Source organism: Sapajus apella, unplaced genomic scaffold (genome assembly GCF_009761245.1).
Source record: "Sapajus apella isolate SASKATOON/1434 unplaced genomic scaffold, GSC_monkey_1.0 scaffold14, whole genome shotgun sequence".
In the NCBI taxonomy this organism is placed as follows: domain Eukaryota; kingdom Metazoa; phylum Chordata; class Mammalia; order Primates; family Cebidae; genus Sapajus; species Sapajus apella.
In genome coordinates this window covers 16,962,859-17,107,037 of record NW_022436954.1, presented here as the reverse complement: position 1 = coordinate 17,107,037, position 144,179 = coordinate 16,962,859, and the positions used below count along the sequence as shown (strand labels likewise).

Below are 144,179 nucleotides of genomic sequence, written 5' to 3'. Positions count from 1 at the left end.
ATATTAAGTAAGTAAAAGTTGCATTGTACATGTTGATGGCAAAAACCATCATGAGCTCAGTGCATTAATGTGTGATGTTTGGGAAATGCTACCATGGTGTATCCACAGTATGAGTTAAATTTGTGGCCCAGCCACAGGGTATTTGGGCCAACCATTCTGTTTATGTAAAAATATTCCAAACAATTAATCCACAGTGAAATTTGCAGAAATATATATTTGTATTTTGAAAGCTTCTCCCACTAACTTGTGTTGCTTTATTCTTTTAGAGTACGTTCTATATTATCTACTGAACTGGGAATGCCACAAAAACAGGCATCCTGTCTTATACCTCTTGTAACTCAGCAATTAACACACCTCTTATAATACAGCAACTAACACATCAATAAGTGTTTCATGATACTTCCATGTGTGGTAGGAATCCCTGAGAATATTCGAAATTGCTTATGATGGTAGATTGCTACATTGGCAGCCCCGAGTGAACCATGACTCCTGGTAGTCAAGCCCTCGTGGAATACCTTCCTATCCTGACTCTAAAGTTATCCAGAGTCCTGGACAGTAGCAAGTGTGATATAGATCAAGGCTTATTGTTTGTACATCCTCTTGCATGCTCCTTCCTGGAACCCAGTGCCATGTGTACAGAAAGTCAAGACTATCGGTCGGGCACGGTGGCTCACGCCTGTAATCCCAGCACTTTGGGAGGCCGAGGCAGGTAGATCACGTGAGGAGTTCGAGATCAGCCTTGACCAACATGGTGAAACCCTGTCTCTAATAAAAGTACAAAAATTAGCTGAGCACGGTGGCAGGCACCTGTAATCCCAGCATGCAGGAGGCTGAGGCAGGAGAATCGCTTGAACCTGGGAGTTGGAGGTTGCAGTGAGCCAAATAACACTACTGCACTCCAGCCTGGACAATAGAGTGAGACTCCATCTCAAAAAAAAAAAAAGTACAGATGGAGAGAGAGAGGCCACATGGAGATGCACTACAGGCAAGAGAGGCCACGCAGTGGAGAGCCAAGGTCCCCAGTCAAGTTCTCAACTGAATGTAGGCCCATGAGAGACCCCAGCCAACAGCATGTGGAGCAGAGCTCCCCAGTCAGTCATGAGAAATCAATCATTTTTGTTTTAAGCTATTAAGTTCTGGCATGATTGGTTACATAGCAATAGATAACAGATATACTTATGCTGCCTTGGCTAAGAGAAGGAGATCCTTTAGCAATTCGATTAATTAGTCCATGATGATGGATTTTGAATAAGAGTGAAAAACTAAGAGGACCTAACCAGAGGAAAAATAAAAAGAGGACAGAAAAAAATACAGTCAGGATGGGCTTATTTATTATTAAAAGGTCAGGGTGTTTAAATCAAAGAATCATGACATTTAACAGCTTGAAATACTTCATGATCGCAGGATGGCTAACATATGACCTAAATGCAGCCTATCCTCTCTTCTGGGCCCATGCAGACATCACTAAGTGATCACAGAGCTCTTTCCTACTGAACTCAGCATAGCTTTTGAATCCTTATCTGCACAGCCTTCCTGACAGACACTGATCAATTAGCTAGGTTGGCAAAGAATGTGGTACCAATCTTCACCTCCAATCTCTGCCATTATTTTTACCAGTAAACGAACCCAGACTTAAGAGGTTTATTTGCAGAGATAGTCACAGAGCTAGCAAGTAATAAAGTTAGGATTAAATCTCAGGACTCCTGAAGAGCTTTGGAATTTGTCAAGTCTGGTTCAAGACCTGGCTCTGCCACTTTTCAGCTATCTGATCTAGCTTAGATACGTTATTTAACCTCTCTGTGGCTCGATTTCCTCATCTGCAAACAGAGATACTATTACTACCTCACAAAGTTACTGTGCAAATTAAATGGGTTCATCCATTCGATGCGAAAGGGCTTGCCGCCATGCCTAGCACAGAACGGGCTCTCAGAGCACACTAATCATAGGGCCTGGAGGGGCGAGTTCAGTGCTGTAAACCTGGCCCATGAGAGCGAGCAAACGGAAACTCAACAAATTTTGTCTATGGCAGAGAAGGTGTGTGGTTGGCACTGAAACCAGCAGGAAGGCCACAGAATAAAAAAGCAAAAGGGAGCAAGAGGCACCCAAGAGAAAGTCTGTGTTCTCTGTGTGTTGGGGGTTGACTTGCCCTTTCATCTACCCATGCCATTCCCTATGTCCTCATCATTGTCAAATGGTCTTACCGTTTATCTAAAATATGAGAATTGGGAGGCCTGAAACAACATGGAAGTCTTGATCACCACCAAACTTTCTGAACAAAGCAGAAAGCTGTTTTCCAAATTTGGGTCTCGTTCTTCCCACCTGGGCACCCCCTACAGCTCCATTAAGACACCTGAGCCTCCTTGTTCTCCCCTCCTCAAGTCCTTGAGGAGCACCTTGAAAGCCCATTCTACTCGTATCTTCCTCAACCTGAACATTCCTCTGATTTGCGGAGGGGCCTTGCCAGGTCCCACATCCATGACAGGCCATGAGGTCCCAGGCAAGAAGCCAACAAGGTGACACACTGACCCACTGACCACAGAGAACACCACAGCACACTCATGAGCCCAGCCTACCTTCACAGAAGAGGGTCCAGTCTTGCTGAAGGAGGTCAGGCTTCCCATAATGCTTCCCTACTCCAGGCAGGGCTCTTCGGTTGCAAGCAACAGAAGCAAATCTTCACTAACTTAAGCAAGAGGGTGTACTGGGAGAAGGGCCAACTCACAGAATTCAGCGATGGCTGAGAATGAGGCTAGAAGAGCTGGGAACACTTGGCTCCTATTCCAGAGACATCCCGGAATAGGAGCTAATCAACCATCTTGGTAGCAAACTGTTTTGTTTTTTTTTTTCCCCCATTTATTTATTTTATTGCATTTTAGGTTTTGGGGTACATGTGAAGAACATGCAAAATTGTTGCATAGGTACACATGTGGCAGTGTGATTTGCTGCCTTCCTCCCCATCACCTACATCTGGCATTTCTCCCCTTGCTATCTCTCCCCAACTCCCCTCCCCGCCGTCCCTCCCCTATTTCCCCCCAACTGACCCCAGCGTGTAGTGCCCCCCTCCCTGTGTCCATGTGTTCTCATTGTTCAACACCCGCCTATGAGTGAGAGCATGTGGTGTTTGATCTTCTGCTCTTCTGTCAGTTTGCTGAGAATGATGGTTTCCAGGTTCATCCATGTCCCTACAAAGGACCCAAACTCATCGTTTTTGATGGCTGCATAATATTCCATGGGAGCAAACTGTTTTTTACACAACCTTCTTGTATCCCTCTACCATTTGAATTCAAATCCCAACTCATTGAATCTGATTGGTCTGGCTTGAGGAAAACACCCTCTCCTTCACCACGTTGACTGACAGCCCAACTAAGACTGCAACCAATAGGGCAGAAGTAATTGTCCAAAACTGATGCTGGGGTTGTGACCAAAAGAAGGTAGCAAGGATGTCGGGCAGCCAAAAACTACACAAGTCCAAACACATCTAGTCTGTCCCCGTTTACACAATGCATTTTAACCATCAGGATTCCAGATGCTATGTATGAATAAAAGTTATCAGAACTGGGAACTAAAGCTGGTGATAAATAGTACAGAAATCAACTGGAGACCACTCAGTTTGAAGAGGAATTGGGCTTCTTGGGTCAGAAGACCAGAGGTCTTCTAGTTCCAGCACTGCCACTAACTGTGACCTTCCTTTCTTTTCTTTTCTTTTTTTTTTTTTTGAGACAGAGTTTTGCTCCTGTTGCCCAGGCTGGAGTGCAATGGCGCAATCTCTGCCCACCGCAATCTCCGCCTCCCAAGTTCAAGCGATTCTCCTGCCTCAACCTCCCCAGTAGCTGGGATTACAGGCATGTGCCATCACGTCCAGCTAATTTTGTATTTTTGTAGACACAGGGTTTCTCCTTGTTGATTAGGCTAGTCTCGAACTCCTGACCTCAGGTGATCCATCCACCTCGGCCTCCCAAAGCACTGGGATTACAGGCGTGAGCCACAGTACCCAGCCAACCTCCCTTTCTTCATCCAAGCAACGAGGTAAGCAGTGACCTGCCCAGCCGGTCATTATAAGCATCAAAATAGATTATGCACTTAAAGGCACTTTGAAGGCTATAAAATATGCAAACTTGAGGAATCTTATCAGTCTGTTTGGGTTTTTATAATTTTTTTTAAGCTCACATGATATTGACCACTTAACCTGAGATTATGTTTGGCCAGAAGCAGTGCAGTTCTGACCTTAGCTAGCAGACAGGCTGCAGTGAAGCGAGATGGAGGAGAGAGCCTTGCAGGTAATGCAGTGAGCAGTCTTATTTCAGCCTATTTTGCAATGCAATTATCTTGAGGAAATATTAGGATGCAGCTCATAGAGAGTTCTTTCTAACTCAGAAAAATCAACTCCAATAAGAGCCAAGAAATAGAAGACTGTCAGGGTGTAGGTAATAGCCATTTGGAAGAACGCATCAGATATTCAATATTCAACACGGAATTGAGTGGCAATGTCGCATAGTCATTCAGAACATGGGCTCTGAGTCAGGAAGACCTGAGTTTGAACCGTGGCCACAACCATCCCTTGACTCATCTAGATAAGTACAATCATAATCCATAAAGGAAATAGTTATTGGGGACTTATATGCACTGAGGTTACAACAGGAAATAACAGAGATTAAAAACCCTGGTCCTCATGAGCCTTACATTCTGGTGGGGGAAAAAGGTAAGTTCTTTTTAAGGTAAACTATATGGTGAATCAGAGAGTGATAAATACTATGGAGAAAAAGCAGGGGAAGAAGCCCATGGGGTGACTGGGAAGGAGTTACTAGAATCTGTAGGGGACTTGGGGAAAATCTCACTGCGATGACAACATTTGAATCAAGAGCTGAGAGAAGGGAAGAACCGGACTATGCAGGAGCCTGGGGGAAGATCATTCCAGGCAGAAGGAAAAGCAAGTGCAAAGGCCCGGCGATGACAGCGTATCTGCTTCAAGGATCAGCAAGGCAGACACCGTGGCTGGAGGAGAGCCCATCACTGGGGAGAAGGAATTCCCGGCAGAGTGCTGGAGATGGGGCAGGTTGTAGCGGCTGGCAGGCCCAGTACTTCAACTTCTGCTCTGAGTGACCTGGGGAGCCACTGGATGCTTTTGAGCAGGAAAGTAACATCATCTAATTTATATTTTAAAGGCATGTTGGAGCTGCTCTGCTGTGGGCATAGACAGAAGACAGAAACCAGTTAGGAGGCTACGGTAAAAATACAGGTGAGACTTCAGGTTTCCGAAACGGCATGTAAGGAATTTGGAAGTCGCCACTGTGTCCTAACAAGCAAAAAGCGGAACAAACTGAAAAATCAACAACGCTTCTTAGATCTATTAGAAAAGCAAAGTCACGGGGAAAGCTGCTAGTCCTAAAATTCAGAGAGACAAACAGGCAAATAGAGAGAATCACAACTTACTAGGGCTGAAACCTCAGCAGGAGCCAGTGCCAGGAAAGGAACGCCTAAAGTGTAATTGATGAATTACTACGGGCTCAATGTGGACAAGTCTGAGAGTTAAACACTCCAGGGAACCCAGTCACAGGAAGGTACCCACACTTTTTTGAGCTTTACTTCCAAGAGCTCTACCAGCTTCCCATAGCGAATGCTGCAGAAAAGTCCCCTCATGCATCTGGAAAGGTGAGGGGAAAGTAACCATTTTGAAATCCTCCAAGGTGCCCCATTCTTCTAACAAAGCCTGCCCTCAGGAGGAACTATGTTACCAGAGCTTAAACTATTGGGGATTTTTCAGAGCCTAACTTACCTAGAGGAAGTAAAATAAATACCCAGCTCGAATCCACTGTAGCCATCCTCTTCCACCTAATGTTGGCAGGTAGGGCTACGGGTGGGGACTGAGAAGCATGAGGCACAGACCGGAAAAAAGTGAGACCTAAGCCTAGGACCATAGAATGCTTCTCCTCCCCCAACACTTTACCATTACATTAGTAAAGACCTATTTACAGCCAGGCATGGCGGCTCATACGTGTAATCTCAGCACTTTGGGAGGCTGAGGCGGGCAGATCACCTGAGGTCAGGAGTTCCAGAGCAGCCTGACAAACATGGAGAAACCCCATCTCTACTAAAAATACAAAATTAGCCAGGCATGGTGGCGCAGGCCTGTAATCCCAGCTACTCGGGAGGCCGAGGCAGGAGAATCAATTGAACCCAAGAGGTGGAGGTTGCAGTGAGCCAAAATTACACTACTACACTCCAGCCTAGGTAACAGGACTGAAACTGTCTCAAAAACAAAACAAAACAATGACCTATTTTCCACTTTTCCTTTTACCCGGTACGTCACGTCTCACTATGAAGAAAAAGTTACAGGGCATACTAAAAGGCAGAAAACACAGCTTGAAGAGAAAGAGCAAGCATCAAAACTAAACTCAAAGATGGCAGGGATATTGGCTTATCAGACCAAGAATGGAAAACAACTGTGACAAAGATGCAAAGGACTCTAGTGGACAAAGTAGGCAACATTCAGGAAGAGATGGCAACGTAAGCAGAGAGATGAACATTCTAAGAGTCAAGGAGATGCTAGAGGTCAAAAGCACTGTAGAGGACATGAAGAATGCCTTTGATGGGCTCATTAGCAGACTGGACGTGACTGAGGAAAGAATCACTGAATTTAAGGGTATCGCAATAGAACTTTCCAAAATTGAAAAGCAAAGAGAGAAAAGACTGAAAAAGGCAGAACGGAATATCCAAGAGCTGTGGGACAATTACACAAGCTGCAACATACGCATAATGGGAGTACCAGAAGGAGAAGAAGGACAGGATAGAACAGAAGAAATATTTAAACCAATAATGACCAAGGATTGCCCCCAAATTAATGTCATGCACCAAACCACAGACCTAGAAAGTGCATAGAACACTAGCAGGATAAATGCAAACAAACAAACAAATAAACAAAAAAAAAACCTAAAGCCACAAGCAAACAAAGGCACCTAGGCGCATTATATTCAAACTACAGAAAATCAAAGATAAAAAATATTGAAAGACATCACAGGAGAAAAAAACTCTTACCTATAGAGGATTAAAGATAAGAATTCATCCAACTTCTCTTCAGAAGCTACATAAGCAGGAAGGGAGTGGAATGAAATATTTAGTGTTAAGAGAAAAAAACTACCAAGAATTCTGTACCCTATGAAATTATCCTTTGAAAGTGAAGGAAAAATTCTTCCTCAGACAAGCTAAAATCAAACGAGTTTGTCACTGGTAGACCTTGCAAGAAATGTTAAAAGAAGTTCTTTAGAGAACAGAAAATTATGTAAGTCAGAAACTTGGGTCTTCATAAAGAAAGGAAGAATATCAGAGAAGGAATAAGTGAGGGCAAAATAAAAACTTATTCTTCTTATTCGTAATTCATCTAACAGATAATAGTTGGTTCAAAATAATTACAGCAACTATGTATTTGATATATACTTATGTATGTTTATGTATGAGTGACAGCTATGATAGTGTTGTGGTTAGCCTTTGTGTCCCCAGCCAAATCTCATCTTAACTCCTATAATCCCAATAATCTCCATATGTCAAGGGAGAGACCAGGTGGAGATAATTGAATCATGGGATGGTTTCCCTCATGCTGTTCTCATGATAGTGAGTGAGTTCTCACAAGATCTGATGGTTTTATAAGGGGCTCTTTCCCCTTTGCTTGGCACTTCTTTCTGCCAAAGAAGAATGGTGAAAAAGGTGCCTTGCTTCCCCTTCGCCTTCTGCCATGATCGTAAATTTTCTGAGGCCTCTGCAGCCATGCTCAACTGTGAGTCAATTAAATCTCTTTCCTTTATATTCCCCAGTCTCAGGCAGTTCTTTATAAAAGTGTGGAAATGGACAAATACAGATAGCAATGATGTAAGGGATAGGAGGGAGGAATTGGGACTATTTTGTTATTTTAACAAATTTGCACTAACTGTTAAATGGTATAGCATTATACAAAAGTGGACTTGGATTAGTGATAAATGTACACTGCAATCTCAAGTACAGCCACTAAAAGTGAAAAAAAAGAAGTATATAGAAAACAGGAGGCACTGAAAAAGAAGTACAACTGATGTGCTAATAAAGGAGAAAAAATGAAATTATATAAAATGCTCAATTAAAACCACAAAAGGCAGAAAAACAATGGAAGACAAAATAGTCACAACAAAGGCAATGAATAGAAAACAGTAACAAATATGGTAGCTATTAATCAATGATATCAATAATCACTTTAAGCATCAATAGTCTAAATATACCAATTGAAAGACAGAAATTTTTAAAACAGATCAAAAAAGAAGATCCAACTATATGTTGTCTATAAGAAACTGGTTTTAAGTGTAAAGACACATATACACTAAAAGTTAATTGATGAAAAAAACATATACCATGCTAACACTAATCAAAAGAAAGCAGGAGTCGCTATATAATTCCAAACAGAGAAGAACTTCAGAGCAAAAAACAAACAAAAAAAAAGTTATCAGGGTAAGGAGGATCATTAAATGATGATAAGGAGATGGATTTTCCAAGACAACACAAAAATCCTTAAGGTCTACACACATGACACTGAGTGTATGAATGCGTGAGGCAAAAACTGTTAAAGCTGTGAGGACAAATAGATGAATCTGCTATTATAATTGGAGACTTCAACACCATTCTATCAGAAATGGACAGATCCAGCAGGCAGAAAATCAGAAAGGACATAGTTGAACTCCACAGTGCCATCGACCTCCTGTGTATACAGTCATGTGCCACTTAACAACAGGGATATGTTCTGAGAAATGTGTTGTTAGGTAATTTTGTCATTGTGTAAACATCTCAGAATGCACTTACACAAACCTAGATGGTATAGCCTACTATACATCTAGGCTATATGGTATAGCCTATTGCTCCTAGGTTACAAACCTGTATAGCAAGTTATTATAGGCAATTATAACACCATGGTAAGTATTTGTGTATCTAAGCATATATAAATATGGAAAAGGCACAGTCAAAATATGGTATTATAGTTTTATGGGACCACCATTGTATATGTGATCTGTTGTTATACAATGTATGACTGTAATTGATATATGTTGACTCCATCAACAACAGCAGCATATGCATGCTTCTCAAGCTTACATGGAGCATTCACCAAGATACTCCATATTCTGGGCCATAAAACACATCCAACAAATTTAAATTTATGTATACTTACACACACACACACACACACACACACACACACACATTTATAGATATGAGAAATCATACAACATCTGCTCTCAGACCTCAGTGGAATTAAACTTTCAAAGCTAGAAGCAGGGGGAGCACTTCCTAACTCACTCTAATGAGGCCAGCATTATGCCAATCCCCCAATCAGACAAAAGCATTGTAAGAAAGCTACAAACCATGGCCAAGTGTGGTGGTTCACACCTGTAATCCAAGCACTTTGGGAGGCCAAGGTGGGTGGATCACTTGAGGTCAGGAGTTCAAGACCAGCATATCCAACAGGGTGAAACCTCATCTCTCCTAAAAATAAAAAATTAGCCAGGCATTGTGGTATGTGCTTGTAATTCCAGCTACTCAGGAGGCTGGGGCAGGAGAATCGCTTGAACCCAGGAGGCGGAGGTTGCAGTGAACTGAGATCATGCCACTTCACTCCAGCTTGGGCAACAAGAGCAAAACTTTGTCCCAAAACCAAACTAAACATCAATAAGTCTTATAAGCATAGATGCAAAAATCCTGAACAATATATCATCAAAGTGAATCCAGCAATGTATGAAAACAACAACACACCATAACCAAGTGGAATTTATCCCAGGGATGCAAGGCCTTGATTTGAAAAGCACATGATCATATAGATGCTGAAAAAGCATTTGACAAAACTTAACATTCACTCATAATTAAGAAAGGGAAATTCTCAGCAAACTAGAAACTTCCTCAACTTGATAAAAAACATCTATGAAAAATCTACAGCTAACATTTTACTTAATGGTGAGAAACTAGAAGCCCTCTTGCTAAGTCAGGAACAGGGCAAGAATGTTCCCTCTCACTACTCCTTTCCAATATCATACTTAAGTCCTAGCTAATGCAATAAGACAAGAAAAGGAAAATTAAAATATATATTAAGAAGGAAGGACTAAAACTATCTTTGTTCGTAGAAAACATGACTGTCTATGCAGAGAATCCAAAAGGATCAACAACAACAACAACTCCTGAAACTAATAAGCAATTATAACAAAGTTTCAGGACATAAGGTTAATATACAAAAGTCAATCACTTTCCTATATACCAGCAATGAACAAGTGGAATTTAAAATATGTTACCATTTACATTAGCACTCCCCAAAATGAAATGCTTAGATATAAATCTAACAGAATATGTGCAAAGTCAATATGAGGAAAACTAGAAAACTCTAAGGAAAGGAATCAAAGAGGAACTAAATAAATGTAGCGATATTCCATGTTCATGAACAAGAAGACTCAGTTGTTCCCAACTTTAAGACTCAATAGAATCCCTATCAGAATCCAAGTAAGTTATCTTGTAGATAACAACACATTCATTCTGAGGCAAAAGACTCATAATAGTCAACACAATATCAAAGAACAAAGTTGGGGGCTGACACTACCAGACTTCAACACTTGCTGTAATGCTGGAGTAAACAAGATCACGAAGTATTGGTGAAAGAATAGACAACTAGATAAATGAAACAGAATAGAGAGCCAGAAACAGACCCCCGTAAATACAGTCAACTGATCTTTGACAATGCAGCAAAGGCAATTCAATAAAGAAATGACAGTCTTTTCAACAAATAGTGACGGACATCCACAGGCAAAACAATTAACCTAAACATAGACCTTTACCTCTGACAAAAATTAACTCAAAATGTATTATAAACCTAAATGTAAAATGCAAAACTATAAAACTCCTAAAAGATAATGTAGGAGAAAACTTAGACAATCTTGGGTTTGGCAATGACTTTTGACACGTAACACCACAGACATGATCTGTGAAAGAAATAATTGGTAAGCTGAACTTTATGAAAATTGAAAACATCTGCTATTTAAAAGATGTGTCAAGAGAATGAGAAGACAATCACGCACTGGGAGAAATTATTTGCAAAAGATATCTGATAAAAGGGCTGTTATCTAAAATGCACAAAGATATACAAAATATACAAAAAATGTAGCAATAAGAAAACAAACAGCCCTATTAAAAAATGGCCCAAAGTCCTTAACAAGCATCATACCAAAGAAGACATACCACTGGCAAACTTCATATGAAAAATGGTCCCCATCATATGTCATTAGGGAAAAGAAAATTAAAACAGAGAGATATCACAGCTCACTAATTAGAATGCCCAAAATTCAAATAACTGACAACATCAAATGCTGACAAAGGTGTGGAGCAACAGAAACTCTCATTCACTCCAAATGGAAATGTAAAATGGTACAGCCACTTTGAAAGACCAGTTTGCAGTTTCTTACAAAACTAAACATATTCTTACCATACTGTATAGCAATTTCACTCCTTAGTATTCACCCAAAGGAGTTGAAAACTTATGTCCACACAAAAACTTGCACAGAGATGTTTATAGCAGCTTTATTTATAATTGCCAAATCTTGGAAGCCACCATGATGTACTTTGGTATACGAATGAATAAATAAATTGTGGTCTATCCAGGCAATGGAATGTTATTTAATGCTAACAAGAAATGACCTGGCAGGGCACGGTGGCTTACATCTATAATGCCAGCACTTTGTGAGGCTGAGGCGGGAGGATCTTACCCTAAAAAAGTAAAAATATTACCCCCAAGTGGTGGCACATGTCTGTAGTTCAGCTACTTGGGAGGCTGAGGTGGGAGGATCACTTGAGCCCAGGAGTTTGAGGCTGCAGTAAGCTATAATCACACCACTGCACTCCAGCCTAGGCAACAGACTGAGACTCTGTCTCTTAAAAAAAAAAAAGAAAGAAAGAAAGAAAGAAAGCAATGAACTATCAAACCATGAAGACATGGAGGAATCTTAAATGCTTTATTACTGAGAGAATGAAGCCAACCTGAAAAGGCTACGTATTGTGTGATTCCAACTATATGACATTCTGGAAAAGGCAAAACTATAGAGACAGTAAAAAGGTCAGTTATTGCCAGGAGCTGGGGGGAGGGAGCGATGAATTGGCAGAAGAAGAGGATTAAGCTATTTTATGAATAGTTTAGTGAAATAGGCAGTGAAACTATTTTATATGCAACTATAATGGTGGATTCATGTTATTACACATTTGTCACAACCCATGGAATGTACAATACCAAGAATGACCTTAGTGTAAACTACAGGCTTTGGGTGATAATGATGTGTCAATGTAGGCTCATTGATTGTGACAAATGTACCACTCTGGTGTGGGATGTTAACAATGAGAGAGGCTGTGAACGTGTTGGGAAAAGGGGTTTATGGGAAATCTCTGTACCTTTTACTAAGTTTTGCTGTGAACCTAGAATTGCTCTTAAAAATAATCTGTTTTTGGCCATGTTGTGGCTCATGCCTGTCATCCCAGCACTTTGGAAGGCCGAGGCAGGCTGATCACTTGACAAGTTCAGGAGTTTGAGACCAGCCTGGCCAACATGGTGAAACCCTGTCTCTATTAAAACTATAAACATTAGCTGGGCGTGGTCGCGCTCGCCTCTAATCCCAGCTAGTTGGTAGCACGCGCCTCTAATCCCAGCCTCTGAGGCACGAGAATCGCTTGAACCCGGAGGCGGAGGATGCAGTGAACGGAGATTGTGCCACTGCACTCCAGCCTGGCAGACAGAGTGAGACTCCATCTCAAAAAAAAAAAAAAAAATTGTTTTTAAAAAAAATCTAGGTGAGAGATGATAATAGTTTAGGCAAGCGTGGTAGCTGTGGAAGTGGGGAGAAGTGATTGGCTTCAGGATACGTTTTGAAATAAGAGCCACAGAAACTGCCAGTGGTTTGGACACGCAGTATGAGGGCAGTGGAAGATTCAGCCTACAGCCTAGATCAGACAACATGTGAAAAATACTTCACACAGGACCAAGCACATCACAGATACCCAGCAAACACCAAACCTTCCTAAAATTTCAGAGATGATTGTTCTCATCAAGCTAATATGCTAATCAGATAATTCACGAGGGTTGGAGATGAGTTGCACAGGGAGAGGATGGCCACTTCTGGTAAGTTTTATATATATATATAAATATATACACACACACTTTTTTTTTTTTTTTTTTTTTTTTCCGAGACAGAGTTTCACTCTGTTACCCAAGCTGGAGTGCAGTGGCATGATCTCGGCTCACTGCCACCTGCGCCTCCCAGGTTCAAGCAATTCTCCTGCCTCAGCCTCCAGAGTAGCTGGGACTACAGGCATATGCCACCATGCCCAGCTAATTTTTGTATTTTTAGTAGAGACGGGGTTTCACCATATTGGCCTGGCTGGTCTTGAATTCCTGACCTTGTGATCCTCCCACCTCAGCCTCCCAAAGTGCTGGGATTACAGGCATGAGCCAATGCGCCCAGCATGGTGAGTCATATTTTATGTGCTATATTTTTTTGTTGTCAGCTGCCCAGTTCTGGAAAGGGGAGAGAAATTGAAGTTGATACAGAAAAATATAAGAATGATTAGTCCCAGGACCGGTACATAATAATAAAGCCATAGGTAACACTTAGTAATTACAGTGACAAAATTGGCTAGACGTAGAATGTGGCATTTTTCAAAGTCTTTTCATAGACCACCCTCTTCACTGCACTGCTTTTAGCTGGAAGTAAATGAGATTTCTGTTACAGTGTGAAGAAAAAAAGCAAACGGTTTAGTTTTCTAAGCATTTATTGTCAATTTATAAAGGAAATAATTCTACTCTATGTGGGCCATTTCTATCATTTTTTAAGCCCCTACTATACACAAGACACATTATTTTCTCTAGTGCTAAAACCCAGCAAGTTAGAGATTATGGTGCCCATTTTACAGATGAGAAAAGTAAGGCTTATATAAAGGGATGGCGGGGTGCCATGGCTCACACCTCTAATCCCAGCACTTTGGGAGGCCAAGGCTGGCTGATCATTTGAGGTCAGGAGTTCAAGGCCAGCCTCACCAATATGGTGAAACTCCATCTCTACTAAAAATTAAAAATATTAGCTGGGCATGGTGGCACACACTTTTAATCCCAGCTACTTGGGAGGCTGAGGCACAAGGATCACTTGAACCCAGGTGGCGGAGCTTGCAGTGAGCCGAGATTGCCCCACTGTGCTCCCTGAGCAACAGAGCAAGACTATCTCAAAAAACAAAGCGAAACAAAATAAAACAAAGTAATCACTAGCTAAGGAGTCACATACCCGGGATAAAAACCAAACATAATAAATTTCCATAACCACACCTTACTGTTAACAATAGCCAGCCTTCACTGAGTACTTACCTCGTATTAGGCCCTGGTATCTTATAGCTGTTAATACAAACTATTATTATTCCCATTTTACAGATGGGGAAATTAAGGCCTGGAGAAGTTAAGAAACACACTGTAGATTCCTTTGCTGGTAAGTTGGGACCCATGTAATGTGGTTTCAGGTTCCAGGGTCCATGATCTTATGTTTTTTCAAAAAGTACTTCTTGGCCGGGCCCAGTGGCTCACACCTGTAATCCCAGCACTTTGGGAGGCTGAGGTGGATGGATCATGAGATCAGGAATTTGAGACCAGCCTGGCCAACATGGTGAAACCCCATCTCTACTAAAAATACAAAAATCAGCCAGGCGTGGGTGCTCATCTGTAATCCCAGCTACTCAGGAGGCTGAGGCAGGAGAATCACTTGAACCTGGGAAGCGAAGGTTGCAGTGAGCCCAGATGGCGCCATTGCACTCTAGCCTGGGAGCCTGGGAGATAGAGCAAGACTCCATCTCAAAAAAAAAAAAAGTAGGCGAGGCGGTGGTTCATACCTGTAATCCCAGCACTTTGGGAGGCCAAGGCGGTGAATCACCTGAGGTCAGGAATTTGAGACCAGCCTGACCAACATAGTAAAACCCCGTCTCTACAAAATGCAAAAAATTAGCCGGGCATGGTGGCACACACCTGTAATCCCAGCTACATGGGAGGCTGAGGCAGGAGAATTGCTTGAACCCAGGAGGCAGAGGCTGCAGTGAGTCAAGACCACGCTATTGCACTCTAGGCTGAGCAACAAGAGCAAATCTCTGTCTCAAAAAAAAAAAAAGTATCTTTTTAAACATAATAGCAATACATAGTCAGGGTAATAAGATCAAAAAATACAACAAAGAAAAAAGAAAATAATTATCTATAATCCTGTCGCTCTGAGATAGCAATGATTATCATTTTGATGGGTAACCTTTTAATCTTTTTCCTACACACATACGTACATGCACATTTTGTATAAAAATGAGATTGTATTATACTTGCCTTTAACCTACCCTTCCCTCTCTCTCATGTAATAATGTGTTGTCCACATCTTTCTGCTTTAAATATTTTCTACAGTGGTGATTTTTTACTCTCTTGGGTCATGTGCCTATTTGAGAACCCATAAGAATCCTTTCTCTTAGAAGTGTGTACACACACACACACACAATTCTGCATATAATTTCAGAGATTCCCTGAACCGTGAACTCTGAGAACCTCATTCCTGTGACATCCTTTGTAATGCCTGAATAATATTCCATCATGGACAGATGTCCTGTCAATTACTGAACCAATCTAAATCAGATTTGCCAAGTCTCCTGTGGCTGGATGTTAAGATTATGTCCAATTTTCCACTATTGTGAACAATGTTGCAATGACTATTCCTATGGATAAATCTATTCCTATGGATAAATCGTTGGGTATAGCCTATTTATTTCCTTGGGATTCATTCCAAGAGTATGAACATTTTAAAGACTCGATAGCATTTCCAAATTGCCCTCCAGAAAGGGTGTTTCCAATTACACTCCCTCTGGCAACACCTAAGAGAGCCTTTTTCTCCACTTCATTTCTCACATTGGATCTTATAAAATACTCAATTTGGGGCTGGGGGCGGTGGCTCATGCCTGTAATCCCAGCACTTTGGAAGGCTGAGGCGAGCAGATCACCTGAGGTCAGGGATTCGAGACCTGCCTGGCTAACATGGTGAAAACTCGTCTCTGCTAAAAATACAAAAAATTAGCTGGGCATGGTGGCACGTACCTGTAGTCCCAGCTACTCAGGAGGCTGAGGCAGGAGAATCGCTTGAATCCGGGAGTTGGAGGTTTCAGTGAGCCCAGATTGTGCCATTGCACTACAGCGTGGGCACAGAGCAAGACTCTGTCTCAAAAAATTAATTAATTAAATATTTGATTTTGTACCTTTTTAATCCTGGCTCAGAACTTTTCTTTCTCTTTTTGCTGTCTTAAAGGCAGTGATTTCTGGCTCAAGGAACTAGAAACAGCAGTCTTTGGGGAAGACTCCAGATTGGGAATGGCTGTCTTTCCCTACTTCAATGACGCCCGAAAGACTGGTTTCCTAGACTTAGCATAAGATTTTTCTTTACAGATCTCTTTGTCCTTGTAGGAGAAGCATCACTGGGTGCGAAGAAGCAAACAGGCTGATCTTTTCTTTTTAATCTTTGTTAATTTTAAAATTTATATTATGAAATGTTTGTCCCTATAAGAATTGGAAGGATTCTCTTTACTAGATCTTAAAATTCATAGACAAGTAATCCTGTAATGTGACTGTTTCTTCTCTCCTACTTTAGACAGCCAAATCTGGCTCTTGATATATAAAATTAACAGGAGAAAAGCTTAAGTGTGGCTTGTCTACCAGAATGGTTATAAGGAGAAATCTCCTGCATATAGTAGGCACTCAATAAATGCTAAATTGCACTGGAAGCTTTGGACATGCACCCTAGAGGAGCAGAGGGTGTCACGCACGTGTTTAACTACTGAGGCTTTCATTAACTATGGCAGTGTTAAATACAGATGGCACTAATGAGGCGGAGTGGTGACCTGGATACACCAAAACAGAGGGAAATCCCAGATCAACTCTATTTAGTCTTGAAATACAGTCCATGATTTTTTTTTTTCCAGTTACAAATGTACCTTTCCAGTTCTGCTGGGCTTGGGTGAATATCACAATAAACTTATCCTCCATGAGTCCACGGAGAAAACCCGCTGCATGAGGCAGTCGACCAGACCGATTTAAAAGTCACCAAGGGCCGGGCGCGGTGGCTCAAGCCTGTAATCCCAGCACTGTGGGAGGCCGAGGCGGGTGGATCACGAGGTCAAGAGATCGAGACCATCCCGGTCAGCATGGTGAAACCCCGTCTCTACTAAAAATACAAAACATTAGCTGGGCATGGTGGCGCGTGCCTGTAATCCCAGCGACTCAGGAGGCTGGGGCAGGAGAATTGCCTGAACCTGGGAGGCGGAGGTTGTGGTGAGCCGAGATCGTGCCATTGCACTCCAGCCTGGGTAACAAGAGCGAAACTCCGTCTCAAAAAAAAAAAAAAAAAAAAAAGTCACCAAGGAAATTTGGATTTGAACGTACTGGCTGGTATTAAGAAATTATTATTAGTCGCATTAAGTGTGATATGGGTGTTATTTTCACTATGTAGGGAATATGCTCCTTTTTTCTTTTAAAAATACATATTGGAATTAACAAAAGTTGCCATGGACCATCTTCAAAAGGGACACTAAGGATTTGACTAGATTGTAGCAATAAGTACCATTTACTGACTTTTTTTGGTGCAAACCAGTTTAGTTACTTAATTTGAATCCTAAACAAACCTCTCTGAGGCAGGTGTCACTATCCCCATTTTACAGGTGAGTGAGCTGAGCCTCAGAGGCAGTAGTGACTATCCAATGTTTCTCTCCCAATTCTGCTTCAGGGAACCCCTCTCCTTTCCACTGGACACTATCACGATGGGACAGTCATGCTACTGTCTCATCAATTACAGTTGCTGTACCCAGCCCTCCTGCCCAGACTGTGGTGTAGGACCCGGGCCTCCCGTGTAATCCACAATCTACATAGCTAATTTTCAGAGCAGAGATGGTGGAAACTGACAGCCTCATCTGTCGGCCCTTTGTGAGGTCCAGAGGTCCAGAGCTTGAGGTGTCTGCTCGAGGCAGCCACATTGGTTTCCGTTACATGTAACCGACGCACACTGACACAGAGAGAAATGTTACCTGACTGCTGCCAGACAGCCCAGCTAGTAAGTGGCAGAGTGAGAATTTGAATGCAGGGCTGTCTGATGTCAAAGTGCCATGCTGCTTCTCAAGCAATATGCCTAAGGGGTCAAGTTCATGTGACTTCCAAGTTTTGACTTTCACTTTTCATACCTTCTGCATCTTCCTTATAGAATTCTTACACACTTACTTCCATGTCTCTCTACACACAGGTATGTAATAATGCATCACTGTGCCAGGCATGGTGGCTCACGCCTGTAATCCCAGCACTTTGGGAGGCTGAGGTGGGTGGATCACGAGGTCAGGAGTTCAAGATCAGCCTGGCCAAGATGGCAAAAACCCTTCTCTACTAAAAATATGAAAAATGTATCCAGGCATGGTGGTGGGCGCCTGTAATCCCAGCTACTCGGAAGGCTGAGGCAGAGAATTGCTTGAATCCGGGAGGCAGAGGTTGCCGTGAGCCAAGATGGCACCACTGCACTCCAGCCTGGGCAACAGAGGGAGATTCCATTTAAAAAAAAAAAAAAGAAAAAGAAAAACTGCATCACTGCACTACCAGAGCTTTGGAAACCCAGTGTTCAATTCAGTGATTGCTTTAAGCCATATTCCCCCAGAATAACGAGCTATGGAGGATACAATTTACTGCTACTTTCACCATCTCTTTGTAAACAGAACAACATTGACAGAGAGGCATGAACAGGTCATCTGGTCCAACTTCCTGCCTCAAATAAATGCGGCCCTAAAATCAATAGGATTCAGTCACGTGACTGGAGTCACTTTTGCTATCATCATGATTACAAGTCTACTAACTAATGTCAGCCTTACAGAGCGCCATGTGCTATTCTAATATAGAATGTGCTAAGTCCTAAAAAAAGACTGTAAGAGAGATCCTCAGCAGCCTTTGAGGGTAGAGGGAAGACCACAGTCTCTGCAGCCAAAAAGACACATCTCATCCCAGCTGTGTGACTTTGGACAATTACTTACCTTCTCTGAGCCTCGGTCTCCTCATCTGTAAAATGGGGACAATAATAGTGCCCACCTCACAGTGTTCTTGAGATGATTGTATCAGATGACAGGTAAACTCCTTGAGACACTGTAGGAGCCAACAATCCCAGTACTTCCCTTCCTAAACAATTTAGGACAGTTGATCGCTTAGGCCTATTTTTAAAGATCTCCAAGGAAGGAGAAACCATAGCATCCCTTGGTAGCTACTGCGTGTGTTTAACAACCCACTTAGATGATGTGTGAATATAGCACAGAGGCCCACATCCAAGGAGCCTGACGCAGGCTGGGAGGGATGCCAAGCAGCTTGCTGGACTGCTCCCCATGCTATACCTTCCCCCGCCATTGCCTCCTAAATATATATATCAGCTTAGCCATCCTTCCTGGGCCAACCTCTTCTTGGAAACCCTCTCTGATCATTCCCCTGGTTTAGTATGTTTTTGATTCTCAACTGCTGTAACACCTGTTGGCTGTAACACGCTTCAGGCCTTTACCAAAAACAGGTCGGTACTGGAACTATTTATTGAATGAATTCATTAATTCAATAACTAGCTATTGAATGCCTCGTACACTGCCAGGCAGCATCCTAGGTACTGGCCATATATGGCAGTGAACAAAACAGACGCGATCCCGCCCTCATGAAGTTCTAGTGGGAGAGAGGAAACAGAAAATAAATATATACTAGGTCAGTTGATCAAAAGTGCGAGGGAGGAAACTGGAGCAGGTTTGGAGGGTAGGGAGTGGCTGTTCTGTATGGGGAAGCTCCCAGAGAGTAAGAAGAGGCAGTGGAGAGCAGTGGTTAATGATGAAAGCTCTGGAGCCCCGATGACCTGGTTTAAATCTCTGCCCCTCCACACCCTAGCTGTGTGACAAGTTCCTAACTTCCTGAGTCTCAATCTCTTCTTCTGGAAAGTGGAGAAAGAACAGCATTGATCTCATGATCATATTGTAAAGATTTAATAAAATCACGAATGCAGTTTTCAGCACCAAAGGTGGATTCACTTTGAAGCTAATGAAGCTTCAGAGACACACCACCCACCCGCAGGCACACTTGAGTGAGCCCCTTCCAAGGCCCTTGGAGGGACCCTAGCAATGAATTGACCTATCTTGCAAAATATGTCAACAACAATCAGTTAAGACTACTGTCTCATCCTGCTTCGACTTTCCTTTGCCTGCCAGGATGGCACAGAGAGGACACAAGTCTTTCTTTTCATAATGTTGTAATCTTAAAGAGCCTCCTCCGAAACGGCAGAAGTTTCAGGCCTCACAAAACTCAAATCCACTCCTTCCTGGAATGGGGTGGCAGCTACTGCGGTCCTAACTGGATGTCTTTGTCTCTCTCACAGTCTCCAGCCGAGTGACCAGCACAGAGCAGGTGTTCGGGAAGTACATGACGAAGGAAGGAATGATGGAGAGCTACAGCCTTAAACAGCAAGAGCCTTAAAATGCCGACTGCCTCCCTTTCCTCCCTCCCCCACCCCCAAAACTGTTGGAGGACTATAAGGACAACTGAGAGATTTCTAGAAGGTACCTCATTAGGAGGAAAAGAGCAGTACGAGCACTTGCCATAAAGGTGAGTTTTCCATCCTCTTGGGGGTGTAGGGGTTGCAGGTCACCATCTAAGGATCTCCCCAGAGTGCTGAGGAGCGGGGGCAGGTGCCAGGGTAGCACCACCGCTGCCCTAAGACCTGGAGGAGGGGCTTTGTGGAGCAGGACCACACACTGCCAGTGGGATTCCCACCTCCAAAGCCTTCTACTCAGGCCTCAAGACACTCTGTGGCCTTCCTGGGTCATCAACAAGAGCCAGCCCCAGGGTCACACCATTCTCATAATTAAGCTGAAAAGCTCTTGGAATCTCTACCCAGCATGGGAATGAGCTGTTCTCCCCTGCAAGGGTTGAAAACAGCTCATGATCATCTTCCAAAGGAAAACCCTCCCTACTTGAAAGCAGTTATAAAATCATGCCTCAGCCTTTTGTTTCCCAGCCAAATGATGCCAATTACTAATACCAAAGGGAGAGAACGTGACTCACTGATGTTCCCAGTCCTGACGGCTGACTGCCATCAATTCCCTGGTCCCTAGAGTTCACTCCGCTGTCTCCTTTCTGACCGTTCTCCACAGTTGTCACTAGAAAGTCACCCTCTCTTCTTGCTTTCATCCAGGAGAGTTCTAGAAGGATTTCCCAAGGCCTGGGAAATCCTTTGGGTCCGTTGCAAGGTCACACCAAGTCCCTTTGCCCACATCCCGATCGGACTCAGAGGAGGACTTGATGGTAACGCCCGTGTGTGTGTGTGTGTGTGTGTGCGCGCGCGCGTGCATGCACAAGCACATTTCCTCCTATCATCCATTAAACAGAGAATCCTCACCTGCCCTTGTCTGTCCCTGGTCTCTGGCCTTCCCCAGGTTGTATTTCCTGGTCATATGCTCGTCGGGTTTCCCTGCTCTTTCCTCAACATCCAGAGGACATAATAGCAAGAGGCAGCCCAGGGTGGGCTGCCTCTAAGGAACATTCTACTGAGAGAGAACTGGCCCTGAGCCCTTGGTTCCTGGGAGACCGCGGCCTCAGCCTTCATTCTGCCTTCCTGCCCACCCTCCAAACTGAGAACTAGGCCTGGCGTGGTGGCTCATGCCTGTAATCCCAGCACTTTGGGAGGCCAAGGCAGGTGGGTCATCTGAGATCAGGAGTGCAAGACCAGCCTGGCCAACATGGTGAAAACTCATCTCTACTAAAAATACAAAATTAGCCAAGCGCGGTAGTACATACCTGTAATCCCAGCTACTCCGGAGGCTGAGGCACGAGAATTGCTTGAACCTGGGAGGTGGTGGTTGCTGTGAGCCGAGATTGCACCACTGCACTCCAGCCTGGGTAACAGAATAAGGCTCTTGTTTAAAAAAAAAAAAACGAAAAAAAACCCCGGAACTCACAGGAGCATTGCTCTTTTATTGGAGGAGGAAGGGAGGTAACTTTGATTGACTTTATTTTATTATATAATTTTTTCTTTGATACAGGGTCTGGCTCTGTCACCCAGGCTGGGGTGCAGTGGTGCTATATTGATTCACTGCAGCCTTGATCTCCTGGGCTCAAGCAATCCTCCCACCTCAGCCTCCCAAGTAGCTGGGGCTACAAGCACATGCCATTTCCTCCGGCTAATTCTGGTATTTTTTTGTAGAAACAGGATTTTGCCATGTTGCCCAGGCTGAGGCTGGTCTCGAACTCCTGGGCTCAGCCTCCTACCTCAGCCTCCCAAAGCACTGGGATTAGTGGTATGAGTCAACATGTCTGGCAGGGATCTTTTTGAATGTAAATCTAATTACGAAGAGCCTTGTGTCCAAGGCCTCCTACTGCCCTTAGGACAGAGGCAAGAGCCTTGCCGTGGCCCTCAAGCCCTGCATGGCTTGGTTCCTCCCCGCCGAGCAGCAGCTCCCTCTCATTCCCTCTCCCCGACGCTGGCCTTCTCTCACTGGTCAAATCCAAAACGCTTCTTCCAGCCTCAGAACCTCTGCACGCCTCTTTGGTCTGGAGCACATGTCTCTCTCTGCCTCACCTGGCAGACTCCCTCTTTTTTGTGGGGGAGGGAGGAAGGGAGTCAGAGTGATCACACTTCCCCAGGGCAGCTTTCTCTGTGTTTCTCTCCCTTATACGTCCTCACAGAATCATGACCTGGGCCCCTAGTTTCTTCCACACCATGCCCCAGTGTCATCATCGCTCTGTAATTGCTCCGTAATACCCTTGCCCTACTGTATTCATCGAATCATGAAACACCATCCATCTGTTCATTCATTCATACTTACTCAGTGCCTAGAATATGTTAGACAGAATTCTGGGGCCAGAGAATACGACGGTGCACAAAAGAAAGCCCTGCTCCCAGGGAACTTCCATTTGAACAGAAGAAGAGGCGATGAGCAAATAGACACATACACATATGATAGGCTGTTAGGCAGGGTAAGTGCTGCAGAGACAAAGCTAGATAAGGACAAGTGTGGTGGCAGGGGGAGGGGCAGCAGAAAAGGTTTTTCTGAGCAGGTGACATTGAAACAGAAGCCCCAGTGAAATGAAGGAGCAAATCATGCAAAGATGCATGGAAAGACTATTTCAGACAGAGGAACAGCAAGGGCAGAGAAATGAACTTGGTAAGTACAAAGGCCCTGGGGCAGGAATGAACTTGGCAAGTCCAAAGAATGAACTGGTATGGCTGGCACTGAGGGAGCAAATTGGGAAATCACCAAATGGGGCTGGAGGACACGTAGACAACTCCTTTGAGAAATTTTGCTACTGTTAAGGAGCACAGAGTTAGTGCAAGAGCTGGGGGAGCACTGAGCTCTATGGAAGGTGTTTCTGTTTTGTTTTGTGTTTTGTTTGAAGGTGGGAAGTATTACAGCATATCTGTGTGCTGAAAGGTAAAGCTCCCATAGAGAGGGAGACGTCAGTGATTCGTGAGAGGGGTCACTGCATCCAAGTCCTTGAGTAGGTGACAGCGAATGGGATTCAGGACCCCAGGGGAGGAGGGGGCATTCTACAGGCATAGGGTTGGTTTGCAATTTGCAAACGAGGGAGGGCAGAGCCTGCACATATAGTGGCTGGAAGTGGTAAGTTTAGCAGTGGGTAATGGGCATTCTGAGGGTCTCTATTTTCTCAGTGAATAGGAAGGTGGGATCATCAGCAGAGAACTGGGCAGGAGAAGGGTGTCAGAGTTGGAGAAAGAAAGGGAAGGTACAAAACGGCTTGGAGAGAGACAGAGTGCCTGGGAAACTAAGCAAGATTGTTGGACGATGAGAAAGCAGCCGCCTATTTGCAGACTTCAGTGTAAAATGAGGCCTGTCTGGGCAGCTGTGGGTACTTTCTTCAAGCCATGTTCCAGTGCCCAGACGAAGGTACGAAAAGCTAAGTGCTCCCTTGGGTTGAAGCAGGCTTGGGGTGTGGCAGATGAATGCAGCAAGGCAAGGATATTAAAAGGGTATTGCAGAGCAATTACAGAGCGAGGACACGGGGCATAATGAGGAAACAAAGGGCCTGGGTCATGGGTGGTGAAGGACAGTGAAAAAGCGGTGGAGGGTCAGTGGACTGAAGACCCCAACAGGGGTAGGAAATTGCTGAAATTGAAGTTGTTTTTGTTTGTTTGTTTGTTTGTTTTGAGACAAAGTCTCACTCTGTCACCCAGGCTGGAGTACAGTGGGACGATCTTGGCTCACTACAACCTCCGCCTCCCAGGTTCAGGCAATTCTCCTGCCTCAGCCTCCTGAGTAGCTGGGACTACAGGCGGGTGCCACCACGCCCAGCTAATTTTTTGTATTTTTAGTAGAGACGAGGTTTCACCATGTAGGTCAGGCTGGTCTCAAGCTTCTGACCTTGTGGTCCACCCACCTCAGCCTCCCAAAATGCTGGGATTACTAATTTTTGTGTTTTTAGTAGAGATGGGGTTTCACCATGTTAGCCAGGCTGGTCTCAAACTCCTGACCTCGTGATCCACCCTCCTCGGCCTCCCAAAGTGCTGGGATTGTAGGGGTGAGCCACCGTACCCGGCCGGAAGTTCTAAGACAACTGCGTGAGGAAGATCCGTGGCGACAGTCTAACACGATAACTGAAATGGAAGCTTCAGAGGTGCTGTGATTATGATGAGGTCTGTATGGGACTCTATAGCTAACGTGAAGTGCAGCAGGGGTCATGGCATGATGGCATCAAGAATGAAGCCAAGGTGGCCGGGCCAGGTGGCTCACCCCTGCAATCCCAACACTTCGGGAGTTGGATCACGAGGTCAAGAGTTTAAGACAAGCCTGGCCAAGGTGGTGAAACCCCACCTCTATTAAAAATACAAAAAAAATTAGCCGGGCATGGTGGTGGGTGCCTGTAATCCCAGCTACTCGGGAGGCTGAGGCAGAGAATTGCTTGAACCCAGGAAGCAGAGGTCACAGTGAGCCGAGATTGTGCCACTGCACTCCAGCCTGGGTGACAGAGACTCCATCTCAAAAACAACAACAACAACAAAACCAGATAAAGCTTTTCTCGCTTGCCTGCCCACCGCCTGCCTCGTGCTGTGCAGCCCAGTTCCTAACAGGTCACAGACCAGTTGGGGATCCTTGATTTATGATATTGGATAGCCTCTTACAAGGCATTAAAAATGACATTTGCTCATAGAAAAAATACACTAAAATGTCAGTAGACGTTTTAACTAGTAGGATTATGAGTGATTTTAATTTTCTTCTTTGCCTTTTTCTGTATTTTCCAAATTTTCTACCATCAATTATTATTATAATTAGATACAAAGTTTATTTTTATTTTATTTTTAAAATTTCTACTTATTTCTTTATTTTCGAGACAGAGTCTCGCTCTGTCACCCAGGCTGGAGTGCAGTGGTGAAATCTCAGCTTGCTGCAATGTCTGCCCCTTTTCCTGTCTTAGCCTCCCGAGTAGCTGGGATTATAGGCACCTGCCACCACGCCCGGCTAATATTTGTATTTTTTTTTTTTTAAGATTCATCTTTTTAATGACATTCTAAAAGGCAGAGGAGGGGTCAGAGGGGCCTCTGGGCTCAGCAGCTGTGAAGGAGGAGGGACCTGCAACACCCGCTAAGGCAGGTCGTTGCAAGAAGCCACTCGCAAGGGGGACTTCAAGCCCCTCTTCTATTTCTTCATATAAAATCAGGGGGACAAGGAAACCTCCAAGGATAAGGGAAGCAGAGAGAGTTTCCCTCCCAGCCTACGGAATAAGGAAGAGGTGAGGAAGGGGTGGGTGCTGGGAGCAAGAAACTACCAAGTCCAGGGCCTGCCCTCACACAGACACACAAAGCCCGCACCTTCCCTCCCTCTAAAACCTGCACTGGGGCTGTAGGGCAGCCCCATGTTCAAGCCCCCATCTCTCCATCTCTTCTCCCTCCTAGCTTTCTTTCACAAAAACTTATTTATTTCTGAAGTTGATAATCACCACTCTAGGTGATGTAGCGAACCCCGGGCAGGGCCTAGTAACCACTTTTCTCAATGATCTTCATGTATTGGACCTGGTTCCCTGAGACAGTGAAGTAGGGGATCTCAAACTGAACCCGATGTGGAGCCAGCCCTCCACCTCCTCCTTCGCCATGCTGGGGAGGCCGAAGTGGGCTTGCATCAAGTACTCCTTGCCCCACGGGAAAGACTTGATACTTCAAATCACGATGTTTCTCATGATTTAATAAACAGTATAGCTGTTTCTTAAACTGCCCCTTGGCCTTCACCATGATCCCCATGTGGCTGTGGAGGAGCTTCTCAATGACAGACTCCATCCAGATCAGTGGCTTGACCTGAGTAGCATGAGAGCCGTATGCGCTGGTGGAATTTCACATCCTCCAGTTCTACCAATTTGTTCTTGCTGCCTGAAAGACCAGCAAACTTGAAGCGCGCACGATCACTGAGGCCCAGTCACAGCTCTGGGCTGGTTTCTTCCATTTTCCGTCATCCTGGGAGTTTCCTCTGCCACTCTCCTGTTTTGGGATCCCCTGGTTCCCCGGCCCCCTCTTTCTTGGTTTATTCCAACGAAGTGGGAAGCACACCTTTCGAGAATCTGCATGTCATCGCTTCCTGGCCTTTTGGCTAAGATCAAGTGGAGAAACTGCATGTCTAAACGTCTTTATTTCCCTTCAGTACTTAATTGGTAATTGACCAGCATATGAAATTATAGGTGGGAATCACTCTTCCTCAAGATTTTGACACCTCACTCTATTTTCTTCTAGCTTCTGATGTTTTTAGTGAGCAGTCTGAGGCAATTCTGATTGCTGATCCTTTGTAAAAAAAAAAAAAAAAAAAAAAAAAAATCTTCTTTTTTATCTCTCGGGAAGCTTTTAGGATCTTTTCTTTATCCCTGGAGTTCTGAAATTTCACAATGAGGCATAGGCCTGAGTGGGACCTCATTGTTCCTGATGCTCAATGGACCTTTTCATACTGGAAATTCAGATTCTGCACTTCTGGGGAAAGTTTTAATATTACTTATTTTAATAATTTTCTCTCCTCCGTTTCTGTTCTCTCTTTCTGAAATAAGGCAGAGGAAGGGGGAAGGGAGTAAGAGGCGTTACTATTTTAGACAGAGGAGCCAGGAGAAGTCTCTCTGATGCGGTGATATCTGAGCAAAAACCCGAATGAGTATTCTCTCATCTCTGAGAAAAATTGTTAGACTTTTTCGTTTGTTCCTTGCTCGGATTCTTTTTCTTTTCCATTTCTTTTATCCATCTTTTGTGGTCTCTCTCCTGTCGAGAGGCTTCCCTTGTGTGTCTAGTGATCCTTGGCTGAGTGTGCACATTCAGAGGGAGGCGAAACCTCACATTGTACGCCAAACATATACACAGTTATTATTTGCCAATTTAAACTTTTTTTTCTTTTTTATTTTTTTATAGAGATGGGGTTTCACCATGTTGGCCAGGCTGGTCTCGAACGCCTGACCTCGTGATCCACCCGCCTCAGCCTCCCAAAGTGCTGGGATTACAGGCGTGAGCCACCACCCCCGGCCTAAACTTTTTTTTTTAACTTGAGCAACAACAAAAAAGAGAGAGGCACTGAAAGTTGATGGGAAGCTCTGTGTGGGTGCAGTTTGTCACCTGGAGTTTTTTCTTTTTTTTAGAGGAAAAAAAAGGGTCTTATGGTGGGTGATGGGACTCGGCTCTGGAGGTGGGGCTCACATACCGGACCAAATTGACGGCTAACTAAAACAGGTCTAAGGCAGACGCAGCTTTCCATAAGACATGACCATCAGGGTGCTAGTCAGTTTATTGTTGCCATGGCAATATCCAGATGTTACCATCCTTTTCCAGGACAATAACCCTGACCCTGAAATCACCACCCTCATCCTAGAATTTCTGCATAAACGACCCCTTAATTTGCATGTAATTAAAAGTGGTTATAAACATGAGCGCAGCACTGCCTTCGGGCTGCCACTCTGGGCACAGGGCTCTGCCAGCAGTGGTACTTCTGCTGCTGCCGTGCATGGCCACGTCAATAAAAGTTGTTGTCTAGGCCAGGTGCGGTGGCTCACACCTGTAATCCCAGCACTTTGGGAGGCCAAGGCAGGCAAATCACCTGAAGTCAGGAGTTCGAGACCAGCCTGGCCAATATGGCAAAACCCCATCTCTACTAAAATTACAAAAATTAGCCAAGAGTGGCGGCGTGTGCCTGTAATCCCACCTACTTGGGAGGCTGAGGCAGGAGAACCACTTAAACATGGGAGGCGGAGGTTGCAGTGAGCCAAGAATGCATCATTGCACTCCAGCCTGGGCGACAAGAGTGAAACTCAAAAAAAAAAAAAAAAAAAGTTGTTGTCTAACACCACCAGCTTGCCCTTGAATTCTTTCCTGGATGAAACCAAGAACCCTCCCATGCTAAGGCCCAATTTGGGGGCTTGCCTGTCCTGCATTAGTCTCACTCCCACCCAGGCAGCAGTGCAGATGCACTAACATGGTTCACTGTAGCCTCAAATTCCCAGACTCAGGAGATCCTCCTGCCTCAGCCTCCCCAGTAGCTGGGACCACCAGCATGTGACCACCATGCATATTGGCATATTGTCTTTCTCACTGGGGAACTCATTCCTGTGGGATTGCTTCCTTTTCCCAGGGAGGAATCTCCCAATCTCCCACCTGGGCGAGGTGAGGGAGAGTGCCGCTCTGGAGAGAGTGGGAACATCATCACTCATTCATCCGGACTTACACTTAGCTCTCCTCACTCTGCCTTCAGCAACATCCCAAAGTTGCCGGGCCTTTCTGGGATTCCACAGGGCAAGCTTGTTGGCTTCCGATGAGCACTTCCCTCTGTGGACCTGCAGTTTCTGTTTCTACCATCCCATCTCTTGTCTGTCGATGGCCCCTTGCCCATTCTCTCCGTCCTCATGATTTCAATGGGATTTAAAGACAGCACGCATGTTAAAATGTATCGTTTCTGAGTTTGGAAAGTGGAAGGTCAGACACAGAGTGATAACTGAATTTCTTTTGGTCAGAGAGGCTCAATATCTGACAAGCTAGCAATTACTTCTTTCTTCAAAACAAAATAAGCATCAATATAACATAGCTTTCTGCTTTCACCACTAATCAACAGCCCGAGTCACAGGATTATTAGCTTGAATATTTAAATGTGCACCTGTACTACTAGGCATTTCAGGTAAAATTTAACACTAAATAAACTATTACATCTAAAACTTCTAAAAAAAAAAAAAATGTATCCAACCCGGTGTGTTTAACCAGCACAGGAAATACTCTGTAAAACAAATTCTAGCAAACAGATGAGGCCAAGACCTTTTTTTTTTTTTAAAGAAAAAGAAAACCCTTGTAACCTATCCCTCCTGTACTTGATAATCATGGAGTTTTATGGGTGAAGGGAACTCAGACACCCACTAGCTCATTTTACAGATAGAGAAACTGAAACCCAGACTGCAGAAGTAACTTGCCCAGAGTCACAGAGCCAGTGAGTGGCAGACTAACGGGTCCGTAGTTCCGCTTGGAATTCTGTACGTTTCCCATTTTCACCAGCCTTCCCAGAAGAACCCTCTGGCAGTAGAGATTTTCCTCTTGATGGGGCTTTCGAAGCAAATGCTTTTTTACCCTCTGGGCCAGTCTGACCCCAATCAGTCCTATCTGGAGAAGAGCCATGACAATGAACTAGACATTGTCTCTCGGCAAGATCAAGAGTGTTCATGGCATATTAAACAGAGATCATTTCTTAAAGGACAGAGTCAAGATAACAAATCCAACTTAAAATAAACCTGCAGTCAGATTACCAATTAACACCTAAGTGTATTTAAGCAGAAATAAGTTTAATTGTCTAATTAATTTTTCACCAATTAAGTCCATTTTTACATGTTGCGTTTTACACTGCCTTGGCAATGAAAGTAATTAGGTCCCTTTATAACCATTTTCCACTTCCTGGTTTGCTAAGTAGTTCAATGCTGTTGTCTATAGAAGATATAAATTGCCCCAAACTGGCCGCATTGTCACTTTATGAAGTTCATAAAATACTTCTATTTGGAGGATGGGAGATGGGGAGAAGCCACAAAGATAAAAATGACAATTTGCAGAATGGCAGCATAGAAAGGGTGTCTGTGGTAGGTAGGCAGCCTCCAAGATGGTTCCCACGGATCCCCGCCTCCTGACATTCACACCCTGGTGAAGTTCCTTCCCCTTAAGTGGGGCCTGGACCTAATGACCCCCGCTTTAAGGTGTAAAATACAAGCTAGGACTGGGCGTGGTGGCACATGCCTGGATCCAAGCACTTTGGGAGGCCAAGGCGGGAGGATTGCTTGGGCCTAGGAGTTCTAGACCAGCCTGACAACATGGCGAGACCCCATCTCTACAAAAAATAAAATACAGACTAGGGCACAGTGGCTCACACCTGTAATCCTGACACTTTGGGAGGCTGAGGCTTGCAGATCGCTTGAGCTCAGGAGGTTGAGACCAGCCTGAGCAACATAGGGAAACCCCCTCTCTACAAAAAATACAAAAAATTGGCCAGGCATGATGGTGCACACCTGTAGTCCCAGCTACTTGGGAGGCTGAGGCGGGAGGATCACCTGGGCCCGGGGAAGTCGAGGCTTCAGTGAGCCGTGATCGAGCCACTGCACTCCAGTGGGTGACAGAGCAAGACTACATCTCAAAAAATAATAAAATAAAATAATAAAAAGGTTTTTTTTAATTAATGAATAATCTACAGAAAAATTGATGGGATGTTACCTCCAAAATCGGTCATAAAAAGATTTCCAGCCTAACCGCTCTTGCTCACGCTCTCACTTTCTCCCTGTCTCCCCAATGCCCCCTTTTCGCTCTCTTCTTCTCTCTCAGATCATTCAGTCTGGGTAAAACTATGTCTGGAGCAGCCCTAGAGAGAAGCCCACATGCAAAGGAACTGAAGTTTCCTGCTCAAAGCCTCGTGAGTACACCTGGAAAAGAAACTCCTGCCCTAGTCAAGCCTCTGGAGACTGCAGTCCCAGCTGGGCCACCCAGAACTGCTGACCTTCAATCATAAATACACATTGCTTTAAGCTTCTGCGTTTGGGGGTATTTTAGTATACAGCAATTGTGTGGAGATCTGGGTATGAGTCCTGACTTTTCTACTTCCTACATAATCACTTTGTATGAGTCCCTTCACCGCTCTTAATTATTTGTTTGTTGTTTGTTTACTTATTTGAGACAGGGTCTCGATCGTTCTGCCACCCAGGCTGGAGTACAATGGTGCAATCTTGGCTCACTGCAACCTCTGCCTCCTGGGTTCAAGAGATTCTCCTGCCTCAGCCTCCCGAGTAGCTAGGATTACAGGCACCCGTCACCATGCCCAGCTAATTTTTGTAATTTTAGTAGAGATGGGGGTTTCACCATGTTGGTCAGGCTGGTCTCGAACTCCTGACCTCAGGTGATCCGCCAGACTCAGCCTCCCAAAATGCTGGAATTACAAGTGTGAATCACCATGCCCAGCCCCTTAAACTCTCTTAATTACTCCTGTTTTCTCATCTGTAAAATGGGGATAATAACCATACCTAACCCCACAGAATTCCATGGGGTTCAAGAAAGAAACTAGCTTTAAATGATCATTAGACATTAGATATTTTTATCTACAGTATCTCATTTCTTTTCATATTTCAAAAGAAAAAAATACATGGAAAGTGTCTAGTAATTTGGAACACCATGCTAGTACTCTTAGAGCCAATTCATTCTATGATTTATTAAAATATTGTTTAACCAAACATCAATCTTGGATCAACTTTAAATAAACCATATGTCTTTAAGAACCAATGGGTTTTAATTAGTTTTTTAATTAGCATGTGAGAAGTTTGCAAACCTGTTAGGTTTGCTATCAAAATCAGAAGAATAACCTTTATATGATTCTCACATGAGGAGCCAGGGCTGAGGCCCACAGGACCCTCAAGTTAAGCACGACTGCCTCTGATAATCCCCTAATAAGCCCCTACTCGGGAAGCCTGAGCCTCATAACACCGCCCTCCTCCTGCTCCACCAACCTGGGAACAACAAAGCCATTCCCCAGAACCTTCTCCTTCCACTCTTTACCCCTACTCTTGTCATCAAATCCTGCAATTCTAATTTGGGGACATTCGTGCCCTGCCACCACCCTGCCACTGTTTTAGTTCAGACTGATTGCCTTCGAATTTAATCATTAATCAAATATCTATCAACGGTGCGTGGTGTGTCAGAAGTTGAGCTCATGGCAATACAGTCATTGATCAGGCCCCCTGTCTTCAAGGAACGTGGTTCCTCATTCAGTTTCACAAAATTCAGCTGAACTAGATTGGGAGTTATGAGCAGGGTGCCTTGGGCTAAGTCTTGGCCTTTCCACTTACTGTGTGTCCTTGGACAAGTTACTTAACCTTTCTGTGGTTCGGTTTTCTCACTTGCAAAACAGGGCTAATAATAGTACCTTTGTAGGGGCTGGGTGCGGTGGGGTGGCTCATGCCTGTAATCCCAGCACTTTGGGAAGCTGAGGTGGGCGGATCACCTGAAGTCAGGAGTTCGAGACCAGCCTGGCCAACATGGTGAAACCCCATCTCTACTAAAACACAAAAATTAGCCGGGCATGTTGGTGGCCACCCGTAATCCCAGCTACCTGGAAGGCTGAGGCAGAAGAATCACTTGAACCCGGGAGGCAGAGGTTGCAGTGAGCCGAGATCGCACCACTGCACTCCACCTGGGTGACAGAGCAAGACTCCATCTCAAAAAAAAAAAAAAGCACTTTTGTCACAAGGATTAAGAGAGTTAAAACATTTTTAAATGCTTAGAATAGTGTCTGGCAATCAAAAAATGTTAGCCATTGCTATTTTTGTACCATAACCTGTTTTCTCTCTGTAGGCCAAGCCATCGCTTCCAGAGCGGCTGTGTCATTTCCTTAACAAACGTCACTAACATATGCCTTAGCATGGCCCATCTGTCTCTGACCCACCTCTCTGGCCCTCAGCCTCCACCCTAATCCCACCCTTCCCCCCAACATGCCTCTGAATGTGTCTCGCCCTTGCTAAAATATGCCACTCTGAGCCTAATCCTGTGCCTCTGTGCCAAGGCAAATGAGGCACGGCAAAGAGAACACAGACTTGTTCGGGGCATAAGACAGAGCCCAAGATGGCACTGCAAGCTCTCGTCTCTTTCAGGCTCTGTAAGGAGTGGCTATCGCAAGAGACAAACAGGCTGGGACTTCACTACTCCATGGCAGTGAGTAGCACAGGTAGTGGCGGAAATGTTTGCAACCAGGAAATAGAATTAGACCTTGCTCTTATCTTTTCTTTTTGAGATGGAGTTTCACTCTTGTTGCCCAGGCTGGAGGGCAATGGCATGATCTTGGCTCACTGCAACCTCTGCCTCCTAGGTTCAAGTGATTCCCCTGCCTCAACCTCCAGAGTAGCTGGGATTACAAGAATGTGCCACCATGCCCAACTAATTTTGTATTTTTAGTAGAGAAGGGGTTTCTCATGTTGGTCAGGCTGGTCTTGAACTCTCGAGCTCAGGTGATCCACACGTCTAGGCCTCCCAAAGTGCTGGGATTACAGGCATGAGCCACCACACCCAGCTGACCTTAATATTGCCTGGGAGCAAAGAACTGCCCCAGGGGAAGAGAAGAAAGGAAGAAAGAGCTTGGGCTTCTGAGTAAGTGAGACCTGTGTCCAAATCCTGGCTCTACTTCGAGCTAAACAAGCACTGTACCCTCAGTTTCTTCGGCTGGAAAATGGGACTAAGAACGGTTACTCTGTCGAGTTGATATGAGAACTGGATGAGAAAACGTATGTGAAATGTATGCAGCACACCACAGGCTCCAGATAAAACATCACCTTCCCATTTTCCCATGCCCTGTTATCCATACTGGGGCAGTCTCCCAGCTCACCCCACCCTGTCTGCCTGGTGACCTCTTACTTGATTTCAAGTCCCAGTTCAATGTCACATGCCAGGGAAGGCTTTCCTGCTTTCACAGGCATAGTTTGTCATTCCTGCCACTGTCTCCCCCTGGACTGGGAACTCCTGCAGAGCGGGAATCACAACTGAAACAACCTTTGCATCCTCAGAGCCTAGCTTCATTCAAAAATAATTATCTGGGCTGGGCACAGTGGCTCACGCCTATAACCCCAACACTTTGGGAGGCTGAGGCAGGAGGATCACTTGAGACCAGAAGTTCAAGACCGGCCTGGGTAACATACTGAGACACTGTCTCTAAAATAAATACATGGGCCAGGTATGGTGGCTCACACTTGTAATCCCAGCACTTTGGGAGGCCCAGACGGATAGATCACTTGAGGTCAGGAGATCGAGACCAGACTGGCCAACATGGTGAAACCCTGTCTCTACTAAAAATACAAAATTAGCTGGATGTGGTGGCATGTGCCTGTAATCCCAGCTACTCAGGTGGCTGAGGCAGGAGAATTGCTTAACCCAGGAGGCAGAGGTTGCAGTGAGTCAAGATCACACCACTGCACTCCAGCTTAGGCAACAGAGCAGGATTCCATCTCAAAAAAAATAAAACAATTAAAAATTATTTAATTTAAAATTTTAAAAAAATAAATAAATATCTGTTGGGTAGTGTTTTATGATTTTCATGTGAAAATAAAGGATTCTTAAGTGCTTTAAAATATTTTTTATTACAACATCATTTATAACAGAGAAACTTTGGAAGCAACGTAGATGTCTAATAATTAGGGGTTACGTAAATTATGGTTTCTCCTCATAATGTAGTGTGTGCTGCCATGAAAATCATGTTGTAGAAATGTGCTGTTGGCATTTCTCAATATACATCATGAAGGAAAGAAGCAGGTTTCAACGCAGTACTATGTACAGAATGATCCTGTTTTGTGATAAAAATATAAATGTTTATGTATGCATAAAAAGGTCTGGAAGGACCCAGTGGTTGTCTCTGGGTGGGTGGAATTTGCATGTTTCTTTTCCTTCCTTATGCTTATATGTATTTTGTGATTTTTCTATAATGAGCATAAATTACTTTTGTAGTAAGAAAAAAATTTTTCAACTACCAAAAATTGTTTTTCTGATTGTAATGCATTTTCATTGTAGAAAATTTGAAAACTATGAAAACTATAAAAAATAAAAGATAATTATGCATGTTGTTCTACCTAGAGAGTCTGTTAACATTTTAGTATAATTCTTTCTAGTCTATTTTTTTTAAATGCATATATGAATTTTTTAAACTACTTGAGATCAAACTGGTCTATAGCTTAATATCCTGCAATTTTTTATTACATTGTGAATTTTTTCCAAAGCTATGACAAATTCTAAATATTAGATGTCTCACAAAAGACTAGAAAAATCAGCCATCCTGGGGAGAAAAAAATAGAAGAATTGAAAAGAGGGTTCATGGCCTCCCAAATGCAGCACAAGGTATTTTAAAGTCTTTCCTAGCCCTAGAGAGGGCTTCTATTGTATAAAACACTTTAAAATATTCCATATTAGCAATTTTAATGGTAAATTTTTTGAAAGGGCTTTTTATAATTTTGCTGTTGAATTTGGCTAAACATACTCATTTAATTTACAACTGGCAAACAACTCACTGAATTTACAATTGGCTATAATTTCTCAGTAATTATTGTGCCTATTGGGAACTCGGGAAAATTGAGAAAAATCCAACCTACAAATTGTTTTCAAATATAAAGAAACACAAAATTTAACAATTAATGAAATCAACACAATGTTACATTGTACAGATTTTTAATTAAACATTTTTGATTTTTACAGTTTTCATAGTTTGGAACCAGTGACTTTTCAGATCTCAAACTTTTTCCTAGGCCCTTGAGAAGTACCTAGGACTTGGGTTCTGTGTCTCCCCTGACTCCTGGAGGGAGCATCCTGCTTGAGTCCCTTTGGCTACAGGGCAGCCATGGCAGAAAACACCAGAAACTTCCAGCAGAGGTGGGAGCCACTTCAAAGGCCAGCCATAAGGAAAGCCAATTTATTCAGCAGAGTTTTTCTGTGCCAACCTCGAAATAAAAAGTGGGAAGGTTTGGACAGGGAATTCCTGCTCCAGAAAGTTTTTGCTTCTCAAGTACAGTAAGTAAAACTGGGGAGAAGGAGGAGGAGAAGGAGGGAGAGGCAGAGAAGGAAACACAGAAAGGAGAAAGGAGAGAAAAGGAGAGTGAAGGAAGGAAGGAAAGGAAATAGGGAAGCCACCATTCATTAGTTACTTACTATATACCAGGCACTAAGCTAAGAGCTTTTCACATCGTGTCTCATTCAGCACTCACTATAACCCTATGAGAGGAGACTATTGTCACTCCTATTTTACAAAGAAATCTCCAAAGGAGCAGAAAGGTTAAGTCCTTGGTCTAGGGTGAAAGTGACCGAGCTGGGTCGGGCAAAGTGGCTCACGCCTGTAATCCCGGCACTTTGGGAGGCCGAGCTGGGCAGATCACGAGGTCAGGAGTTTGAGACCAGCCTGGCCAACATGGTGAAACCCTGTCTCTACTAAAAATACAAAAAATAGCTGGGCATGTTGGCGCATGCCTGTAATCCTAGTTACTCAGGAGGCTGAGGCAGGAGAATTGCTTGAACCCAAGAGGTGGAGGTTGCAGTGACGTGTGATCGCGCCACTGCACTCCAGCCTGGGTGATGGAGTGAGACTCCGTCTCAAAAAAAAAAAAAAAAAGAAGACGAAGAAGAAAGTGACAGAGCTAGTCCAAGGTTGTCCAACCCCAGAGCTGCTGCATTAACCCCTACAACATGCTGCCTCCCCAAACATGCTTGCTCTGTCTGTCCCAGCTCCTAGTCCCAAAATAACAGTATTTTTGTTTGTTTTGAGACGGAGTCTCCCTCTGTCACCAGTCTGGAGTGCAGTGGCGTGATCTCAGCTCACTGCAACCTCTACCTCCTGGGTTCAAGCAATTCTCATGCCTCAGCCTCCTGAGGAGCTGGGACTACAGGTGCCTGCCACCACACCTGGCCAGAATAACAGAATTTAAAGCTGGAAGAGACCTTGGACATCAGCTCTCGGTCTCTACCCTAACTGTAGCAGGCTCACAGGAAGAACTTTGTCACCTGCCTGTATCCTGCTGAACAAGGCACTTCTGCCCTGTCTCATCCTTACATCCCCCAGGGCCACTGTGCCTGGCCCAGAAAATGTGTTCAGTAGATGTTTGCTGAATTAATGAATTAAATAAATCTCTCGTTTTGCTGAGAAGGAAGGCCAGAGAAGGAAATTTGGGGACGACACACCAGGGGTAACTTGCTTGAGGTCATCAACAAGGTGGCAATGACAGACTCTAGAATCCAGGCCAATGCTTGTTTCACCTGAATTCGCACCAGACTTTTCACCTTGCATTATCTAACTTCATTCTCTGAACAACCACATGATCACTACCTTATGTCACCCAACCTAAGACCCTCAATGGGACATACTACTGTTTTCTTCAACAATAGGAAAGAGAAAAACACTGCCAGATATCCTTGGGAGACATCATCCATTGTAAGACACATCCCTACCAGGTGGAAAAAATGTGTGGTGTTATCCACATTTTGCAGATGTGGGAACAAAGGCTCACAGAAATGAAGTGGCGTGTCCCAGACATAAAACAAGTAAGAGTCAGACATGTGTGACTCAAGCTAGTACTGGGCTTTCTCTAAAGCTGTACCTTAAGGCACTGCAATCTGATGGCGTTTTGTTGTTGCTGTTTGAGACAGGGTCTTGCTCTGTCACCCAGGCTGCAGTGCAGAGGTGTTACCATGGCTCACTGCAGCTTCGACCTCCCAGGCTCAAGTGATCCTCTTACCTCAGTCTCCTGAGTAGCTGTGACTGCAGGCGTGCACCACCATGTCCGGCTAGTTTTTGTATTTTTGGTATAGTTGGGGTCTCGCCATGTTCCCCAGGCTGGTCTCAAACTCCTGACCTCAAGCAATCTGCCACCTCAGCCTCCCAAAGTGCTGGAATTACAGACATGAACCATTGCGCCTGGCTTGATGGTTTCCTCTTTTAAAAAATTATTGACTGGGTGTGGTACAGTGAGTGAAGATTGCACCATGGCACTCTAGCCTGGGTGACAGAGTGAAACCCTGCCTCAAAAAAAAAAAAATATTGTTCTACTTCTTTTTTGTTTTTTGAGACAGAGTCTCACTCTGTCGCCCAGGCTGGAATGCAGTGGCCTGATCTCGGCTCACTGCAACCACCACCTCCTGGATTCAAGCAATTCCCCTGCCTCAGCCTCCTGAGTAGCTGGGATTACAGCTGTGTACCACCATGCCCAGCTAATTTTTGTATTCTTAGTAGAAACAGGATTTCGCTATGTTGGCCAGGCTGGTTTCCACCTCCTGACCTTGTGATCTGCCCACCTCGGCCTCTCAAAGTGCGGGAATTACATGTGTGAGCCACCACGCCCAGCCCTGTTTTGCTGCTTTTTTTTTTTTTTTTTTGAGACAGAGTCTTGCTCTGTCACCCAGGCTTGAGTGCAATGGCACTGTCTCAGCTCATTGCAACCTCCATCTCCTGGGTTCAAGCGATTCTCCTGCCTCAGCCTCCTGAGTAGCTGGGATTACAGGCACCTGCCACCATGCCTGGCTAACTTTTGTATTTTTAGTAGAGACGGGGTTTCACCATGCTGGCCAGGCTGGTCTCGAACTCCTGACCTCGTGATCCGCCTGCCTCGGCTTCGCAAAGTGCTGGGATTACAGGCGTGAGGCACCATATCCGGTCCCTGTTATGCTTCTTAAATGATCATCCTACAGGATGATAAACAGCATGTCTGAGAGCAGGGCTGGTGGTCTCCACTTCACAGCCATTTTCCCACTACCTTGCACAGTGACGGGCACAGAGCAAGCCTCAAAAAAATATCTAAGAGATATGCAAGAAGTAGTGGGAGGTCAGACTCCCAGGCACCTGGTAGGTCTGAAAAGCATGGGCCTGAGTTAGAAGTCATGGGCCCAACTGTGGGCCCAGCACGGTGGCTCATGCCCACAATCCCAGCACTTTGGGAGGCCTAGGTGGGCGGATCACCTGAGAGAGGCGATCAGGAATAGCCTGGCCAACATGGCGAAACCCCGTCTCTACTAAAAATACAAAAAAAATTAGCTGGGAGTGGTGACATACGCTTGTATTCCCAGCAACTTGGGAGGCTGAAGCAGGAGAATCGCTTGAACTTGGGAAGTGGAGGTTGCAGTGAGCCGAGATCTCGCCACTGCACTCCAGCCTGGGAGACAGATCGAGACTCCATTTCCATTTAAAAAAAAAGTCACCAACTGTGGATGTTTCCATGTTGCTGACACCAGGGGAGGTAACGGTAAGTGCAGAATGGGCTGTGTATTTAATCCCAGCCTGGCCAGCTACTAGCTTTGTGACTTCAGAGGAGTATTACAACTCTGAGTCTCTGTTTCCTGCTGGTAAACTGTGGATGATGCAGAACTCCCTATCTCATGGGACTATGAGAATTAAACGAGAAAGTGAAAGCTAAGAGCTTGGCACATGGCACTCAATCACAGCTAAAGCCAGGTAGAGGAGAAATGTTTGCCTTCTGTCATCACAGACAAAACCAAACTGTCTGGGCATTGGGGGATTTCGTGATCCAGAGCCCTCAGCCTCAGATTGGTCATAGAAACAGCTGTCCTGCAGCAGAAGACTCCACTCCCACCCCTACCACCAGCAGCTTTTTAAAGATCAAATACACAAAATAAGAAATGGCAGTTGGGAAATAACCATACGTACCAAACTAATTAATACAATCGTAAACATTTATCTCGATCCACCTAGGCAAAAATGTTTAAAACTCTGGATAGAATAGATGATTTTCGGGCCGGGCGCGGTGGCTCACGCCTGTAATCCCAGCACTTTGGGAGGCCGAGGCGGGTGGATCACGAGGTCAAGAGATCGAGACCATCCTGGTCAACATGGTGAAACCCCATCTCTACTAAAAATACAAAAAATTAGCTGGGCATGGTGGCGCGTGCCTGTAATCCCAGCTACTCAGGAGGCTGAGGCAGGAGAATTGCCTGAACCCAGGAGGCAGGGGTGGCGGTGAGCGAGACCGCGTCCCACCCCCCCCAGGGGGGAAAAAAAAAAACAACACCTTATCAAAAAAAAAAAAAAAAAAAAAAAAGAATAGATGATTTTCTAGGAAAATAGAAAATATTACAACTAATTCCAGAAGACTTTTTTTTTCAAACACACACACGAAAAAAGAAACCTACCAAATACTGTAGAATAAATTCAGAATATTTTCAAAGAGTGATATGCAAAAAAAGTGTCAGGTCCAGATGGTTTCATGGGTGAATTCTACCTGCTATTTAAATTGTTTCAGAGCAAAGAGAAAGCAGGAAAATTTCCAAATTCTTTTTATGAAGCCAGCACAATGCTGTATGAAACCTGACAAAGAGAGCACCGTAGGGGGAATAAAAAAGGCTTAGAAAATGTGTAAACACTGGAAGCATTTCCCAGAGTCAAGAGCAAAATGAGGATTTCTACTAACACCATTAACAATGTTAAACGTAACTTTATTCTGGGAGTGCTGGCCTGTACTATACAGTTAGACAACAGAAAGAAACAAGATATAGGAAAACAGAAAAGGAGAAAGACAAATTATCATCTCTAGATGACATGACTGTAAACCTCTAACTCAAGGTAATCCAGAAATTTACAATAAAATAATTAGAGGTCAATTATCAATAAAATAAGATGGCTGGTTATATGACTGATATACAAAAGTTAGTGGTTTTCTCACATGCAGTCAACTACTTAGAAAAATTTTAGACATCTCCATTCATGTGAGTGATGACACAAAACACGGCCAATACAAATGTGGTAAATGGGCCGGGCGTAGTGGCTCACACCTGTCATCCCAGCACTTTGGGAGACTAAGGCAGGTGGATCACCTGAAGTCAGAAGTTCAAGACCAGCCTGATAAACATGGTGAAACCCCATCTCTACTAAAAATACAAAAATTAGCTGGGCATGGTGGCCAGCATCTGTAGGAGGCTGAGGCAGAAGAATCAACTGCTTGAACCCAGGAGGCGAAGGTTGCAGTGAGCTAAGATCATGCCCACGCCACTGCACTCAGCCTGGGTGACAGATCCCATCTCAAACAAACAAACAAAAAAAAAAAACATGCTAACTGTATAGCAGGGGGATCGCTTGAGCCCAGGAGTTGGAGGCTGCAGTGAGCTGTGACCGCCACACCACAATCCAGCCTGGGTGACAGAGCAAGACCCTGTCTCTAAAAAAAAAAAAAACAAGAGGAAGAAGGATACCTTAGAATGTTGCTGAGGGACTTGATAATCTGAATAAATGGAAAGACATATCCTGCTTTTGAATAGGAAGATGTACTATTGTAAATATGTCAGTTTCACAAATCATGGTATTTACAGTGATTCCAATTTTTAAAACATCCTAAAAGAATTGCTTTTGGAGGCTGGGCGCGGTGGCTCAAGCCTGTAATCCCAGCACTTTGGGAGGCCGAGGCAGGTGGATCACGAGGTCAAGAGATCGAGACCATCCTGGTCAACATGGTGAAACCCCGTCTCTACTAAGAATACAAAAAACATTAGCTGGGCATGGTGGCGCGTGCCTGTAATCCCAGCTACTCAGGAGGCTGAGGCAGGAGAATTGCCTGAACCCAGGAGGCGGAGGTTGCGGTGAGCCGAGATCGTGCCATTGCACTCCAGCCTGGGTAACATGAATGAAACTCCGTCTCAAAAAAAAAAAAAAAAAAAAAAAAAGAATTGCTTTTGGAACCAGATAGGCTGATTCTAAAGTTCACATGGAAAAATAAGCATGCAAGAATAGCCAGGAAAAAAATGTGGGGGTGGGGAAAAGACAGTGAGGATAGACTCCCTACAGAACATTCAAACATCCTGTAGTTTCTTAGATATGACACCAAAACCGTAAACAACAAAAGAAAAACATAGCTAAAATTGAATTTCATCAAACTTAAAAAGTCTTGTGCATCAAAGGACACCATCAAGAAAGTAAAAACACATACTTATAAAATGGGAGAAAATATTTGCAAGTCATATATCTGATGAGGAGCTACTGCTCAGAATATACAAAGAACTCTTATAAATTAGCCATAAAAAGGCAAATAACCCACTTTTAAAGTAGGCAAAGAGTTTGAATAGATTTTTATCCAAGTAAGATATACAAATGGTCAATAAGCACAGGAAAAAAATGCTCCACATCATTAGTCATTAGGGAAATGCCAATCAAAACTACAATGAGATACCACTTCACACCTACGAGGTTGGCTAGAATCAAAGGGACAAACATTCACAAGTGTTGGGGAGGATATGGAGAAACTGAAACCCTCTTGCATTGCTGTTAAAAATGTAGAACAGTCAGGGGCATAGTGGCTCACACCTGTAATCCCAGCGCTTTGGGACGCTGGGGTGGGTGGATCACCTGAGATCAGAAGTTGGAGACTAGCCTGGGCAACATGGTGAAACCCTGTCTCTACTAAAAAACACAAATATCAGCCAGGCATGGTGGCGCGTGCCTGTAATCCCAGCTACTCGAGAGGCTGAGGAACGAGAATCACTCAGCCTGGGAGGCGGTGGTTGCAGCGAGCCATGATCACACTATTGCACTCCAGCCTGGGCAACAAAGTGAGATTGTCTAAAAAAAAAAAAAAAAAAAGGACAGGTGGAGTGGCTCTCACCTATAATTCCAGCACTTTGGGATGCCGAGGCAGGTGGGTCACCTGAGGTCAGGAGTTTGAGATACCCTGGCCAACATGGAGAAACCCTGTCTCTACTAAAAATACAAAAATTAGCCTGGCATGGTAGCTGCTCCAGAGGCTGAGACAGGACAATCACTTGAACCTGGGTGGTGGAGGTTGCGGTGAACCAAGATCGTGCCATTGCACTCCAGCCTGGGCTACAGGGTGAGACTCCATCACACACACACACACACACACACACACACACACACACACACAACTAACAAAAACAGCCAGGCACAGTGCGTCACACCTGTAATCCCAACAATTTGGGAGGCTGAAGTAGGCAGATTGCTTGAGCCAAGGAGTTTGAGACCACCTTGGGCCACGCAACAAAAAACCATATCTACCAAAAAAATTTTCGTAATTAGCCTGGCGTGATGACAGCTGCCTACAGTCCCAGCTACCCAGGAGGCGGAGGTGGGAGGCTCAAAGCAGTGAGCCATGATCACACCACTGCACTCCAGCCTGGGCAACAGAGCAAGACCTTGTCTCAAAAGAAAAAGAGAATGTAAAACAGTGCATGCACTACTTTGGAAAACAGTCTGGCAGTCGTCGGTTCTTCAAAATGTTAAATGTAGAGGATGGATGCCTTGGCTCCCACTTATAATTCCAGCACTTTGGGAAGTCAAGGTGGGCGGATCACAAGGTCAGGAGTTCGAGGCTAACCTGGTCAACATGGTGAAACCGCATCTCTGCTGAAAATACAAAAATTACCTGGGCCTGGTGGTGCACCGTTGTAATCCCAGCTACTCGGGAGGCTGAGACATGAAAACTGCTTGAACCCAGGAGGCAAACGTTGCAGTGAGCCGAGATCATGCCATTGCACTCCAGCCTGGGCGACAGAGGAACACTCCGTCTCAAAAATAAATAAATAAATAAATAAGCCGGGCGCGGTGGCTCAAGCCTGTAATCCCAGCACTTTGGGAGGCCGAGGCGGGTGGATCACGAGGTCAAGAGATCGAGACCATCCTGGTCAACATGGTGAAACCCCGCCTCTAATAAAAATACAAAAAAATTAGCTGGGCATGGTGGTGCATGCCTGTAATCCCAGCTACTCAGGAGGCTGAGGCAGGAGAATTGCCTGAACCCAGGAGGCGGAGGTTGCGGTGAGCCGAGATCGCGCCATTGCACTCCAGCCTGGGTAACAAGAGTGAAACTCCGTCTCAAACAAAAAAAAAAAATAAAAATAAAAATAAATTAAATAAATAAATAAATAAATAAATAAAGGCTACTAATTAAAACAAACAAAAAAAAGCTAAGCATAGAGTTACATGACCCAGTAATTTTGTATGTATATATGGATACATGTATTATATGTATATATGTAAATATATATGTGCTTATAGACAGATAAATATTCTCCAAGAGATTGAAAACATGGTCTACACAAAAAATGTACTTTAATGTTCAGCAGCAGCATGAGTCACAATAGCCAAAAGGTGGAAACAACCCCAATGTCCATCACTTGATGAATGAAGAGGCAAAATGCGGTCTAGCATCGTAGAATCTATACAAGGGAATATAACATAGCGATAAGAAGGAATGCAGAACTGATACGTGCTACCACATGTTTGAGCCCTGAAAATGTTTCACTAAGTGAAAGAAGCCAGTCACAAAAGCCACATGTGGTATGATTTCACTTTTACAAAATGCCCAGAAAAGGCAAATCTATAGAAACCAAAAGTAGAATGGCAGGTGCCAGGGGCTGTGGAGAGAACGGGAAGTGGCTGCTAGTTGGCACTGGGTTTTTCTGTGACATGATGAAAATGTTGTGAAATTAGAGCATGGCAATGATTACACAACTTTGTGAATATACTAAAAAACCACTGAATCCTATACTTAAAGGGGTGAATTTTATAATATGTGAGTTATATCTCAATAAAGCTGTTATATTTTAAGACATAATATAAAACTCTGGTGAGCAAAACGGCACAAAAGACCAGCATAGATGCAATTACTGACCAGAATTTTGTATATAATAAAGGTGGCATTTCAAGAGGCAAGATGGATTATTCTGAAAATTATATCGAAACATTCCTTGATAGGTTACCCATAGGAGAAAGTGGCATTTGGAATCTTATCCTGCTTCTTTCAGATGAATGAAAGACTTAAATGTAATGTACAAAGTAAAACTATAAAAATGCTAGGATAAAACAGATGAATTTTATAAAATCTCAAAGCGGGAAAGCCAAAACATAAAGAACCCCAAAGAAAAAAAATGCATAAATTTGACTTATAAATGTTTCAAATTTCTACATGGAAAAAAACAAAAGACAAATCGCAAAGTGGAAAAAAAATTATAAAAATATGGGCCAGGCGCAGTGGTGCATGCCTGTAATCCCAGCACTTTGTGGGGCCAAGGCGGGTGGATCACGAGGTCAGGAGTTTGAGATCAGCCTGGCCACAATGGTGAAATCCCATCTCTACTAAAAAAATCAGCTGGGTGTGGTGGCACGAGTCTGCAATTTCAGCTACTCAGGAGGCTGAGGTAGGAGAATCACTTGAACCGAGATTGCAGTGAGCAGAGGTTGCAGTGAGCTGAGATCACGCCACTGCACTCCAGCCTGGAGACAGAATGAGACTCTGTCTCAAATATATATATATGTTATTGTCAGGGGTTACAGTGGGGAGAGAGGGAGGAATACATAGTTGGAACAGGAGATTTTTAGGACAGTGAAACTATTCTGTATGACACTGTAATGGTAGATACATGTCTTTATACATTTGTCAAAACCCACAGAATGTACACCACCTAGAAAGAGCCTTAATGTAAGCTATGGACTTCTGTTAATCACAATGTATCAGCTTCAGCTCATCAATTATAGCAAATGTACCACACTAACAAAAGACGCAAATAATTGAGGAAACTATACTGGGGAGAGGGAAGTATACAGGAACTCTCTGTACTTTCTGGTCAATTTTCTACTAAAATAAAACTGCACAAAAAAATAAATAAAGGTAGGGGATGGGAGGCAAGGGGAGGAAGAGCAATAGGACAAATACCTAATGCATGTGAGGCTTAAAACCTAGATAACGGGTTTATAGGTGCAGCAAACCGCCATGGCACATGTATACCTATATAACAAACATGCACATTCCACACATGTATCCTGGAACTTAAAGAATGTTAAAAACAAAATCCAATAAATAAAATAAGAGTTCCAATAAAGCACATTTTAAAAGAATAAAATAAAAATAAAAGCTACAGGCCGGGCGCGGTGGCTCTCGCCTGTAATCCCAGTACTTTGGAAGGCCAAGGCGGGTGGATCACGAGGTCAGGAGTTCGAGACCAGCCTGATCAACATGGTGAAACCCCATCTCTACTAAAAATAAAAAAATTAACCAGGCGCAGTGGTGGGCACCTGTAATCCCAGCTGCTTGGGAGGCTGAGGCAGGATAATTGCTTGAACCCAGAAGGTGGAGGTTGCAGTGAGCCCAGGTGGCACCGCTGCACTCCAGCCTGGGTGACAGAGCAAGACTCCATCTCAAAACTAACTAAATAAACAAATAAAGGCTACTGATTAAAACAAAAAAATGGTATTATACATTGGTGGTAGTTGTGTAAATTGCTACAATCCCATTTCATTGGAGCAAAATTTGACAATACCTACCTACCTACCAAAAAATTTTTTACAGTGTCCCTCACAGGATACCAAACATTTAAAACATGTTTTTTTAACCCAGATAGTCCACTTCTCAGAATTTATCTTTCATATAGACTCACAGGTAGAAACAACATTTATATAATGATATTCATCAGTTCTGTTGTAATAGCAAAAGGTAAGAAATAATCTTGTGGTAGACCCAGTAATATTCCCCAAAAATGTCCAGTAGAACCTGTGACTATGCTGTTACATGGGAAAGGGATTTAAAGTTGCAGATGGAATTATGGTTGCTAAACAGATTAAAAATAGGGAGATTTTTAAATTTATTTAAAATAGGGAGATGATTCTGAGTTATCAGGGTGAGCCCAATGCAATCACAAGGGTCCTTAAAAGTGGAAGAGTGAGAGACCGGGTGCAGTGGCTCACACCTGTAATCCCAGCAGTTTGGAGGCTGAGGCGGACAGATCACCTGAGGTCAGGAGTTCAAGACCAGCCTGGCCAACATGGTGAAACCTCATCTCTACTAAAAATAGAAAAATTAGCTGGGTGTGGTGGCACACACCTGTAATCCCAGCCACTTGGGAGGATGAAGCAGAATTGCTCGAACCTGGGAGATGGAGGTTGCAGTGAGCCAAGATTGTCCCACTGCACTCCGGCATGGGGAACAGAGTGAGACTCTATCTCAAAAAAAAAAAAAAAAGTAGAAGACTGAGGCAGAAAAGGTGAGTTGGAGTGATGTGATTGGAGGAATAACTCAACCTATTGTTGCTGGTTTAGAAGAAAGAGGAAGGGGCCACAAGCCAAGGAATGCAGATGTTCCAGAAGCTGCAAAGCACACAACAGATTCTCCCCTAGAGTCTCCAGGAGGGAACACAGTCCTTCCGGTAACCTGATTTTAGCCCAGCAAGGCTTACTTCAGACTTTTGAACTACAGAACTGTAAGATCATAGATTTGTATTGTTTTAAGACACTAAATTTATGGCAATTTGTTACAGCTGACACAGAAAACTAATAAAAACCCAAATGTCCAGTGGTAGAGGACTGGTAAATAAACACAGCATAACACGATGGGGGTCTCAAAAAGAATAAGGTAGCTCTATATGAACTTACATGTAATTGGTTCCAAGCTATATTAAGTGGGAGAAAAAATGTGAAGTATAAGAAGAATGTACATACCATGTTATCCGCATAAAAAAAGGCACAGTTTAAAACCCACATAGATCTTTTATGTATATCCACAGACAACCTTCAGAAAGATCCACCAGAAACTAGTAACATTCATTGCCACCAGGGGAAGAGAAATGGGTGACAAGGGTTTCCCATGGGAGAGATGTTTGTTTTTCACTGTATCCCACTTCATGCTGTTGTAGCTTTTGTTTCTACTTTTGTTTTATCATGTTCAAGCATTGCTTTAAGAATAAAAAAAAGATGGCGAGGCGTGGTGGCTCATGTCTGTAATCCCAGCCCTTTGGGAGGCTGATGCAGGCGGGTCACGAGGTTAGGAGTTCAAGACCAACATGGTGAAACGCTGTCTCTACTAAAAATACGAAAAATTAGCTCAGCGTGGTGGCATGCACCTGTAATCCCAGCTACTCTGGAGGCTGAGGCAGGAGAATCGCTTGAACCCAGGAGGTGGAGGTTGTGATGAGCAAAGATCAAGCTATGGCACTCAGAGGAAGACTCTGTCTAAAAAAAAAAAGAATAAGAAAAAGAGACCCAAAAAAATGTTTAAAGGAGGGAGCTGTGCTCGGTCTTAAATGAGTTTTTACTGTTTGAATTGGTTTAATAAGTAATGACGGAGCCCCTTCCACGTGTGGCACGCTGTCACCTACCTTTTCTCATTTCATCTTCCTTAACAACCCTGATGGGTTGGTGTTCTTATAATACCCACAGTTGAGCCGCTGAGTCACAGAGGGTTAGTGGCCAAATTGCACAGCTAGTAAGTTTCACAGCTGGATTTTAAAGCCTGGTCTTCTAGCTCCAGGGTTGTTGCTGGTTCCCACGGCAGCAGGGGTCAGCTTAACCCTAGGACGCTAAGACATGGAGTTGTCAAACAGCCGTCTCTATGGCTTTTCCTGACCCTTTTGTAGGTCTCGGAGTTGAGGAGAAGGTCAGCCTCCAGAGGGGCTTTCTGGGTTCAGCCCACCTTCTCCTGTTACATCTCTCAGCAAAGCTCATTTCGGCCCTTCTGGGGAGAGGCGGCTCCAGCGGTCACTGCGCTAATTGTTCTCTCTGGTGGGCTCACGTTGCAGCAGACCCAGTGCAGCCACCTGCTTTCCTCCTGCGGAGCTGAAACCCTAGAGATGACAGTCCTCTGCCTAGTATTACATCTTGATCAAATACGGCTGCCCTGAGATTTATCATTCCTGCAAAAATCAGGCCGCAGATGAAGGGGGTTCGTGCACAGAACGAGGACTTCCCTCTTGGGCTTTTCCCCTGCCTGTCGGTAACTTACAACTCTGGGCGAACAAAACTCACCTTCCTGGGCCTCCCTGTCTGGCAGAATAGAGATCATGTTCCTGCGTGGCAGGGACAGATGTTGCTGGCCCATTTACCTTGAAGGAGCTATGTTTAAATATACCCAAACTGCCTTTCATGTTGAGAGTCTCAAAGCATTTTCAAATGAGTCATTAATGAATTTCGACCTCTAGCAAAAGCAAGAATTATTATCTTCATTTTATCGATAGGTCAAAAGTCACACAATCAATGACAGATGTCGGAAACGGAGGTGAGAATTCTGCTTTTGTCCTCAGCGGCAGCCACTAAATCCCACCTCTGCTGTCCCTGACAGAACTCCTTTCTGCTCTCCGACTTCTGGCCAAAGACTTGGAATTGGCCTTTATGTGTTTCTACTTAAAGGTTTGAATTCTATGTATGGTTCATATGCCTTTGATATTTCTGGAATTTATAAAAGAAAAGGAGAAGAATGATATTTGATGCTTTTCAGAAATCACGTTGGGACTGAGCCTTATATTGTGGGTCAAATGCCAATAACGGGGAAAAAACGGTCACCAGATCTTTAGAAGGTTCACTTTTATTCTCTCTCTGAAAGAACTTTGCCTGTTAAAATTAAGCGGAGTGTATCTTTAGTCACCAAAATGATTATTGTAGGAATACTGAAAGTCACTGCTTATTGAGCACCAACTATGTACCAAACACTGCTCTATTTATGCGCACACTGTATGGGGTGATTCTCGACAACACCCTAGGTGGTCTTTATCATTCATTGTATAGGTAATATAAGTGGGCTCAGAGATAAAAGATGGGGTGAGGAGAAAGGTGAGGGAAGGAAGAGAAAGTTCAAAGGAAATTAATTTAAAATTATTGGGTATATATAATGTGCCATATGTGTTGTGTTATGATAGGTATTGGAGATACAAAGATGAATAAAATCTCTCTCTCAAGAAGTTGATACCTTGTGGGACATTGAGGGTGACAGACGAGAAGGCAAACATATAATAATAATAATAATGATGTCAATACAATTTAGTCCAGAAGTATTTATCTAGTTCTCAGTATGTGTTAGACACTGCACTAGTTGTAGGGGATAGTTCCTCTTCTCTTGGTACTTATCATCTAATAGGAAAGTCAGACATTCATCAAATAATTATACATGCTTAAAATTGCAATTGAGCACAATAAAAGACAACAGATGGGCCACAGCTTGACAAAGGATTAGTACACAGAATATATAAAGAACTCCTACTCAGAGTAAGAGATAATCTGTCAAATAAGCCAATTAGCGACTTAAAAATGAGGAAATGGCCAACAAACAAATGAAAGAGTGCCCAGTCTCACTTGTTAACAGGGAATTGCAAAATTAAAATACTAAAAGACCATTTCATACCCATCAGCTTGGCAAAAATTTTGACATCTTACAATACCAAAAGTTGTTGAGGATGCCAACCATGGGAACTCTAATATATTGCTATCAAACTGTAAATGGTACAACCACTTTGAAAAACCATTTAGCCATGCTAAGTAAAGCTGCCAGTTCCCATGCCTTGAACCCAGCAATTCTGCACCCAAGTGGCTACTGAAAGACTTACATTCACACAAGGGGATGGGTATAAAAAATGCTAATCACAATATTGTTTCTAACAGAAAAAAAATTAAAAATAAGTTGAATGTCCTTCAGAAGAACACTGGTAAATTAAGTATAATGAACTCGTATCATGCGACCTGAATAGGCAGTGAAAACTGCATAATCTAGAACTACATGTCTCAGTGTGAACACATTTCAAGATCATACTGCTGGGTGAAAAAAGCAAGTTGCACAATTATATACTCAGTAAAATGCTGTTTCTTCAGAGTTTAAAAACATACCAAACAATTCTATAAAGTGCTTACAGGCACAAATATATGTAGCAAAAATACAAAAGCATACATAGAAATGATAAAACTCAAAGGCAGAAAAGTAGTTACCATAAGGGAGGGACAGAAATGAATTCAGAAGACTAGATCTGTAAGGTTTTATGTCCTTTAAAAAAGATCTGAAGAAAACAGAGCAAATGTTAAGCTTTGACAAAGACGTGGGGGAGGCAAGGGAAGGCACACAGAATAGTGATTAATTATATTATTCGCTGTAGTTTTTCCGTATGCTTTAAATTTTTTTGAATTGCTCTCTGACCTATTAAAAGAGAATTCCACTGAGTTGGGGGGGTGGGTCAGGGAAGGTTTCTCAGATGAATTGAGTCTTGCTTAGGATGACAGCTGAAAATTGAGTAGAAGAGGAGGGGCGGGAAGGTGTCTCAGGCAGAGACAGTCTGTGCTAAGAGGCTGGACTGGGAAGGTGAGGTAGGGACCAGGGACTCTTCCAGAGCAGAGGAAGACAGGAGCTGGAGTTGAGGGGAGGCGGAGGCGAAGGGGGTGTGCGCGGAGCATGCAGGACCCCACAGGCCATCCTGAAGGGTCCTAAATATGACAAAACCAGCAGGCGGCCCAGAGACACTGCACTCGGCCAGATAGCTGAACGGGGAGGGCGGTCTTGAAAAGGTGACTCACATTTGAGTTCTGGAGGATGAGTAAGAGGAAGCCGGTGGGGGAAGGGAGAGAAGGGAGGGAGGGGAAAATTCCCTGGATAGGGCCTAAGCGCTGCAAAGACCTGAGGACCTTCAAGAGTGTGGCCCCAGCGGGCTCCGGCCTCCGAGGCGAGCTCGGGGGGCGTGGGGTAGAAAATGGCAGGCGAGGGCGTCTATTAGACGGGGCGGAGTCAGGGCCAAACAGGGGTTGCAGGTGGCTGTTCTGGCAGAGCGAGGAGGATGGATTTGAAGGAGACTGGCGTGCAGGCGAGACCTTTGAGGGGGATTTGTCAGCGGCCGAGGGGGGCGGGGCGCCGGGCAGGTCTGGCTGGAGTGGGAATGAGGATGGAGGGCAGAGTGCCTGGAGAAGTGTTCCGGAGGGAAGGCGACGCGTCGGGACTAGGGGGTGGGCGGGCGCGCCTTCTCCGCGATGGACAGTAATCGGGTCAACACGCGGCGAGCGGAGGTGCGCGCGGGGCCGACCGTTCGAGCAGAGCTGTCGGGCCGGCGTTGGGATGGGCGCGCCCGGGCTGCAGGCAGGCAGCCGGAGGTGGGAGGTGCCTCTTGCGAGTGGCTCTCCACAGTTGACAGTAAACCACCTGGTCGGACCGAGGACAGAGGGGGAAGAAACAGAGGGATCGCTGGGGGGCGGCGAGGAGCGGGATTGTGGCGGATGGGGGGTCGAGAAGGACCGGGCGCAAAGGACCGAGCCGACTCCGCGCGGCCGCCGGGAGGGCAGCTCCCCTGGGCAGGCTGGGCGGGCCCTGGGGCCGGGAGCGGGCGGCCGCACCTCCGGCCTCCCTGCTGGGCTGCAAGGAGGCGGCGCCCGGAGCGCACCCGGCGCGAGCAGGCGCGGAACAGCGGACCCCGGCCGGGCCCTCCCGCAGTTTTTCCGGCCGCCTTGGAGTGCAGGGTCCCCGCGCGGCCCGGGGCGCCTCCCGCTAGCGGCCCGACCCCCTGCCCTCCCGGCCCCCGCCAGGCTCCCCACACGTGCAGGCCGCGCCTCCCACCGGCCCGCGAGCCCGGCGACTTCACTGCGGCTCTGATGCGCGCTCATGGAGGCCCGGGCGGAGGCCGTGCGGCGCGGGCTTCCTCCGGGAGGTCCCAGTCCCGGCAGCCCGCGGCCGCATCCTTGGCCCTCCTCCAGGGGAACCTCGATCTTTCCAAATTCGGTGGGGCCGGCTGTCCTTCGAATACTGATAAGGACATGAGCGCTGAGTAAAAGATTTCCGGGAAGAAATAGCCGGACCTAAGAAAGAGACTAATCCTAGCCGCCAGCTAGAGCTCCACTGGTGTGCTCAGCGCCCTTAGGAACAATAATAACGATCACAGCCATAATGGCCACCATTTATTGAGCGCTTACTCTGTGCCAGGCACTGTGTTAAGCGCTTTGCCGGCAACAACCCTCGGAGGTAAGTACCATTATTATCCCTCTTTTGCAGGAAACCCGGGCACAGAGAGGTTAAGTAACTTGCCCCAGGGCACAGAGCTAGCTTATGTTAGTGCCAGAATTCCAACCCCGGCTGTTGGATCCCATGTCATCTTCATGTCAACCCACTAAGGACGGGATCCTTCTCTCCATCTTAAAGATGAGGAAACTAAGGCACATGGAAATTTAAGTATAATACCTTGCCCAAGGTCACCTAGCTGGAAAATGGACGAGGCAGAAAGCGAACCCAGGGCTCCTCTCTGTGCGCAGAACCCGCGGTCTTGGCCATAGGCGATGCCCCTTCCGACAGCCCAGCAGGGCATGGCCCTGAGTCGCAGAGGCGCAGCCCCCGCGGCCTCCGATCCCCTGGTGAATCCGGTGTTTCTGAGCATCGTCCCTGCTCAGCCCGCAGGCGTTGGATAGGGAGGCGTCTCCAGGAATCTAGTCGGGGACGGGGCTGCGGTCCTCAGTAGGGATGGAGGGGGGCGGAGGCAGCAGGAGGGACCTGGAGTCCCGTCTGCAGAGCGGCGGGGCCGGGCTCTTGGCTGGGCGCCTGCCCCGCGCGACCGGCAGAGGGCGCTGCCGCACGCGCCTTGGATCTCACTGTCACCAGGACCTCCGGGCGGGCTGACGTCGGCCTGCAGACGCCTGGACTCAGAACCCCGAAGCAAGAAGCTTCCCTTCATGGTGGCTGCCATCCCTCCGGTCCACCATTTCAGCCCTGGCCCTGCTTTCCCCGACCACTCTTCCCCATCTTCTGTGCTCCTGCCATCCCATCACCGGCTTCCAAGGCTTCCCCAGTTCCTGCGCATCCGGTTTTGTCATCTCCTGCTGAGAGGCTCGGACACCTATTCCCATCCCATTAAAAGCTTAGGTGTTTGCAAGTCAAATTTAGCCTTGCCTCCCCTTCTCGCCTTCTGGCGATTTAAAATAGGGATAAATCATCTACTTGGGATAAATGACTAATTTTTCTCTTCTTCGCCAAAATACGGTGGGTAGGGGGAGGGTTGGTGAAGTAGGCGCAGATAGATGAAAAGATCTATTTTCATAATAGCTACCGACTACAGAGTGCTTCTTTTGCGCTGAGCCCTTTATGTGCTTTGACTCATTAACCCCCGCTACAGCCCTAAGAGGTGTGGATGATGATTGCTGTTTGATGGATGAGGTCACAAGGCTGGTAAGTGGCAAAGGTGGGATTCTTCCCAGGAGTGTCTGACTTTAAAGCTGTGTTCTCATCACCCAGAATGTACATGCTGAAACAGCTGAACGGAAGAGGTAAGATGCAAATCATGAAAAACAAATCAAAATCTATGCTGAGAGTGCATAGAAATACCACATGTGCAGGGGAGGCTTGACCAGCTTGAGTCCCCAATGTGGGACTCAGATGTCTAACAGAAAAACAAAACCTAAAGGTGCAAGGACAGAATAGGAATGAGGCTTTTGGCTTTAGCTTGGAAGAGCATCCGGAGAGGCCCCCTCACTTTCTATGTCTGGGCTCTGAGAAAATAAAGGTGGTTCTAGGAAAATCTGAAAAGTATGGGAGAAAGAAAAAAAAATCCCTTTTGTGGTTTTTCCTTTAACCAAGCCTCGTTTTGCTATTTGTGTTTTATTTTAAAATTAATGTGGCTCTCCCCACCCTTTCAATTGGCACATAAATAGCAAAAACAGAAGGAAAGCCAGCTACAAACTTAAAATGTGGTGGGTTTCTCAGGAAGGAGGTACATGACGTGAAATGGAAATGAGGATTAAATGAGGTGCCTTAAACATTTCAAAAACAGACTTTCCACACGGAATTTAGATCATAAGCCCTGAGGACAGCTTTGTCTGGGTCTGGGCTTGGTATAGTGTCTAGAATCTATGAGTGCTCCATAAATGTTAAAGTAAATCACCCTTTTAGTACATGCTTGTATCATCTGACTACCTGGGCTACCACGTTGCTATGGCTTTATTTTTTATTATTGTTATTTATTTTTGAGATGGAGTCTCGCTCTTGTAGCCCAGGCTGGAGTGTAATGGCACAATCTTAACTCACTACAACCTCCGCCTCCCGGGTTCAAGTGATTCTCCTGCCCCAGCCTCTCCAGTAGCTGGGATTACAGGCGCCCACCACCACGCCTGGCTGATTTTTGTATTTTTAGTAGAGATGGAGTCTCCCCATGTTGGCCAGGCTGGTCTCGAACTCCTGACTTCAGGTGATCAACCCGCGTCGGCCTCCGGAAGTGCTGGGATTACAGGTGTGAACCACCAGGCCCGGCCTGCTTATGGTTTTGAAGTGTGGTTTCTGGGGTGATTCCTGTCCTCTAGATCTCAGTCACTCCTCAGACCCCTCACTTTTCCAGAAATTTGCTCTGGAAATTCAGTCAAGGGGAGGCAATAGGTGATGATGTCACTAGGCTTAGTTAAGTAGAATGACTGCTTGGCTATGGAACCACCGACTGGAGGTTTTCCAAATGACGAAAGCCAAGGCAGAAAGAACCTCATGGGACTCATCACTTAATAATTCTGACTCTATTGCCCTGTGTCTTTAAACTGGAAGAATTCCCCTCTTCCCCCAATACCCTGGCCATACCAGGCGGCCTCCGACAAAATTCTTGGGCTTCTTTGCCTTTTCCTCAGTCTGCTTCTCCTTCCCTCCTTCTTTCAGTACATTCACTCCACAAACATATAGAGCCATTATATGTGGTGCTGGGGATACAGCAGAGAACCTGGCATGAGCTCATGGACTCACCTTCTCCTGCTCCCACCTGGCTCCTTTCCTCATGGTTCCAACTTTCAGGCTTGGCTCCACCAGAGTAACTGACTTGCTTCTCCATGTGGGAATGACTGCTGAGACACATTTGATATTCTATCAGCTTCTGGGAGCTTCCTGAGGCCATACCTGCTGAACTTAGAGCCCCACCTTGGGGATATCCTTTTGGCAGGCATGGGTCCTGATAGACCTTCAGGGGCAGAACTTGGGAATGTTCTAGCTCCAGGACCTGCCAATGCCTTCCCATCCTTTCCTAGGGTCTTTCCTTCAGTTCATAAGAACACTGTTTCTGACGACTGAAATCACTCAGGTCACACTTATGAAACATCTATTACAATGAAAATCCCATAGTGAGATAATACTTCACAGGAAAATGCTGGCTAAAACAAACAACCGTGACTGTCTGGCATGAGACACACTGAACAAGGCTTATGAGTCTTTTGGGTCTTTTTTTTTTAGTTGAACCTTGGGATCGAGCAGTTCATAATAATGAAAGGGAAGGAAGACACTAGCCCTGTTTCAGTTCTCAAAATTATTCACATGGAACAGACTTTCACCATCAACACCGTAAAAGAGCAGAATGCTCAAGGTAAATGGCCAGTTTTTGTCTTTCTGGAAAATCCATTAATACTGAATGATCTTGGTCTTGACCCATTCCAAAAAAATTTAAAAAAAGAGGATTGAGGCATAGGATTCCGATTATGTCCTTGAAAATTCCTTTAAAAACTAGATTCCAAATCAGAGCTCTTATTCTTCTTGAATATCCCACCCACCTGCCTCAGCTTGTCCTCTCCCTTCCAGATACAGCATTATTTTCTCTCTTTGTGGAAGAATGGCCCAGAGACCAGAAGAGTGAGGGAACATCAGGACAACTTTTCCACTGACCTGAGTTGCTCAGCCATTGGGACGCAGAGAACTCGTTATATATGTGTGCTGCGTCTGCATGAATTTGTGGTTGTGCATTTTCTGGCTAATATCCAGTCTTCAGAACACAAGGGCCTGAAATACGACAAAAAGAAGACCTCTGTGTCAAGGACGTGTGTCCACCCACCAAGAAGTTCTGGGTGGCTAGAGGGGCTCCTAGCTCAGGGTCTGCGTGTCCAGCTGTTGGGGTAAAGAGATTTGGACACCACTGAACATTCCTACTGGGATCTTTCCAAACCCTTTTGGGAACCGGGAATAGCGCTAGTCTGGGGAAATTAGTTTTGCGCTTTCACAGAGTGAGAAATTCCTCAAGGGGCATTCTTGTACTTGGGAAGAGAAATCGAACCCAGCTCATTCCTTCAGGGCCCTTGCCACTAATAAGGCAGATCGAATCCAGTTCAGTTAGTCCCACCTGGGTGAGGGCGTGGAGTGGGGACAGGAGCAATGGAGTTCAAGGAATTTCACCTGTGGCTACGGCCCTTCTCTGACCGATGCAAGTTTGATATTTTAGGGGCCAGTGTTACCGGCATGTAAACACCGTGAGTGACAGCCAAAGCTCCCAGGCAACCACAGAGGATCTCAAACCCTTCCTATCTTCCTAGAAACCCTGGCGGCGCGGCCGGCTGCTTGCTGTCTGATGCAACAGTTTGCAACGCTGTTCTGGGAGTTGAGTTCTGCAGCGGGGCGCCGGGCGCCGGGCCGACGCGCATGCGCGGGCTGCGGCCCCGCCCCGCAGGGCGGAGGGGGTGCTTTTCACCAGATGTGCGAGGGGCGGGGCCGGCCTGCTAGGGAGACCTCTGGCAGCTCGCGCCAGCGATCTGAGCTTAATTAAACTTCTCCCGAGGCATTGGCTGACTGATTGACCCAGTGATCCAAAAAAAATCAGAGAGGCCCAGATCTCCCCAAACGCCCCAGCAGAGAGAAGTTGGGAAGTTGGCTTTCGGTTTCCAGACTTGGGCCTTTGGATTCAGCCTCCCTCCCCTGCGCCCCCGATCCGCAGCGCTGTCCAGGATCCACAGCTAGAAAGCTCAGTGAAACCTAGCGGGCCTGGGCCCTCACACCCGATTTCTTAAGAAGGGAAAGATAGCGGCTACGGGGCGGGAAGGAGGCAAGGTTTTGATACCGCCTTGGTCAGTAGCTCCCCTGCCTTGCTCATCTGCTTTAGGTTTTATGAGCAGGAGGCGTCACCGATTATTTTTCAAAATTTTCAGCCATTCGGGTATTGCCTTCACAGTTTGCTTCTATATCCATATTCCACCTCTATTATATATTTTAATTGACTTTTACTTTATTAACTTTTTATTTAAATTAAATAGTTTCCGTTTTTTAGATAGCTTTGCCCTAAGCAATAACATTAGCAAAGTTACAGGCTGAAAATAAATTCAAAACTATTAAAATGAAAAATGTATATATGGGCTGGTCCGAGTGCAATGGTGTTTACAACTAACTGATCACTAATCCGGTTACCGATTTCTTTCTTTTCTTTTCTTTATTCTTCCTTCTCCACTCACACTGCATCACTTGACTAGCCTTATTTACAAAAAAAAAAAAAAAAAAAAAAAAAGTATGTTTGTTAGCTAAATTGTCTTGTCTACCACATGTGGTGAAAAACTCTGGTAATTGCTGGGCACCATGGCTCATGCTTGTACCCCAGCACTTTGGGAGGTCAAGGCTGGAGAATCACTTGAACCCAAGAGTTTGAGATGATCCTGGGCAACATGGTAAAACCCCATCTCTACTAAAAACACAAAAATTAGCAGCATAGTGGCCTGCGCCTGTAGTCCCAACTACCCAGGAGGCTGAGGTGGGAGGATTGGTTGAGCCCGGGAGGTTGAGGCTGTAGTGAGCTGTGATGGTGCCACTGCACTCCAGCCTGGGTGACAGTGAGACCCTGTCTCAAAAACAAGCAGACAAACAAAAACTCTGGAGGTAATAGTACCTAACATATTGAGTGACTGTCAATATCTGGCACTGTTCTAAGCACTTTACACATTCTTACTCCTTATGACACCATAGAAGGTGGGTGTTTGCATTTTAAAGGAGAAAAATGAGGCACAGAGAGGTTAAGTAACTTGCCTAACCAGGATGCAAACTCCACTAGGCTCCAAAGCCTACATGGCTGCCCTATCCAAGGAGGACCCGCAATTTCTCCAAATCTTACCCCCTTTTCAAGGCCAAGTTCAAATGTCAGGGTCTGGATGAGGCCACCTGGGAGCTGGGCAGCACAGGATACAGGCATAGAGGGAGTAAGAATCTGGTCAGCCAGGGTTCAGCTATAGGTTTTGCCATTACTAACTGTATGATCCGAAGCTTTTAGTTTCTTCATCTGTACAATGAGCAGAATCATAATTTCTTCACACACCCTTGATCCGACCAACTCAGGACATCTCTCCCAGTTTAGAATTCTCTTCTTTCTAAGGCTTCGTTTGGTCTTCTCCCATGTGCTCTCCTGGCATTGGGTACTTACCTGGATGGTGGCACTTAATAGCACCATACTGTGAGTACCTGCTTCCCTCAGTAGACCGGACGCTCCTTGGGCACAGAGCCTTGCCTTGGTCACTGCTGTGTATCCAGTACCTAGCCCAGTGCCTGGCACATGGTGGCCACCCGTTAAAATAGTACTGAGCGAGTGAGCAAAGTGGGCCCTGAGTAGAGGAAGGCCTTCCCTTTCCCCTCCAGATTGATGGAGCCATCCGCATAGAGGGCCGAAGGACCGGCTGGCCTCCCAAGGACTCCTCCCAAGGGCACACTCTGTAACAGCGGGCAGCACTGGCACCACTACCCAAGGAAGCCAATGGGCTGACCCTGAGAGGTCCTCACAGGGCTAGTTGATTTAGTGACAGAAATGCCAACAAGCGTTAAGGAACTGCATTCAGGAATCTCCCAGCACTCATGAACTACTGGTTACTTAGGCTAAGTGCAAGGGTCTACGTTTTGCAAACTTCAGCTCATTCTCACAGCGGTCATAGAAGGTAGGTCAATCAGCCTTTCAATTTTTTAAAACAATTTTGTAAAGCCCCCTTTAAAGCACCTTTTTTAAAAAGCACCTTTGGGATCCAAAGGGTGCCTCCAGGCATTTCTTTACATACTCCCTAGATCCCCCTCTCCCCTCTACCTGGATGGGACAAAATTTCTCATTTCCCATGTTTCGTTTTCTTCTTTTTTTTTTTTTTATTTTTTATTTTCGTAGGTTTTTGGGGAACGCTTGGTGTTTGGTTACATGACTAAGTTCCCTAGTGGTGATTTGTGAGATTCTGGTGCACTCATCAACCAAGCCGCATACACTGCACTCAATTTGTAATCTTTTCTCTCTCACCCCCTTCCCATCCTTTCCCCCTGAGTCCCCAAAGTCCACTGTGTCATTCTTCTGCCTTTGCATCCTCATAGCTTAGCTCCCACTTATGAGTGAGAACATACGACGTTTGGTTTTCCTTTCCCGAGTTACATCACTCAGAATAATATCATTTTCTTCTTTGAAATAATATAACCCATACATGCATCTCTGATGTACATGACACTCCCTATTTTGAACATTGTGTCTACTCTCCTCCATTGACCATGGAAACACCTAGAAATTCCCCCTTCCGTATTAAAACTACATTTCCCAGACTGCCACTCTCATCTGGAAAGAGAACAAAAAGCCTATGTCAGACCATGTGTCTTCTATTTTGGGGTTGGAAAATCTGGTCACTAACTTGGATAAAGATTGCTATGCCCATAGACTAATTCTTCTGGCCCCAGGCAGACATGAATTTCCCAGGCCTCAAAGATTGGGGGTAGGGATGGGTTATTACAGCAAACAAAACCTTCAATTAGAGGCAGAAATAAAGACTTGGCATAAGACTTTTAGAAGATGGATGACCCCTGCCCTTCTATTTTCTTTCTGCAACAGCCCTTACCACCACCACCACCTCTTCCATTTCCTTTCCTTTCCCCTTCTTCCAGATTCTTCTCTTAATTGTACCATCGTGCCACTCCCTTGCCCCCACCCCACCCCCGCTTGCCCACACCCATTCTTTAACTGTTTAGTATAAAATCCAGCCCACCAGACTGAGGTTTTCTTCGACCCAAATGTTATTTTCAGAAGGAGCCATTGAGGTTGGGGAGTAATTGCAGTGTTGGGCCTCTGCAAGCCAAGCTGAAAATAATCAGCGAGGCAGATGGGGCGGGAAGAGAGTGTGGTGCCCTTCCACCAAAGAGTGAGAGAAACCCAACAGGATGAGTCAGAGAGGCGAGCGCCAGGCAGGGCCAGCTGGGCTTACGGCTGGGAGTTCAGTTAAGGGGAAACTGCCTAAGGTGTTGGGGCCTCTGACTGAAGCCTGATCCAGGATGGTTCCTGGCTGCACATCACAAGTCCATAATTCTTGTGACAGCCGCTAAGCTTCTCTTGCTCTTACTCAATTGGACCATAGGAGCCAGTAGGCCAAACTGGAACTCAGCCGTGCCAGTTGGCTCGCCCATCTCTGCAGCGTTTCTCCACTTTGGCACTATTGGCAGTCTGGGCTGGGTGATTCTTTGTTGTGGGGAGCTGTCCTGGGTGTCGTAGGATGTTTGTCAATATTCCTGGCCTCTACCCTCTCAATGCTAATAGCATACACATTTATATTCACGTCCAGTTGTGACAGTCAGAAACGTCCCTGGGAAGGCAAAAATCAGCCCTTGTTGAAAACCACTAAGCTAGAGTGATCCAGGCCTACTCAAGAGTCACATCACCTGTCCCCATGGTGGCGCCATTACCTTGCATTCCATCCAAATGGGCCTAGATCCAAATATTGGCCAACTCATGTTTCCAATGGCCACTGTTTTGATGCCTCAAACTCAGCATGAGTGCCCACCACGTGCCAGGCACTATACTTCATTGCTGACGATGAAGCAGTGGAAAATACAGACATGGTTCCTGCTTCATAGAAATTACAGGTGTCTTGGAGAAAGACAGACATTCAATAACCATCAGTGAGAGGTGGGGAAATAAAAGAAATGGGATGCAATAAGGCTACAGGAGAGGGTTTCTGACCTTGGTGACGGAGTCAAGAAAGGCTCTTGAAGGAAATAAGGAATTAGCCAGTTGGAGATTTGGGGGTAAGGGAGTATTCTGTAGAGGAGGGACAGAGTGTTCAGATGCCTTGAGTTAAGAGAGACTATTAAATATTTCAGAAACCTAAAGAAGTCTGTCATGGACCAGGCTCAGGACAATGGGAAGGCATTTTCTCCTCTCACCCCCAAACTTGCACTTCCTGTACTCCTTCTGCAGGTTTCCAGCGCAAGCATGTGCACTCAGGACCGTATTTACCTGTGTTTAAACCACCAACCTCTATTCTCACTCAACCCGCCTTTGTCACCCAGTTACCAAGTTCCGTCATTCCCCCACCAAAATCTCTCTGCACACTGTCTCCTTGTCTCCATTCCCACCACCAAAGCCCTGATCTGATGCAGGCTGTCTTTATTACTCAGCTGAATTTGTGAAATAGCTTCCTAACGAGTCATCCTCCAGTCCCTCCCTCAGAGAAAGACACAGATTTGATCATGTCTTCCCAGGCTTAAAAACCCTCCATGGCTTCCAGAGGCCTGTGGGACAGGCTGCTTCCCTCCCATCTGAAGGCCTTCAGATGCTCTTCATTATCTGATCCCAAAGTACCGCAGCCTCCCCGCTCTCAGATCACCAGCCACACCCCGTAGACCTCCATATTTTGCCGTTCTCTTTGTCTGAAATGCCCTTTCCCAATCAAAACCATTGGGAAATTCCCACACCTATTTTAAAACCCAGCCAAAATGAACTCTTGATACTCCTCTTCATTCTTCCCTCTTTTTTCACTGGGCTTTATATATTGTCGTGAGTTTACCAGTGGTCATGTTGACCACAGTTATCTATTTAAACCCAGCTCTCCCCCCAGCATCTCAGGACCTCAAGGGCAGATAATGTAGTAGACACTGCTGGCTGGCTGCCCAACGTCCATTCTCCCCCTTCCAGCTTCTTAAGAGAAACTAACGCAATGCAAGGCACAGTTCATTATTTAGAATATGAGCTAAGCTGCTGTGACAGACCCAGAGTACAGAGACTAAAGAAGCAAGCCCATGGGTCTCCGTGGAAGCTGACCCGGAACCTGGCCCTAACTAATCAGTGTGCAGCAGAGTCCTTGCTGGTTCACTCACATACACGATCCCCTTTTTAAATAACAGAACTCCTGATTTTTGTCTGAGCAGATGGCTGCCTCGTTAAAGACTACATTTCCCAACCTCCCTTGCTGCTCAATGTGGCCAAGAGTCTAAGTTCTCCCCCAATGAACAGTGAGCAGAAATAATCAGACCACTTCTAATCTGGGCCCTCAAAAGCATTGTGCATGTGCTTCCCTGACCCTTCTGCCCTTCTCCCTCCCTGGGAGATGATAGAAATTTGAAGCCATCTCCTTGGACCTAGAGAGGGAAACCACATTTGGAGGATGGCCAAGCCCTCCTCTCAGTCTTTGACTGCTTTTTTTTTTTTTTTTTTTTTTGGCTGAACTCTTAGAACTCTTATATGAAAGAGACATACATTCTATTTTGCATACACTTGTATGAGGTGTCTCTGTATTACAGCTTTTCCCATGCTGTACAAAATACATGTGTCTGGCTTTCCCAAATCTTGAGAATTGGTTCTGAGATGGGCATGTGACCTAGTTAGGGCCAATAGATGCCAGGAAGGTTTGATTTGGGTTTCTAGGAAAGAGTATGCTTGTTTTTATCAGGCAGCTTCATGGACAATCTTCTCTCTCTTGGCCGGGCGTGGTGGCTCATGCCTGTAATCCAAGCACTTTGGAGGCCAAGGCGAGTGGATCACCTGAAGTCAGGAGTTCAAGACAATCTTCTCTCTCTCTTCCCCTGGACATTGCAGAGCCTGGAACCAGGGTAGTCTCCTGCCACCAGCCTAAGGACGGCACCAGACACAGAGGAGGGTAGAGTCCAGGGCATCGCAGGGAACTAGAATTGGTGTTTCTGGACTCATCAAATCAGAAGCCTACGGTGTTAGTCTGCTTGGGCTGCTGTAACAAAATACCATAAACTGAGTGGCTTCAACAACAGGAATTTATTTTGCTACAGTTCTGGAAGCTAAAAGTCCAAGATCAAGGTGCCATCAAAGTTGGTTTCTGGTGAGGCCTGTCTTCTGGCTTGCAGATAGCCACCTTCTCATTGGGACCTCACGTGGCCTCTTCTCTGTGTATGCATGGAGAAAGACAGAGCTCTCTGATATCTCTTCCAGATAGGACTGCTATCCTTTTAAGAAGAGGAAGAGATACCAGAAATCTCTCTGCCTTCTTATAAGAACACCAGTCCTATTGGATTAGGACCTTATCCTTATGACCTCATCTAACATTAATAACCACCATAAAGGCCCTATTTCCAAATGCAGTTCACAGAAAGACATTCGCTGGCTTTAACACGTGAATGTGGAGGAGACATAATTTAGTTCATAACATCACCCTGCCTCTGGACCTCCAGCTAAGTGAGCCAACAAATGTCCTTCCATTGAGGCCAGCTCAAGTTGGTTTTCCTCACACCTTACCTTCCAATATTTCACTCTTCCTATCCCTCCTGTTCCTAGACAGACCCCAATACACAGAAAGTATCAATCGGTATTTGTGGAATGAATGCTCGATTGCATTATGGTATTATTACTGTTCCTCCCTTTTTTTATATATGAGCAAATTCAGGCTTAGAGAGGTAAAATCACTTGTTCAGAGTTAGTAGGTGACAGAGCTGGCTTTGACCTTAGGTCTGAGAGCTCCAGCCTGAGCTCTTAACTAGAGTGCTTGGTGGGAGAGTTTTGGAATGTGGTGGCATCTTCTGTGGTCTTATAACTTAAGCAGGCATGGGGGAAGACTATGGTGAGGCCCCAGCCCGGTAAGGTCAGTACTGATGGGGAGGAAGTCAGAACTAGATTGAAACACGGTCACCGAAGTGAAGCACAGGCCAGTGAAGACCACCAGGCAGTCCAGGTCACGTATGCAAAGGGAGTGGCCAGCTCAGTCGATTAGGGTCTCCTGACACCAACAAGAGGGGTGAGGAGAAGAGACACAGGCCCAGGTGGACTCCAGGGGGGAATGTGATCACCAGCATCGAGAGTCCACTGTCCCCTACTCAGCAGGAGCCCTGAAGCAGGCGAGGCGCAGCCACAGGAGCAGGAGGCAGCCCTGGAGAGGTCTGTGCCCTGGTCATTTGTTTGGTTTGTTGTCACATCTGCACCTTGCCTGTGTTCTGCTCAGTATCTTGGAGAGCAAATCACATGCCCCAGACCCGCTTTGCCAACTGGCTTCTGATTAGTTTTACCCAATGAAAGGTTCTGGAGGAAGATGGGGCGGGGCAGGGGAAGAAGAGAAGTCTGGGTATTCCTCCTGATCCCCAGATCTGGGTGGACTCTGGCTGTGAGTTCATGCCTTAGTGGCTCCAGCTCCTGGGCTCCTGAACCTCCTCCCCTTCCCTTTGCTGTCCCAGCCTCGGGAGCAACCCCCTTGGTGGGGGGTGGCAGTTTCCTGCTGCTGCTCATCTCTTGTTTGCATCCCCATCCTCAGGTGCCCTTTCTTTTTTTTTTTTTTTTTGAGACGGAGTTTCGCTCTTGTTACCCAGGCTGGAGTGCAATGGCGCGATCTCGGCTCACTGCAACCTCCGCCTCCTGGGTTCAGGCAATTCTCCTGCCTCAGCCTCCTGAGTAGCTGGGATTACAGGCATGCGCCACCATGCCCAGCTGATTTTTTGTATTTTAAGTAGAGACAGGGTTTCACCATGTTGACCAGGATGGTGTTGATCTCTTGACCTCGTGATCCACCCGCCTCGGCCTCCCAAAGTGCTGGGATTACAGGCGTGAGCCACCGCGCCTGGCCTCCCAGGTGCCCTTTCAACATTTCCAACCATTTCTTCTGTGCTGATCCTGGGTCCTGGTCTCCTGCCTGGGCCCCGCCTGGCACCCCAGCTGGAAGGAGACAGTCACGGTCCTCATCTCCTATGGCAGCTGCGGACCGAGGCAGTCTCACTAGGCAGAGTGGCAGGAAGGGGCACCGAGTGTGGGCAGAAGCCCTGTCCTGTGGCCAGGCCACAAGGGTGCCCTTTGGGTGACCATGAACAGAACTTAGCAGCCTCCCAGCCTCCTCACTGGATCCCAGACCAGGAGTCCTGGCAATTGGTGCAGCTGAGTCTGTAGAATGACTTCATTCTGTCATTCTGTTCTCCCAGCCTCCAGACATTCCCAGCTGGGCCAGTCCCTACCTCTGTGACCCCAGCAAGTCACTTAACCTCACTGTACCTCAGTGTCCTTGCCTGGATTACACAGAGACTAATAGTACTGCCTCGATTGCAGTGACGATGAAAGAAAAGAAAACTTGGCACAACGCCTGGCACAGAGTCAGTGGTCAATAAATGAGAGCGGCGGTCATTGTTATTGTTAACAATAATAACAGCCTGGGCAGTGCAGTGCCAGAGGATCTTTGGAGAGCAGGGGCACCTGAGAAGGGGAGGGAGGTTTTACAGTCTCTCCTGCCACTTTAGAGTGAAGACTGGATCCTGGGCTGGGGCTGGGGTGGGAGAGGTCACTGGGGCTACATAAGCACCAGGTGCTGCTCCTGAGTGTCCATTCTGTGCCTGGCTCTGTGCAAAACGGGAGATCATGTCCTGTGCACTGTTGCATTTAATCCTCCAACTGCTGGAAAAGGTATGTGTCTGTTATCATCAAGGACGACATTCCCATTTTTTTTCTTTTTTTGAAACAAAGTTTCACTCTTCTGCCCATGCCGGAGTGCCGTGGTGGGACGTTGGCTCTCTGCAACTTCCATTCCCTGGGTTCAGGCAATTCTGTCTCAGCCTCCCAGGTAGGTGAGATTAGAGGTACCCGCCACCATTCCCGGCCAATTTTTGTGTTTTTAGTAGAGACAGGGGTTTCTCCATGTTGGCCAGGCTGGTCTCGAACTCCTGACCTCAGGTGACCCACCCGCCTCAGCCTCTCAAAGTGCTGGGATTACAGGTGTGAGCCACTGCGCCCGGCAATATCCCCATTTTATAAAGCTGTTGAGCCTTAGAAAGGTTCAGGAATCTGCCTAAGGTCACATAGCCAGAATGGTGCAGAGCCAGAATGCCAGCCAACCTTATCTTATTAAAAACTCTAGGCGAGGCGAGGTGGCTCAGGCCTGTAATCCTAGCCTTTTGGGAGGCCAAGTTGGGTGGATCACCTGAGGTCAGGAGCTTGAGACCAATCTGGCCAACATGTTGAAACCCTGTCTCTACTAAAAGCACAAAAATTAGCCAGGCATGGTGACACACACCTTTAATCCCAACTACTCGGGAGGCTGAGGAAGGAGAATTGCTTGAACCTGGGAGGTGGAGGTTGCAGTGAGCCAAGATGGCGCCACCGCATTCCAGCCTATGTGAGACTCCATCTCAAAAAAAAAAAACTCCAGCCTCCTCGGGAGGGGTTCATGGGTCTTTCTCTGCCCATAGCTCTGGCATGAGCAGGCACTCGTCCTGGTGTTTGAGTCGAGAAGGTGGGGGGCCCCACAGAGACATAGATCACTCTCAGAACCAGTCTGTGGCCCCGCCCAGGCCTCCAGGCCTGTTCCTCCTTTGGGATGTGTGCCAGGTATTGGAAGCAAGGGGCAGTCTTGGAAAGGGTGGACCTACCAGGAGGTTGCTGGACTCACAGGAGCTGTGAGACCTTAGGCGAGTGACATCATTAGGCCTTTAAGCCTTGATTTCCTCATCTGTGAAATGACCATAATACCTTCCTATCAGTAGGTGCCTAGTAAATGTAAGTGTTCCTGCCTCTTCCCTTTCTTTCTTCTTTTCTCTGGAACCCCAGAGCCCCCACTGACGACTTTATCACTTAGCTGCAGGGCCCCCACTTCCCAGAATCCTCCCAGGCTGTGGCCCGGCCTCTGAGCCTTTCAGGAGACAGTGGTTTCACCGTCCTTCACTTGTGGCCTGCCGTGGGCCAGCACCCCCAAGAGCAAAGGCCACAGAGCTGGGAGGCTCAGGCCCCACCCTCTTCGTAAACACTAGTTGGGCACCAACTGACCTCAGGAGGGAAGTGCTCCACTGAGACCCTCCCCTTCCAGCCCTGCCCTCTGTATGTTCCAGGGGAAGTGCCAAACAAATCTGGCGTCCTGGCACCCAGGCCACCCCCGTCCTGGAAATAGTCACTCAGAGCCAAACCTCTGGCTGAAGGTGGAAGGGAGTTAAAAATCCCTGAGCAGGTCCCCCCACCCTCGAAAATATCACCCTGGGCTGTCCTAGACAGGGCGAGGTCTAATTTAATTTAATTTTTAAATTATTATTTGTAGAGACACAGTCTCGCTATGTTGCCCAGGCTGGTCTCAAACTCCTGGGCTCAGGCAATCCTCCCACCTCAGCCTCCCAAAGTGCTGGGATTACAGGCCTGAGCCACTGTGCCTGGCCTAATTTAAATATTTCTAATGATCTTGATGACATACTTTACTGTTACTGATTATTAAAGACAGGAATTGAATATAACAAAAATTAATCGTTTTCATTTTGAGCACTGGGGATGTGTCTGTTTTTATTATTGTTTGTAACATGGTTTTCTGTATTATTAAAACTTCTCTAAGTAAACACATTTTTAAATAAATAAGATTAGTACAGGTTCATTAGAGAAAAATTTAGAAAATACCAAAAGTATAAAGGGGAAAATAAGAATCACTAAAATCTCTCCTCTGGAACCAGACCACCAATATATCAGCATATTTTTCTTTCTGGTTCTTTTTTTTTTAGCATATTTTTTAAAATTCTTTTTACCAAACACAATGGAATCACATTGTTGAATAACCTTTATTCCCCTTAACAATATGCTTTAAACAATTTCTCATGCCCTATTTACTTTAGAACATTTCTTTTTAGTCTTTTTTTCCACGGAATCATGAATAACATTTTTTTTCTATTTCCTTTTTTAGACATTTGTTTGTTTGTTTGTTTCTTATTTCAGATCTTCATTCTGAGAATAAGGTTTTTTGGTTTTTGTTTTTGAGACTGAATCTCACTCTGTCGCCCAGGCTGGTGTGGAGAGGCACTGTAACCTCCGCCTGGGTTCAAGCAATTCTCCTGCCTCAGCCTCCCAAGTATCTGGGATCACAGGCACACACCACCACTCCTGGCTAATTTTTGTATTTTTAGTAGAGACAGGGTTACACTATGTTGATCAGGCTGGTCTTGAACTCCTGATCTCAAATGATCCACCTGCCTCAGCCTCAGGTATTTTTTATTACTGCAGTATATATGGATCTGATTAAGATCATATACTTTATACCCTTTATTATATTTTCTTATTTTAGAAGTAATACACTTTTGTTGAAAAAAATTAGAGGCTGGGCATGGTGGCTCAGCCTTATAATCCTAGCACCTTGTGAGGCTGAGGCGGGTGGATCGCTTGAGCACAGGAGTGCGAGACCAGTGTGGGCAACATGGTGAAACCCTGTCTCCACAAAAAATACAAAAGTTATCTAGGTGCGGTGGCAGGCGTCCAGTCCTAGCTACTCAGGAGGCTGAGGTAGGAGGAACACCTGAGCCCAGGAGGTGCAGGCTGTGGTGAGCTGTGATTGTGCCACTGTACTCCAGCCTGGGTGACAGAGTGAGATCCTGTCTCAAAAAGTAAAAATTAGCCGGGCGCGGTGGCTCACGCCTGTAATCCCAGCACTTTGGGAGGCCAAGGCGGGTGGATCACGAAGTCAAGAGATCGAGACCATCCTGGTCAATATGGTGAAACCCCGTCTCTACTAAAAATACAAAAATTAGCTGGGTGTGGTGGCACAGCCTATAGTCCCAGCTACTCGGGAGGCTGAGGCAGGAGAATTGCTTGAACCCGGGAAGCGGAGGTTGCGGTGAGGTGAGATCGAGCCATTGCACTCCAGCCTGGGCAACAGAGCAAAACTCCATCTCAAAAAAAAAAAAAAAAAAAAAAAAAAAAAGAAAGAAAGAAAAAAAAAGTAAAAATTAAAAAATAGAAAAATTAGCAAATACAGATAAGCAAACAAAAGAGAAATAAATAAGCAAATAAAATCCTATGGCCCAGCACCCTGAAATAATCTCTCCTACCATTTTAGCTTTTAACCTTCCTTTTTTTCTACGTACATATGGATGTATACAAACACATATTTTAAAATAAAATTGTCTGGGTTAAGAGTTAAAGACTTAAATCAAATAAAATAAGATAAAATAAAATTGGGGCAGGGCAAGGTGGCTCATGCCTGTAATCCCAGCACTTTGGGAGGCCAAGGCAGGCAGATCACCTGAGGTCAAGAGTTGGAGACCAATCTGACCAACTTGGAGAAACCCCATCTCTACTAAAAATACAAAAATTGGCCAGGCATGGTGACACATGCCTGTAATCCCAACTACTCAGGAGACTGAGGCAAGAGAATCACTTGAACCCAAGAGGCAGAGGTTGCAGTGAGCCAAGATAGCACCATTGCACCCCAGCATGGGCAACAAGAGCGAGACTCCATCTCAAATAAATAAATAAATAAAATTGGAATCATACAATTCATACTTTTTTAAATTTGCATTTTTGTTTACTTAATGTATTTCATATTGATTAGGATTATTTCAGCTACAAATAACAGAAAACCCAAAGTAACAGTAGCTGAAGCTTATTAATTTCTCTCTCTAGTAAGGGACGTCCTGCAGCAAGCAGCCCTGGCTGGCTCTGCAGCTCCGGGACCATCAAGGACCAGACTCCTTCTAACCGATGCTCTCCATCCTCCACCCATGGCTTGCACCTCAGGACCGAAGACGGCTGTTCACATCCTCACTCCAGAAACTGAAGAAGGAAGAAACAAAGAAGAGAGCAGCTTTCCTCTCCAAGGACACTGCTATCATCTGAATACATCCCCCTCAAATTCATATGTTGAGTAGGTGGCACTTTTAGGAGAGGATTAAGTCATGAGGGCAGAGCCTTCATGAATGAGACTAGTGCCCTTATCAAAAAGGCTCAAGGGACTGTTTTCCCTTTCACCACGTGAGGACGCAGCAAGCAGGCACCATCTTGGAAGCATTGCAAGCAGGCCCTCACCAGGTACTGCATCTGCTGGGACCTTGATTTTGGACTTTCCAGTCTCCAGAACTGTGAGCGAGGAATTTCCGTTGTTTGTAAATTACCCAGTCGAAGGTAATCTCATTATAGCAGCAAGAACGGACTAAGAGGGATACTTCTCGGTTCCCAGAATTCACATGCATCTCTTCTGTGTATATCCTGCTAGCCAGAAAGTAGTCCCATGGCCACTGGGAAATAGGCTATTTATCTAAATAGGGGTTCTGTTACTATGGCAAAAGGGGAGAATGGATATTGGGGAGAAACTGGTATTTCTACCACACATCACAAACATCTTTCCAGCGTACATAGTTTTGTATCCTGCTTTCTTACATTTTGGTGAACATTTCCCCATATCATTAAATATTCTTTGAAATTGTTATTTCTTCTTTTGTTTTTAATGAGACAGAGTCTTGCTCTGTCACCCAGGCTGGCGTGCAGTGGCATGATCATGGCTCACTGCAGCCTTGACCTCCTGGGTCCAAGCAATTCTCCCTCTTCAGCCTCCAGGGTACTTGGGACTACAGGCACATACCACCAAGCCCCACTGCTTTTTGTATTTTTTTGTAGAAACAGGGTTTTGTCATGTTGCCCAGACTGGCCTGAAACTCCTGGATTCAAGAAATCCACCCACCTAGACCTCCCAAAATGCAGGGATTATAGGCATGAGCCACCATGCACAGCCGAATATTTAAATTCCTAATTTTTCTTAGTTAAGAATTGTACTTCATTATTAATTAAGAATATATAAATTCTTAATTTTTAATGGCTGCTTAATATTCTGTTATATGTATGTAGCATCACTTATGGGTCTTATTTCTTGATATCTGGTGTCAAAAGATACCCAGATTATTATTATTATTATTATTCTAAATAAGCCTCTTTTATCTTTAAAACTCATCAGAGAAAGAGATGTCAAGCTTTCCTCACCACTCTGTGGGTGCCAACCTCAGATATTTTGCTGGGCAGTCAGGGTGGTATCTGCTTAGAAAGCTGGCTGAAGGGGCTGATTTTGTTCCTGTTAACAAACAAATTTTTTTAGCAACTGATACATCCTGCTGCTCCTGTCGCAGGGGAAGTCACAGGAGTGGCAGGGCCTGGTGGGTAGTTCCACCATAGGTCGTGGAGGGGGGTGGGGGGTGGAGGGGCCTCAGGGAGTAGTGGGGAGTGGGAGAGTAAGAGGAAATTACAAACTCTCAGGACCAAGGGAGGGCCTGTCCCTGGAAAGACTCGGGGGACTCAATGGGGCCCATTCATTCTGTTTTTTCTTTACTATTTTTTTTTTTTTGAGATGGAATCTTGCTCTGTTGCCCAGGCTTGAGTGCAGTGGTGCAATCTCGGCTCACTGCAGCCTCCACCTCCTGGGATCAAGTGATTCTCCTGCCTCAGCCTCCCAAGTAGCTGGGATTACAGGCATGCACTACCACACCCAGCTAATTTTTGTATCTCTAGTGGAGACCGGGTTTCATCATGTTGGCCAGGATGGTCTCGATCACCGGACCTCATGATCCGCCCACCTTGGCCTCCCAAAGTGCTGGGATTACAGGCTGAGCCACTGCACCTGGCCGCATTCATTCTTTATTCAGATTCAACAAATGCTTTTGAGCCTGTAGCCTTATGTGCCTGTCTCTGGGGAAGTCTCAGAGAAGTCCTGGTCCCTGCTCTTACATGGTCCCTGCTCTTCAGGAGGGCAGCAAACTCTAAATTCTCAAACATTAGTGTTCAACCTGGTGAGTTGCCTGAAATACAGAATCCTGGGGCCCACATCCAAAAATCTGATACAGTAGGTGATGGTGCGCCTAGACTCTGACACTCTCCCCAGGTGACCCTGATGAGGGTGATCAGAGACGGACCATTCTGGGGGAGAAATATCACTCAAAGCCCTTGGAAGAAACCTCCTAAACTAGGCAAACCTGGAGTCTCCATCTGCCCAGTAGGTAATTTGAACCTCAATTAAACCTTAGGCTAGAGCCAGGGACTGTGGCTCACACCTGTAATCCCTCGGCCTAGGGAGGCCGAGGCGGATGGATCACGAGGTCAGGAGACCGAGACCATCCCGGTTAACATGGTAAAACACCGTCTCTACTAAAAAAACAAAAAATCAGCTGGGTGTGGTGGCACACACCTCTAGTCTTAGCTACCCATGAAGCTGAAGCAGGAGAATAGCTTGAACCCGGGAGGCAGAGGTTGTAGTGAGCTGAGATCTTGCCACTGCACTCCAGCCTAGGCAACAGAGCGAGACTTCGTCTGAAAAACAAACAAACAAAAACCCTTAGGTTATTACAGAATAATGGGGACACCTGTCAGACAGACCTGATCCCCAAATTGCAGCTCCATCCTGTGGTAACTGAATGACCTCAGGCACATTAGTTCTTCTCTGTAAACCTCAGTCTTCTCATCTGTAAAATGAAGATAATCATAGGGCTTCACATGTGAAATTAAATGTTAAAGAGCTTAGCAGAGTTCTGGCATTCAATATATGCCAGATATTACTATTAAATTAATTAAAATTTTTGTGTTAATTAAGTTTGCCTCTAGGTGAGTAATTACAGCAGAGGACTGGAAACAAGGTATGTGAAGCAACTTGTACACTGCCTGACTTATGGTGGTGGCTTATTATCTTTTTATTATGAGCACCCTCACATACGTTTTAACTCTAGGCCTTATTATCTCTGCATCTGTATCTAACACACAATTTTATCCTCCCCATAGAAATCATGGCCAGGCAAGGTGGCTTATGCCTGTAATCCTAGCACTTTGGAAGGAGGAGGCAGGTAGATCACTTGAGGCCAGGAGTTCGAGACCAGCCTGGCCAACATGGTGAAATCTCATCTCTACTCAAAATACAAAAATTAGCCGGGTGTGGTGGCTCACACCTGCAGTCCCAGTTACTCGGGGGTCTGAGGCAGGAGAACTGCTTGAACCCCGGTGGTGGAGGTTGCAGATCCCAGGTGGCAGAGAGCTGAGATGGGGCTACTGCACTCCAGCCTGAGCAACAGTGCCAGATTCTGTCTCAGAAAAGAAAAGAAAGAAAGAAATCATGGCCGGGTGCGGTGGTTTACTCCTGTAATCCCAATACTCTGGGAGGCTGAGGCAGGAGGATCACTTGAGCCCAGGGGTTTGTGACAGCCTGGGCAACGTGACAAAACCCTGTCTCTACAAAAAAAAAATATATATATATATATTTTTAATTACCTGAGAGCGGTGGCACGCATCTGTAACTCCAGCTTCTCAGGAGGCTGAGGTAAGAGGGTTGCTTGAGCCCAGGAGGTCGAGGCCACAGTGAGTTGTGATCGTGACACTGCACTCCAGCCTTGGCAACAGAGCCAAGTCTCTAAATAAATAACAGAGCCTGCCTCTAAATAAATAAATATGAAATTGTTAATTTGGGGGCTCTGGCCAGGCACAGTGGCTCACGCCTATAATCCCAGCATTTTGGGAGGCCTAGGCAAGCAGATCACTTGAGGTCAAGAGTTTGAGACTAGCCTGGGCAATATGGTGAGGCCCCCCCCATCTCTACTAAAAATACAAAAATTAGCTGGGCATGATGGCACACACCTGTACTCCCAGCTACTCAAGAGGCTGAGGCAGGAGAATCACTTGAACCGGGAGGCAGAGGTTGCAGTGAGCCAAGATCATGCCACTGCACTCCAGCCTGGGAAATCGAGTCAGATCCAGCTCAAAAAAAAAAGCGGGGGGGGGGGCTCCAAAATGTCAGCTTAATGTCTATTCCTAGTGCCTGCCCCAAAATGAAAGGGATTTTCTCAGCTCATTCCAGAAGGATGTGCAGGTGGCAGGGGGGTAAGATGAGGATGAGTAAGAACTTCAGGTTTATGCTTCCAACCCCCTGCTTTTGTGAGAGCCTATGCCTGGGCTGAACTCCAAGAGCCAGGGAGCTATGGAGGCCCGAGGCTGCTGTGAGGCAAGAGGGAGGATGCAGGGTCACTGTTGATAATGATATTTTCAAGTGCTCATGGATGGTGCAGTTGCCATGGTAATGCTGATGGCGCTGAACAAGCTGCAGCCTCTCTTGAGTTGTGAATCAGGTTCAGCTTTATTTATTAAGAAAGAAAACCGGGCCAGGCACGGTGGCTCAAACCTGTAATCCCAGCACTTTGGGAGGCCGAGGTGGGTGGATCACGAGGTCAAGAGATCGAGACCATCCTGGTCAACATGGCGAAACCCTGTCTCTACTAAAAATACAAAAAATTAGCTGGGCATGGTGGTGCGTGCCTGTAATCCCAGCTACTCAGGAGGCTGAGGCAGGAGAATTGCCTGAACCCAGGATGCGGAGGTTGCGGTGAGCCGAGATCGCGCCATTGAACTCCAGCCTGGGTAACAAGAGCAAAACTCCGTCTCAAAAAACAAAAAAAAAGAAAGAAAGAAAACCAATGCCCCGACCTGCGGAGGGCAACGCGAAGCTGCAGGTGGAGGCCACGGCGTGAATCAGCAGGTGCGTCGGCAGCAAGACGCACAGCCCCTGGGCCTCCTGACATCAGCGAGCCCAGCCCACCACAGAGCCTGGAAAAACGGGGCCAGCCGGGTAGGCCAGCATTGCAAACTGTCACCCAGGCGGGAACACACAAACAGAATCCACACTGCTGGATGGAAGCCACTTAATAGGGATCAGGTTCCATTTTCTCAGCTTTGGCTCAAAGGCCAGACTCAGAGGACTCTGCCTCTATGAGAGTCTTCAGAGCCCAAGGAAATGGGGTACCCCCAGCCCAACCTCAGCAAGTGAAGGTCAAGGCCTGGCCCTGAGATGGCCCATGCTGAGCTGATCACCCAGCAATGTGTCATAATAGGAATGTCCTTGGGGAAACCAGTCAGCCCTCTGAGAGCAGGGGAGTCCTGGAAAGACAACAAAGGCCACAAAAATGCTCTCACATGGCCTAAACTTATGGGCACACCCCTTTTCCCCCCGTGGGGAGGCCCACAGTAACAGTGACAGGGACACACTGGAATCTTCCATGGCTTGGACACTGTCCCAGAATCCTAGACTTTAGGTATAGGGGCCATAAAACCTACTGGTTTGCCTGGATTTGCTGTTGATCCCATTGACTGAGCTAACCTAACCCCTCTGATTTCTTCCCCTTCCTGGCTCCAGTATCCTGGTGGGCCCACTTCCTAACCAGCACGGGACTCCAGGCCCTTGTCTCCACCCACTGCCTTCATTATTTTGGCAGAATATTACAGTGGGTAGGCCAGTGGGTGCTGAAGGCAGGGCAGATGGATTTAAGTCCTCCTTCTGCCACTTATGTGCTATGTGGCTGAGCCTCCATTCCCCTCTCTGTAATACAGGTGTGATAATAATGACAGCACCACTCACTGGGTAGCTCTGAGGATAAAATGTGATAATATCTGCAAGTGTTTAGTGCAGAGCCTGGCTGGCACCTGGTCAGCGCCGGATAACTGTTTATCATTGTTAACTTCAGTTCAGGCTTCATCATATCCCGCCTGGACAACAGCAACAGCCTCGGAACTCCACAGGCTGGTCTTGCTCACCCCCAATCTGCTGTCCACACCACAGCAGAGTGGTTGATCTAAAATGCGTCTGATCGTGTCATTATCCTCCTTAAATTCAAACAGTGGGGCCAGGCATGGTGGCTTACACCTGTAATCCCAGCACTTTGGGAGGCCAAGGCAGGAGAATCACTGGAGGCCAGGAGTTCGAGACCAGCATGGCCAACATAGTGAAACTAAAAATACAAAAATGAGCTAAGCATGGTGGCACGAGCCTGTAATCCCAGCTACTCGGGAGGCTGAAGCAGAATGGATTGAACCTGAGAGGTGGAGGTTGCAGTGAGCTGAGATTGCACCACTGCACTCCAGCCTGGGCAACAGAGTATGACTCTGTTTCAAAAAGAAAAAAAAAAAAAAAATTGAACAGTGGCTTCCATTTGCCTTCAGGATAACTTGTAGGATTTCTTAGAGTGCCTAAGGGCCCTGACCATCTAGCCCCTGGCTACCCTCTCCAGCCCTGTTATCTTCCTACACCCTCCCGTCCTTAAGTTTCGGCCACATACAACCATTAGCAGCATCTCCAAGGTGCCAGGCTCTGCCATACCCCCAGGATTTTTGCCATGTTCTTCCCTTTACCCAGAATGCCCTTTTTCTTTTTGTCCAGCTAGAAAACACTTGCTCATCCTTCAAGACCACATCAAGATCCCTCTATACTATGAAATTTTCTTGTCCTCTCCTCAAGAGCAGAGTAGATCGTTGCCCTCTCGAGCCACTTTGGTACTTTCTATAAAGGTATTTATGGCTGGGTGCAGTGGCTCACACCTGTAATCTCAACACTTTCGGAGGCTGGAGAATTGCCTGAGGCCAGGAGTTCAAGATAAGCCTGAACCACATAGCAAATACAGAAAAAATTTTAACGCAAAAATTTTTAAAAATTAGCCAGGCATGGTGGTGCAGGCCTATAGTCCCAGCTGCTCAGGAGGCTGAGGTGGGAGGATCGGTTGAACCCAGGAGTTCAAGTGAGTCATGACTGTACCACTGCATCCTGGCCTGTGTGACAGAGCAAGACCCTGTCTCAAAAAAAAAAAAAAAAAAAAAATTACCATCCATGCCTGTGACACTTTCAGCTTCTTGAGGGTAGCATTGATTCAAATGTCTGTACCCCTAGAACATACATGTATGCTGTCACATTAACGAGAGATGACTGTGACTCAGTGAATGAATGCATGAAAACAAAAACTCCATTTATAGCCATTTATAGACGAGGAAACTGAGGCCCAGATAGGAGGGCCAGGCATGGTGGCGCACGCCTGTAATCCCAGCTACCTGGGAAGCTGAGGCAGGAGAATCACTTGAACTTGGGAGGCGGAGGTTGCAGTGAGCCAAGATTGCTCCACTGCACTCCAGCCTTGGTGAGAAGAGTGAAACTCGGAAGGAAGGGAGGGAGGGAGGGAGAGAAAGAGGGGAGGGAGGGAAATGACTGAGCCTCTAAGCAGCCAGGTTAAGAGCCCTGCATGGGAGTAAGGACAGATGAAATCTCAGAGCAGATTTGGGGGACTGAAGGGTACGTGGGGCGAAACAAAACCTGCAATGGCAGCAGCGGAGGAGGAGGACGGGAGCCCCCGAAGGGCCAAATCGCGTGCGGGGCGGGGCGGGCGCGACCTTCGAATGTAATATGTCTCTGGAGACTGCCCGGGAAGCCGTGGTCAGTGTGCGTGGCCACCTGTACTGTTGACCATGTCTTCATCAGTGGCTGGAGACACAGCCAGAGCGGCAGGAGTGTCCAGTGTGTAAAGCTGGGATCAGCAGAGAGAAAGTTGTCCCGCTTTATGGGTGAGGGAGCCAGAAGCCTCAGGATCCCTGATTAAAAACTCCACTGCGTCCCCAGGGCCAGAGACCAGCTCCAGAGAGCAGAGGGGGATTCCAGCCATTTGGTGATACCGGGGGCTTCCACTTCTCATTTGGTGTTGGTGCTTTTCCCTTTTATTTTTTCACCACCATCTTCAATATCCATGAGCCTTTCCCCCGGGGTACAGGTGTGGATCTGGGACAGGGTCACCCGGCCTCCAGCTGGCAGGATTCCCTCTTCCTATTTCTCGCCATCTTCTTTTTTATGGCTGCTCGGTATTTGAGCTATGACTCCTTCCTGCCCACCTCCAGCCAGAGGAGAATCAGTATTGGGGGTCCCTGCTGACCCTTCCTTACTCCTGGACCCCCTTGACCCTCTATTTCTGTTGGCTAAGGCCAGCCCTGGCCATTCTGTAGGACATGTCGACATAGAATGGGAGAGTCTTCTGCTCAGAGGCTCACATAGTAATATTGTAATTCTCTGCCCTGGGGGAGGAGGATGGACTGAGAGAATGTCTTTCTCCTCTTCTGAGTCTTTGCTTTCCCTGATTTCTTGATTTGATCTTGAAAGGTGGGCAAGGATCCCTCTGACTCTCCCCTACTCCCATCTTACTGATTTAATTTAATTTTTCACTCCCCAGAGTCTAATATGGATTCTGACTCTTAAGTGCTTCCTCTTCCTCACTTCCTCCTTTAATATAAATTCAATGAAAAAGGTGAAACATAAAAAAAGAAAGAAAGAAAGAAAGAAATCTGAGAGCAGAGCATTTTTTGACGCTTCACACCACACAAGCCCACTACACACTAGGGCTCTTGTGATCCTCACCAGGCAGGGCCGCAGAAACAAGACATGTGTTGTTTTCTCCCCCACTTTTGGATGAACAAACTGAGACTCAGATTTAAATGACTCCCCAGGTCGGTAGAAGAACCAGAACTGAATCCATCATTTCCCAAGCATTGGGCATGTAGCCTCTGCCAGGCTCTCTGCTGGGCACAGGGTATACTGAGGCAGACAGAACACAGTCCCTGCCCCTCTAGGTGGCCAACTGCATAATGGCAAAAGCACAGTTTCTCATGTCAGACAGAATCTGTGTTTGAATCTCAACTTTCCCACTGACTAGCCTTGGGAGCCTGAGCTGGTTCCTAACCTCCACAATTCATGTCTTGAGTCTCAGATTCAAAACATAACCTAGATCAAACCAGCCTCATGCTCAAACCCTCCAAAGGCATCAGCTTGGAGTAAAATCCATCTGTGACCCAGTCCCTGCTCCTGTATCCAGCTCATTTCCTATTTCTGTTCACCTCTCTTTCCATCCTCGGACACACTGGCTCCTGGCTAGATCTGGAGCAAGACAGGCACCTCCAACCTCTGACCTTTGCCCTTCTTTTCCCTCTCCTGGATGTACTTTCTCCAGATGGACACATGGCTAACTTCTTCCTGCCACTCAGGTCTCCAGCTTCTCACAGAGGCCATCCCTGGCCAGATGCAGTGGCTCATGTACTTGGGAGTAGTCCCAGCACTTGGGGGACCGAGGTGGGCAGATGGCTTGAGCCCAGGAGTTCGAGACCAGCCTGGGCAATATGGTGAAACCCCATCTCTACAAAAAATACAAAAATTAGCCAGTCATGGGCCAGGGATGGTGGCTCACACCTGTAATGTCAGCACTTTAGAAGACAGGCAGATCACTTGAGGTCAGAAGTTTGAGACCAGCCTGGCCAACATGGCAAAACCCTGTCTCTACTAAAAATAGAAAAATTAGCTGGGCATGGTGGCTCATGCCTGTAGTCCCAGCTACTTGGGAGGCTGAGGCACAAAAATCACTTAAAGCCAAAAGGCAGAGGTTGCAGTGAGCCAAGATTGCACCACTGCACTGCAGCCTGGGCAATGGAGCGAGAAACTCCCTTTCAAAAAAACAAAAAAACAAAAACCCAGGCACAGTAGCACATGTCTATAGACCCAGCTATTCAGGAGGCTGAGGTGTGAGAATTGCTTGAGCCCAGGAGCTTGAGGCTGCAGTGAGCTGTGATCGTGTTACTATACTCCCCCCTGGGCAACAGAGTGAGACCCTGCCTCAGGAAAGAAAAAAAAAGCCCATCCCTGACCATGGCATCCAAAACAGTAGCCCTGTCACTATCAGCTGTACTTTTCTTCAAAGCACTATCTCTATATTATACAACCCGATACTACCTGTATTTGACATTTGTTAATGACCTGTCTCTCCCACTAGTACCTAAGGGTACAGATACACCATTTTGTTTACTCCTCTGTGCCTAGAACAGTGCCTGGCACGTAGTGGGAGCTCAATAAATTTTTGTTATACAAATAAGTCAATGACTTTCCTCCCCTTTGAAATGATACATACAGCTACATAGAATTAAATGATTGTAGAATTAAATGTTGGCTCGGAGCAGTGGCTTATCCCTGAAATCACAGCACTTTGGGAGGCTGAAGCAGGCGAATCACTTGAGACCAGGAGTTCAAGACTAGCCTGGCCAACATGGCAAAACCCTGTCTCTACTAAAAATACAAAAATTAACCAGACGCAGTGGCAGGCCCTGTAATCCCAGCTACTTGGGAGGCTAAGGCAGGAGAATCACTTGAACCTGGGAGGCAGAGGTTGTAGTGAGCCAAGATCGCACCACTGCACTCCAGCCTGGGCAACAGAGTGAGGCTCCATTCTAAAAAAAAAAAAAAAAAAAAAAAAAGAAAAACTTATTAAAAAGAGAATTAAATGATGTCATACATGGAGGACGCCTTGCCTGGTGCAGGAGCTTCATCGGCACGCAATAATGGTCGCTGCTTTATTGCCATCGTTCTTGCTGTTGTTGTTTTGGTGCTCGCCAGCTCATGGGGGAGACCGGTGTAATTTGTGATAATAATAAAGCTCTTGGGCCGGGCGCGGTGGCTCACACCTGTAATCCCAGCACTTTGGGAGGCCGAGGCAGGTGGATCACGAGGTCAGGAGATCAAGACCCTCCTGGCCAGCATGGTGAAACCCCATCTCTACTAAATACAAAAAATTAGCCAGGCGTGGTGGTGCCTGCCTGTAGTCCCAGCTACTTGGGAGGCTGAGGCAAGGGAACACTTGAACCTGGGAAGTGGAGATTGCAGTGAGCTACCACCACTACACTCCAGCCTGGGCAACACAGCAAGACTGTCTCAAAAATAATAATAATAATAATAATAATCTTATTCCTGAGACTTCTGCTCCACTTTGGGGTGTGGGCAGCAGCCCCTCCATCTGCCTGAACAGCAGGGCCTGAAACTTTTATCTGGACTGCCAAGGTCACCCTCTGGGTCTGGCCCTGATGGTGGGAGACCTCTCTCTGGGGCCTGCCTGGGCTGGGGGTAGTGGGCAGAGCCCAGCCCAGGCCTCAGAAACCCGTGATTTCCCCCCAGAGCAGGCCCCACATCAAAGACAATCTCAGAGGGGCGAGGCCTCAGGATAAATGGAAGATTAAAGAAGGCTCAGTCTCCACAAGGCCACAGGGAGAGGCGGCCAGCAGGCGACCACAGTGGGGAGGCCCCGACACAGCCCTGGCAGTGGCCATCTTGGGGGATAAGAGAAGAGAAGGAGGTCCAGTCCTTGGCAAGGGGAGCCAGGAGGACACCTTAGCATAGGGGGTACTCCTTGTGATTAAATCTGGATGCAGGGCTCCATTCCATGCCAGCTTCTTAACCCTTTCCCAGCCAGGAGGCAGCAGGGAGCTCAGGATAGGAAGCCCTGGGCCTGTCTTCAAGAGACTTGGTTTGGTCATTGGGGTTTGCTCTCTCCAGCAAGGGAGCCTGTAATGAGGACCTCCTGGCCCCGGTCTTCCTCCCCAGGGAAGGTCTGTAATTAGTGCAGGAGGCAAGGCTGGGGAAGCGCAAACAATGTCATTTGAACCAGGATGAGACAGGGCTCAATTGCTAGTCTGTACTTTTTTATTTTCCTGGTGCCATTTCATATACAAAACTCCAGCAAACTTAACCCTTTCCTGGTTGGGCCCAGATGCCAGAGTTTCAGCTGGGCATAGCATCCATTCCTGTGCCTAAAGTGCGCCATTCTTACCTGTACCACAAACACCCCAGTACAGGTAAGCCATGGTTTCAGACTTCCTCAACACCAGCCAATCCATCATCCAACCAGCCTTTGCCGAATGCCACCAGATGCCAAGCGCCAAGGGGAGGGGACCCAAGGGAAAGTCTCCCTTTCTGTTAACAAGGAGCTGACAATCCCTCTGAGCAGCGGGGGAATGCATACTCGAAACAGGTGGCAGGCAATGGAAGGGAAAGTGGACGCTGCTGAGGACCAGCATAGGGCAGGGAAGGAAGCCGGGTGGAGGCAGAGTACAAACGATGGGGGCAGGGAGGATGGGCGTGTGGTAAGCGCTCAGTAAATATGTTCCAAGGGAGATATCTTCCTGGAACAGAGCTTTTCTGCAATCAGGGCCTGAGGGCTGAACCCACAGAGACAAGGGAGGTGGGCAAAGGCAGCCCCCAGGTGGGAATGGATGTCAGAACTATTGCGACAGGCAGAGGCTATTGCCTCCTCCCCAGTGCTCCTGGAACACCCATTCTGAATCCATGAACTACAGGTTTATCTCACACTGGACTACACCTGCCTGATTACAGATCTGGCTCCTCCACTAGATTGCAAGCAGCCAGAGGGCTTTGTCTATTCACTTCTGGTCTCGGGGGCCTCAGCACTGATCCTGGCACACAAGAGGTGCTCAATAAATGCTCTTGATTGTTTATTTTTTAATTTTTTTTATTTTTGGGGGGAATAGAGTCTTGCTCTGTTGCCCAGGCTGGAGTGCAGTGGTGCAATCTTGGCTCACTGCAACCTCCACTTCCCAGGTTCAAGCAATTCTCCTGTCTCAGGCTCCCGAGTAGCGGGAATTACAGCACACACCGCCACACCTGGCTAATTTTTGTATTTTTAGTAGAGAGAGCATTTTACCATATTGGTCAAGCTGGTCTGGAACTCCTAACCTCAGGTGATCCACCCACCTTGGCCTCCCAAAGCGCTGGGATTACAGGCATGAGCCATCACTCCTGGCCAATAAACGCTCTTTGAATAGACAGCAAGGCTTGCATGAGATGGTGAGAGAAGTGAGGGAGAATCCAACTCTACAGACCTTCCCAGGGAGGATGCAAACTGTAGCCCCACTTCCCTTGCAAATCACAAAGCATTATCTCTAACATATAAAGTTTAGCTTCTAGAAATCAGTAAGACCAACCACCAATTTTTAAAGGACAAGGAATGTGCATAGTCTACAGAAAATGACACATAAATTGTCCTAACACATCTAAAAAGATGCTCAAGATAAATGCAAATTTAAAATATACTGGAGGCTGAGCCCAGTGGCTCACACCTGTAATCCCAACACTTTAGGAGGCTGAGGCAGGAGGATCACTTGAGGCCAGAAGTTGAGACCAGCCTGAGCAACATAGTGAGACCTCGTCTCTACAAATAATAATAACAAATTATCTAGGCATGGTGGCACATGCCTGTAGTCCCAGCTGCTCATATAGCTGATGTGGGAGGATTGCTTGAGCCCAGAAGGTCGAGGCTACAGTGAGCCATAACTGTGCTGCTGCACTCCAACCTGGGCGACAGAGCAAGACCTTGTCTCCAAAAAATAAATAAATAAAATACACTGGAAACCATTTCTTATTGATCAGATTAGAAAATTCCATAAGTTTGATAATATCCTTTCTTTGAGAGACTATAGAACAATCAGCAGTGCCGTATATTCCCGGTGGGAGTGTACATTGGTACAAGATATTTGAGAATGCCTGCCAACATTACAAATGCACGTTCTCTTGGACCCAGCAACCCTAATTCTGAGAATTTATCCTCCATGCAGTGCTTGAACAAGTCTATCCTTGCAGCACTGTTTGTTATAGTAAAAAACTAGAAACAATCCAATTGTCCGTTTGTTGGGGACAGGTAAATAAATGATGGTACATTCATACAATGGGTGGCTATGCAGCTATTTAAAAGAAAAAGAATGAGGAAGTTCTTTATGTGCTCATACAGGAAGATCTTCAAAATAGATTAAGTGGGGGGAAAAAGATGCAGAACAGTGTGTATAATACTTTTCAATTTAAAAAGAGAGGTAGAGTGTACTGGTATTGTGGCGCATGCGTGATAATCCCAGCACTTGGGAGGCAAGGCAGGAGAATCAGTTGGAGCCAGGGGCTCGAGACCAGCCTGCGCTCAACTGCTAGTCTGCACTTTTTTATTTTCCCGGTGCCATTTCATATACAAAACTCCAGCAAACTTAACCCTTTCCTGGTTGGGCCCAGATGCCAGGGTTTCAGCTGGGCATAGCATCCATTCCTGTGCCTACAGTGCGCCATTCTCACCTCCACCACGAACACCAGTACAGGTAAGCCATGGTTTCAGACTTCCTCCACACCAGCCAATCCATCCATCAGCCAACCAGCCTTTGCCGAATGCTCCTTGGTTGTTTATTTTTTTATTTTTTTATTTTGCAGGGGGATGGAGTCTCGCTCTGTTGCTAGAGCATATCGAGACCCTGTCTCTACAAAAAATTTGAAAATTAGCTGGGCACACCTGTAGTGCTCAAGAGGCTGAGGCAGAAGGATTGCTTGAGTCCCTGAGGCTACTGTAAGCTGTGATTGCGTCCGGTGCTCTAGCCTGGACGACAGAGAAATACCTTGTCTCTCTTTTTTTTTTTTTTTTCCAGACGGAGTTTCACTCTCGTTACCCAGGCTGGAGTGCAATGGCGCGATCTCGGCTCACTGCAACCTCCGCCTCCTGGGTTCAGGCAATTCTCCTGCCTCAACCTCCTGAGTAGCTGGGATTACAGGCACGCACCACCATGCCCAGCTAATTTTTTGTATTTTTTTAGTAGAGACGGGGTTTCACCATGTTGACCAGGATGGTCTCGATCTCTTGACCTCGTGATCCACCCGCGTCGGCCTCCCAAAGTGCTGGGATTACAGGCTTGAGCCACCGCGCCTGGCCTAAATACCTTGTCTCTTAAAAAACAAAAACAAAATGGAGAGAGAGAGTGAAAAATAGCTATGTGCATACACACACACACACACACACACACACCATAGAAGGATGCCCAAGAAAGTAGTAAAATTGATTATATGTTGGTTAAAGGGTGGGAACTTAGTGGTTAGGATATAGGATGCAGAGATGAAAGGATTACTTTTTGTTGCATTCTTTTTTAATGTTTTAACTCATCTGAATACATTATCTGTTCAAGAAATTGAAAAAGACACTCACACAAACTTTTACCTAGGACTGAGGATTCTTGGATTCTTCGCAAGTTGCTGGGTAATGTGATTCTACCTCAGCCGGCTATCCCTCTGTCATTTTCCCTCCCTCATTCCCACCAGGTTTTCCTGAGACCCTGGATTCCAGTAAGCAGTGCTGCCATCTCAACTCCTGCCTCCAGATCATGGGCTATGAAGTCAGACCAAGTCACTGTGTGATCTCAGGCAACTTACTTCATCTCTCTGGGCTTTAATAAAACAGAGTAATCCTAGTACCTGTCTCCAAGGGCTACAGTAAGGTGTAAATGAGAAAAGTCATCTTGGCACCAATAAAAATTCAAAAAAAAAAAAAAAAAGAGAGAGAGAAAGAAAACTCATAGGATGTGTTTAGCGTAGATCCTGGGACTTGATCAATGCCATATTGTATAAATATACAAGGTTTCCGTTCATATTCTTTGCCAATATTTTAATCGGATTGTTGGTCTTTGTCGTTTTGGTTTAGAGGAGATCTATTGATTCAGAAGATTGAGATATGCATTGCAAACTGGCGGAGCATTGAAAAGCAATAAGACCCAATAAATGACGGTTTGTGAAAATCACTGTATATTTCTGTGATGGTTTCTTTCCCAAGTCATGCATGCTGGTATTTGAAGGTATCCCACAATGAAGACCCTGGGGCACATCTGGACATCCCCCAAGGAGCAGAGTCTTTTGTCGCTGCCTCTGTGTCTCTCAACCAGTCTCCCCTGGGTCGTCAGCGATTGTCATTCTTGGAGCTGCTTCCAGCTGCAGCCCTCAAAACAATCCCTTTTACTCTAGATGAGACTCATTCTCTGTGTCTTCCCTGGAAGTCCCCAGGCTTGTGGGGTATGTGTGTGATACCAGCTCCTATAAGAAATAAATTCAACTGAGCACGGTGGCTCACACCTGTAATCCCAGCATTTTGGGAGGCCAAGGCAGGCAGATCACTTGAGGCCAGAAGTTCAAAACGAGCCTGGCCAACATAGTGAAACCTCGTCTCTACTAAAAATATAAAAATTAGTCAGACGTGGTAGTGCACCCCTGTAATCCCAGCTACTCAGGAGGCTGAGGCAGGAGAATCACTTGAACCCGGGAGGTGGAGGTTGCAGTGAGCCGAGATCCCACTACTGCCTCCAGCATGGGCGACAGAGCGAGATTACGTCTCTAAAAAAATTCTCCAAGGAGTACAAGTAAAGCCTCCCCAGGAAACCCTAAGTCTTCATTCCAAAAGAGAGAGAATCCTGCCGGGCTGGTCTGAAGGGACAGCTGGAGGGATTGGGTTGCAGAATACACACCCTTGGGGCCCCTCACTCTGATCTGTGGATACCTGGTGCTTGCTTGCCAAAGAGCCGAGGAAAAAACGTGGCTCCTCTGGGCCTGCATCCATTCATTTTTCTCCAGAGAGTTGGTTCACCCTTCAGTTCCGGAGGCTCCCGAAATGTTCCTCAGAGAACCTGGAATATATATTTGCTTTAACCAGTGATTGCCAAGGCCAAGCCTGCTGGGTTTCTGTTTGTTCTGCTCAGCCACAGAGGCTGGGGCTGGTCCCTGAGGATGGCCCCCACTCTCTGCATGATAAAGGATGGAAGCCCCCACCTGGACCTGCTCCTCAAAAAGAAGAGCCTGGGTGAAGGGCCAGTGGGAGGTAAAGGCTGAGTCTGCAAAGGCCTCGGCCTCCTCCCAACTCTCTGGAAAACCCCCTGGTTACTATGCAATTTATCCAATCCCAGAGTCTGACGCAGCAGAAAGATGAAGTCAGAGGCCAGATCTAATTTCCAATCCTCTGGTTTAATAGCTGTGTAACCTTGGACAAATAACGTAACCTCTCTGAATCTCCCTCGCTTCACCTATAAAGGCAAAACTATGTATGTATTTCTGTCTCCCTTCTAAAGGCATTTGAGAAACCTACAGACCATGGAATTCCATGTTGCTAATAGAGGAAAGAGAGATGGAGGAAGGGGAACAAACGGAAGATGAAGGCAGGATGCAGCGTGTGAAATGAACCTCCAGAGACTCTGTTGCAAGAGGACCTCAGCAAATTCATCTCTGAGCTTCCTCACAGCCCAAGCAAAGAAGGTAAAGCAATGACTTACAAAACCCAGAGTGTCCATTAAGTTAAAAATAGGCCTGCCACTCAGAAGCAGCCTGCTTTTGCTTCCCCAGGCCTTCCTAAAGGGGCCAGATGGCAGGTGGAGGTAGAGGATATGTGTGTAGTGGGCCCCTCCCCACTTGGGGGTAATACTATCTCTCAGGGTCTTTGTGAGTCTGAAATAAAATGAAATGCTTGACAGTGCCACCTGGAGTGGCTGGCATACAGTAGGTGCTTAATATCTGCACATTTCCATCCTTCCTCCTACTCTGTCTGCGCTCACGGAAGGGGTATCTGTAGATCTTACAGGCATTTGAGGATTCAGCTCTTCAATCATTCAGCAAATATTTATCGAACACCTGAGTTAGGCAAACGTGGGTATCCCCCTCAACCTAGCTGGCGTCTTCCCTGCTGTCCCCAGATCCTTGTCCTCAGAAGTTCTCCCCCTCCCACTGCCACCCGCCCTTCTGGATCTCAGCCTCTGCCTGCTCCCAGCATGGCTTTAAACCCCAGGGAGCCCCGCTCCTGTGGCTTCTCCCTCATTCCCCGCATAGCTGCAGGCTGCTCCCTTCGACCACCACATTCATGGAGCTGGGCCACGTGCAAGAGCACAATTAATATTCCACTCAGTCTCCCCCAGCCTTGCTGCCTACTGGGAGAAGATGGAAACCAGATTTGCAGCCGCACGCGCTGGCATGGACGTGCACAGTGAGGCAGAGGCCCGCCCCTAGGTGTGAGCGCCGGAATACACTTGTGCAAATGGTGGAAGCCCCACACTTCAATTCACACCTTCAGACATCCTGGGGGAGGGCGGGGGCGGTATGCACACCTAGCTCCCAGCCAATCGCTGCCCAGGGACACTCAGACTCCTCACACACAAAGGCCATATTTGCTTTCTGGGCAGAGGGAGTCAGAATCTTCGCATTTCAGAGCTGGGAGGATGGAATTTCAGACACCAGGCTAAGACCCTCATTTTTTAGGGAAGAATCTGAGGCCCTGGCTTCACCTTGACAGTTACCAGTCCCCGGTGAACTGCAGGGTGACTGGATGCATTTAGCAAAGCCTTTGATTTAAACGCCTGATGCTGCCTCCCTGCCTCCTGGGGACAAGCTACTTCAGCCTTGGGTGGGGGGCGGGGCACTGGGAGGATAAGGGCTTGACAGGAGCAGGAGGTGGTAGGCAGGATCAGGCCTCCAACTTTCCATGCCCCTGCCCTTTCTCTTAGCCCCATAGTTCCAGCTCTGCCAGCCCTAGGTGGGGCAGGATTTGCAGGGGACTGTCCCCAACAATATGAGGACTCAAGGGGAGGAAATAAGCGGCTTTGCTGGTTTCTCTCCCATTACTCTCCACTTCGAGAGTGAGGGAGATGGAGGGCGTGGTGGTACGCCTGAGAGCGCGTCTTCCGGTTAGGGAGCCAGGTGGCTGCGTTCTAGAGATGTCTAGAAGCGAAGCTGGAGCAGGTGATTCGGGCTGGAGGGGAGAAGGTGACTTGAGACCAGGAGGAGAGCAAAGCAGGAAGCGGGTGGAGCTGTTTCCCAGATGGCAGGCAGACAGAGGGCCAAGGGGCGGGCCTGCTTCCAGGCCAAAGATGGGACGGCAGAGCAGAAATTCAGGGAAAAAGAAGCAAAAATAATTACCAGGAAAAGGAGCTGGAAGGGAGGCAAGTGTTTTCTTAGTGCTTAAGGAACTTCAGTCTTCAGAGAATTTAAAGAGGAAAAAAAATCTATCTTAAGGCCTTTCTCCAAGGCAGGGTGGTTGGTGATTCACTTGCTGCTGTGGAAGGCCCTGGAGGAAGGTCCTCCCCTCAGCTCCTGCCTCTCCCCAGTGAGTAAATTCAGTTCATCTGGGGTGAGTGGAAAGGGCCCTGGGTGCGGAGCCGGGAGGCCCCGGTTTCAGTCCTATCTCTGCCTCATAAGGCTGGGCAACCTAGGGTAAGACTCCAATGGCCCAAGGCCTGGGTTTTCTGTAAAACAAAGAAGAGGCAAGTCATATAAACTCTCTGAGCCTTGGTTTTCTCATCTGCAGATTGGATAATATCATGTCAATTCTAAGGTGTCATCAATTGCATGATGCACCATTATGTTATGTCCATTAGGAAGGAAAAGAGCATCATCCATTAAACTACGACATAACATCAATCGTAAGATACATTCTGACTTCCGAGATGTTAAAGCATGTGAAGAAATGTGCATCTCAGAATCAGTGAAAGACAATACTTATCTCACAAGCTTATTCCAAGAATTAAACAAGATAACATAAAGTATTTAGTGCCTGGTATAAAGCAAGTACTAATAAACGTCCGGTATTTTTATGGTTCAGGGTGGGGTGGGAAGGGCTCACAGGCCAAAGGGGTGGAAAGGAGAGCCTTAAGCTGAGTGAAAGCTGGGAGCCTGAAGCCCACCCTGCCTCCTGGCAGAGTGCCACCCCAGGTTCCATGTCCAGCCCCAGTGGGGGGCACAGGGAAAGCAGCCATGCAGCCCATTTTAGGGAGCTGCCAGAGAACAAAGGGCCCCGTCTGCACCCCGGAAGTCAGTCTAATCTCCAGGATGAATATGTTTTCATTTCTCAGAAGTTCCTGTTAGAGTGTGCCAAAGCATTTTTCCCTTTACAACCAGCAAACAAGGCAGGTTTACTTTGGGTGACCTTATTACTGCCACCCAGGGCCTGCCTGCCGAGTGTAAACACCCGCCTTGTACCCTCTGGGAGGCTCTGGGCAGAAGCCTGGAAAATCAAAGTGCCAGGCCTCCTGAGCAGGGAGGCCCTTCACTCTCCCCAGACCCCTACCCCTGTTCCCCAGGCCCTGTCCTGGAAACGGCACATTGGAAGATCCTTGGAGAGGATGAAACCCTAGAAGGCATCAACACCTTGCCCATTTTATAGCTATGGAAACTGAGACCTAGTGAAGGGCAGTGATTCTACACACACACACACACACACACACACACACACACAAACGCACATACACATTCTGCTCACAGCTCAGCCTGGCAGGAGTCTCTCTCTCTGCCTGATCTTCAGTGTCTGGAACAGGCAAAAAGCTTTTCTCTGCCCTCTTTCTTTTGTGCGTCATTGACTGCGTTGTGATGTCTTTATGCACGAAGCTTTTGCTTCGCAGCTGGAACAGCTCCTGGAGAGCAGCAGCCAGGTGTTGCTGAGCCCCTCACAGAAGGGGCTGCTGTGACTGCTTTACGTGACCTGCAGTATTTGGGCCTGTGGAGGTGGCGTTTGCAGAGCCAACCTTGGCCTTCATCCCCTGACTCCTTCAGATGCACAGGAGGGGGCTGCGTGGGGGGGCTGGGCTGTGGCACCAAACCCAGGAACGAGTAGGGAGGGAGCAAACTCTCCCTGCTGGGTCAGAACGCAGACTTAAGACCCAGTAAGCCATCTCATTTCCTCTCCTGGAAAATCTTTAATAGACAAGAAAGAAGGGATGTGTGGCTGACCACACCCTACAGAAGGCATCAGGTGGGCACACTTCTTTCCAGTCCTGGCACAAAATAGAGCCTGGGCTTCAGTGTGGCCATAAATGCAGGGTATGTGTAGGGCATTAGGTTTTCACATTCAGCATCTCACTCCTGCACCACTTCAGCTCTTCTCAGTCAGGCTTTCCTCCTCCTCCTCTTCTACTTGCTGTTCCCTCTGCCTAGAATGCTTTTCCCTGCATTTTGCCCCATAAATGACCCCAGTTCTTGATTCAGTTCTCAGTTCAGACATGGCCTGTTCAGAGAGGCCTTCCATACCCACAGGGTCACATCATACTATTTTATTTTTAATCATCTTCTTAACATTTTTTTTACCCATACTTTCCTCCACCCCCCCCCCCCCCCCTGTGCACCCAAATTTACTCTGGGATCTAAGTTCTTAATCACCGCCGTGTCTCCAGTGCCTGGTCTGGGAACCATTCACAGTAGGTACTCAATAATGCTTGTAGAACGTGTGAACAAATCTGCTGTCATCCTCATCTCTGCTGGACTTTGCCATCCTCTTCATTCCAGAAAGAAAATGATCACACTAGTCTGTGTGCCCGGCTCTACCCTGCCTAGTCTCCCTCCTCCCTCTGCCACCCCTTTCCCCAGGATTTCTCTTGGGAGATCCTGCCTCTTAGACTCTGTAGAAGCTGCCGGAACCAGAATGTCTCCCCAAGATTATTTTCAATGGTTTCCTGGGATGTTCACCTGGGTAAGAATAAGGAAAGAGAGCACACTCTAATCCTACTTATCTAAAACTGTATAATCTTCCCCAATCACTTAAATGGTACCTGTGTCTCTAATTACAGAGCAGGCTGGGAGGAACGCAGGCACAATTTCCAACCAACCTCAGGCAGGGCAGCACTTTTGCTCCTCCTGTGGGCCTGCAGGGACTCTAGCTCAGTAGCCAGGACTCCAGACACCTGCTGCTGGAGCTCACTCATGACCACAGCTTGTTCACCCCGCCAGAGACCCCTCCGCTCGCCCTGAGAAGGACCTGCCACGTCTCAGTGTTTGAATGGTGCCCATTTGGCCAGATGTGACACATTTGGGGAAGACACCCATGGTCCCAGCACCCCAATTCTACCCGCCACTGTTGTGAAAGTGAATTGATTTCTTTTCGGCCCAGCCTCCCTTCTTGGAGTTGCATGGCTGGTGAACTGCTCCCCAGGGCATGGATTATATTCCTACCTTCTCAGGAGCAAATTCTCCAGGAGGCCTGGCAGCTAACAGTCATATGACAGCCTGGAAGGTCAGAACTTCACTCTCCAGAACTATGTCAACTAGATCATAAGATGGAGAAAAGCCACGTGCCTGCCCGCCTGCCAGGCAAACAAACAACTGCTGTTTCAGCCTCGGTATGAACCCTTCTCCCACCTGGCGCTGAGAGTAATTTTGGTGACATCCATGGCTTAGCTGCAATGACATCTCTACTTCTTAAAGGCCTTTTGGTTCCTGAGCTAATTAAACGCCCCAGACAAGGAGGACACACTTAATCCTATTAATGACTTCTGGGCAGGAAACAGTGTGCCCAGCCCTCTGAGGGAGCGCCTCCCTGAACCTCCTCCATTTGTTCAGGTGCTTGGCAATTGTTATCAGCCCTTTCAAGAGATTAAGTTTGTAGGCAGGAGCAAGCCACTTAGGTGAAGGATCCGGGGGCCCTGGGAGTGTCTGGTGACTGTGGAGTGTGCAGCCAGCCAGCACCTTGGCTCATTCAGGTTCCAGAACCGCTGTTCTCCAACTTCCTGCTCTTCAGAACCATTGAGGGGAGCGGGACTTGACAATCGAGGAGCTTCTCCTGGCCTCTCTCTGGCTGTTCACCCAGCCCTTTCACACACAGGGAAGCTGGGGACAGTCCTTGCCCTGAGGAGTCTTACAGCTCAGTGCGGTCACAGACACAATGTGAGCAAACAAACACAATACCACATTAGACTGGAAACACTGGAGGTGATCACATGATGTCCTGTGGTGTATACTGGTGGTAACTGCTCCAGCCTGGGAGTTCAAGGAAGGCTTCCTGGAGTAAGAAACATGTGAGATGAGAAATGAGAGTTAAAAGCTGAAAATCGGCTGGGCACAGTGGCTCACACCTGTAATCCCTTCACTTTGGGAGACCGAGGCAGGTGGATCACCTGAGGTCAGGAGTTCGAGACCAGCCTGGACAACATGGTGAAACCCTGTCTCTACTAAAAATACAAAAATTAGCTGGGCGTGGTGGAGCGCGCCTGTAATCCCAGGTACTTGAGAGGCCGAGGCACGAGAATCGCTTGAACCTGGGAGGCGGAGGTTGCAGTGAGCCGAGATGGTGCCATTGCACTCCAGCCTGGGCAAAAAGAGCGAAATTCCGTATTTAAAAAAAAAACTGAAAATCTCCCCCGTTGAGGGGAGATCTGTTGAGGGGACAGTGAAACAGAATTCCCTGACTGGGTTTGGTGTAGGCTTTAGCATAAGGCTGGAAGGATGGAAATAGCTCCCTCAGCAATTTATGAGACAGTGTTTGGTGAGGCCTTAACAAAATGCCAACGTTCCAGGACTATTGTTGCTTTAAGCCCCCACCTTGAGCATTCAGAGGAGAGAGATTGCTAAGACGAAGTTGCAGATGTTTCTTTAAAAAGGGAGCGAGGATTCCCCGAGCCACGCCCTCTTCTCATTAATATTAAATTATTGTGAATATTGATGTTGGGGCGTGGCGCCTTGGCCAGCTGGGCCAGCCAGCCAGGGGTTCCCGGTTTCACAGAGAGGAAAGTGACAGAAGCCGTGCAGAGAGAGGAAGACGCAGAGACAGCGGAGCGGCCGGCAGCCACCCAGTCTCGGGGGAGCGCTTAGCTCCCCCGCCCCGGCTCCCACCCTGTCCGGGGGGCTCCTCAAGCCCTCAGCCCCACCCCTGGGCTCCCCATGGAAGCCAGCTGTGCCCCGGGAGGAGCAGGAGGAGGTGGAGTCGGCTAAATGCCCACGGTGCGCCCGGGGCCCCTGAGCCCAGCCCGCTCCTAGCCGCTGCCTAAGGCCCCCGCGCCCCCAGCGCCCCCCACCCGGGGCCGCGCCGCCTCCGCCCGCCCCTCCCCCGGGGTTTCGCCCCGGACCTGCCCCCCGCCCGCTTGCCAGCGCTCAGGCAAGAGCTCTGGACTGGGTGCGCCGCCGCCCTGGAGTGAGGGAAGCCCAGTCGAAGGGGGTCCCGGGAGCCGGCCGCGATGGACGCAGTCTTGGAACCCTTCCCGGCCGACAGGCTGTTCCCCGGATCCAGCTTCCTGGACTTGGGGGATCTGAACGAGTCGGACTTCCTCAACAATGCGGTAAGATGAAGGGTCTCCGTTCCGGTTCCACCCCTTGGCACCCCTCTTTGCTACGCGCCTGGACCCCTAGAAGGGCCGACTACACATTACTGGGCAGGAGCGGGGGAGGGAGTTCAGCGCAGGATCTCCCGGAGCGACCTGTGCTTGGAGCTCCGAGATTTGGCGAGTAGGTCCCTCGACACCTCCCTTGGACCCCCGCCTGACCTGAGCCTCGGAGCTTGGGCCAGTGCGCGACCCTCCTGGGGCTCAATCCTTGCATACATTGGCCTCCACCTTCTAGGAGGAAGGGGCCATCAAGGCGTCGGGGGCCGTCCGATCCTCCGATCTGAGCTCGAGACACCAATCCCGCCCCCTTCTAGCCATGTCTTCTAGCCGACCCCAACCCACCCCCGGTTCCAGGACCAGACTGGGCGAAAAGTGGCAGCGCCCTTTCCTGCGCCCCCCTTGGGGCTTAGGTGGCTCTTAGGCTGGATCTCCGCTGGGGGGCGCACCGGGGAGTGTTCAGAGTGCCTGAGACCCGACGCCCCTGGGGATGAGAGCCAGACCTGGGTTCTCAGCCAGCCCCAGAAACTTCAGGGTGCTGCCCTGGCGGCCCCAGGGAATCAGGCCCAGAGACCCTCCAAGGAGGGACCTAAGCGTGGGGATTGGGAGGAGGCGGTCAGGGCAGCAAGGGAGATGGCTCGGGAGGAGGGAGCCCTTTCTCTCCATCTGCCTCTAGACCTCTGCTCTGTCCCTCTGTTCCTGGAGTCTGGCTGACTTTCTGTCTCCCTCTCCCTGTCTTCTTGACTAGGTCCGACTGTGGGTTTGTCTTTCTCTTCTCACTCTTCCCCTCCCTCCCTAAGGAAACGTGGCTTCTCTCTCTTCTTCCCTCCCTCCCTCTCTCAGGCTCAGCCCTAAAGCCTTGATGGGGGAGGGGCATGGGCTTAGAATGGGAGAAAATATTTGGGTTCAGAAGGGCCTGCCCAGATGAAATGTGGATTGTTTGGGGAATCTAGTGGGAGCCCCCTCTTCAGTGAACCACCAGTTTTGTGTGCATGCCTCTATGCACACACATTCTCTCTCTCTCTCTCTCTCTCTCTCTCTCTCTCTCTCTCTCTCTCACCCTGTGATCAAGCATGAGAGTCTTTACCTGATCTCTACCTCCCAGGACTAACATAAACTGGGCCAGGCAAGAGCCAAGTCCTTAGAGGACTTCAACATCTTGGACTTCCACCTAAACTGTTCCAGGCCACTAGATCGATGGTGAGGAACCAAGCCAAGGGACAGGAGCCAGAGTCAAGGGGGCATGGGGGCTGAGGTCTCCCTGCTCTTCATTAGGCAGCACATCCTGGTCACCCTACACTCTAAGGAAGCCCCTTGTCCCAGTTAGAGGGAGCATAATTCAGCAGACAGGACAAGGGCATAAGGGGAGAGGGCTTGCATTGGCAGCAGAGACTTGGGTTCTAGTACTGGTTCTGCTTCCCCTGAGCTTGGTCATTGCCACTGGCTCTCCTCCCTGGACCTCAGTTTCTTTGTAAAATGGGGGAGAGATTGGAGCAGGTCTTCCTAAGGATGGTTCTGGCACAGATCTCAGGAATAAAGCAGCAGGATCCAGGGGATCCAGACCTCCTCTTGATGTTGGTAAAAGACAATTGTCACAGGGAAGGAGGTTTGTCAGAACTCGGAGCCTTGAAGTCAAGGGGGGCGGTAGACCCCTGCCATAAGCTTCCCTCGGCCCTTGGCAGCTCTGAGTTGGGCTTTCTTCTGAATGAACTCAGCCGCCGGCAGCCTCTTCCTGCTGCTCCATTCAGTCCTGCATCCCCAGCTGCTCATCTGGGCCTTGGTCCAGCACAGGAAAGGAGGCACGATCGGATAGTGGGATCCAGCACTGGGACACTGGGGAGGAAAAGGCCTGCTGGGGAGGCTCCTGATCTCACACCTGGGCAGACCCAGGAGAGGCAGCAGGAGAAGATGGGGCGCCTAACGAAAGAAAGGATTCTTGGGCTGGGAATCAGGAGATTTAATTCTGTGTTTCTGCCATCAGTCAGCGGAGCAATTCAGAAAAGTGACTTTTCTTCTTCTGGGCCTTGGCTTCCTCATCTGAAAAATGGGAATATTAGAACCGTCCCCATAGCATTACCGTAGGCATTTCGAGAGAAAATTAAAGCGAAGGTTAACATAGCACAATGCCTGGCATGTAAAGTTCATTGTTGGCTTGATCCATAGAGACTGGATGGGGGAGATAGTGAGAATTGCTCAGCTAGGAGTTGCTGTGTGACTGTAAGCAAGTCACTTTCCTTCTCTGGGGGCTCCAGTTCCATAGCTGAGGTCCCTTCCAGCTGAGATCCCATACCAACCCTTCCCCCAACTTCTTCATTATGCATGGGGATAGGAAAATGTTTCCAGGGTTAAGAATGGGTAGGGATGGTGTCTGTGTGCCTCTCGGTCTGGAAAATGGAGAGCAGGATATTCACTATCCTCTTAAAAACCCAGATATGGGCCGTAAATCACGTGGAAAACGCGTGTGCTCTGTTGCTCTGTGCAAAAAGCAAAATATATGCTCAACTCCTGAAAACAGCTATGCAAGAAATACGCGTGTACTTGGACAGACAGGAGAGGGAGTGCACAAAGTCAAGACAAGTATGTTTGGAGGTGGCTGGGCTGCTTTATTTTTCTTTCTATGAGGATATCTTTATGATGCCGCAGTTCTGTTTATGTGATTCTCAGAGAGGCTCCTTAGAAGGGGGCTGCCCTTCCTGTCCCATGTTGGGGCATCTCCTCCCTGCTCCTCCCACTCTCCCACAGTTTCTGATGGGGCCACTCTTGAGCCACTGTACACTGTGGTCCTTTAGCCCCTTGGCACTTAGGAGAGAGAGGGTCTGGGCTCCAAGAACTGGGATAAAGGACCAAGGGGAGAGCAGGCCGTTTCTCTAGATGGAAACACTGGGTCTGTGTGCGTTCCCTCCTTCCTCTCGCTAAGGGGACGGGATGTCTGGCTTCTCTAGAGAGAACTGGCTTGGGATCCCAGAGAAGCCCCAGCTGGGAGGGTGTGGGGAGAAGAAGGAGCAGGAAGAAGAGGTCTGTTTTCTCAGAGGGGAGCAGCAGGAAGCTGCAAGGATGTTTGCCCAGCACACCCGTTCACTCCCTGCAGCTGGGGAGGCCAGGTGTGGGAGTGACGGGGACCCAGGGACCAGCCCAGCATGGGGGAGGCAGTGGGGGCTAAGGCTGATCACTACTCCCCAGTCCCCTACCCTGGCTTCTCCTGAGCTAACTGGGAAGCAGAGAGGCCCCTCCACCCCCAGCCTCCAGGAGATTTAGGGAGATTAGAGAAGTATGTGTGTTTGGGTGTTCCTATGTCTGTGGGTGGGCCTTTACCAGCCCTTAAAAGGGGAGATGTGTGTGTGTGTGTTTCTGTTTAAGTTCTCACCAACAGGGAAAAGAACAGAAGGGCCAAGGCTCTCTGGTCTCAGAGTGGAATCCGCTAGAAAACTGCTAATGAAAAACCCACAGGAGGAGCCCAAATCACAGGGTGTCTAATCAGAAAGGAGGCCTCTGATACCTACTTCTCAGGAGTAGGTGAGGTTTTGTTTGGGTTTTGCTTCCCCCAGTGTTGAGGGAACAGTTCCTTGAGCCAGCAGCTTGGTCTGTCTTGTTCACTGCTATATCCCAGTGCCTAGCAACCAATTGTTGGATGGATGGATGGATGGATGGATGGATGGATGGATGAATGGAGAAAATGGGGCCCAAGCCAGACCCCGTATTCTGAGAGAAGAGAGAAAAGTGTCCTTAAGCCCATCTATTTGCAGCCATCAAGGTCCTGCAGAGCCCACACTCTTTCTGAGGTTCAGGAAGGGCTCTCTCCATGGTTTTCAATGAGTTCTCATTACCTGGAGCCATCCCCATACTGTGACACAGGACTTTCTGCAGCCCCTGGTCTGGAATAGTCTACAGCTGGCTGACCCACAGGGGATTTGAACTTGTGGCTCAGGTCTCACCCTTGAGCACTGGCTCTAGAGCTTCCATCTGCCCCAGGTTCTTCTTCAGATTGCTCTAGGACTCCTGGATCCATACTCACCCAACTTGAGACTAAGCCTTTTCCAGCCCTGCCTCAGGGCCTTTACACATGCTGTTCCTAACATCTGAACTGCTTTTCCCCCAGTCTCTCCATCTCAGCCTGCTGATCTCAGCTCAAATATCGCCTCCTTAGGGAATGTTCCCTGACCACCTAAAGTGGAACCCCCGTCTTCTTTTATGTTTTAGTCTTTTGATTTCTTCTAGCCCTTAACCCAGTTTGCAGTTATTTTAATGGCTTATTGGCTGTTTACCCCATGAGAAAGTAAGTTCCATGAGAGAAGAGTCCATATCGGTTTTGTGCATTGACATAAACCTAGCACAGTAACATAGGGCAAAAGAGATGCTCAATATAGTAAAACACTACAGTAATGCAGTAAATTCACTGAGTCAAAAATTTCCGATTGTGTTCATTTGTGCTGGCTCACACCTTTAATCTCAATGTTTGGGAGGCCAAGGCAGGGGGATTGCTGGAGCCCAGGAGTTCATGACCAGTCTGGGCAGCATAGGGAGACCTAGTCTCTACAAAAAAAAAATAATTGCGGGGCATGGTGGCATACACCTGTGGGAGGCAGCAGGAGAGGGAGGATCACTTGGGCTGGGGAGGCTGGGGCTACAGTGAGCCATGATGGCGCCACTGTACTCCAGCCTGGGTGACAGAGCCAGATCCTGTCTCTAAAAGTAATAATAATAATGCAAATTTAAAAATAAGATTTCCAATTATATAAAATATGGAGTTATATTTTCGTAGAATTAACGAAAAACAGTATTTTTCAGATGGTCTGTACTATCACAAAAAGCAAGAAAGTCAAAATTGTGTCAGCTGACTGCACGCAGCAGACCGCACAGAGAGAGTCCCGCAGGAGCATAAGGCAGTCACTTTTTTTGACCAACCCCACAGAGAACGGAGTTTTGCTCACTTTTATTTGACAAGGGGCCTGGGCATAGAACTAAAGTCAAGTTTGGGTTACATTGTAGTGAACTTCGCTCTATTTCAAGTACTTACTGTATTTGTAGAGAAAATCACTTTAGGCCGGGGCAATCCTTGTAAAAGAAGGGAAAAATTGTTTTTAAAAAATCCCAGGCTGGATGTGGTGGCTCACACCTGTAATCCCAGCACTTTGGGAGGCTGAGGCAGGGGAATCGCTTGAGGCCAAGAGTTTGAGACCAGCTGGGCAACACAGAAAGACTCCATCTCTATAAAAAATAAATTATCCAGGCATGGTGGCATGTACCTGTAGTCCTGGCTGCTTGGGAGGCTGAGGTGGGAGGATCACTTGAGCGCAGGAGTTCAAGGCTGCAGTGAACTATGACCATGCCACTGCACTCCAGCCTGGGCAACACAGCAAGACCCAAAAAAATCAGATTTAAGTGTTCAAGAGGTGTACTTACAATTCTTGAAGGGGTCCTGGGGTTTTCAGGGTCCTGGCCTGGCCAGCCCTTCGGGTGGTGGGGATGCTGGGTCCCACAGAAGTGTTATGTGCACCCGGATGTGTCATGAGGTCCCTCTGGCTTCCCTGGACCAGCTGGGAATTCACTTGCTCATTCATTAATACACGTGTCCATTCCTTCAGCAAGTGGGGGCCCGGCGCTGTGGCTCACGCCTGTAATCCCAGCTCTTAGGGAGGCAGAGGCGGGACGATAGCTTGAGCCCAGGAGTTCGAGACCTGCCTGGGTAATATAGTGAGACCCCGTTCTCCACAAAAAGGAAAAAAACAAAAAGACAAAAAAAAAAAAAAATAAGCATAACTTCCCTTCAGCAACTGGGCACTGAGGGAACGTCTATGCTGGTGCCAGGGTAACCTGCATTGAGAAGACGCACTTGGCCCTTCAGTCACTCACAGGTGAATGAGAGAGACAGAGAGGGAAGTAGGCAGTATCAACATCATGACAGGCACCATGATGGAGCAGAGCGTGGCAGGTGGCTGAGCCAGGGTACAGGTCATGAAAGGTTTCTCAGAAGGTGATCTCTGCACATGGTGCCCCAATTTCCTGCATCCTTAGTGGCAAATGAATTATTAGAAGGCATTTCTGGCCAGGAGCAGTGGCTCATGCCTGTAATCCCAACACTTTGGGAGGCCAAGGCAAGTGGATCACCTGAGGTCAGGAGTTCGAGACCAGCCTGGCCAACATGGTGAAACGCCATCTCTACTAAAAATACAAACAAATTATCCAGGCAGGCTGGCACATGCCTGTAATCCCAGCTTCTTGGAAGGCTGAGGTAGGAGAATCGCTTGAACCCAAGAGACAGAGATTACAGTGAGCCTAGATCACGCCATTGCACTCCAGCCTGGGCAACAAGAACAAAACTCCATCTCAAAAAAAAAAAAAATGCATTTCTGCAGGGACTGGGGCCGTATTCCTTTTACTGAGCATGTATAGGCATTATTATCCATTGTGCAGATGAGAAAACTGAGAGAGGGGAACATATTAGCTCTGCTTAAAGGCAGGGGTCCTACAGAGAGAGTCAAGGGGGAGAATAAAAAGCAACTACAGGCAAGTTCTCTTGGTCTGGTTTGAGCTTTGCCCTCTAGAGCAAGGAAAATTCAGGATCTTGGATATCAGAGGGTCCCTGCCTTCATCCTCACCCACTCCCATCTTTAGGGCATCTTGGATGCCTAGAACTTTATGGGCAAAGCCAGACCCCCTGGACAAGCTCCCACACCCCGTTTCACACCCTATCCTCAGATTCACCCCAGGATGCTGTTCCCCAGACCTTCTGGGGACTTAGACCTTTGCTCTCTGAAGCTCCTGGGACTCCTCAGGAGGCTGTTTCTGTCTGCCCTGGCCTGGCCTGGCTACTGCATCAGGAGAGGGGAGCATAAAGGACATCCCTGCTTGTGTCTTCTCCGCATACCATGTGTCTCGTGTGATTCCTGGTACTGAGGCCCTCCCGGAGCATCTCTCTCTGGGACCTGGCTTATCCTTGAACCTCCCTCAAGAAACCAGCTCCAGATGCTGGAGAACAGGCTGTTCCTCTGGAAATCTCAGCACTCCATGGGACAGGATGGAGAAGAAAGATTTGGGTGGAGTTAAGTCAAGACCATGAGCATTGCTCTGGCTGGAACTCCGTGTAACTCTCTTGAGCAGCCCTCAGGAAGCCAGGGTAAATGGCAGGACCCTGGACCAGGATTGGAGAATTTGTGGAGGTGGGAGTGTCTGGTTCAGGAGAAGCTGGGAGGGGCAGGAAGTGGCCCAGAACTCTGACCCTCAGAGGAAATATGTCAAAGATATTGATTTCCTTGGAGTGTCAAAGATCTTGATCCCCACCACCTAGACACACCATATTGTCTACAAGGCCAGTTTGACAGTAGAGCAACCATGGACTTCCCTGCCGCCGGGTTCAGTGTGCCTCCTCCCACAGTTCCCCTGGGACAGAGCTTCACTGTGGCTTCCTTGGCCCTTGGCTCATGGCCCAGCAGCCACTTCACCCATTACAGAGAGGCTGACACATCTGGGCTGGGATGTGTGGTCCGACTTAACAGCTGGACAGCAGCAGGCACCAGCCCCTCCTCCCCTTCCAAAAGAATAACAAAAATGAAAGTAGCAATGGAGTGAGGCAGGCTCTTCAGGCCTTCATGGAGAGCCGGGAGGCGGGTTTCAGACAGTGACTGAGTGGGACTCGCTTTGGAGGAAAACAGGTCTGAGCCTTTGCCTATTTCCCTCTTCACCTCATTTCCCTCACTTGCTGTGTGACCTTAGGCAAATCACTTTCCCTTTCTGGGCCTTGGCCTCCTGATTTCTGAACTAAACTGAGAGTTTCTTGAGAGCAGGGAGTGTCAGTCAATTATTTTTGGCTATTCCCTAGGTACAGCTATAATGATATAATGACAGTGCTCAGGAAATGTTTTTTGTTTTGTTGTTGTTATTGTTTGAGACGGAGTCTCGCTCTTGTTGCCCAGGCTGGATGATGCGACTCGGCTCACCGCAACCTCCACCTCCCAGGTACAAGCGATTCTCCTGCCTCAGCCTCTGGAGTAATTGGGATTACAGGCATGAGCCAATTTTTGTATTTTTAGTAGAGACAGGGTTTCTCCATGCTGGTCAGGGTGGTCTCGAACTCTCGACCTCAAGTGATCTGCCCACCTTGGCCTCCCAAAGTGCTGGGATTTCAGGTGTGAGCCACCACGCCCAGCCAGGAAATGTTTATGGATTGGATGGATGAAAGGAAGGCAGGATCAAGTAGGGTGAGGATGATAGAGGAATGAATAGGTGAATAGATAGTAAAAGAAAGGACACTTCTATACATCCAGCCTTGATGGGCCTCTTTTTTAAAGTAGATTCATTCATTCATTCATTCATTCGATTATTCAAATCGTGAATCTTAGCCTAAATGCCACCTCTCCCTTTCACTTTATCATCATGGCCTTTTCTGTTATGAAACATATTGTGCACTGAAAGAATATATATAATGTATATCTATCAGTTATAAAGTATAATAAAATTAATACATGGAAACTTACCTAGCTTAAGAATCAGACTCAGGGCCAGGCATGGTAGCTCATGCCTGTAATCCCAGCACTTCGAGAGCCCGAGGCGGGCGGGTCACTTGAGGTGAGGAGTTTGAGACTGTCCGGGCCAACATGGCAAAACCCCGTCTCTACTAAAAATACAAAAATTAGCTGGGAGTGGTGGCGGGCACCTGTAATCCCAGCTACTCAGGAGGCTGAGGCAGGAGAATTGCTTGAACTTGGGAGGTGGAGGTTGCAGTGAGCCGAGATCACACCACTGCACTCCAGCCTGGGCAATAGAACAAGACTCCGTCTCAAAAAAAAAAAAAAACAAAAAGAAAAGAAATAAACTCAGTTCTGAATATCTTGGTCTCTCAAAGTTGCATGAGTTTGGAACAGAGATGAGCTGTAGATCCCAAATCCACCCCACTGTGGGGAGATTTTAAACAGGAAAATCCCCAGACCAGGTGCCTACTCTACCTGGACCAAGTTCAACCTGAGCAGACATCGGGTCTGCAGGTCAGATGGCAGATGATGGGGCAAGTGCTGGGGAGGTGATCCTTGCTTAAGGTGGGATGTCTTCAGCGCTGCTCAGACCTGGGAACTCTCATTTGTCACCTGTGTGAGCTTGGGCAGGTGTTTAAGCTCTCCAAACTTATTTTTCTCATCCCAAAGTAGGGCTCATGGTAAAACATAGGCTTCTTAAGAGGATTCCATTAGAAATTCTGGTAGAGGGCTTGGCACACCGTAAACCCTTCATAAACAATAGTTGCCACTGCTGTTTTTATTCTTTTGGTTTTTATTTTATTTTGTTTTTTTGAGACAGGGTCTCACTCTGTTGCCCAGGCTGGAGTGCAGTGGCACAAACACAGTTCACTGCAGCCTCAGCCTCCCAGACTCAAGTGAACCTCCCACCTCAGCCCCAGAAGTAGCTGGGACTACAGGCACACTCCACCATGCCTGGCTAATTTTTTGTAAAGATGGTTTTTGCCATGTTGCCCAGGCTGATTTTGAACTCCTGAGCTCAAGCGATCTTCCCTCCTTGGATCTCAAAGTGCTGGGATTACAGGCGTGAGTCACCACACCTGGCCAATTTTTCATTTTTGTGGGAACATAGTAGGTTAGATATTTACGGGGTACATGAGATATTTTGGTACAGGCATGTAACAATAATCACCTCATGGCCTGGGTGTGGTGGTCAGGCCTGTAATCCCAGCACTTTGGGAGGCCAAGACAGGCAGATCATGAGGTGAGGAGTTTAAGACCAGCCTGACTGACATAGTGAAACCCCATCTCTACTAAAAATACAAAAATTAGCCAGGCGTGGTGGCAGGCGCCTATAATCCCATGTGCTTTAGGAGGCTTGCAGCGAGCCGAGATTGCACCACTGCACTCCAGAGAGAGACTCTGTCTCAAAAACAAAACAAAACAAAAAAACTCACATCGTGGAAAATGGGGTATCCATCCTCTCAGGCATTTATCCTTTGTGCTACAAATAATCCAATTATACTCTTAGTTATTTTATTTGTTCTTTTTTTTTTTTTGAGATGGAGTCTCCTCTGTTGCCCAGGCTGGAGTGTAGTGGCTCACTGCAGCCTCCGCCTCCTGGGTTCAAGTGATTCTCTGCCTCAGCCTCCCGAGTAGCTGGGATTACAGGTGACCACCATGACGCCTGGTTAATTTTTTGTATTTTTAGCAGAGATGGGCCGTTGGCCAGGCTGGTCTCAAACTCCTGGCCTCAAATGATCTGCCTGCCTCAGCCTCCCAGTGTTGGGATGAAAGGCATGAGCCACCGCACCCAGGCCTCTTAGTTATGTTTAAATGTAATTAAATTATTATTAAATATGATCTCCCTTGCCATTTTAATTGTGATTGTCATTGTCATTGCCTAAAAGGAAGCCTCACGGCATTGGACAGCCCTTGTAGGAGTGTCCCCCCTGTCCAGCCCTGCAGAGCACTGATCACAAGAATTTTCTTTTTCTTTTCTTTTTTTTTTTTTTTTTTTTGAGACAGCGTTTCACTCTTGTTGCCCAGGCTGGAGTGCAATGGTGTGATCTCGGCTCACCACAACCTCCGTTTCCCCGGTTCAAGGGATTCTCCTGCCTCAGCCTCCCGAGTAGCTGGGATTACAGGCATGCACCACCACACCCAGGTTACTATATATATATATATATATATATATTTTTTTTTTTTTTTTTTAATAGAGACAGAGTTTCTCCATGTTGGTCAGGCTGGTCTCGAACTCCCAACCACAGGTGATCTGCCCGCCTTGGCCTCCCAAAGTGCTGGGATTACAGGCATAAGCCACTGCGCCCAGCATGGATTTTATTTTTCTATCATCTGTCTCAACTGTCTGGAGACGGAAGGCTCTTTCTTCTGGGTAAAGTCAAAAAGCCCCAGTCCCCTTCTTGGGGCTCTTTCTGGGCATCAGGAGAGGAATGGCCAGGGAAGGAGCAAAGCCAGATCCCTGGGCATGAACCCAGTACGTGGAGTGGGGGCCCATATTTTGTATCTGGTCCTATACTAGGTGCTGCAATGGAGCAGCGGGATCATTCCTTCAGCAACCAGTGTTGTTGTGGGTGCTTAAGAGCATGGGCTCTGCAGTCAGAGCTTGGGTTCAAATCCCAGCTTGACCACTTGCTAACTGAAGGAACCTGGGCAAGCTACTTAACTACTCTGAGCCTCAGCATCTCATCCATGAAGTGAGGGTACTAAGAATACTCATCTTATCTTTTGAAGCTTAAATGAGATACTACGTGCAAGGAATTAGAGCAGCGCCTGGTACATAAATGTTCACTCTTATTATATTATGATCCTTACTATTAGGCAGAGTATATGCTGGGCCCTGTTTGTTTGAAGCTCTGCAGAGGGCTCAAGGATGAAATTTGGCTGGGTGCAGTGGCTCATGCCTATAATCCCAGCACTTTGGGAGGCTGAGGCGGGCAGATCACTTGAGGTCAGGAGTTTGGGAACAACCTGGCCAACACAGTGAAACCTGTCTCTACCAAAAAATACAAAAATTAGCTGAGCATGGTGGTCCGTTCCTGTAGTCCCAGCTACTTGAGAGGCTGAGGCAGGAGAATCGCTTGAACCCAGGAGGCAGAGGTTGCAGTGAGCCAAGATCGTGTCACTGCACTCCAGCCTAGGCAACAGAGTGAGACTCTGTCTCAAAAAAAAAAGGATGAAATCTGTCCTTGATCCTACCCTCAAGAAAGTTAACGTTTAGAAGGACAGCAGGATCCCATTGTGCATAATTAGAGTTCAGGGCATGATATTAACCAATGACCTAACAGCCTGTAAGTGCTACAGTAGAACAGAGAGGGAGATGACTCTTCAAGCTTGGTGATCAGGGAAGGCTTCTTGGAGGAAGCAGCATTTGAGTTGGCCCTTAAAGGACAGGAAGAGTTAGAATGAGGAGATAAAGGACAAAACACTGCAGGCACCAGGAGAGGTATAAGCAAAGGTCCTGCAGCCATGGGGATCACAGCAGGTTTAAGGAGCTAGGAGTGGTCCATCCAGGTAGACTGGAGAGAAGAGAAAATGACGGGCTCCAGCTCTAGTGGTATGTTAGGATCAGTTTCTGACAGCCCTTGAATACCATGCTGGGAGCTGGGAGTTTTTGAGCAGGCAGTGGGGAGCCAATGATAGTTCGGAGTTGCACCAGGTGATGGTCACCAGCTCCTCTGAATGGTCTCAGTGCTAGGAAGTCTGCGGTCCATCAGGGGGCTCTCAGCTGTCCGCCTGTCTGGGTGATCAGGGACTCTCCCCTGGGGGGACAGAACTGTGGGCCCTCTCTGAGCCTAGGGCAGCTCAGGGCAGCAGCTGATTCCAGGTTCCCTCTCTCCTCTGACTTCTGCCTGTGCCCTGATGTGACTCTCAAAGCTGACTTCAGGTCGCTCCTCTCCTCTGACTTCTGCCCATGCCCTGATGTGACTCTCACACTGGGCCAGGAGCACCAGTTCCCTTCTGGTTCCTTCATCCCCAGCACTCAGAGCCAGGCTGGCCTGGGGAGGCCCAAGGCAACTCCGCCCTTACAGAGGGACAGGCTGTTCCTCTTCGGGGCTGGGAGCTCCAGCCTGAACCATGTCCTGGCTCCTAGCCCAATACCAGGACCCTAACCAGGCTCCCCCATCCCCTCCAATAGTTCAGGACCCTCCACTATCAGACAAAGCACGTCCCTATGAACCCCAGGGGTCTAGAAGGATCTGAACCCTCCTCCTGAGCCCAGCCCAGCCTGGCACCCCAGCTCCTTGACCCTCCCACTCATTGGCTGGGACAAGATGCCCAGAGCCCCACTCACCATCCTTCCAGCCCTGCCCTCTGCCACCCCAAAGCCTTCACCCCTTTCTCCCCAGGACTGCAAATCAGTTCCACATTTGGGATCTGGCATGCACTGTCTGCTCAGAACTCTCTCCTCCCTGTTAGCTCCCATCTCCCTCCACCCCACAAGTTCAGCCCCTGGAGTCTGCAGAAGGGGAAGGGCTCCTGCCTCTGGCAATCCCTTCAGAGGACTGAGAGGGAGCCTGACAGTGGCACCATGCCAGAGGGACAGTGGACAGGAGGTCTCCCAGGGAGAGATGAAAGAGGAGGAGCCGAGGGGGTAGGCAGAAGCAGAGCTTGAGCAAGCAAAGGGATGAGGGGCTGGGGGTGGGGAGGGAAGGAAGGTGGTAGTTCCCAGCTCAGCACATTCCTGAGACATCTGGACGAACTGGAAGGGCCCCAGCTGGCCTGCATGACTGTGGCTCTAGCTTCTCTGCTCTGTGATGTCAGCACCCAGCACTCCCCTCTCCCCTCAGAGTCCCACTGGCCTGGGGGCTACTTGGGGCTGAGTGCTAGGGTCTCTTCCCCAGACCCCTGACCCTCAGTGAGCAAGAAAGAGGGCCCTGGGGCAATGGAGGAAACGCCTGCCACAGAGGTGGGCCTGGGCATGGTGGCAGGAGGTAGGCACTGAAGACCCAGGGGTTTGTCCATTCAACTGACTCAAGGAAAGTGTGTCTTTGGGCTGGTGCCCGTCCTCTTCTCCTTGGAAGTTAGATAGAGACAAATGAATGACTCTGGAAATGGCTGCTTACCTTGGGCTATGTGACCCTGGGCACGTGCACTCCTGTCCCCAGCTCTGGATTTTCCTCATCTGTAATAATAACAGCTAATTTAATGAGAGCCTTCCTCCTATGTGTCCTGCATTATATAAAGCAATTTACAAATGTTATGTCATTTCATCCTCACAGCAACCTGCTGGGGTGGATATGAATATTCCCATTTTATATTCAGGACTGAGGCTCAGAAAGGTTAAGTAACTTATCCAAAGCCTGCACAGTGAGTAGCAGAACCAGGATTAGAGCCAGGTCTCTCTGTCTCCCTTGCTTATAACCATTGAACTGCTTTGCCTCTGCAAATAAGAGGGGGTGGAACTAATGATACCAAAATTCCTTTCAGCTTCTAAATTGTAATGATTTCTTTTGGCCGTTGTGGGGCTCTTCAAGAAGGGCAAGGGCAGGCATTAGTCACCTACTGGGTGGGGGAAGGAAGGCAGAGACAGCTGGCTTTGAAGCATCGGGTGGGTCAAGAGTCTTTGGAGGTCCCCTCCCATGGAGGCCCAGAGAGGTCCAGACCCCAGGGATTGCAGGCAATAGCCTAATCCCCAGCTGAGCCCAGGGGTCCCACACCTTCCCTGAAAGAAGGGAGCAAACAAGGAGAGAGAATACCACTCTTTCCAAAAATAAAACCTGAGGACAACTCAGACAGGCTGGGACTGCTGAGGAAGTCAGAGGCCAAATGCTGAGTGCAATGAGGAGAGGGAAGAGGCCAAGGGAATTCCAGCCAGAGCGAGGCAGTAGGCTCCAGGCGAGGAGGGCCTTCCAGCTGGCCAGGGGCCGGGAGAGCAGCCCTGGCGGGTTGGCCACTGTGTTGTTTATACCCTTCGGCCTGGCTGAGTCTGGGGGGACAGCAATTCCAGCATGAGTGGTGTCTGTGCTTCCCAGGTACCTGATCTGGCTGGGGCTTGAGAACAGAAAGGCTTGGGGAAGAACAACCCGGAGAATGGGTACAGCGGCCCCACTAGGGAGGAGCCGAGGGAAGGAGTCCAAGCACATGGAAATTCTGCCTGGAGCAGGAGCAAGCTGGCATCAGAGCAAGATTCGGGATGGTCATTCCTGGAGGCTCTCTGCTGCAGAAAAAAGGGCCTGAGTCCATAAGCTCTGACACAGTCCTTCATTCACACACTCATCCAGTCAGTCAGTCAGTCAGTCACTCAGCAAACATCTGAACACCCTCTGTGTGCCAGGACCAGTGCTAGGCTTTGCAGATTTGGACAAGAATTGGACACAGCAAGACATATAGGCCATACGGGTGGGTCATGTGAAGCTACACCAAGGAGCTTGTACTCGATCCTAAAGGTAGTAGACAGCTGTCAATGAATATAGTTTCCTACTACCCTTAGGACAGAGTACCCTGTCCTAAGAGAGAGAGTACTTGTACTCTTAGGGAGAGAGTACAAGTTCCTCATCGATGGAGCGGAGAGATGACACAGTGACTCCTAAGTGTTAGAAGATTCCTGTTTTTAGAGACATGGTTTCTCTCTGTTACCCTGGCAAGATTGTAGTGGTGTAATCATAGCTCACTGCAGGCTCAAACTCCTGGGCTCAAGCAATCCTCCTGCTTCAGCCTCCTGAGTGACTGGAATTACAGGTACACCCCACCACACCTGGCTAATATTTTTTAATTTTTTTTTTAGACATGGGGTCTCACTATGTTGCCCAGGGCTGGTCTCAAACTCCTGGCCTCAATCATTCTTCCCACCTTGGCCTTCCAAAGTGGTAGGATTACAGCTGTGAGCCCCCCTGACTGGCCTAGAAGACCTCTCTTGATGTAAGGTGGAGGATGCTCTGGAGAGGGATCAGAGTTCAAGACTTGGACCGACCTTCGTAGTCACATCATTGGAAAGCCTTTTGAAAGCAGGAATAGGGTCTTGTTCATCTCTGTATCCACAGAGCTGAGCACCCAGTAGATGCTGAGTAAATACTGAATGAACATATGAATGATGAATAAATGAATGTGATTAGATGCCCTAATTCTCCAGAGGCCTCTGGCACCAACCCCCCTACTCCGTTTCCAGCGTCCTAAGCTGTCCTGCAGAGATCCCCTGGCCGCTGCCTATAGACCAGCATCTCCAGCAGCCAGATTGTGGGCTGCTGTGCCCTCGGAGGTGCCAGATACAGCTAATCCCAGCCCTGGGCGCCGGCACCCGCTGCCATCGCTTCCTCCTGCCCAGACAGTGCCTGGCGCCTGCCCCAGGGTTGGGCCACAGCACATGGGCTGCCTGGTCAGAAGACGCCAGGGGCTGGCTGGGAAACTGAGGAAGCTGTGGGGTTACCAGTGTCAGGAGGGGCAATGAGAGGGCCAGACTAACAGGGCCAGGGGGGGATACAGAGAATACACACCCTCCCCAGGACTCTGCTCTGCCTTGAAGTAGCCTGCAGCCGGCATCAGCCTGCTGATTCCTCTCTGCTTCCTTTCTCCAGCACACATTGGCCAAGAAAAGCTCAGTCCCCATGTTGGCGCTTTCTCCAGCCCTCACTGTCCCAGCCTCATGCAAGCCCAGGGCTCCCAAATCTCCCTCACTGGTGTTCACATGACTCAGTCATTTCGGGCACTAAGATGTTGGCTTGATGCTGCCAACATTTAATTCCGTGGTCATGTGAGATGGTGTGTGTGTGACAGCGAGTGTGCGTGACCATGTCTGTGTGATGCTATGTCTGTGGTGACTTCGCATGTGTGTGAGCGTACGGGTGCGAATCAGTGTCTGATCACATCTGATGAGTGTGTCTTGTTGAGTTTGCATTCACACCTGACAGTGTCAGCCTATGTGACTCTGTGGGGGTGTCTGAATGTGTGATAGCGCCTGTACAAGGCTGTAGATGGAACCGTCTGAATGTGTCGATGGGTGTGTATACCTTTCATTACATGGTGTCAGAGAGGTGGTGCTCCCCTGTGTACAATGGAACACCTCAGCCCACATCTGCATGGCATGTGCACACGCATGCGTGCACACACACACACAGAAGTATTTCTGCATATTTGGACTTGGGCTCTGTGGTGAATGGTTCAGTAGGGGAAAATATGAAACTTCAGCAGCCACTTTCCCTCGGCCTGCGGGGACTGGGGGCTGAGAGTGAGGTTGGAGGTTGGAACAGCATGCTCCCTTACCCCCATGCTCTGCCAGGAAGACTCTGGGAAGGGCTGGCTCCAGGGACCAGGAGAGCTGGTTTCACTCCATTCAGTCCCCAAGAGGCCAGGGCAGAGGAAAAAGGTCCACGTTCTGAAGACTAAGTCACTTTACTCTGCCCCTGCCAACTCACTTCAACAGAGACATAGACTGTAACAGATGAGGAAACTGAGGCCCGGAGAGGAGACACCTGCCATTGCCCAGGTCTCAGAGCAGAGCTGGGTCTTGAATTAGGGCCTCCTGAGTTTCAGTTCAGTGCATTTTCTCCTTCACAGGGTGGCCTTAGCTCTGGGAAGGCCAGGTCTGGGTCTCCTAGGACCCCCAGACACTGGATGGCAATGCTTAAGGACAAGGACAAAGTGGGTCTGCTGACAACTGGCGACCCAAGGGGCCCATCTCCTCTCATTCCCACTCCTGGCCCTCCCTGCCCCCGCGCCGCGACCCTCAGGCACAGCAGTGACTCACACTGAAGGCCCTTCAGCTTGAAATGGGACAATTTTCTAGTGACCACGAGGCAAGTAACCGTCCGGGAATGTATGGGTCAGTGTGTGTTGGGGTGGGGGGGGTCTGTGGGCCCCAGCCTGCGGGAGGAGGGGGAAGAAAGGGGGAAATATGAGAGGACTCTCCTCCCATCTCTCCCTAGCACTCACTCTCTCGGAAGGAATGTCCGGGCTCAGGATTCCCCCCACCCTGTATCCCACAGCTGAGCCTGGACCCACTCCGGTCTCCTCCTCCTTTCCCCAAGCACAGACTGAACCAGCCTGGGCTGAGGGAGGGGGCAGAAGTTAGGGATGGGGGTGCAGGCGCCAAGGAGCCAGGGGCCTGAGGGAAGGGGGCGCGCTGAGGCTACTTCTGGTCAGGGACCCTTCTCCTACACCGACCCCAGCAGGCAGCTGCGCCCCAGAGCTTTACCCGGTCTGCACTGACCTTAGGGAAGGAATTTAGGGATGGGGAAAACAAGGCCAGAGCCAGTCCCATTACCGCCCCGGGAGAGTCCCCTCGGCCGCCATCAGAGAGCCACCAAAGCACCCCGCGGTAGGATGGCTGGAGATGGAGGTGCAAGGGGATTTGAGGCCCGGCCGCCCTTCGAGCCGGGGACGTAGGGGAGACCCTCGCTCTCCACTTCCCCTGCGGAGGTGGGGCGGGGCCATGCTACTGATGAGGGATTTAGGACACCGCGAGACCGCCAGGCCATTTCTGCCTCGGCCCCAGACGCAGAAGGGGCTCCATGCAGGCCCGAGCCAGTGCAGCCGGCGCTTCTCCCGGCCGCGGGGGGTCGGCTCAGGCCGGGACCCTCCTCCGCACGGGCCCTTCACTCCTCCAGTGCCCTCCACGCCGCCGCGGGCAGCAGCTCTCAGCCTCCCCCCATTGGCCAGGAGCTCTGTGGCTCCCACCAATGAGCGGGCCGGATTCCGGCGAGGGGCGGCTCCGGGCGCTCCCGAGTTAACCCTTTGTGGGCGGCTCCAGGACTGCGGCGCCCAGATCCTTCTCTTAAAAAAAGGGCGGGCGGCTGAGGCCGAGCTCCGGGAGTGGGTGCAGCCGAAAGGAGGGGTACGCGGGTCTGCGAGCCGGAGAGCTCGGGAACCTCCTCCAAGAGAGGGAAGCCGGCGCCGGCTGCGCGTCGCAGCCGAGAAGGAGCTTATATTGGCATGACTATAGGAAAAAGTCTTTAACGAGGAGGGAAACAAATCATAATATTTCCTTCTCTGGCTTCCCACCCCCGTTGCCTGGAAAGGCACCCCCGTAGGACGCTCACCCCCTGCAGAACCCTGTCGCCTCAGAGCGTTGACACATGGCTCCCTGCCGTTCGTGGACTCTTGGCCACCGACCCCTTCCTCCTGCTCCCCACTTTCCAGCCGACAAGCGAAACCCGAACTTTTGTGTGTGAAGCGGAGGGCGGGCTGGGTGTGGTTGGGGGTAGCGGGGACAAGGGGCAGTGCTGGAGCGGAGGAGCTCTGAGGTCTCCAGAATAGGCTTTCCAGGGATGGGGCCAGGTGGATGCGGTGGAAGGAGTGAGAGGACCCGAAGGTCCCGCACACCCCAGGGCAGCCCTGGACGCACCAGCTCACTGTGTGGCCCGGACATCCCCAGCTGTCTCACTGTGCCGTCCTGAGTAGCTGCGTTTCCCTCTCTGGACCCGAGTTTTCTCTACTGAGAAATAGGCGGGGGCGGGGGAGGCTGTGGATCGTGAGCTTTCTCTTGTCCCTTCTGCCTCTAACTTGACTGTAGAAACCAACCCTGACTGAACCGCCATGAGAGGCCAGGCATCAGACGGAACTAGGGCCCCAGAGCTCCCTAGGGGAGCACCTGATGGCAGTGCTCCCAGGAGGATGAGGTGGGTCTGGGAGTGATGGGACGCGCCCACCGTCCACCCAGCACCTGAAGAAGCCCTGTGCAAACAGGACCTGGGCGTCGGAGTGTCCTCCACCCCCAACCCTCCTGCCCCTTGGCCGCCCTCCCCTTCCACTTGGCTCCCGCAGCTCTGGAAGCTCCATCCTGCTGGGTTTTGGCTGCCGTTTCTAGCAGGTGGGGTGGGGGCTGCTCACACAATGGGGCCAACTGAGCTCTCTAAGTAGTTTCCTGTGGGCACCTTAAAAGGGTCTCTGGGAAGAACCTGGGTCATCTGCCTGAGCCAAGGCCTTCGGGGAACCCAGCCCAGATCCGAGGAAGCATCTCTTCTCTCCCAGGCCCCAGGAAGGGGCTTGGCAAACCCTTATCGCCCGAGAAGCAGCTGCTGGAGAAATACCTTAGCGGCTGACTCACCGGCTCCCTCTGCTCGCAGCCCCCTCCCACTGGGCCCGACGCCAGACCTTTGAGAGACCCTAAGGGAGAGAATTGGTAGAAGCGCCCCCAGCCGGCAGGCCCGGGCTCTGCGGAGGGTGTGGCTAGGGCAGCCCTGGCTGAGACTGGCTGGGTGGTTGGGGGCTGGTTGTACTCTGTAAATGGCCTCTGTCTGGGATCACAGTGATTCTTAGAAACTCATTCAGCTCTGACTTCCTGGTACTGCCTCACTCCAGGTATTGATGGACAATAGATATACTGATGGCATTGCCATCTGGGTTACAAGGCCCTGTCCCTCCACCAGTATCATGAGCCAGGTGCTGGAAGCCAGCAGGTGAACAGGGAACAGATCCATTACCCTACCAGGGAGGGTCTGCTGCATTGTAGAAGGACGGGGCAGTGAGGGATAGTGGGCACCTCCCTGTATTAGCTCCCTGGGCCTCAGTTTCCCTCTCTGTCAAATGCCGATATCCAACTTCCTTGTCTCATTGGATAATTGTGGAGATTAAATGAAATGATGCAGAGGAGAGCACTTTGGAAGGTTAAAAGCACAACAGATGGCTCATGCCTGTAATCCCAGCACTTTGGGAGGCTGAGGTAGGCAGATCACAAGCTCAGGAGTTCAAGACCAGCCTGACCAACATGATGAAACCCCGTCTCTACTAAAAATACAAAAATTAGCCAGCTGTGGTGGCGCACACCTGTAATCCCAACTACTCAAGTGGCTGAGGCAGGAGAATCACTTGAACTTGGGAGGTGGAGGTTGTGGTGAACTGAGATCCCACCATTTCACTCCAGCCTGGGTAGCAAGAGTGAAACTCCATCTCAAAAAAGCACAACAGAAATGCATGATGATTGATTGCTGGCAAACTGGGAAGTGGATGAGTACCTCTGCCAATGGGGCTTCTGAGCTCATTTTGTCCTGGATTCTCTCATCAGGCTTTGTTTGGAGAAGACCAAACATCCCTCAGTAACCCCCAACCCCCACTATTGGTTCCAAGCTGAGCTCAGGGCCAGAGTTTTGGGGCTGCAGATTTCATGATAACCATAGCTAACCATGATCGAGCTCTCACTCTGTAGCAGGCACTGATCTGTGTTTTATATTTACAGTATTTACTAATTTTACCCTCACACTCCTATGAGGTGAGTACTAATCTAACAAAATTGTAGATCCTCATGGCAACACTATGAGGTAGGAACTATTATTTTCCGCTTATGGATGAGGAAACTGAGGCACAGAGAAGTTAAGCAACTTAGCAAGTGATGGAGCTAGGAGTCAAAAGCACGTCTGTATGACTCCAGAGCTCGTGTTCACCTCCTGTTCCATGCGGACAGACTCACATGGCCCTGGACCTTATGCTCAGATGGAAGGCTTCTCTGCTTATCCCTTCCAGATTGGGACAGCCTCCCAATAGTCCAGGCCAGAAAGGGCCAACAACTCCAGACCTTGAAGGGATCCCCTGGCACAAGCCCTTAACCACTCAGCAGGTGGGGATCCAGGACCTAAGGCAGCCCCCCATCCCCATCTCTTCTGACTTACCAGCAAATTCATTCCTTCAATAAATAGGGAACAAATAATAGAAACATTTCTTGGCCAGGCACAGTGGCTTAACGCCTGTAATCCCAACACTTCAGAAGGCTGAGGCAGGTGGATCACTTGAGGTCAGGAGTTTGAGAACAGCCTAGCCAACATGGTGAAACCCCATCTTTACCGAAAATACAAAAAATTAACTGGGTGTAGTGATGTGTGCCTATAGTCCCAGCTACTTGGGAGGTTGAGACATGCAAATGGCTTGAACCCGGGAGGAGGAGGTTGCAGTGAACTGAGATCATGCCACTGCACTCCAGCCTGGGCGACAGAGTGAGACTCAAAAAAAAAAAAAAAAGAAAGAAAGAAACATTTCTTTACACACTTATAATTCTTTAGAGAGCAAAAAATAACTTACAAGCACCTAATATATGTCAGCCACTGAGGTACTTTATTAACAGTAAGAGGTCATGTTTATTGAGTAATTACTATGTGCCAGGGACTGTTCTAAGGGCTGAACGTGGATTAGCTTGTTTAATCCTCACAACAATCTCAGCAGGTAGCCACTATTAATATAACCAGCTGTACAGAGGACAAAATAAAACAGAGAGGTTAATTGACTTGTTTCCAAGATAATGGAGACCAAGATTTTTCAGACTTTTTTCTTTCTAAGAAATGTATGTTACATCATTACCGAGTACACACCTGTGTGTGCACACACACATAACTGTGATTTTTTTTTTTTTTTTGAGATGGAGCTTCGCTCTTATTGCCCAGGCTGAAGTGCAATGCCACAATCTCAGCTCACCGTAACCTCCGCCTCCCGGGTTCAAGCAATTCTCCTGCCTCAGCCTCCCGAGTAGCTGAGATTACAGGCATGTGCCACCATGCCTGGCTAATTTTGTATTTTTAGTAGAGACAGGGTTTCTCCATGTTGGTCAGGCTGGTCTTGAACTCCCGGCCTCAGGTGATATAACCGTGATTTTTTTTTTAATTGCCAGGTATTTAACTTCACTCTGATATTTTCTACTCTTTTTTTTTTTCTGTTTTATTTTTACTTAAATTCTGCTCGTGACCCACTAAGTTGATTTCACAACCCATTAATGAGTCACCACCCACACTTTAAACAGCACTGAGTCATAGCTAGAAGGATCGAGGCCACCATTCGAACCTAAGTAGTAGTGCTCCAAAGACTAACCTCTCCGTATAAGGGATGGCTTGGGAAAGGAGAGAGACCCTAAAGCTTGAGGACAGATGGGGACTGTGCTACTGAGGGGACTGGAGGCCCCAAGAATCCCACCACCCTGCGTCACTCTCTTCTCACATCCCGGCAAAAGATCATACAAAATTCACTAATATTGTCTTTGGAAAGCAAACTTGTTGGCATAGACACACGCTTGTTCTTTGACCTTGTCTTCGCATCAGCCTGTGAGGGAAGTAGGACAGACGGAGAAACTGATTCACACAGTTTAAGTAATTTGACCAAGGTCACAGAGCCCAGTGTCCTGTTGCCTGGTCCAGGGAGGTTTTGACCCCATCCACAGCTCACCCTTGCAGATAGCAATGGTGAGGGTGGAGCAGACGGTGGAGAGAATGGGATGAGAGTGGTAACCGTCATGATGGAAGTGATGAGAGTTGGTGTTGCGATGTTGGTAGTGGTGATGGTGTTGCTGGTATTAATGGGGATGGGGACAGTAATGGGAGGTCACAGTGACAGTGGTGGCCGTGGTGGGGTGCTGCACCACCACAGTGGCACCTATACCCCCTTCCCAAGCAAAGCTGAATTCCCTCTTCTCCTCCTCCTTCCCTAGCACTTTCCTGAGCACCTGGACCACTTCGCGGAGAATATGGAGGACTTCTCCAATGACCTGTTTAGCAGTTTCTTTGATGACCCGGTGCTGGATGAGAAGAGCCCTCTATTGGACATGGAACTGGACTCCCCAACGCCAGGCATCCAGGCGGAGCACAGCTACTCCCTGAGCGGAGACTCAGCGCCCCAGAGCCCCCTGGTGCCCATCAAGATGGAGGACACCACCCAAGGTAAGAGCTGGAACAGCCTGGGGACAGCGCAGGCACAGAATGCCCAGGAGAAAGGAAGCTCTGGGGTGACAAGAGAGGGTGCCTGCAGCCTAGACTCCCAGAGCCTCCCAGATGAGCCACCCCAAACCCCTCAGGAGGCGCTGCTCCCTGCCTTTCCGTTCTCCTTCAATTCAAAGCCAGAGGAGCACTTTTTTTTTTTTTTTTTTTTGAGATGGAGTCTTGCTCTGTCACCTAGACTGGAGTGCAATAGCTTGATCTCAGCTCACCACAACCTCTGACTCCCGGTTTCAAGTGATTCTCCTGCCTCAGCCTCCTAAGTAGCTGGGATTATAGACATGCGACACTGCGTCCAGCTAATTTTGTATTTTTAGTAGAGATGGGGTTTCTCCATGTTGGCCAGGGTGGTCTTGAACTCCCAGCCTCAGGTTATCAGCCCTCCTCAGCCTCCCAGAGTGCTGGGATTACAGGCGAGAGCCACCGCGCCCAGCAGGAACACTTCTCAAAAGGTTTTTTTGCTGATTTAAGTCAGTGGTTGACAAAGTGTGGTCCCCAGACCAGCAGCATCACCTGGGAAACTGTTAGAAATGCAGATTCTCGGGTTCCACCATAAACCTGCTAAATCACAACCCTGTGGGTACAGCCCAGCCCTCCAGGTGATTCTCATGCACACTCAGGTTTTGGAACTGCTGACTTAGAGGAGACAGTGGGGGTAATTCAATAATAACTGTGGGGCTGGGCCCGTGGCGTATGCCTGTAACCCCAACACTTTGGGAGGCCGAGGCAGGTGGATCACTTGAGGTCAGGAGTTCGAGAATAGCCTGGCCAACCTGGCCATTTAGTAGAAACCCTATCTCTACTAAAAAAAAAAAAAAAAATACAAAAGGCCAGGCACACTGGCTCACGCCTATAATCCCAGCACTTTGAGAGGCCGAGCTGGGGGGATCACCTGAGGTCAGGAGTTCGAGATCAGCCCGGCCAACACATGGTGAAACCCCATCTCTACTAAAAGAATACAAAAACTAGCCAGGCACAGTGGCAGGCACCTGTAATCCCAGCTACTCAGGGGGCTAAGGAAGGATAATCATTTGAACCCGGGAGGTGGAGGTTGCAATGAGCCGAGATTGTGCCATTGTACTCCAGCCTGGGCAACAAGAGTGAAACTCTGTCTCAAAAAAAAAACAACAAAATACAAAAGTTAGCCGGGAGTAGTGGTGCACTACTGTAATCCCAGCTGCTTAAGAGACTGAGGCACGAGAACTGCTTGAACCTGGGTGGAGGAGGTTGTAGTGAGCGGAGATCACATCACTGCATTCCAGCCTGGCAACAGAGTGAGACTTCATCTCAAATAACAATCATAATAACTGGCTGGGCGCAGTTGCTCACGCCTGTAATCTCAGCACTTTGGGAGGCTGAGCCAGGTGGACCACCTGAGGTCAGGGGTTCAAGACCAGCCTGACCAATATGGTGAAACCACATCTCTACAAAAATACAAAAATTAGCCGGGCATGATGCCCTCCATCACATGGTGTCTCCATTACATAGTGCCTGTATTCCCAGCTACTTGGAAGGCTGAGGTGGGAGAATCACTTGAACCATGGAGGCGGAGGTTGCAGTGAGCTGAGATCACACCATTTCATTCCAACCTGGACAACAACGCAAGACTCTGTCTCAAAAAAAAAAAAAAAAAAAAAAAAGGCTGGGTGTCGTGGCTCAGGCCTGTAATCCCAGCAGTTTGGGAGGCTGAGGCAGGCGGATCATTTGAGGTCAGGAGTTTGAGACCAGCCTGGTCAACATGATGAAACCCCATCTCTCTTAAATACAAAAATTAGCTGGGCGTAATGGTGGGCACCTGTAATTCTAGCTACTTGGGAGGCTGAGGCAGGAGAATCACTTGAACCCAGGAGGCGGAGGTTACAGTGAGCTGAGATCGCACCACTGCACTTCAGCCTGGGTGACAGAGTAAGACTCTGACTCAAAAATAATAACAATAATAAACTGTGGACAAGTTACCAAGACTCGAGAACGTCGCCACCTCCTCATACTGTGATATCCCCTGGGATGCTATTTGAAAGAGATTCCGCTATCCTCTTTTATTCCAGAAGGTAGCATTCTCTAATCCTCCACTCTCACCTAACTTCATCCTTTAAAGCAAAGGGCACCCTGAGCTCTTCCACTCAGGTAATCAGCACTTAAGACCCACATTGTGCCCCACTTAGAAAGGGTCCCTTTGGGCCTTTTCTCAAATACAGGTGGTCCTGGCTCTGTCACTTTCGGCTGGATGATCACAGACGTGTCACTTAACCTCTATAATCCTCAGTATCTAGATCTACAAATGCAAATAACAATAAACATTTCGATAGCACTCTCCAGTCTACAGATTGCCTTCATGTTCATTACCACATTTATTTCTCATGACTGACAGGTGAGGTTGGAATCACTTTTATCATAATCCCCATGGAGCCAATAAGAAAACTGAGACTTCACAAAAACTCAGTAGTCTAGGTCACCCATGGAGACATAACAGCACGCCCTGATTCTCAACCACACACCCTTGCCACCACCACATTTGCCAGTCACAAGGGGCAGCCAGGGCTATTGAGCTGGGACGCACAAGGGCATCAGTGTGCATCCCTGCTGGAAATAGATGTTGGAAATAGATGCTTGGTGCTGCAAAGAAAAATTATCACTGAGACAAAGGATTTTTCAGCAACGCAATTTTTACTTCTTGGACGACAGGAAGGGTACCCTTGCTAGCCATCTTGCCTCAAGAGTACAATGAATAAAGGAAAACACACAAATTTATCCCTTACACCTTTGGGGTTGTTCTTACTGCTGTGTCTGATCTCCATTGGCTGGAGTCAGATCTTACAATTTAAACTAAAACCCAATTGGCTAACAACTTAAAACTTTTCTAAACAGGTGAAAGCAATGTAGAGCTGGGACGTGCCTGTGAGCACATCCAGCGCAGATATCTTGGTTAAAGTACAAGGACATGGAATGTACTACGTGCCTGTAGGGAAGGCATATCTAACAGCTACATAGGATAGGGCTTAACAAAGTTAAAAGCACATTTATTCCTTAACAAAAAGGAAACTTTAAAAAGGAACTTTTCTACTTCCCACAATCCCCGTGTCTCCACCAGCCGCTGGGTGAGCTTGGGCAAATTACTTAACCTCTCTGGGCCTCTGTTTCCTCAATGATAAAATGAAAATAACATAATTGAGCATTCTGGTCAGGCTTTAAAAAATGTGTGCACAAAGTACCCTGCTAAGTCTGCAGCACATAATGTATATCAATAATTAGAGGCAGTCAGTTTCAGTGACTCACGCCTGTAATCCCAGAACTTTTGGAAGCCAAGGCAGGAGGATTGCTTGAGCGCAGGAGTTCAACACCAGCCTGGCCAGCAGGCAAAACCCTGTCTCTACTAAAAATACAAAAATTAGCTAGGAGTTGCGGCATTCACCTTTAATCCCAGTGATTCAGAAGGCTGAGACAGGAGAATCGCTTGAACCTGGGAGGCAGAGGTTGAAGTGAGCCAAAATCACGCCACTGTACTCCAGCCCGGGTGACAGAGTGAGACTCCGTCTCAAACAATAATAATAATTAATGACTATTTTCATTGTGCATAGAAGTCCTACAAATACTATGGGTGGGCCAGCCTTGGTGAGTCACACCTATAATCCCAGCACTTTGGGAGGCCGAGGCTGGAGGATTGCTTGAGCTGAGGAGTTTGAGGCCAGCCTGGGCAACATAACAAAACACCTTCTCTACAAAATTCAAAATCAAAAACTTAGCCAAGCATGGTGGCACATGCCTGTAGTCGCAGCTTCCTGAGAGCCTAAGGCAGGAGGAAATCTTGAACCCGGGAGGTTGAGGCTACAGTAAGCTATGATGGCGCCACTGCACTCCAGGCTGGACCCCGTCTTTAAAAAAAAAAAAAAAAAAGACTATGAGTGCTTGGAACAATGAACAGTGTTTTCTTATCTTATTCCTCTTTCCCGCTAAAGAACCAAGGTCTTGAGTGAGTTTCTTAATGTTCTCACCTGGTAAATGGGGAGAACAATGGGCCTGCCTCAGAGAGTTGTTGGGAAAAGAAGCTCACGTGTGTCGGGGGTTTAGAGCTGTGCTCAGCACAAGAAGTGTGAGCTGCATCTGATGGTCTTTGAGAGTCCCCAGGGGCAAAGACAAACCTTTGTACCTCCCCCCAAACCCCGTGAGGGCAGGGGCACCCTCTGGGTTGTTGTTTGTTTGTTTGTTTGTTTGAGACAGAGTCTCTTTTCTGTCACCCAGGCTGGAGTGCAGTGGCGCGATCTCGGCTCACTGCAACCTCCACCTCCTGGGTTCAAGCAATTCTCCTGCCTCAGCCTCCCGAGTAGTCCGGATTACAGGCGATCGCCACCATGCCTGGCTAATTTTTTTATTTTTAGTAGAGATGGGGTTTCAACATGTTGGCTAGACTGGTCTCAAACTCCTGACCTCAGGTGATTCACCCACCTCGGCCTCCCAAAGTGCTGGGATTACAGGCGTGAGCCACCACACCCGGCCCCTGAGTCTATTTTTAAAGCAATTTGTCTGTGGGCCCTTTGCAGGAGGCAGCTTCCTGGAGGCCAGTGGCCTGGCCCTGTAATTGGGGAAGATTGTGGGTATTCCTGGAGCCCAAGGGCAGCCTGTGGTCCAGAGCTGGGGCACTCAGGCTCCCAGCAGGGTGGGGCTTGGCCTCCAAGGTGGTCAATCAGCCACTGCCCCCTCTCCCTTGCCACAGCACGCCCCAAAGTCCAGAGTCCCCTCCAGCTCCCCCACGACTGTTGACTCCCCTCACCTCTCCCCTGTCTTACTGGCTGCTTCAGTGGCTGCCAGGCAGTAGGGCCACCGGGAAGGGGGCTGACTTAGGGTGGGGGACTGTGGGCACCCATCAGGAAAAGGGGTGATGCTTGCCAACCCTATTGCCCAGGTGAAACCAGGAGGCCCACTAGGTGGGAAGGAGGTGAGTTCTGGTCTCAGGAAATCTAAGCCTCACCTCTCACTCCTCCCCACCACCGCCTCCCCCCACCCCCACATACCCCCAGTCACCGGGTCCTGTGGATGCTTCCTTCTAATCTGCCCCCTCCTCTCCATCACCACGGCCACTGCCTTTGCTCAGGCCTCCCCTTCTCCCTCCTGGCTAATTTCAACACCTCCTGCAGTTCTCCCTGCCTCCATCTTGCCTGCAGCCAGTCCAATCCCCACACGAGGGCAGAGTGATCTTTTATATTTTATTTTTTTAATTGATTTAATTTTAGAGATAGGGTCTCGATCTGTCACCCAGCTGGAGTGCAGTGGTCTGATCATAGTTCACTGCAGCCTTGAAATCCTGGGCTCAAGTGATCCTCCTGCCTCAGCCTCCCAAAACTGGGATTACAGGCATGAGCCACCACGCCCAGCCATAATCTCTCTTAAAATTGCAAATGTGGACCAGGTACAATGGCTCACGCTTGTAATCCCAACACTTCAGGAGGCTGAGGTGGGTGGATCACTTGAGCTCAGGAGTTCAAGACCAGCCTGGGCAACATCAGGAGACCCTATCTTTAGAAAAAATACAAAAATTACCTGGCACATGCCTGTACTCCCAGCTACTTAGGAGGCTGAGGCAGGAGAATCAATTTAGCCGGGGCTACAGTGAATCATGATGGCACCACTGCACTCCATCCTAGGTGACTGAGCGAGAGAGATCCTGTCTCTATTTATTTATTGTTTCTTTTTTTTTTTTTACTTACTCATCTGATAATTTTTTTTTTAAGTTTTTTTTTTAATTACAAATTTGAGCACGTGCAAAACTCTTAGCGGCTCTCCATTAGCTTTAGGATAAAGTCACATCTCTGAACTAACCCAGCCTCCAAGGCCAAGCCACCCCCACGGGCCTCTCTGACCCCATCGTCCAGTCCCCTTCGCATTTCAACTACAATAAACCACATGTGACTCTTGCTAGATCCCCAGCACCTAGCACGGTGCTTGGCAAATTTTTTTTTTTTTTTTTTTTTTGAGACGGAGTTTCGCTCTTGTTTCCCAGGCTGGAGTGCAATGGCGCGATCTCGGCTCACCGCAACCTCCGCCTCCTGGGTTCAGGCAATTCTCCCGCCTCAGCCTCCTGAGCAGCTGGGATTACAGGCACGCACCACCATGCCCAGCTAATTTTTTGTATTTTTAGTAGACACGGGGTTTCACCATGTTGACCAGGATGGTCTCGATCTCCTGACCTCGTGATCTACCCGCCTCGGCCTCCCAAAGTGCTGGGATTACAGGCTTGAGCCACCGCGCCCGGCCTGGCAAATTTTTACTGAATAACAATAGTCGTATTAACACTGGCTTGTATTTATTGAACATTTACTCCTTTTTTTCCGAGACAGGGTCTCACTCTGTCTGTCTAGGCTGGAGGGCAGTAGCACAATCTTGACTCACTGCAATCTCCGCCTCCCAAGTGATTCTCTCTCTCTCTCTTTTTTTTTGAGATGGAGTCTCACTCTGTGCCCAGGCTGGAGTGCAGTGGTGTGATCTTGGCTCACTGCAACCTCTGTCCCCTGGGTTCAAGCGATTCTCCTGCCTCAGCCTCCCAAGTAGCTGGGACTAAGTGCCACCACACCCAGCTAATTTTTATATTTTTAGTAAAGACATGCATTCACAATGTTGTCCAGGCTGGTCTCGAACTCCTGGGCTCAAGGGATCTGCCTGCCTTGGCCTCTCAAAGTGCTGGAATACAGGCGTGAGCCACTTCGCCCGGCTGTTCAAGCAACTCTCCCACCTCAGCCTCCTGAGTAGCCGGGATTATAGGCACACACCACCACATCCAGCTAATTTTGTGTGTGTGTATTTTCTGTAGAAGTAGGATTTCGCCATATTTCCCAGGCTGGTCTCAAACTCCTGGGCTCAAGCGATCCACCTGTCTTGGCTTCCCAAAGTGCTGGGATTACAGGAGTGAGCCACTGCACCCAGCCTGAACATTTACTTCTCACCAGCGTTAAATATTAACACGCACGGTGTTAAGTGTCTTATGTGCATTATACTACTTAAGCCTCAGAACTTGTCTATTTGGTCCTTCCTGTACCTTTTCCCATTTTACAGATGAGGAAGCTCAGGCTCAGAGAGGTTAAGCAATTAGCCTAAGGTCACACAGCCAATCAAGAGTGGTGTGAATCTGGTATACCCTAACATCTCTCTTCAGTTCAGCCTAGAGCAGCTCCCAGGGGGCAGGCAGGGGGCTGAGGGCTCTGCCCTGGAGTCCCCTGAGCTTTTCCCCTTCCCCTAGATGCGGAGCATGGAGCATGGGCGCTGGGACACAAACTGTGCTCCATCATGGTGAAGCAGGAGCAGAGCCCGGAGCTGCCCGTGGACCCTCTGGCTGCCCCCTCTGCCATGGCTGCCGCGGCCACCATGGCCACCACCCCGCTGCTGGGCCTCAGCCCCCTGTCCAGGCTGCCCATCCCCCACCAGGTGAGCCTGGGGATGGTGTGTAAGGGCCAAGGGAGGGACAAGGGATGGTGGGTCTGTGGGAAGAGGTGTTCAAAGCCCGGGACTCTGTGAATGGGAAGGCATGAGCCTCAGGGCTGAGGCTGGGAAGCCCCAGCCCAGGCCTCCACCTGCCCCGCCAGCTGCCCTTTCACCATCCTGCAGCGGGCACAAGCCACAGCCCCCTTGGAGTAACTGAGGCCTTCACCTATGCAGAAGAAGACAGCTTGCAGGTCCCCAGGCAGGGCTGGCGTCAGTTGCCCAGTCCAGGGTCTCAGATGTGGAGACAGCCCAGGCCACTGACTTTGCTCAAAACTTCAGGATTTATAAAAAAGAAAGAAAGACCAAAATGGACATACAAAAAAGTGTACCATATTTCAATCGTTTACATTTATGAGATTAGTGTGTATATGTGTGTGTGTGTGTGTGTGTGTGTGTGTGTGTGTGTGTGTGTGTTGGTTTTTTTGACACAGAGTCTTACTCTGTCACCAGGCTGGAGTGCAGTGACGTGATCTAGGCTCACTGCAACCTCCACCTCCTTGGTTTAAGCGATCCCCTGCCTCACCCTCCAGAGTAGCTGGGACTTACAGGCACGCACCACCACACCCATCTAATTTTTTGTATTTTAGTAGAGACGTGGGTTTCACCATGCTGGCCAGGATGGTCTTGATCTCCTGACCTCATGATCTGCCTGCCTCGGCCTCCCAAAGTGCTGGGATTACAGGCGTGAGCCACCGCGCCTGGTGGAGATTAGTATTTTTAACCCACACTCTCAGGCTGAACTCCCCCCTTCACGAATGTGTAGATGACAGCATTCAGCTATAAACCCAACACCCCTCTGGGAACGTAAGGCTCAGAATGCTGGCTCCTAGCAGAGGCCCTGCCTGAGTCCCAGCTCGGTGCCTCATTTGTGTTCTGGGCCCGTTGCACGTCCTCCTCTGTAAAATGGGCTCATGAACCCTGTAAGGCGCTTCTAGCCCTAGGATTCCACGGGATGAGCAGCGTCTTAAAATCCCTAGATGGGAGCGTGGCTGGCCCTGCCCCCTGCTGGCCATATGGCTTACTTGCTCAAACTGTGGTGGCTAAAGGCAAGAAAGGCCAGCCCCTCCCTGCACCACTACAGACTCACGGGATCAGGGGTTGGTGGCAAATACGCAGGATCTCTCAAGACCATCCCCAAGACTGGCTCTGGGACTCCTCAGGCCTCGCCAAAGCAGGAAAGGACTGAGTGACAGCGGCAGCAGTCGGGGCGAGGAGGCTTCAGAAAGGGAAACTGAGGCTCAAGGGGTTAAGCAATTTGCCCAAAATCATGCAGTTAGAAGCAACTGACCTGCCTCCCAAATTCAGCCTGCCAGACCCTGAAGCCCACGCAAGTGAGGTCATAACCCCTAGTGGAAGGCACAGGAGCTGCTGACATAGTCAACAGTGAGCTCTCTGCACCGCAGTCCCCTATCTGTCACTCGAGGGCTGAGCTGGGATGTAGACCAAGGAATCTCCAAGGTCCCTGCCAACTTGAACCTTCTGGGATTCTTATTCATCAGCCTACATGCTGGATTCTGCATCCCACCCACAATATCCTGATCTCTCTGGGGCTGCAGCCCAGGGACCAGGGGGAGAGGGGGGCCTGAAATCCAGCCCCCAACACCATGCCTTCCTCAAAGAGGACACCACTTACATGCATGTCGGTAGTCACATGTACAAAGCCATGCATGTTCTTAAAGTCCTTTCTGGAACAACAAGTCAGAATATAAATAAAGAGAAATGCATGTTTAAAATGTCCATCTGAGGCTGGGCGCAGTGGCTCACACCTGTAATCCCAGCACTTTGGGAGGCTGAGGTGGGTGGATCACGAGGCCAGAAGTTCAAGACCAGCCTGACCAACATGGTGAATCCCCGTCTCTACTAAAAATACAAAAATTAGCCAGGTATGGTGACAGGCACCTGTAATCCCAGCTTCTCAGGAAGCTGAGACAGGAGAATCACTTGAACCAAGGAGGTGGAGATTGCAGTGAGCTGAGACCGTACCACTGTTCTCCAGCCTGGGTGACAGAATGAGACTCCATCTCAAAAAAGAAAAAAATGTCCATCTGATTCTATCAGGCCCTTGCTTCAAACCCATTAGGAGCTCTCATTGCCTCATACTTCTTTGGATTCTACTTCTATTTATACCCCAGGACTCATTTCAGACTTTGACCTCTCAGGGAGCTTTCTCTGAGCCCCCAGCCAATCAATGCCTCCTTCTTCTGTACTATTCCTACGAGTCATCGAACAGCTACACTGTTGCAGACATTACCTCTTCTTCTTGTCCTCATGGCAACCTGCGTACCAAAGCCTGTGTGGCTTTCACAGCTGGTGTGGAAGGTGGCCCTACCCTCGGAGGCCCCCCTTCTCTGAGCTTAAGGTCTGGACTACACTACTTGGCCACCAATCCTTTCTCTTCGGTGTGCCTTGGCTTCTCTAAGCTCAAGAACTCGCCTCTATTCCCTTGAAGCTGTGCCCAGAACTCCAAGCCCCGCCACTTCCCCAACCGTGCAGAGTAGACCAGCAGCCTTAGGGAGGATGTGGTTAGAATGACATGGCGGGGACAGACGCAGGGGCAGCTAACGGAGCTGGGCTTGTGTGTTCCTCAGGCCCCGGGAGAGATGACTCAGCTGCCAGTGATCAAGGCAGAGCCTCCGGAGGTGAACCAGTTCCTCAAAGTGACACCAGGTAGGTGTGTCCAGGGAAGGGCTCTCTTCCCCTCCAGTCTTGGGCAGACAGCATCCCTAGTCCCTTGGTTCAACCCACCCCTGTCTCTTGACAACTCCTCCCCCAGAATATCCTCTCCACCCTTCCCTACCCACTCCCCCTCCACCCCTCCATCCATGCCCGCTCTTCATATCCAATCCTCTTCCTTTTTTTTTTGAGACGGAGTCTCGTTCTTTCGCCCATGCTGAAATGCAGTGGCACAATCTCGGCTCACTGCAACCTGCAACCTCTGCCTCCCAGGTTCAAGCAATTGTCTCAGCCTCCCTTGTAGCTGGGATTACAGGCGCCCGCCACCATGTCCAGCTGATTTTTGTATTTTTAGTAGAGACAGGGTTTCGACATATTGGTCAGGCTTGTCTTGAACTCCTGACCTCATGATCCACCTGCCTTGGCCTCCCAAAGTGCTGGGATTACAGGCGTGAGCCACCGCACTTGGCCTTCATTCAGTCCTCTTCTTGCCCAATCTGCTGCTGCCATCGCTCCTGCTTGCCCAGCCTCACCCTATGAGAGAGAGGCCCCAGTCACCTTCTGGGGTTGCTGAGCTTAAAGCCCTGAACTCTGTGAAGTCAGGGGTCAGAGAGGACCTCCCAAGAATTCAGCTTCTATGATGTCTATGCTAAGGGCAAGCCTTAAAGGAGCTGGGTCTCTGTGGTGTCAGATGAGGCAGCACCCAGGAATTGGCTATCCAGATGTCAACTGTCTTTCTGCCACTGCTGAGGGCCTTCTGATATCACAGCTGAGGCCCAGGACCTGACAGTCTGTTTCCCACAATGTCAGAGCTGGTGCAGGCCATGTTCAGCTGAACTCATGATGATGTCGGAGCAAAGCTGGGGTGCAATGTTGCTAACCCGGTTTCCCCTGCTCTCCCCAGAGGACCTGGTGCAGATGCCTCCAACGCCCCCCAGCAGCCACGGCAGTGACAGCGACGGCTCCCAGAGTCCCCACTCTCTGCCCCCTTCCAGCCCTGTCCGGCCTATGGCGCGCTCCTCCACAGCCATCTCCACCTCCCCACTCCTCACTGCCCCGCACGTAAGGAGCTACGGGTGGGCTGATCCCAGAAGTGAGAAATTGAATACATCCACCTGAGCACACTGGCCAGTGGGGAGGGTTGGGAGCCCTGAGACTGATCCCCACCCTCCTCAGAATTCAGAGGGATGCCTGCCTTGCAGATGGGAATTCGAATCCCGTTTTTTGTTGGTTTTTTTTTAGTCTCACTCTGTTGCCCAGGCTGGAGTGCAGTGGCTCAATCTCGACTCACTGCAACATCTGCCTCCCAGGTTCAAGCAATTCGCTTGCCTCAGCCTCCTGAGTAGCTGGGATTACAGGCACTTGCTACTACACCCGGCTAATTTTTTTCTTTTCTTTCTTTTTTTTTTTTTTCAAAGACAGTCTCGCTCTGTTGCCCAGGCTGGAGTGCAGTGGCACGATCTCAGATTACTGCAACCTCTGCCTCCTGGGTTCAAACGATTCTCCTGCCTCAGCCTCCCGAGTAGCTGAGACTACAGGTGTGCACCACCACACCTAGCTAATTTTTGTATTTTTAGTAGAAGCAGGGTTTCACCATGTTGGCCAGAATAGTCTCAATCTCTTGACCTTGTGATCCGCCCTCCTCGGTCCCCCAAAGTACTGGGATTACAGGCGTGAGCCACTGCACCCGGCTGGGAGTTTGAATCCTTTTACCCTGCTTCATGGTGAACAGGAGACTGTTGCAGAGCCAGGACTAGAACTTGACATTCCTGACTTCCAAGGGATGATCCAGGCTGCCTCCAAGGAGCACTGTATGAGGAGCAGTTCCCAGATGCTCCGGAATCCCCAGGGAACATAGAGCTAGGCCCTGAGCCCTGGGTTAGGTGTGGAGTCTTCCAAGCCAAGACTGTAGGGAGGGGTCTGAGGGAGATGCTCTTTGGGGCACCCCAAACAAGTGAGCTTTGAGGCTGTGGTCTCAGGGATGAGATCTCCAGGACCGCCCCCGACCCCAGCAATGCACTGAGTGCCTAACACCTGCGCTCTCGGTGCCGTTCTGGCACGTGACACGTGTTACTGAATTTCACCCAGATCCACCCCCTTTTCAGATGAGGAAACTGAGACGCAGCAAGTTGTGTGCCTCGCCTGGGTCATATAGATAGTATGTGGCAGAGCTTGAATTTGAACCCAGGGCTGCCTGGCTCCTAACTACCACGTCCTACTTCCTACAGAAACTACAGGGGACCTCAGGGCCACTGCTCCTGACTGAGGAGGAGAAGCGGACCCTGATTGCTGAGGGCTACCCCATTCCCACGAAACTCCCCCTCACCAAAGCCGAGGAGAAGGCCTTGAAGAGAGTCCGGAGGAAAATCAAGAACAAGGTACAGCCGGCCGCCCGGGGCTTTGAGGGGCTTCCTTGGTGGGTGGGCTTCCCTGGCACACCAGCTCTGAAATTGTGGGGGCCCAGGAAGTGGCTATGTGGCAGTGCTAACCCTTGTTTTTGGGGCTCCCCCTCTAGATCTCGGCCCAGGAGAGCCGTCGTAAGAAGAAGGAGTATGTGGAGTGTCTAGAAAAGAAGTAAGGGGCTTGGGAGGGGTGGGGGGTCGACGCGCCACTCCCTCGCCTGACCTGCCCTCCCAGGCCCTCTCTGATGTGGCAGCAGAGGCAGGAGGCACGGGGGCACGTGATGGTGGGGGGCTAGGCCGAGGGGCTGTCGTGAGTCTGGGGACTGCCCCTGAGCCTCCGCCTGCTTGGCCCCTACAGGGTGGAGACATTTACATCAGAGAACAATGAACTGTGGAAGAAGGTGGAGACCCTGGAGAATGCCAACAGGTGGGTGGCGCCTTCTGCATCCCACCTGGCCTCCTGCTCCTCTGCAACCCACACCTGGCTGTGCATAGCTCTGGGAGACAGGAGAGAGGAGAGAGAACTCATCCTTTAGGATGACAGGGACCTCAGAAACACGCCCTATAGCCTTGGGTCACTTACATCCTGCCCCTCCCTGTGTTCCCATTTTTCTTCACCTACTAGATACCTGGCAGGGCTGCTGAGTTGCTTAAGTGAGCAGATGTTTTCAAAATGTGGTCCTCAGACCGGCAGCATCCCCCAGGAATTGTTAGAAATGCTTATTCTCCGGCTCCATGCCAGGTCTACTGAGTCAGAAGCTCCAGGGGTAGGGCCCAGCATTCTGTGTTTTAATAAGCCCTCCAGGGAATTCGGATGCACTCTCAAGTCTGAGAACCACTCATGTAGATCCTTGTTACTCAAAGCCAGTTGCCCGAGACAGGCAACATCAGCATCACCTGGGAGCTTGTTAGAAATGCAGGCCAGGCGAGATGACTCATGCCTGTAATCCCAGCACTTTGGGAGGATGAGGCAGCCAGATCATTTCAGGTCAGGAGTTCGAGACCAGCCTGACCAACATGGTGAAACCCCGTCTCTACTAAAAATAAAAAAAATTAGCTGGGCGTGGTGGTGGGCACCTGTACTCCCAGCTACTCAAGAGGCCAAGGCAGGAGAATCACTTGAACCAGGAGGTGGGGGTTGCAGTGAGCCAAGATTGTGCCACTGCACTCCAGGCTGGGCCAGACTCCGTTTCAAAAAAAAAATGCAGAATTTCAGAACTCTCTCCAGACTTACTGGGCTAGAAACTGCATGTTCACAAGATCCTTAGGTGATTCACAGGCACTATGAAGTTTGAGAAACAGGAGTGTAGAGACAGCAGCGCAGTGCCTGGCGGGTAGCAGCCACCTAAAGTCACAGCTCTGGGTTCTTGCCCTGCTCTGCCATTTTTGCGACTCTGTGGAGAAATCGTTAAACATCTCTGGGCCCCTGTTTCTTTGTCTAAATGGGATGATAGAAACATTAACTCACAGAGCCATGCACAGGTACAGCGGCTCACGCCTGTAATCCCAGCACTTTGGGAGGCCAAGGTAGGTGGATCGCTTGAGGTCGGAAGTTCAAGACCAGCCTGGACAACATGGTGAAACCCTATCTGTACTAAAAATACAAAAATTAGCCAGGTGTGGTGGTGCACACCTGTAATATCAGCAACTCAGGAGGTTGAGGCAGGAGAATTGCTGGAACCCGGGAGGTGGAGGTTACAGTGAGCTGAGATCACCCCAATGCACTCCAGCCTGGGTGGCAGAGTGAGACTCTTTCTCAAAAAAAAAAAAAAAAAAGAAAGAAACATTATCTCATAGGATTGATAAGAGATCATGCAAGTAAAGGACCAAGGCTGATGCTTGGTATTTAGGAATGTGCAATTCATGCTAGCTTTTATTCTTCTTTCATTTCTAAATTTATTTTCTTGAGACAGGGTCTGGCTCTGTTGCCCATGCTGGAGCGTAATGAGGCGATTATAGGTCACTGTAGCCTGATCTCCTGATTCTCCCCACTTAGCCTCCGAAGTAGCTAGGACCACAGGTGCACACCACCATCCCTGGCTAATTTTTTTTTTTTTTTTTTTTGAGACAGAGTTTCACTCTTGTTACCCAGGCTGGAGTGCAATGGCGCGATCTTGGCTCACCGCAACCTCCGCCTCCTGGGTTCAGGCAATTCTCCTGCCTCAGCCTCCTGAGTAGCTGGGATTACAGGCACGCACCACCATGCCCAGCTAATGTTTTGTATTTTTAGTAGAGACAGGGTTTCACCATGTTGACCAGGATGGTCTCGATCTCTTGACCTCGTGATCCACCCGCCTCGGCCTCCCAAAGTGCTGGGATTACAGGCGTGAGCCACCGCGCCCGGCCCCTGGCTAATTTTTTAAAAGTATTTTGTAGAGACAGGGTCTTGCTATATCGCCCAGGCTGGTCTCAAACTCCTGAGTTCAAGCATATCTCCTGCTTTGGCTCCCAAAGTGCTGGGATTATAGGCATAAGATACTGCACCTGGCCTTCTTTCATTATTTAGTTTTATTTATTTATTTCTTTATTTTTGAGTCTTGCTCTGCTGCCCAGGCTCCAGTGGCACAGTCTCAGCTCACTGCAACCTCTGCCTCTTGGGTTCAAGTGATTCTTGTGCCTCAGCCTCCCAAATAGCTGGGATTATAGACATGTACCACCATGCCTGGCTAATTTTTTTATTTTTAGTAGAGATAGGGCTTCGCCATGTTGTCCAGGCTGGTCTTGAACTCTTGACCTCATGTAATCCTCCTGCCTCAGCCTCCCAAAGTGCTGGGATTACAGGCATGAGCCATTATTTTTCATTCCAAATTTCTGATAGTGACCAGCCATGAGCCTCTGGTAGGTCTTTAATAATTATTTTCTGGGATCAATTACAATAACCTAGACAACAGCCTGGTATGCAGCAGGTGCTCAACACAAAACCTTTTCCTTCTTTCCTTCCTTCTCCCCCAGCTTCTCCAGAGGGATCCAGCCACTCCTTTGTTCCCTGATTGGCCTGGAGAATCCCACCTCACCCTTCCACCCCTCTGCCTTTGGCTGGGGTTCATTTCTGGCCCAAAGTAGGTCCAGGCCGTTGGAGCTATTTCGCCACCTGCTGTACATTGTGGGAACTGCAACTCCCACGTGCCCGGTTGGGTGGAGAGAGACTAATTTGCCCACTAAGCCTGTGTTGAACACGTTCTCTGAGCACCCAGAAGATTCCATGTTCAGTGGGACCCAGTCCTCACCCTCAGGGAGGCCACGGTTAGTGAAGGAGACTGATGTGGAAATCTAAATAAACAAAGGGCTGTGATAAAAGCAAACACAGCAACAAAACTAACAAAAACAGCCAGGTGTAGTGGCTCACACCTGTAATCCCAGCACTTTGGGAGGCTGTGGCAGGTGGGTCACAAGGTCAGGAGTTCGAGACCAGCCTGGCCAACATGGTGAAACCCCATCTCTATTAAAAGTACAAAAAGTTAACTAGGCGTGGTGGCAGATGCCTGTAATCCCAGCAACTTGGGACGCTGAGGCAGGAGAATCACTTGAAACTGGGAGGCAGAGGTTGCAGTGAGCTGAGATCACACCCCGCACTCCAGCCTGGGCGACAGAGCAAGACTCTGTCTCAATACAAAACAAAGCACCTAACACTAACAATAGCTACCATTTACTAGACACTCACTCCATACCAGGCACTGTGCCAGACAGGTCCTTCTTATCAGTTCAGGGTGCTGGGGGTGCCAGGGAGGGAAGGTCTAGGTACCTGTGGCTGGGATCAGTTAAGCAATAGAAGGCTGGCCTCTGCGCAGCTGGGAGCAGGTCTTCCCTCCTCCAACTCCCTTGGCCAGGAGCATCACAGGGTGACTCAGCCAGTCACCATGAGGCAGGCCACTCCATGGAGGAACCACACAGGAGGTGACTTTGCTATCTTGACTGAGACGGGCACCTGGTGTGGAGGCCAAGTCTCGAGCCAGCCCCCCTAGGAGAGCTCCAGGAGGCAGAGATGCCTGTGGGGTCACAGCCTGCCAGCTGACCACTGTGCCCTCCTCAGGACCCTGCTCCAGCAGCTGCAGAAACTCCAGACTCTGGTCACCAACAAGATCTCCAGACCTTACAAGATGGCTGCCACCCAGACTGGGACCTGCCTCATGGTAGGTGCAGCCCCCTCCACCACAGGCCCACAGGAGGAGCGTTCTTCCCAAAGCCGGCTTTTTCCAGGCGTGGGCAGAGCTCTGAGGATTGGTAACATCATGGGTGGCGTCACCAGGGTACACCATCCTGGTGCCTGGTGGGTGGTTCTAGCCGACCCCAGCCTCCTTCCCCAAGCCCATGGTGCCTTCTGCCTCACACTGGTCAACACAGTGGAGATGTGTAGGTGACTCCAGTGGCCCCAGCTAGGGGACAGCTGGGCGGGTTTCTTGAAGTGGTTTCCACAGGCTTTGTGCAGGGAAGGGCTTGGAGAGACTCAGGGAAGAATGGACCTGGTTCTTTCTGGAATGGATGGCTGTGAAAAGGCCAAGGAAACCCCTGGAAGCCTGTAAGAGCTCCCAGGGTGTGCTTCAGACCTCTTCTAGTCGCTCTTCCAACCTCTTCTGGAAATGGCCAGCCTGTTGCTGCCTAGCTCAGCCCGCCCCAGCCCTCCGAGACCCTGGAGCTGTCGGGTGGCAGAGCCAGACCATGGGCAGGGGTACATGGGCTCCCTGGCTCTCAGCACCTCCCACTAGCCAGGCTTTCCTGAATCCTGCTGAGAATGTGATGTGCTGGTGTGTCCCCCTCCCTCAACCCAGCCCCAAGCCCCACCTGCACCTGTCCCTTCCTTTCCTGACTCCTCTACCCCATAGGGTGATTCCATGTTGTCCACTTCCCTCCTGCTTCTAGCACTGCCTGTGGCAACCCCCCTACAATGGCTGGGATGGCCTGAGCGGCCCCTCCCTTCCCCAGAGAGGACAGGAGACCCCACGTGTAAGAGAGAGTGGCTGGCTGTAGGAGCTGTTTCCTTGGGAAAATGCTGAGACTTTCGTTGGTTTGGGAGAGAAGGGGTGGGGTGGTCAGGGCCACAGCTCTCCTTGTCCCAGGTCTGAGGCCACTCTCTCTTTGCTACCAGGTGGCAGCCTTGTGCTTTGTTCTGGTGCTGGGCTCCCTCGTGCCCTGCCTTCCTGAGTTCTCCTCCGGCTCCCAGACTGTGAAGGAAGACCCCATGGCCGCAGACAGCGTCTACACGGCCAGCCAGAGTGAGTACACTCCTGTCCCACCAGCTCCCTGGGCTGGGGCTGCCCTACCCCAACCCCAGTGTCTAGGCAGAAGCCAGACAAAAGAGAGAAGCCAAGTATGGGTCAGCATTATCTCATTCTGCCTCCTCATTTTCCAGATGGGGAAACTGAGGCCCAACGAGAGTCTATGCTTTGCTCAATGTTTGTGGTGGAATTGGGACTAAAATACAGAGCTCCCGATGCCCAGCCTAGCTCCCAGAGAGCTTCAGGAGTGGCTTGCAGGAGGTGGGTTTAGAGGATAACAGGAATATTCCAGCCCCAGGTCCATGCATTATGGTCAGTGTTTATGGGGCATCTGTTAGGCACTATCAGTATCTCAGGATAGGTACAGCAAGTCAGTTTCAGCTCAAAGGTCATTTCCAATAAGGTGGTGGTAGCTGCTTGAAACACTATGTTAAGAAGGACCCTGACCCAGGCACGGTGGCTCACGCCTGTAATCCCAGCACTTTGGGAGGCTGAGGCAGGTGGATCAGCTGAGGTCAGGACTTCAAGACCAGCCTGGCCAACAGGGTGAAACTCTGTCTCTACTAAAAATACAAAAATTAGCTGGGCATGGTGGTGCATGCCTGTAGTCCTGGCTACTTGGGGGGCTGAGACAGGAGAATCGCTTGAACCCTGGAGGCAGAGGTTGCAGTGAGCCAAGATCACGCCACTGCACTCCAGCCTGGATGATAGAGTGAGACTCTGTCTCAAAAAAAAGAAAGACGCTGAGGCACCATTCAGAATCGACAGGAAGGAGTGTCATGATCCATTGATAATGTCCAACATGGACAGAGGAAGGGTAGTGGTGGTGTGGGTTCAGATATCTACCATTTTTACAGGGGATAGTGAAGTATAGTGGTTAGGAGCACGGAGATAGCAAGTCCGTCGTAACTGGCACTGCCACTTGCTAACTGTGTGACCTGGGGCATATGTCTTAAGCTCCCTAAGCTTTCATTTCTTCATCTAGAAAAAGGGAGTGGCAATTCTGCACTTACTGAGCCATAGCTGTGAGACAGTGCATGAAACAGCACAGTGTCTGTGCTTATGAAATGATCAGATTCAGTCTCTTTGGGAGGAGCTCACGGAGGAGAGAAGAGCTACATCATACTAGCTGGCAAAGGGAGAACTGGGGTAGGGCCTAGCAAAGAATAATGTGGATTTCAGAGGGAGAGGATCCTTCAGATGGACCCACAGAGGAACTTCCTGGCAGTCCCTCGTCAATTACCAGTCACTTACCAAGAACCACCGTGTCTGGCAGGGCAGGAGGAGGAAGAGGAAACAGATGAGAGGTCAGAGGAGGGAAGATTAAGGAGTGAGTTTCAAGAAGGAGGGATATAGCAGGGAGGATGAGCTAGACATAGAGGGCCTTGAGGGGAGGAAGCTGGTGTGGGGAGGGTTAGGGGAAGAGGAAGCAGAGGTGGGGAGAGTGAAAGCCCCTCCCCGGACATGTGCAGCCTGAGGAGGAGAGAACAGGATGGTTGCTAAAGGCAGGTGGGCAGCGGCGGTGCAAGGTTTGGGGAGCAAGTTCTGGGGAGCCATGTGTCTGCTTTTCCAAGGTCACAGAAGCCACTGGAGAGAAAGGAATGGAAAGAGAGCTGGGTTTGATGGAGAAAGCCACAGCTAGAGGAGGGAATGGATGAGCCCCTTGGAGAGAAGGCAGTGGATTTTAGGCCCAAGACCTGAGCTGGGCAGAGAGAAGGACACATCCCAGCACGCAGATGGCTTTGAAGCAGGCTGGTTTGCAGAACTGGTGCATTGCACAGTTCCAGGGGTCACCGTTCACACAGCCTGTGAGGACATGGCTGCAGAGACACAGAGGTGGCAGATCCTAGCTCCAGGCAGGCCTGGGTTCGCATCCTCCCTTCAGGGAGGACAACTTCCCTGGGTGCCTGGAACTTCAGCTGCCTGCTCGGGGAAGAGGGGCTAAAGAGACCTCGTTCCCTAGAGTTTCTGTAAGATTTTAACCACTCGACGTAGGTCTATGGGTCTTGCATAATGCCTAGCAAATGTTGGGTGTCCAACAAATGTCTGTCTTCCTTCTCCGAAGGGCAAACTAGGACTTAGAATGGGGAAGAGACTTATTTCAGGCCTCACAGAAAGTAAGTGGTGGACTGGCTGGGTGCAGTGGCTCACTCCTGTGATCCCAGCACTTTGGGAGGCCAAGGTGGGTGGATCACTTGAGGTCAGGAATTTGAAACCAACCTGGCCAACATGGTGAAACCCCATCTCTACTAAAAATACAAAAAGTAGGGCCACGCGCAGTGGCACATGCCTTGTAATCCCAGCACTTTGGGAGGCCGAGGAGGGCAGATCACGAGGTCAAGAGATTGGGACCATCCTGACCAACATGGTAAAACCCCATCTCTACTGAAAAATAAAAATAAAAAAATTTAGCCAGGCATGGTGGTATGCGCTTGTAAGTCCCAGCTACTCGGGTGGCTGAGGCAGAAGAATCACTTGAACCAGGAGGCAGAGGTTGCAGTGAGCCGAGATCGCGCCACTGCACTCCAGCCAGGCAACAGAGTAAGACTCCATCTCAAAAAGGAAAAAAAAAAAAAAATACAAAAAGTAGCCAGGTATGGTGGCACACACCTGTAGTCCCAGCTACTCAGGAGGCTGAGGCAGGAGAATTGCTTGAAATCAGGAGGCGGAGGTTGTGGTGAGCCAAGATAGCGCCATTGCACTCCAGACTGGGCAACAAGAGTGAAACTTCGTCTCAATAAATAAATAAATAGAAAGAGGTAGAGCAAGCAAGTGATGGAGGTTAGAACACAGCTCCCAGATCCCCAAACTCAGTACCCTCTGCTTAGGAAGAGGTGACTTTTCTGATTATTTCCTGGACACAATTTCAATCACTTCCTCTCTATTACATTTCAACCTCTCATCTATGTGAAGTTGGTCCTAGCATCCCTATTTTACAGGTGAGCACACTAAGGCTCAGAAAGTTTAAAGCAAAGTGTGTGACTTACCTGAGGTCACACATCCAGGAAGTGTCACAGCTGGGACTCAGACCCAGGGCCTGCGTTCTTAACCCTAGGCCATGAATGTAGCCAGGATGACCAGGGAGTCTAGGCCACGCACGGTTCATCTTACACTCCCTCTCCAGTGCCCTCCCGAAGCCTCCTGTTCTACGATGACGGGGCGGGCTCATGGGAAGATGGCCGCAGCACCCTACTGCCCATGGAACCCCCAGATGGCTGGGAAATCAACCCCGGGGGGCCGGCGGAGCAGCGGCCCCAGGACCACCGGCAGCATGATCACCTGGACAGCACCCACGAGACCACCAAGTACCTGAGTGAGGCCTGGCCCAAAGACGCTGGAAACGGCACCAGCCCCGACTTCTCCCACTCCAAGGAGTGGTTCCGTGACAGGTGGGTGGGTGGCCCCTTGCCCTCCTGAGGTCTCAGGCTCCCCCTGCCTCCTGCTCACCCACATCAGCCACACCTTCCCAATGCCCCATTCCCGCTGGGCCCAGATCCAGCTTGCAGAGGGTCAGAGGGTTCCTGCTGGGCAGAGTCATCCCTGGCCTCTCTTCTCTCTCCAGGGATCTGGGCCCGAACACCACCATCAAACTCTCCTAGGCCATGGCAAGACCCAGGACATAGGACGCACCCCCGGCACCCAGAAGAGGAGTTCTCGCTCACTACCCCCGATCCGCCTCGTGCCCCTACCTCCTGGAGCTCCCCCTCCAGGAGAACAGACTCCACTTCCCAGCCCTTCCTTCCCCTGATATTTGGACTCTTCCCCTGGGCCTACCACTCTGTTCTCATTCTCCTTCCCACCACCATCCATCCGTCCTTCTCAGACAAACCACTCACTGGCCACCCCACCTCCTCTCATACACCCAACACAACCACTGCCTCCCCGCCCCCACACCTGCACCCAGACAGACACATCAACTTGCCCCACTCACAGACACCCCCACCCCACCCCCACTGTACAGAGACCAAGAACAGAAATTGTTTGTAAATAATGAACCTTATTTTTTATTATTGCCAATCCCCTAAGATATTGTATTTTACAAATCTCCCTCCTCCCTTCACCCCTCCCTTGTTTTATATTTTATGATGTTAGTGCGGGCTTTGCTGCTCCCTGGCCCAGGAAAGAGGGACTCCCCCACCTCGCCTGGCACCCCCCTGCCGCTGCCCAAGCCACTGGGCCTTTTTAATTGCAAACTGCTCTCTTCATCAGCTCAGCACATGCTTTAAGAAAGCAAAACTGAAAAAAAAAAAAAAAAAAAGATGCAGCATCAACTCCTGACTTTGTGCCTTTCTTAATTGGAGGGGAGGGAAAGTAGAACCAAAGGGCAGGGGACTGAAAGGGAAATTTGAGTTTATATTCCTGGCAGGCAGTGTGGGGGTATAGGAGTGTCAGAGGCATTTCTTTCTTTTTTCTTTTGTAGAGATAGGGTCTCACTATAATGCCCAGGCTGGTCTCAAACTCCTGGGCTCAAGCAATTTTCCTACCATGGCCTCCCAAAGTGCCAGGATTACAGGCGTGAGCCACCATGCCAACCTGTTCACTGTTTACTTTCCAATGTTTTGTTGACATCTTTGATTTGTTATTTCCTCTTCTGTCTTTGGTTTATTTACAGCTTTTCTATGTGCATGCTTTCAACTGAGGATCAGCAAGATAGTTGAGATACATGTTTGTTATCTGCCTATTTAAGGAGAACCCCACATATGTGTGTATGTGTACATGAATGAATGACAAGGTCTCACTCTGTTGCCCAAGTTGGAGTCAAGTGGTGCAATCATAGCTCACTTCAGTTTCAAACTCCTGGGCTTAAGCAATCTGTCCACCTCAGCCTCCCAAAGTGCTGGGATTACAGGCATAAGCCACTGCAGCTGGCCAAGAAGCCATTTCTATTGGGATTTCTCTTCTAGCCAGGTGCGGAATTCAAAACAAACAGAGTCTGCTGCAATTCACTCCTAGTATCAAGACAGAGTATTGAAGCCACCATCTTGGATTTTGGGGAGATGGCCACTTCCAGAATGGAGCCCCCACCGTGGGCCAGGCACAGTGCTAGGCACTTCACACACCATACCCAGTTTGGTCCTCCTAAGACCTGCCAGTTTCTTAGTTCTTGTGTCCTTTGCCTCAGCTGGATTGAAGGCACAGACTTCAAAGTCAAAGAGCTGCATTTGAGTCTTGGCGCTGCCACCTGCTAGCTGTGTGTGGTAGGCAGAATTCTAATATGGCCACCAAGATTCCCATCCACTGGTGTAAACGCCCTGTTGAATGCTTCCCCTAGAATGTGGAGCTGAGAGGACCTGCAAAGCTGAGAGGACGTCAGGCACATAATTAGATGACCTTTTATGGAAAAAGTTAAGAGATTGTGCAGATATAATTCAGGTCCCAAATCAGTTGATTTTAAGTTCGTTAAAAAGGGAGATGAAGGCCGGGCGCGGTGGCTCAAGCCTGTAATCCCAGCACTTTGGGAGGCCGAGGTGGGTCGATCACAAGGTCAAGAGATCAAGACCATCCTGGTCAACATGGTGAAACCCCGTCTCTACTAAAAATACAAAAAATTAGCTGGGCATGGTGGCGTGTGCCTGTAATCCCAGCTACTCAGGAGGCTGAGGCAGGAGAATTGCCTGAACCCAGGAGGCGGAGGTTGCGGTGAGCCGAGATCGCGGCATTGCACTCCAGCCTGGGTAACAAGAGGGAAACTCCGTCTCAAAAAAAAAAAAAAAAGAGGAAAAAAAAAAAAAAGGGAGATGAGTGAGGACACATGGACACAGGGAGGGGAGCATCACACACTGGAGTCTGTAGGGGGGAAATAGGAGAGGGACAGCGGGGGGTGGGGAGCTGGGGAGAGATAGCATGGGGAGAAACACCAGATATAGGTGATGGGGAGGAACGCAGCAAATCACACTGCCATGTGTGTACCTATGCAACACTCTTGCACGTTCTTCACATGTACCCCAAAACCTAAAATGCAATAAATAAATAAAAAATCAAAAAACAAAAAAAGGAGATGAGGCTGGGTACACAGTGGTTCATACCTGTAATCCCAGAATTTTGGGAGGCCAAGGTGGGCAGATCACTTGAGGTCAGGAGCTGGAGACTAGCCTGGCCAACATGGTGAAACCCCGTCTCTACTAAAAATACAAAAATTAGCTGGGCATCGTAGTGCGCGCCTGTAGTCCCAGCTACTCGGGAGGCTGAGGCAGGAGAATTGCTTGAACCCAGGAGGTGGAGGTTGCGGTGAGCCGAGATTGTGCCATTGCATTCCAGTCTGGGTAACAACAGCGAAACTCCATCTCAAAAAAAAAAAAAAAAAAATTAGTCGGGCATGGTGGTGCACACCTATAATGCCAGCTACTCGGGAGGCTGAGGTAGGAGAATGCCTTGAACCCGGGAGGCGGAGGCTGCAGTGATCTGAGAGCATGCCACTGCACTCCAGCCTGGGTGACAGAGGGAAACTCCGTCTAAAAAAAAAAAAGGCAGATGATCCTGGGTGGGTCTGGCTTAAGCAGGTGAAAGCCAGGAATGAAGGGACTGGGCCTTCCTGAACGAGAGAGCACCTCCTGCTGGCCATGGGGCAAAAATCCATGTTGTGAGGGGAGGGGCATTTTCTAGGAGCCAAGGGCCCCAGAGCCACAGCAGCAAGGACCCAAATTCTGCCAACAACCTGAACAGGCTCAGAAGATGACACCGAGCTCCAGATGCAAACACAGCCTAGATAACACCTGGCTGCAGCCTGGTGACACCCGGAGGGAAGGACCCAGTTAAGCCATAGCCTGGACTGTGAGTCTTTGACACGGAGACAGGGCATGTGTGTTGTCTGAAGCTGCCAGGTGGTAGTGATTTGCTAGGCAACATAGGACATAGGTAAGACACTCTGTAATTGGAATCTCTCCGAGCCCCCATTTCTCCATTTGTAAAACAAGATTGCGTTGGGGACTCAAAGTGGTAAGTCATCTAAAGTGCTCAGAACAGGACCCAGAACTAGTGAGCTCCGAGAAGCACCAGCTGTGCATTAATAGGCAATGTCCAGGCCAGGTGCCGTGGCTCATGCCTATAATCCCAGCACCCTGGGAGGCTGAAGCAGGTGGATCGCCTGAGGTCAGGAGTTCAAAACCAGCCTGGCCAACATGGCAAAACCCCATCTCTACTAAAAATACAAAAATTAGCCGGGCATGGTGACAGGTGCCTGTAATCCCAGCTTCAACGTGAGGCAGGGAGAATTGCTTGAACCTGGGAGGTAGAGGTTGCAGTGAGCCGAGATCACACCACTGCACTCCAGCCTGGGCAACAGAGCGAGACTCCATCTGAAAAAAAAAAAAAAAAAAAAGGCAATATTGATATCATGTGCTACAGAGGGCCACGCAAGGGGGTCTGTGAAAGTACAAAGGAGAGTACCTCACCCAGACCTGAGCGGCAAGGCTTTCTGGAGGAGGAGACAGAAAAGATTCTTAGACATAGGCAGAAAATGGCTGGACATGGTGGCTCTTGCCTGTAATCTCAGCGTTTTGGGAGGCCAAGGCAAGAGGATTGCTTGAGCCCAGGAGTTCAAGGCCAGCGTGAGCAACATAGTGAGACCCCAGTCCCTATACAATATTTTTTTAAATCATGATAATGATGGCACATGCCTTTTGTCCAGCTACTTAGGAGGCTGGGGCAGGAGGATGGCTTGAATCCAGGAGTTCGAGGCTGCAGTGAGCTATGATCACGCTTCTACACTCCAGCCTGGGTGACAGAGCGAGACCCCTCCACTCTAAAACTAATAATAAAAGGCAGAAAAGAGGAAAGGGGGCATGCCAGGGAAAAGAAGCAGCCTAGGCAAAAGACTTCAAGGTGAGAGAGAACAGGAAACATTGAAGAAAAGTCAAATAGGCCAGGCGAGGTGGCTTGTGCCTGTAATCCCAGCACTTTGGGAGGCCGAAGTGGAAGTATCACTTGAGCCCAGGAGTTGGAGACCAGCCTGGGCAACAGCAAGACCCTGTTCCTATTGAAAGAAAAGTCAAATAATTTACAATAGCCAGAAGGTAGAGGGCAGAGACACTAAGAATTGAGCTTGGCTGATGGGCCCGGGCCACGTCCACAGGGCTGGCGAATGCCTTGCTAAGGCATTTGGACTTTATCACACAGGCACGATACTTTCATACACAGAAGTAAGGGCATGGTGGTGGGATGGCGCCTATGCCAGGCAGCCACCAGGAGAAAAGTGGGATGAGGCCAGACCAAATCATGAAAACTCAGAACTGGCCTCCACGCCCCTTCCCCTCAAAGCTTCAGCTTGGCCACCTCCAGTGACAGTGATGGAGACCTCACTGCTGCTAGGCATCAGTTTTAACTGCTAGAAAACGCAGGCCTTTATAGCAAGGCCACTAAAGGCTGGGCTCTGGATCCCACGCCATTATTATTATTAATTATTATTATTTTGAGACAGTGTCTCACTCTGGCACCCAGGCTGGAGTGCAGTGGCACAATCTCAGCTTATTGTAGTCGCTTCCACCTGCCGGCTTCAAGCGACCCTGCTGTCTCAGCCGCCCAAGTAGCTGGGAGTACAGGTGTGCACCACACGCTTGGCTAATTTGTGTATTTTTGGTAGAGACGAGGTTTTGCCATGTTGGCCAGGCTGTTCTCAAACTCCTGGCCTCAAGTGATCCACCCACCTCAGCCTCCCAAAGTGCTGGGATTACAGGCGTGAACTACTGCTCCCAACCTTGCTGTTACTATTATTAATGTGACTTTTTTTTTTTTTTTGAGACGGGGTCTCGCTCTGTCGCCCAGGCTGGAGTGCTATGGCGTGATTACGGCTCATTGCAATCTCCGCTTCCCAGGCTGAAGCCATCTCCGGCCTTAGCTCCTGGAGTAGCTGGGACTACAGGCATCCACCATCATCACCTCAAAGGCCCCAGGCCGGCGGTAGGAGCTGGGGGGTAAACCAGCCATGGGGATGTTGTAATGGAGGTGTGTATAGGATATTAAGGGACACAGAGTATCATGTAATTCAGATGGAGGAAAGAATCAAGGAAGGCAGCTGAAAGGAGGTGACCCTTGAACCGAGGCTCCAAGGATAGGAGGAGTTGGTAAGACAGAGAAGGGGTAAGAGCATTTGGAGTGGAGAGAATGGCAAATGCAAAGGCATGGAGCCATGAACAGCCAGACTGGGGTGAGGCAAGTGGCATTTTTTTTTTTTTTTTTTTTGAGGAGTTTCGCTCTTGTTGCCCAGGCTGGAGAGCAGTGGCACGATCTCAGCTCACCACAACCTCCGCCTCCCGGGTTCAAGCAATTCTCCTGCCTTAGCCTCCTGAGTAGCTGGGATTACAGGCATGCGCCACCCTGCCCGGCTAATTTTGTATTTTCAGTAGAGATGAGGTTTCACCAT

The 144,179-nt window shown here is 48.4% G+C and overlaps 1 protein-coding gene and 1 pseudogene across 1 annotated transcript; both read left to right on the top strand.

Moving 5' to 3' along the window:
- Nucleotides 1–77,573: 77,573 nt before the first annotated feature.
- LOC116554477 lies at nt 77,574–78,243 on the top strand (annotated as a pseudogene).
- A 15,104-nt stretch (nt 78,244–93,347) lies between these two features.
- On the top strand, nt 93,348–139,092 carry CREB3L1 (cAMP responsive element binding protein 3 like 1). The gene is made up of 12 exons (XM_032283470.1): nt 93,348–93,938; nt 116,784–117,012; nt 124,292–124,476; nt 127,122–127,200; nt 128,111–128,268; nt 129,435–129,584; nt 129,722–129,780; nt 129,967–130,035; nt 133,639–133,738; nt 134,692–134,818; nt 137,946–138,210; nt 138,384–139,092. Exons 1-12 carry the CDS (start codon nt 93,837–93,839, stop codon nt 138,418–138,420), a joined length of 1,560 nt encoding a protein of 519 aa, XP_032139361.1. The 5' UTR covers nt 93,348–93,836; the 3' UTR covers nt 138,421–139,092.
- Nucleotides 139,093–144,179: the final 5,087 nt, after the last annotated feature.

Coding starts and splice junctions, on each gene's coding strand:
- CREB3L1 (XM_032283470.1), top strand. CDS start 93,837: ATGGACGCAGTCTTGGAACCCTTCCCGGCCGACAGGCTGTTCCCCGGA. Junction 93,939..116,783: donor CGGACTTCCTCAACAATGCG/GTAAGATGAAGG, acceptor CTCCTTCCCTAG/CACTTTCCTGAGCACCTGGA. Junction 117,013..124,291: donor GATGGAGGACACCACCCAAG/GTAAGAGCTGGA, acceptor CCCTTCCCCTAG/ATGCGGAGCATGGAGCATGG.